General features: G+C 32.6%; 8 protein-coding genes across 11 annotated transcripts; 1 reads left to right on the forward strand and 7 right to left on the reverse strand.

The window, feature by feature from the left end:
- Positions 1-16,986: 16,986 nt before the first annotated feature.
- Positions 16,987-21,287, reverse strand: LOC130950720 (succinate dehydrogenase subunit 4, mitochondrial-like). 2 transcript variants are annotated; one of them, XM_057879279.1, is made up of 6 exons: positions 20,970-21,287; positions 20,781-20,811; positions 20,638-20,651; positions 20,475-20,525; positions 19,585-19,646; positions 16,987-17,902 (listed from the first exon to the last, which is right to left on the reverse strand). In XM_057879279.1, the coding sequence occupies exons 1-6, from the start codon at positions 21,207-21,209 to the stop codon at positions 17,623-17,625; spliced, it is 678 nt and encodes a 225-aa protein (XP_057735262.1). In that variant the 5' UTR covers positions 21,210-21,287; the 3' UTR covers positions 16,987-17,622. The 2 variants fall into 2 exon arrangements, with proteins under 2 accessions (XP_057735262.1, XP_057735263.1); XM_057879280.1 differs by lacking the exon at positions 20,475-20,525.
- Positions 21,288-30,238: 8,951 nt separating this feature from the next.
- On the forward strand, positions 30,239-33,861 carry LOC130947910 (serine/threonine-protein kinase ATM-like). Its single transcript, XM_057876622.1, has 3 exons — positions 30,239-30,477; positions 31,058-31,187; positions 31,468-33,861. Exons 2-3 carry the CDS (start codon positions 31,079-31,081, stop codon positions 33,657-33,659), a joined length of 2,301 nt encoding a protein of 766 aa, XP_057732605.1. The 5' UTR covers positions 30,239-30,477; positions 31,058-31,078; the 3' UTR covers positions 33,660-33,861.
- A 4,493-nt stretch (positions 33,862-38,354) lies between these two features.
- LOC130951683 (uncharacterized) lies at positions 38,355-44,730 on the reverse strand. Its single transcript, XM_057880386.1, has 6 exons — positions 44,313-44,730; positions 43,762-44,073; positions 43,621-43,669; positions 40,115-40,394; positions 39,430-39,508; positions 38,355-38,614 (listed from the first exon to the last, which is right to left on the reverse strand). The coding sequence occupies exons 1-6, from the start codon at positions 44,652-44,654 to the stop codon at positions 38,447-38,449; spliced, it is 1,230 nt and encodes a 409-aa protein (XP_057736369.1). The 5' UTR covers positions 44,655-44,730; the 3' UTR covers positions 38,355-38,446.
- Positions 44,731-46,762: 2,032 nt separating this feature from the next.
- On the reverse strand, positions 46,763-63,187 carry LOC130950445 (transcriptional adapter ADA2a-like). The gene is made up of 13 exons (XM_057878934.1): positions 63,028-63,187; positions 54,833-54,888; positions 54,569-54,756; positions 52,585-52,650; positions 52,344-52,469; positions 52,202-52,274; positions 51,381-51,441; positions 51,246-51,301; positions 51,080-51,157; positions 49,619-49,841; positions 48,693-48,903; positions 47,746-48,045; positions 46,763-47,059 (listed from the first exon to the last, which is right to left on the reverse strand). The coding sequence occupies exons 1-13, from the start codon at positions 63,078-63,080 to the stop codon at positions 46,865-46,867; spliced, it is 1,686 nt and encodes a 561-aa protein (XP_057734917.1). The 5' UTR covers positions 63,081-63,187; the 3' UTR covers positions 46,763-46,864.
- Positions 63,188-64,972: 1,785 nt separating this feature from the next.
- Positions 64,973-70,472, reverse strand: LOC130948009 (nudix hydrolase 2-like). Its single transcript, XM_057876722.1, has 9 exons — positions 70,226-70,472; positions 69,437-69,660; positions 67,667-67,732; positions 67,421-67,558; positions 66,319-66,396; positions 66,185-66,235; positions 66,049-66,083; positions 65,827-65,935; positions 64,973-65,485 (listed from the first exon to the last, which is right to left on the reverse strand). The coding sequence occupies exons 1-9, from the start codon at positions 70,371-70,373 to the stop codon at positions 65,267-65,269; spliced, it is 1,068 nt and encodes a 355-aa protein (XP_057732705.1). The 5' UTR covers positions 70,374-70,472; the 3' UTR covers positions 64,973-65,266.
- Positions 70,473-74,341: 3,869 nt separating this feature from the next.
- Positions 74,342-76,190, reverse strand: LOC130950714 (uncharacterized). Its single transcript, XM_057879275.1, has 2 exons — positions 75,695-76,190; positions 74,342-75,284 (listed from the first exon to the last, which is right to left on the reverse strand). Exons 1-2 carry the CDS (start codon positions 75,860-75,862, stop codon positions 75,084-75,086), a joined length of 369 nt encoding a protein of 122 aa, XP_057735258.1. The 5' UTR covers positions 75,863-76,190; the 3' UTR covers positions 74,342-75,083.
- On the reverse strand, positions 75,970-77,026 carry LOC130950713 (uncharacterized). 2 transcript variants are annotated; one of them, XM_057879274.1, is made up of 3 exons: positions 76,796-77,022; positions 76,541-76,595; positions 75,970-76,254 (listed from the first exon to the last, which is right to left on the reverse strand). In XM_057879274.1, exons 1-3 carry the CDS (start codon positions 76,876-76,878, stop codon positions 75,970-75,972), a joined length of 423 nt encoding a protein of 140 aa, XP_057735257.1. In that variant the 5' UTR covers positions 76,879-77,022. The 2 variants fall into 2 exon arrangements, 1 of the variants encoding a protein (XP_057735257.1); XR_009073697.1 differs by lacking the exon at positions 75,970-76,254 and having other exon boundaries at positions 76,565-76,633; positions 76,796-77,026.
- A 3,669-nt stretch (positions 77,027-80,695) lies between these two features.
- Positions 80,696-83,984, reverse strand: LOC130951086 (probable inorganic phosphate transporter 1-5). Of its 2 annotated transcripts, none has more exons than XM_057879696.1 (2): positions 83,767-83,984; positions 80,696-82,820 (listed from the first exon to the last, which is right to left on the reverse strand). In XM_057879696.1, exon 2 carries the CDS (start codon positions 82,776-82,778, stop codon positions 81,141-81,143), a length of 1,638 nt encoding a protein of 545 aa, XP_057735679.1. In that variant the 5' UTR covers positions 82,779-82,820; positions 83,767-83,984; the 3' UTR covers positions 80,696-81,140. The 2 variants fall into 2 exon arrangements, with proteins under 2 accessions (XP_057735679.1, XP_057735680.1); XM_057879697.1 differs by lacking the exon at positions 83,767-83,984 and adding an exon at positions 83,066-83,238.
- Between the last annotated feature and the right edge of the window lie 30,899 nt (positions 83,985-114,883).

The following is a 114,883-nucleotide window of genomic DNA, read 5'->3' on the forward strand; positions in this document are numbered from 1 at the left end:
AAAAAACTAAAAAACCCTCGAAAACCCTAGGAAAACCCTAGAAAACCCTAGAAAAACCCTCAAAAACCCTAGAGAATCGTAGAAAACCCTAGAAAAACCCTACAAAACCTAAAAAACACTAGAAAACCCAAGAAAAACCCTAGAAAATCCTAGAAAAGCGTAGAAAGCCCCAGAAAACCCTAAAAAACCCTAGAAAATCCTAGAAAAACAATAGAAAATCGTAGAAAATCCTAGAAAAATCCTCAAAAACCATAGAAAACCCTAAAAAGCACTCAAAAATCCTAGAAAATACTAGAAAAACTCTCGAAAACCCTAGAAATACCCTAGAAAAATCTAGGAAACCCTAGAAAAACCCTCGAAAACCCTAGAAAATCCTAGAAAACACTAAAAAACACTAGAAAATCCTAGAAAACCCTCAAAAACCATAGAAAACCCTTGAAAACCCTAGAAAATACTAGAAAAATCCTAAAAAACACTCGAAAACCCTAGAAAAACCCTAGAAAATCCTAGAAAAACCCTCGAAAACTCTAGAAAATCCTAGAAAACTCTATAAAAATCCTAGAAAACCCTCAAAAACCATAGAAAACCCTAAAAAACCCTTGAAAATCCTAGAAAATACTAGAAAAACCCTAAAAAACCCTCGAAAACCCTAGAAAAACCCTAGAAAATCCTAGAAAAACCCTCAAAAACCCAAGAAAATCCTAGAAAAACCTAGAAAATCCTAGAAAACCATAGAAAACCCTAGAAAAACCCTAGAAAATCCTAGAAAAGCGTAGAAAATCCTAGAAAACCCTAAAAAACCCTAGAAAACGCTAGAAAAACCCTAGAAAAACTTAGAAAATCCTAGAAAAACCCTCGAAAACCATAGAAAACCATAAAAAATTCTCAAAAATCCTAGAAAATAATAGAAAAACCCTCGAAAACCCTAAAGATTCTAGAAAACCCTAGAAAAACCCTCGAAAACCCTAGAAAGTCCTAGAAAACCCTAGAAAACCCTATAAAAATCATAGAAAACCCTCGAAAACCATAGAAAACCCTAAAAATCCCATGAAAACCCTAGAAAATACTAGACAAACCCTAAAAAACCCTCAAAAACCCTAGAAAAACCTTAGAAAATCCTAGAAAACCCTAGAAAAACCCTCAAAAACCCTAGAAAATCCTAGAAAACCCTAGAAAAACTTAGAAAACCCTAGAAAAAGCCTAGAAAATCCTAGAAAAGCGTAGAAAACCCTAGAAAACACTAAAAAACCTTAGAAAACCCTAGAAAAATCCTAGAAAACCTTAAAAAATCATAGAAAAACCCTCAAAAACTATAGAAAACTATAAAAAACTCTTGAAAGTCCTAGAAAATACAAGAAAAACCCTAAAAAATCCTCAAAAACCCTAGAAAAACCTAGAAAACCCTAGAAATTCCTAGTAAACCCTAGAAAATCCTAGAAAACCCTAGAAAATCCTAAAAAACCCTCGAAATCCTAGAAAACCCAAAAAAACCCTTGAAAACCCTAGAAAATGCTAGAAAAACCCTAAAAAACCCTCGAAAACCTTAAAAAAACCCTAGAAAATCCTAGAAAACCCTAGAAAAACACTCAAAAACCCTAAAAAATACTAGAAAACCCTAGAAAATTCTAGAAAAACCCTCGAAAACCATAGAAAACCCTTGAAAACCCTAGAAAATACTAGAAAAACCCTAAAAAACCCTCGAAAACCCTAGAAAAACCCTAGAAAATCCTAGAAAACCCTAGAAAAACCCTCAAAACCCCTAGAAAATCCTAGACAACCCTAGAAAATCCTAGAAAAACCCTCGAAAACCATAGAAAATCCTAAAAAACTCTCGAAAACCCTAGAAAATCCTAAGAAAACCATAGAAAACCCTATAAATCCAAAGAAAACCCTAGAAAACCCTAGAAAAACCCTCGAAAATCCTAGAAAATCGTAGAAAACCATAGAAAACACAAGAAAACTCCTAGAAAAACCTAAAAAACCCTCAGAAATTCCTAGAAAACCCTAAAAACCCCTCAGAAATCCCTAGAAATCCCTAAAAAATCTAAGAAAATCATAGAAAATCTTTGAAAATCCTAGAAAACCCAAGAAAAACCTAGAAAAACCCTAGAAAATATTAGAAAATCCTAGAAAAACCCTCAAAAACCATAGAAAAACCCTAAAAAACTCTCAAAAATCCTAGAAAAATCCTAAAAAACCCTTGAAAACCCTAAAAAAATCCTAGAAAAACCTAGGAAACCCTAGAAAACCCTAGGAAAACCCTCGAAAACCCTAGAAAATCCTAGAAAAGTGTAGAAAACCCTAGAAAACCCTAAAAAACCCTAGAAAACCCTAGAAAACCTTAGAGAATCCTAAAAAACCCTCGAAAACCATAAAAAACCCTAAAAAACTCTCGAAAATCCTAGAAAATTCTAGAAAAACCCTCAAAAATGCTAGAAAAATCATAGAAAACTTTAAAAACCCTAGAAAATCCTAGAAAAACCCTCAAAAATCCTAGATAATCCTAGAAAACCCTAGAAAAACCCTAAAAAACGTAGAAAACCCTAGAAAACCCTAAAAAATCCTAGAAAAGCCTAGAAAACCCTAGAAAACCTTAGAAAATCCTAGAAAAACCCTCAAAAACCATAGAAAACCATAAAAAACTCTCGAAAATCCTAGAAAATACTAGAAAAACCCTAGAAAACCCTCGAAAACCCTAAAAACCCTAGAAAACCCTAGAAAAACCCTCGAAAACCCTAGAAAACCCTAGAAAATCCTAGGAAATCCTAGAAAACCCTCGAAAACCACAGAAAACGCTAAAAACCCTTGAAAACCCTAGAAAGTACTAGAAAAACCCTAAAAAACCCTCGAAAACCCTAGAAAAACCCTAGAAAATCCTAGAAAACCCTAGCAAAACCCTCAAAAACCCTAAAAAATCCTAGAAAACCCTAGAAAAACCTAGAAAGCCCTAGAAAACCCTAGAAAAACCCTAGAAAATCCTAGAAAAGTGTAGAAAACCCTAGAAAACACTAAAAAACCTTTGAAAACCCTAGAAAAACCCTAGAAAACCTTAGAAAATCCTAGAATAACCCTCGAAAACTATAGAAAACCATAAAAAACTCTCGAAAATCCTAGAAAATACTAGAAAAACCCTAAAAAACCCTAGAAAAACCCAAGAAAAACCTAGAAAACCCTAGAAAAACGCTCGAAAATCCTAGAAAACCCTAGAAAACCATAGAAAATCCTAAAAAAAACCCTTGAAAACCCTAGAAAACCGTAGAAAAACCCTCAAAAACTCTCGAAAATCCTAGAAAAACCCTAGAAAATCCTAGAAAAACCCTCGAAAACCATAGAAAATTCTAAAAAACTCTCGAAAACCCTAGAAAACCCTAAGAAAACCATGGAAAACCCTATAAATCGAAAGAAAACCCTAGAAAACCCTAGAAAAACTCTCGAAAATCCTAGAAAGTCGTAGAAAATCATAGAAAACACAAGAAAACTCCTAGAAAAACCTAAAGAACCCTCAGAAAACCCTAGAAAACCCTTAAAACCCTCAGAAATCCCTAGAAATCCCTAAAAAATCCAAGAAAATCATAGAAAATTCTTGAAAATCCTAGAAAACCCAAGAAAAACCTAGAAAAACCCTAGAAAATCTTAGGAAATCCTAGAAAAACCCTCAAAAACCATAGAAAACCCTAAAAAACTCTCGAAAATCCTAGAAAATATTAGAAAAATCCTAAAAAGCCCTCGAAAACCCTAGAAAAACCTAGAAAACCCTAGAAAAACCCTAGAAAACCCTAGAAAATCCTAGAAAACCCTCGAAAATCCTAAAAAAACCCTAGAAAATCCTAGAAAAGCATAGAAAATCATAGAAAACCCTAGAAAAACCTAGAAAATCCTAGAATTACCTCAGAAATCCCTAGAAAACCCTAGAAAACCCAAGAAAATCCTAGAAAACCTAAGAAAATCCGAGAAAAACCCTCGAAAACCATAGAAAAGCATAGAAAATCCTAGAAAACCCTAGAAAACACCTAGAAAAACCTAGAAAACCCTAGAAAAAACCTCGAAAACCCTAGAAAATCGTAGAAAACCTTAAAAACCCCTCAGAAATCCCTAGAAATCCCTAAAAAATTCAAGAAAATCATAGAAAATCTTTGAAAATCCTAGAAAACCCAAGAAAAACCTAGAAAAACCCTAGAAAATATTAGAAAATCCTAGAAAAACCCTCAAAAACCATAGAAAAACCCTAAAAAACTCTCAAAAATCCTAAAAAACCCTTGAAAACCCTAAAAAAATCCTAGAAAAACCTAGGAAACCCTAGAAAACCCTAGGAAAACCCTCGAAAACCCTAGAGAATCCTAGAAAAGTGTAGAAAACCCTAGAAAACCCTAAAAACCCTAGAAAACCCTAGAAAACCCTAAAAAAATCCTAGAAAAACATAGGAAACCCTAGAAAACCCTAGGAAAACCCTCGAAAACCCTAGAGAATCCTAGAAAAGTGTAGAAAACCCTAGAAAACCCTAAAAAACCCTAGAAAACCCTAGAAAACCTTAGAGAATCCTAAAAAACCCTCGAAAACCATAGAAAACCCTAAAAAACTCTCGAAAATCCTAGAAAATTCTAGAAAAACCCTAAAAACCCTCAAAAACGCTAGAAAAATCATAGAAAACTTTAAAAACCCTAGAAAACCCAAGAAAAACCCTCAAAAATCCTAGATAATCCTAGAAAACCCTAGAAAAACCCTAAAAAACCTAGAAAACCCTAGAAAACCCTAAAAATCTTAGAAAAGCCTAGAAAAACCCTAGAAAACCTTAGAAAATCCTAGAAAAACCCTCAAAAACCATAGAAAACCATAAAAAACTCTCGAAAATCCTAGAAAATACTAGAAAAGCCCTAGAAAACCCTCGAAAACCCTAAAAACCCTAGAAAACCCTAGAAAAACCCTCGAAAACCCTAGAAAACCCTAGAAAATCCTAGGAAATCCTAGAAAACCCTCGAAAACCACAGAAAACGCTAAAAACCCTTGAAAACCCTAGAAAGTACTAGAAAAACCCTAAAAACCCTCGAAAACCCTAGAAAAACCCTAGAAAATCCTAGAAAACCCTAGCAAAACCCTCAAAAACCCTAAAAATCCTAGAAAACCCTAGAAAAACCTAGAAAACCCTAGAAAAACCCTAGAAAATCCTAGAAAAGTGTAGAAAACCCTAGAAAACACTAAAAAACTTTTAAAAACCCTAGAAAAACCCTAGAAAACCTTAGAAAATCCTAGAATAACCCTCAAAAACTATAGAAACCCATAAAAAACTCTCGAAAATCCTAGAAAATACTAGAAAAACCCTAAAAAACCCTAAAAACCCTAGAAAAACCCAAGAAAAACCTAGAAAACTCTAGAAAAACGCTCGAAAATCCTAGAAAACCCTAGAAAACTATAGAAAACCCTAAAAAAATCCTTGAAAACCGTAGAAAAACCCTCAAAAACTCTCGAAAACCCTAGAAAAACCTAGAAAAACCCTCGAAAACCATAGAAAATCCTAAAAAACTCTCGAAAACCCTAGAAAACCCTAAGAAAACCTTGGAAAACCCTATAAATCGAAAGAAAACCCTAGAAAACCCTAGAAAAACTCTCGAAAATCCTAGAAAGTCGTAGAAAATCATAGAAAACACAAGAAAACTCCTAGAAAAACCTAAAGAACCCTCAGAAATCCCTAGAAAACCCTTAAAAACCCTCAGAAATTCCTAGAAATCCCTAAAAAATCCAAGAAAATCATAGAAAATCCTTGAAAATCCTAGAAAACCCAAGAAAAACCTAGAAAAACCCTAGAAAATCTTAGGAAATCCTAGAAAAACCCTCGAAAACCATAGAAAACCCTAAAAAACTTTCGAAAATCCTAGAAAATATTAGAAAAATCCTAAAAAGCCCTCGAAAACCCTAGAAAAACCTAGAAAACCCTAGAAAAACCCTAGAAAACCCTAGAAAATCCTAGAAAACCCTCAAAAATCCTAAAAAAACCCTAGAAAATCCTAGAAAAGCATAGAAAATCATAGAAAACCCTAGAAAAACCTAGAAAATCCTAGAATTACCTCAGAAATCCCTAGAAAATCCTAGAAAACCCAAGAAAATCCTAGAAAACCTTAGAAAATCCGAGAAAAACCCTCGAAAACCATAGAAAATCCTAGAAAACCCTAGAAAACACCTAGAAAAACCTAGAAAACCCTAGAAAAAACCTCGAAAACCCTAGAAAATCCTAGAAGATCCTAGAAAACCCTAGAAAACCCTAGAAAATCCTAGAAAAACCCTAGAAAACCATAGAAAACCCTATAAATCCGTAAAAAACCCTAGAAAAATCCTAGAAAATCCTAGAAAAGCGTAGAAAACCCTAAAAACTCCTAGAAAACCCTCAGAAATCCCTAAAAAACCCAAGAAAATCTTCGAAAACCCTTGATAATCCTAGAAAACCCAAGAAAATCGTAGAAAATCGTAGAAAACCCTAGAAAGCTCCTAGAAAATTCTAGAATACCCTCGGAAATCCTAAGAAAACCCTAGAAAACCCAAAAAAAATCTAGAAAACACTAGAAAATTCTAGAAAAAACCTCAAAAATCTTAGAAAACAAAGAAAATCCTAGAAAAACACTTGAAAACCGTAGAAAACCCTAAAAAATCTACGAAAACACTAGAAAACTATAAGAAAACCTTAGAAAACCCTAGAAATCCCTAGAAAATCATAGAAACCCTAAAAAATTCTTAGAAATATCCTGAAAACCCCTGGAAATCCAAAGAAAACCCTAGAAAATTGAAAAAGAACTTAAAACCCCTAGAAAAATCATAGAAAACATAGAAAATCCTAGAAAAACCCAAAAAAAACCCTAGAAATCTCTTAAAAACCCAAGAAAACCCTAAAAAACCATCGAAAACACTAGAAAATCCCAGAAAACCTCTGAAAATCCCGAGAAAAATCTAGAAAACCCTTAGAAATTCCTAGAAAACCTTAGAAAACCCAAGAAACCCTTGAAAACCCTAGAAAAACCCCAAAAAATCTTAGAAAATCCTAGAAAATCCTTGAAAAACCCTTGAAAACTGTAGAAAACTCTAAAAAATCCTCGAAAACCCTAGAAAACCCTAAGAAAACCTTAGAAAACCCTATAAATCCATAGAAAACCCTAGATAAACCTAGAAAAATCCTAGAAAATTTTAGAAAATCGTAGAAAACCATAAAAAATCCTAGAAGACCCTAGAAAACCCTAGAAAAGTTCTAGAAAAACCTAAAAAACCCTCAGAAATTACCAGAAAACACTAGAAAACCCAAGAAAATCCTAGAAAACCCTTAAAAATCCTTGAAAACTCTAAAAAACCTAGAAAAACCCTAGAAATCCCTAGAAAACCCTTAGAAATCACTGGAAAACCGTAGAAAACCCAAGAAAACCCTAGAAAAACGCCAAAAAATCCTAGAAAACCCTATAAAATCCTAGAAAAACCTTCAAAAATCCTAGAAAAATCCCAAAAAACCCTAGAAAATCCTACAAAATCCTTGAAAACTGTAAAAAACCCTCGAAAATCCTAAGGAAAACTTTAGAAAACCCTAGAAAATCCTAAAAAAATCCTAGAAAACCCTATAAATCCATATAAAACCCTAGAAAATCCTAGAAAAACTCTAGAAAATCCTAGAAAATCATAGAAAACCATAAAAAACCATAGAAAGCTCCTAAAAAAACCTAGAAAATTCTAGAATACCCTCAGAAATCCCTAGAAAACCCAAGAAAATCATAAAAAACCCTAGAAAATCCTAGAAAAATCCTGAAAACCTTAGAAAACCAAAGAAAATCCTAGAAAAACACTTGAAAATCGTAGAAAACCCTAAAAAATCCATGAAAACCCTAGAAAACCCTAAGAAAACCTAAAAAAACCCTAGAAATCTCTAGGAAATCCTAGAAAACTCTAAAAAATCCTTAGAAATACCCTAAAAACCCTTGAAAATCCCTAGAAAACTCTAGAAAATTGAAAAAGAACTTAAAACCCCTAGAAAAACATAGAAAAACCATAGAAAACATAAAAAACCCCTAGAAAAACCCTAAAAACCCTAGAAATCTCTTAAAAACCCTAAAACACCCAAGAAAACCCTAAAAAACCATCGAAAATACTAGAAAACCGCTGAAAACCCTTAGAAAAATCTAGAAAACCCTTAGAAATTCCTAGAAAACCCTAGAAAACCCAAGAAAACTCTTGAAAACCCTAGAAAATCCTAGAAAAATCCCAAAAAATCCTAGAAAATCCCAGAAAATCCTTGAAAAATCCTTGAAAACTGTAGAAAACCCTAAAAAACCCTCGAAAACCCTAGAAAACCCTAAGAAAACCTTAGAAAACCCTATAAATCCATAGAAAACCCTAGATAAACCTAGAAAAACTCTAGAAAATCCTAGAAAATCGTAGAAAACCATAAAAAAACCTAAGAATACCCTAGAAAACCCTAGAAAACTCCTAGAAAAACCTAGAAAACCCTCAGAAATTCCTTTAAAACACTAGAAAACCCAAGAGAATCCTAAAAAACCTTTGAAAATCCTAGAAAATCCTAAAAAACCCTAGAAAAATCCTAGAAATCCCTAGAAAACCCTTAGAAATACCTAGAAAACCGTAGAAAACCCAAGAAAACCCTAGAAAACCCTAAAAAATCCTAGAAAAACCCTAGAAAATCCTAGAAAACCCTAGAAATCCTAGAAAAACCCTCGAAAACCATAGAAAACCCTAAAAAACTCTCGAAAATCTTAGAAAACCCTAAGGAAATCTTAGAAAATCCTAGAAATCCCTATAAAACCTTAAAAAATCCATAGAAAATCCTAGAAAACGCTAGAAAACCTCAGAAAATCCCCTGGAAATCCCTAGAAAAACCTAGAAAATCCTTTAAAATTCCTAAAAAACCATAGAAAACCCAAGAAAGCCCTAGAAAATCATAAAAAAATCCTAGAGAAAGCCTAAAAAACCCAAGAAAAACCTAGAAAAATCCTTGAAAACCGTTGTAAACGCTAAAAAAACCCTAAAAAAAATCTTAGAAAACTCTCTAAATCCCTAGAAAATCCTAGAAAACCATAGAAATCCCCCAAAAACTCCTAGAAACCCTATAAATTCATAGAAAACCCTAGAAAAACTCTAAAAATTCTAGAAAATTATAGAAAACTATAAAAAGCCCTAGAAAAACTTAGAAAACCCTAGTAAATCCTAGAAGATTGTAGAAAACCATAGAAAACCCTAGTAAATCTTAGAAAAACCCTAGAAAAACTTAGAAAACCCTAGAATACACAAGAAAACCCCCAAAAAATGCTAGAAAACCCTAGAAAATCTTAGAAAAAGCCTTGAAAACCACAAAAAACCCTAAAAAATTCTCAAAAATCCTAGAAAACCTAAGAAATCTCTATAAAATCATAAAAAATCCTAGAAAATCCCTAGAAAATCATAGAAAACACTAGAAAACCCTAGAAAATCCCCTGGAAATCCTTATAAAAACCTAAAAAACCCTAGAAAACCCTTTGAAATCCCTTAAAAACCATAGAAAATCCAAGAAAATCCTAGAAAACTCTAAAAAATTCTAGAAAAATACCAGAAAACCCAAGAAAATCCTAGAAAAACCCTTGGAAACTGTAGAAAACCCTAAAAAACCTTTGAAAACCCTAGAAAACCCTAAAAAAACCTTAGAAAACCCTAGAAATCCTTAGAAAATCCTAAAAAATCCTAGAAACTTTCTAGAAATCCCCGAAAACCCCTGAAAATCCCTAGAAAACCCTAGAAAATTGAAAAAGAACTTAAAAACCTAGAAAAACCAAGAAAAACCTTAGAAAACATAGAAAATCCTATAAAAACCCTAAAAAATCCGAGAAATATCTTAAAAACCCTAAAAAAACCCAAGAAAACCCTTGAAAACCATAGAAAACCCTAGAAAACCCCAGAAAACCCTTGGAAATCCCTAGAAAAATCTAGAAAAACATTAGAAATTGCTAGGAAATCCTAGAAAACCCAAGAAAATAATAGAAAATCCTAGAAAATCCTAGAAAAACTCTAGAAAACCCTAGAAAATCCTAAAAAATCCTTGAAAAAACCCTTGAAAACTGTAAAAAAGCTAAAAACCCTCGAAAACCCTAGAAAACCCTAAGAAAACTTTAGAAAACCCTATAAATCCATAGAAAATGATAGAAAAACCTAAAAAAAATCCTAGAAAATCTTAGGAAATCATAGAAAACCATAAAAAAAACCCTAGAAGACCCTACAAAACAATAGAAAACTCCTAGAAAAACTTAGAAAACCCTAAGAAATCCCTAAAAAATCCTAGAAAACCCAAAAAAATCATAGAAAACCCTAGAAAACCCTAGAAAAACCCTAGAAATCCCTAGAAAACCCATAGAAATCCCTAGAAAATCCAAGAAAACCCTAGAAAATCCTAGAAAAACCCAAGAAAACCCTAGAAAATCCTAGAAAATCCTAGAAAAATTTTAGAAAATCCTAGAAAATCATAGAAAACCAAAGAAAACCGTAGAAAAACCTAGAAACCTCCTAGAAAAACATAGAAATCCCTAGAAAATCTAAGAAAAACACTCAAAAACCATAGAAAACCCTAAAAAACTCTCGAAATCCCTAGAAAAAACCTAAAAAATGCTAGAAAATACTAGAAAACCCCTAAAAAAAGCCCACAAAAGCCCTAGAAAAACCTTAGAAAATCCTAAAAAATCCTAGAAAAATCCTAGAAAAACTTAGAAAATCCTTAGAAATTCCTAGAAAACCGTAGAAAAGCCAAAAAACTCTAGAAAACCCAAGAAAACCCTTGAAAACCCTAGAAAATCCTAGAAAAATCACAGAAAATCCTAGAAAACCCTTAAGAAAATCTTAGAAAACCCTAGAAATCCCTAGAAAACCATAAGAAAATCTTAGAAAACACTAGAAATTCCTGAAAAACTCTAGAAAAAACGCAAGAAAATCCCTAGAAAATCCTACAAAATTTTAGAAAACCGTTGGAAATCCCTAAAAAAATCTAGAAAACCCTTAAAAATTTCTAGAAAATCCTAGAAAACCCAAAAAAACCTTAGAAAACTTTAGAAAATCCTAGAAAAATTCCAAAAAACCATAGAAAATCCTAGAAAAACCCATGAAAACCATGAAAAACCCTAAAAAAACCTTAGAAAAATCTAGAAATTCTTAGAAATACCTAGAAAATCCTAGAAAATCTGTAAAGAAAATCCCAGAAAACCCTTGAAAATCCCTAGAAAACACTAGAAAACAAAAAAATACCTTAAAAACCCTAGAAAAACCTAGAAAAACCTTAGAAAACATTAGAAAATCCTAGAAAAACCCTAAAAAATCCTAGAAAAACCTAGAAAAACCTTAGAAAACATTAGAAAACCCTAGAAAAACTTTCGAAAACCATAGAAAACCCTAAAAAACTCTCAAAAACCCTAAGAAAATATTAGAAAACCTTAGAAATCCCTAGAAAACCGTAGAAAATCCAAGAAAATCCCTAGAAAATCCTTGAAAACGCTACAAAACCCCAGAAAATCCCTTGAAAATCCCTAGAAAAACCTAGAAAACCCTAGAAAACCATTTGAAATCCCTAGAAAACCCAAGAAAACCCTAGAAAATTCTAGAAAATCCTAGAAAAAGTCCAGAAAACCCAAGAAAATTCTAGAAAATTCTAGAAAATCCTAGAAAAAGTCCAGAAAACCCAAGAAAATTCTAGAAAAACCATTGAAAACCGTTGAAAACCCTCGAAAACCATAGACAACCCTAAGAAAACCTTAGAAAATCCTAGAAATCTCTAGAAAATCCTAAAAAACCCTAGAAATTCCCCGAAAACACCTAAAAACCCCTAGAAAATCCTATAAATCCATAGAAAACCCTAGAAAATCATAGAAAGTTGTAAAAAACCATAGAAAACTCTAGAAAGTCCTAGAAAAATTTAGAAAACCCTAGAAAACCCTTAGAAATCCCTAAAAAAATCCTAGAAAATCCAAGAAAATCCTAGAAAACCCTAGAATACACATGAAAACCCTCAGAAAATGCTAGAAAATCCTAGAAAATCTTAGAAAAACCCTTGAAAACAATAGAAAATCCTATAAAATTCTCGAAAACCCTAGAAAATCCTAAGAAAATCTCAGAAAATCGTAGAAATCCCTAGAAAACCCTAAAAAATCCTAGAAAATTTCTAGAAAATCCTAAAAATGCTAGAAAACCCCAGAAAATCCCCTTGAAATCCCTAAAAAAACCTAGAAAACCCTAGAAATCATTTGAAATCCCTAAAGAACCATAGAAAACCCAAGAAAACCCTAGAAAACTCTAGAAAATCCTAGAAAAAGACCAGAAAACCCAAGAAAATCCTAAAAAACCCTTGAAGATTGTAGAAACCCCTAAAAACCCTCGAAAACCCTAAAAAACATTAAGAAAATCTTAGAAAACCCTAAAAATCCCTAGAAAATCCTAGAAAACCCTAGAAAATTCCTAGAAATCCCGCGAAAACCCCTAGAAATCCCTAGGAAACCATAGAAAATTGAAAAAGAACTTAAAAACCCTAGAAAAACCTATAAAAACCTTAGAAAACATAGAAAATCCTAGAAAAATCCTAAAAAACTCTAGAAATCTCTAAAAAACTTTAAAAAACCCAAGAAAACCTTGGAAAACCATAGAAAACACTAGAAAACCCTAGAAAAACAATCGAAAACACTAGAAAATCATAGAAGAACATAGAAAACCCACGAAAACCCTATAGAATCAAAGAAAACCCTAAAACAATCGAAAACACTAGAAAACCCTAAAAAATCCAAAAAAATCCCTAGAAAATTCTAAATAATCCTAGAAAACGCTAGAAAACCCCAGAAAATCCCTTGGAAATCCATAGAAAAACCTAAAAAATCCTAGAAAATCCTAAAAAATCCTAGAAAAAGCCCAGAAAACCCAAGAAAATTCTAGAAAAATCCTTGAAAACCGTTGAAAACCCTAAAAAATCCTAGAAAATCCTAAGAAAATCTTAAAAAACCCTACAAATCCCTAGAAAATCCTAGAAAACCCTAGAAATTCTCCGAAAAACCCTAGAAACCCCTAGAAAATCCTGTAAATCCATAGAAAACCCTAGAAAAACCTTAAAAAATCCTAGAAAAACCCTAAAAAAACTTAGAAAACCTAAGAAAATCCTTAGAAATCCCTAAAAAACCCTAGAATACACATGAAAACCCCCAGAAAACGCTAGAAAACCCTAGAAAATCTTAGAAAAACCCCTAAAAACCATAAAAAAACCCTAAAAAATTCTCGAAAACCCTAGAAAACCCTAAGAAAATCTTAGAAAACCTTAGAAATCCCTAGAAAACCATAAAAAAATCCTAAAAAATCCTAAAAAACGCTAGAAAACCCCAGAAAATCCCTAGAAAACCCTTTGAAATCCCTAGAAAACTCAAGAAAATCCTATAAAAAGCCCAGAAAACTCAAGAAAATCCTAGAAAAACCCTTAAAAACCGTAGAAAACCCTAAAAGCCCTCGAAAACCTTAGAAAACTCTAGAAATCCCTAGAAAATCCTAGAAAACCCTAGAAAATCCCTAGAAATTCCCCGAAAATCCCTGGAAATCCCTAAAAAATCCTAGAAAATTGAAAAAGAACTTAAAAACCCTAGAAAATCCAAGAAAAACCTTAAAAAATATAGAAAATCCTAGAAAAATCCTAAAAAACCCAAGAAAACCCTAGAAAACCATAGAAAACACTAGTAAACCCCTCGAAAATCCCAGAAAACTCATAGAAATCTCTAGAAAAACCTAGAAAACCTTAAAGAATCCAAAAAAACCATAGAAAACCCTAGAAAAACAATCAAAAACACTAGAAAATCATAGAAAAACCTTCGAAAACCACAGAAAATCCTACAAAAACCTAGAAAACCATAAGAAACCCCTAGAAATCCTTAGAAAACCCTAGAAAAATCTAGAAAAACCTAGAAAATCCTTATAAAATCTTAAAAAATCACAGAAAAACCCTAAAAAAACCTAGAAAATCCAAGAAAACCCTAGAAAAACCATAAAAAACCCTAGAAAATTATAGAAAAACCCTCGAAAACTATAGAAAATCCTAAAAAACTCTCGAAAACCCTAAGAAAACTATAAAAAAACCCTATAAATCAATAGAAAACCCTAGTAAATCATAAAAAACCCAAGAAAATCCTAGAAAATTCTAGAAAATCCTATAAAAACCATCGAAAACCATAGAGAATCCTAAAAAACTCTCGAAAATCCTAAGAAAATCATAGTAAACCCTATAAATCCATAAAAAACCCTAGAAAACCCTAGAAAACCCTAAAAAATCCTAGAAAATTGTAGAAAACCATAGAAAACCCCTAGAAAACTCCTAGAAAAACTTAGAAAATCTTAGAATACCCTTAGAATTCCTTAGAATACCCTAGAAAATCCTAGAAAAACCCTCAAAAACCATAGAAAATTCTAAAAAAACCCTCGAAAATCCTAGAAAAACCCTAACAAACCATAGAAAATCCTAGAAATCCCTAGAAAGTCCTAGAAAAACCCTCGAAAACCATAGAAAATCTTAAAAAACTCTCGAAAATCCTAGAAAACCTTTAGAAAACTATAGAAAACCCTATAAATCCACAGAAAATCCTAGAAAATCCTAGGACATTGTAGAAAAACCATAAAAAAACCCTAGAAAACCCTAACAAAACCCTAGAAATCCCTAGAAAACCTTAAAAAACCCTAGGAAACCCTAGAAAACACTAAAAAACCCTAAGAAAACCCTAGAAAACTCTAGAAAATTCTAGAAAATCCCAAAAGAATTCTAGAAAACCCTAGAAAACCCTAGAAAACTATAGAAAATACTAGAAAACTCCTAGAAAACAGCAGAAAACTCCTAGAAATCCCTAAAAAACCTTAGAAAATCTAAAAAAACCATAGAAAACCCCTAGAAAATCCAAAAAAACCTTAAAAAAATCCTAGAAAACCTTAGACAATCTTAGAAAAATTCTCGAAAATCATAGAAAACCCTAAAAAACTCTCAAAAACTTTAGAAAATCCTAAAAAAACCATAGAAAACCCTATAAATCCAAAGAAAATCCTAGAAAAAACCCTTGAAAACCCGAGAATACCCTCAGAAATCTCTAGAAAATATGAGAAAACACAAAAAATCCTAGAAAACCCAAAAAATTTCTAAAAAAACTCTCGAAATCCATAAAAAATCCTAAAAAACCCTCGAACACCCTAGAAAAATCCTAGAAAACGCAAGAAAATACTAGAAAAATCCTAAAAAACCCTCGAAAACCATAGAAAAAACCCTAGAAAATCCTAGATAAACCCTAGAAAAACTTAGAAAACCCTAGAAAATCCTAGAAATCCCTAGAAAACTGTAGAAAACCAAAAAAAAAACCCCTAGAAAACCCAAGAAAACCCCAGAAAACCCTAGAAAATCCTAGAAAAATCATAGAAAATCCTAGAAAACACTAGAAAATTATAGAAAAACCCTCGAAAACCATAGAAAACCGTAAAAAACTCTCGAAAACCCTAGAAAATCCTAAGAAAATTATTTAAAACCCTAGAAATTCTTAGAAAACTCTAAAAAACCCTAAAAAAACCCTATAAAATCCTAAAAAATTTTGAAAAACCCTAGAAAACCCCAGAAAACCCCTAGAAATCTCTAGAAAAATCTAGAAAACCTTTAGAAATTCCAAGAAAACCCTAAAAAAACCCCAAAAAATCCTAGAAAATCTAAGAAAATCCCTTGAAAACCATAGAAAACCCTAAAAAACCCTCAAAAACCCTAGAAAATCCTAAGAAAACCTTAGAAAACCTTAGAAAACCCTAGAAATCCCTAGAAATACCCTGAAAACCCTAGAAAATCTCTAGAAAATCCCAGAAAACCCTTGAAAATCCCTAGAAAACCCTAGAAAACCAGAAAATACCTTAAAAAGCCTAGAAAACCCTTAGAAAACATTAGAAAATTTTAGAAAAACCCTAAAAAACACTAGAAAATCCTAAAAACACCTAGAAAGCCCTCGAAAAGCCTAACAAAACCGTAGAAATCCCTAGAAAACCTTAGAAAACCCTAGAAAATCCTAGAAAACACTAAAAACCCTAAGAAAACCCTAAAAAACCCTAGAAAACCCTAGAAAATCCCTAGAGAATCTTAGAAAACACTAGAAAAAATCTATAGAAAACACTAGAAAACCCCTAGAAAATCCCTAGAGATCCCTAGAAAAACCTAGAAAACCTAAGAAAATCCAGAAAAACCATAGAAAATTCTATAAAAGCAATCGAAAACACTAGAAAATTATAGAAAATTCTACAAAACCCCCTAGAAATCCTTAGAAAACCCTAGAAAATCCTAGAAAATCTGAGAAAAAAAATCTAAAAATCCTAGAAAACCCTAGAAAAATCATAGAAAAACTCTAGAAAATCCATAGAAAACCCTAGAAAACCTTAGAAAATCCCTAAAAAATCCTAGAAAACTCCTAGAAAACCCTAGAAAAACCCTCAAAAACCATAAAAACCCTAAAAAACCTTAGAAAACTCTAGAAAAACCTTAGAAAACTCTAGAAAATTCTAGAAAACCACTAGAGAATCCTAGAAAACACTAGAAAACCCTAAAAAATCCTAGAAAACTCTCGAATATCCTAAAAAAACTTAAGAAAACTATAGAAAACCCTATAAATCCATAGAAAACCCTAGAAAACCTTATAAAAACCCTAGAAAATCCTAGAAAATTGTAAAAAACCATTGAAATATAAGAACATATATAAACCAAATGTAATCTTTGTTAACTTACACAGTTTAATAACATTTTATACGAGATAAATTTTACCAATCTAATTGTTAAATTCCAGCATCTCAATGTGTAGCTAAATTTCATAAAATTTAAAATTGAGATTGTAAATCAACAAAACTCATACTTGATGTAAACAAATTCCTCCTCTATATATAAATATACACATGTTAAAATTAAAAATACAATTTTTTATTTTAGTAATATTTTTTTATTTTTTAAATTAAAAAATAACATTAAATCTTAAAAAAATATTACTTTAATTTTAACCACCATAACATAAGCATCATAGTCTATAGATGCCAAAATTTGAGCAATACACACTAAAACTACGTTTGTTTATAGAGATAGGACACTGAGACATGGACATAGAGACACAAAATCATGTTTGACAGAGGAGACATGGACAGAGACAGTGTGTCCAGAAACACTGAATTAGTGTATTTTGTGTCCATCCTGACAGGAAAGACACAGAGACACAACTTATTTTTTATTCTTTTTTCATTTTGTTAATTTTTCATAATTATATTTTTTATTATTATATATTTCATCTCAAATTTTTTGAATGAAAAAAAAAAAATAGATTTTCATAATTTGTTCTAGTTTATCACCAAACAGAATACAAGAACACAATTTTGTGTCTCTGTCCATCAGTGTCTTGTCCTGTCCTGTTCTCAGTGTCTTGTCCTGTTCTATTCTCAGAAACAAACGCAGCCTAAAAGACATTCATTAACTTTATAAATCAGAAAATCATCATGTTGCCTCACCTCTAATAACCAACTGAAAACTGGAAATAAGGGTTTTCTCATGTCTACACCTCATCGGGCTCATATTATGCAGAAATGCAAGCACAATTTTAATGAGCTATCTGATTATACAAATACAAATTTCAGGAACACATCCTTCATTGCAATTATCAAGAACAATTTGAAAGCAATCACGACGTAATTTCGGGTCATCTCATGGTGGACATAATCGGCCAAAATCTCTTCAATACCAGCACTTATGTGCCAGAATACAAAGAGATTCGCTGCGAGCATGGAATAGGCGTTCGGGAATATCAAAAGAAGTGGGACAAGTGCAGTGGCTTTTAGCAGCTGCTCTCTCTTCGTCTTCGGACCTACATTCCTCAATCCACTGTCTCGCTCCTTCCTATATACATGCCGAACAATGGTTAGGGAGAAATGGAAATTAATCAAACCAGACCTGTAAAGTGCCAGTTTCTATTTAAGAGGATTTCACAAATGTTTCAACGACATTTCTATTGTCAAATTTTCAAGACCTAAGACCAGTATGCTGACCCCTTTAAGCTTGAATAGACTGAACCCAATTAGGACAAGCACCAAGATTGAGGTTTTACAAATGCATACCCCAGACAAGCTTATTATTATCAAGAAATAAATGGAAAAGGGGGTTTTGAGAAAAGAAGGGGGGGAGGCAAGTTAGAACGAGCATCTCATCCAACACACTATTTACCCTACAATTGGATTTTTATCTCACAAAGATATCCACTCAAATCCAGGCTAAAGCCCCCAAATAATTTGGCCCTTAGAATAAAAAATAATATGTGCTGGAAACATTGATCAACGTGATATTGAAGCCAATATTACACAAATTTAAACAAATGAACACAACTGCTTCAGCAGTGGCCAAGTTAATTAAAACTGAAGGACAAGACACTTGACGACACGGAATACAGTGTTAATTTTTATTTGGTAACCTCATATTGACCTAACCTCCAGTTAAATGTTTCATGATCAAAGACACCCAAACATTTTATCATTACTCAATAAATCACAAGCACCAAAGTTTATGAGTGCAGTAATTAATTATTGCAGCTTCGAGCCTTTGTAAACATGAAAGGAATTAACCATGTTAGGTGAAGCTTCACAGATTCAGTTGCAGGGTATATACTTAAGGATTGGCATATGGAGAAGTGTTTTATGGTAGCAGTTCAAAAATAAAAACAATGTCACGTCACATGGATGACGATGAAAATCATTAATACTCCTAAATTAGGACGACAAGGTTTAAAAATCTTGATTGGAAAGAGATAGATGCAACAGCAAGTTTCTAGGGTTGAGCAAGATTCTTCTCTTGCCAACATTGAGGTGGGTGGGTTTTGATCTGTGATGATTAAATTGATTTCTTTTATGAATACACTAAAGGTCATCTTCTAGATTAACAGCAAGTTATCCAAACAAAAATGAAGAATGTTCAGGCACGGTGTTCTGATAATGAAATTAATGGTAACCTATAGGGTAGGGACTCGAACATGGACACCTAACACGACAGGGACACATAAGATAAGGTATCCATTCTAAGTCCCTCACCAAAAAATGGAGCATGTTGTATACATCTTTGGTATCTAAGATTTTTTTTTTTCTTTTTTTTAAATAAAATTGGTATCCTCTATTTCTATGCCCTTTTAATAAAATAAGTCTTTATTTCTATGCCCCTATAATAAAAAGTTTTTTATTTTGGGCTTTCATGACAAGATGTGGTCTGAAATTGCTCCTAAAGATAAAAAGAAAAATCAATAGGCTGCGTTCATGCTTCATAGATGCTAACTCAACATGTCTTATCCTCTTGCATATTTTCCCCTTCAACTATCCAAGAATGTTATTTTTTTTATTCTATTAAAAATAGCAGTTATTACTATATTTACATATAAACTTTGAAAATTCCAACAAACAAGGTCCCAGAAAAGCCACTAGTCTCAGCAATCAGGCCAAGAAATAAGCATATTAATACAACAGAAGATGGTGATGCTTGAAAAAACTGAAACTAAAATCAATTTTATCATTGAATGCTTTGAATTTACACCAACTAACCTCTGGATGCTATCACCAGTAGTAGTAGCAGTGGCATAACCAGCTGCACCGTGAGGCTGAACCTGGGAGACATTGTCACACGGTTTAACAAGACTGAAGCATTTACAATCTAAGATGCAGCATTAACATATATGGTAGTAGTTTTAAGGAAAGTTACTACTTAGCACACTATTGCCAGGCCATTACATCTAGTGATAGAAAAAGAAAGGAGAAACTTTGTTGTTGTCTATGATAGAGCAAACCGGACTCTGCATGGAGCAAACAGCTTTACAGATATATCTCTCAAACATTGTTGAGAACTTGAGATAATAGGCATACACAAAATAAAAGCTTTTCGTTTTCTATCCACTTCCTTCATCATCTTGCTCAGAAGAGGGGGAAAAAGTTCTTGATAATTTATGAAAATGTTCCACTACGCAAGCAGTCCCACTACCCTAGCATATTATAAGATAGACACCGGAGTGTGGAAACAAAGTTGGCTCTAAAAGCCAAGCTATTTCTCCGAGTGAAGAAATTCCCAGAAGATTATCCCCAAACAAAATGTCCAAAAGACCCACCCCTTAACACTTAGGATATTAAATATTACATGAAAGCCTCTAGCAATAATAGTTCCTTCAACTGACAAAAATCACACTTTCAATATCCTTACTAATTTTATTTTCCTTATTTTATCAAGTTGAACAGATATGTACAAATGTGTGCACAACACAACACTCCAATTCAAACATTAGCAAAAGAATGAAATCCTTCATTAAGATGAATCAATCCTTTGATTAGTTGAAGTAGTTTCAATCAAGATAAAACAGCTGAAGGAAGCAGAACATGCAACAGTAATCATATCAAATAAGAAATCTGCTAAGAGCAAAAAATATGAAATCTCATAATGAAACCTTGAAAGTTGCTATTCCGGTTCCGTAACAGGGGCGATAAAGTTTCAGAACCTAGTGAAATTTACACAAATTCAAATGACACATTAGACAAAAATCTTTAACTAAAACCTACAACCCAACCAACTTCTTTATCAATCAAATAGTAATAAGTAATAAGTAGTACCTCATAAGCGCGCACTAAAAGCACACACACCACACGTCCACATCAACCACCATAGCACGCAAATTGAAGTCATCAGTGACAATAAATATCTCAAAAACTAAATCAGAAACAGCAAATAACAACAAAGAAATAAAAATAGCAACCTTGGCCTCCAGCGAGATTCGCATCTCTAACCTACACCATAAGCAGGGAAAAAGCATAAATCATGAGAACAAGAAAACAACGAAAACTAAAATATTCCAACAGTATTTGCTAACTATCAGTGTTGCCACAAGAAATCGTGCAAGAAAATGACAGCGATACAAGAGAATCGAGGAAACGGTTATGCTTACGTCAGATCCGGAGACACCAGTTCGGAGGCTTTGGGTAGCGGACCTAGGAGCGCGGGGTAAGCTGAGGAGAGCCAAGGGATGGCAGGAGGAGCCGCCATCTGCGGCGGAGATCGGTGACGAAGGTGGCGGAGAGGTGGTGGAAGAGGAGGAGGTGGTTGATGATTGAGCGAAGAGGTTAGGAGAGATTCTGAAGAGAGGCTTGGATGTAGAGAGCCTCTTGCTCAGGGTCAGAGCCTGCATTCTTTTTTCTTTGTTTTTTTTTGTGATTTTGTGCTTTCCTGGCTGGAGGGAGCTGCGCAAGGTTGATCTAATTTACAAAGGGTACGTTTCTTTTTTAACAAAATTTTCTTTTTAATTTAAATAGTTTTTGACTTTTTGCTAACAAATTCCATGCATGTATGGATTAAGGTTATTTTTCATGAACTTTTTTTTTTATTTTTACATATTTTACATAACAAATATTTTGAAAACTCGAAATTTTTTAAGGTGCAGTTAGTCTTTATTTTTTATATCATGTTTTTGTTTTTCGTGTTTTATGTTTTATAAAAGAATAAAAATAGTAAAAATAACAATCTTGTTTTCATTATTTTTAATTTTTTTACAAATTTAAAAATATTAAAACTGAAAACAGAAACCAAACAGAGCCCAATTTTCTAATATAAACATTTTACATTTAACTAAGGACACCTGGTAGCTAATTTCTAATTTAAAGATCACTTTTCACTTATTGATATAAATTTTATAAATAATAAATTTTAAAAGAAATTAATTTTAAATACTAAATAGAATAATTTATGATATATACTTAGTGATAATTTTTTATTTTCAGTTATATAAAAAAATTAAGTGGTAAAATATTTAAAATAAGGGTAATACTGCAAATAATTTTCTTAAAAAATTTTGATCATCAACTCTTTGTTTCCTTTGGCAAATTATTCTAATGTGAAATTTTAATTAAAAAAATTGAGGCATTGTTCAAAAAATTAAACTTCACCAATTACAGGGTGGCTTATTACCAAAGCTAGATTTTCTTAAAAAAATTATCGGCTCCTTATAATGCACAAATTATTTTTATAATGGGCAATGGTGCTTGTAATGCATGTTTGGGGGACATATGGGTCAATAAGCTATATGTGGTGGCTAACTTTTGTCAGGTAAAATGTTAATTTTGCAAGAGGCAAAATATCTCTGCTTTTCGTAGGGGGCAAAAAGAGGGAAGGCCAGCCACGTCGCACATGTAGGTGGCACATATGTGGATGATGTGAGCAATAAGTGAATTGGTATTGGAATGAATTTAGTTTATTCAAAAGTTTTACTGAAAGTAAGTTATAGAACAATATTGAAAGGAAGAGGAGTGGAGATGGAGGCTCAAAATAAAGAGAAGATTTTTTTTCTTAAAACTCAAAACTGGTTTGTGATATTATACTAAAAAAAATCATATTATATATTTGAATAATTCTCAATATATAAGTAATATTTTATTGTTAAGATTATTTAATGATAATTTTTCTTAAAGATTTGAGAAAATAGTAATAATTTGCAGTTTATATGTTTGTGATTAGTAAAATAAGAAGTAATTATATTTGGAAAAATTAGCAAAAAAATCATTCACTAATTAATGTAAGAGACCAATTATATCATCATTATTATTATTATTAAAAAAGACTTATTTAAATAAATTTATAAAAAATGATTACTACATTGTTTAAAACGACAACAATGTCGTTAGTCAATTTCTTAGTCTATTTAAAAAAATGATGTTTTTAATATCAAACAAAAAAAGTGATTCTTTTTAATCTTTTTCGTTCCTTCTTTTTCTTTATCTTTGGTGTGACTTTAATTTTTTATTTTTCTTTACGAAAAAGCTACACATCACATGCCAGAACCAATTATTAGAATAATACAAGGAATAACTAGAAGAAAGCAATAAAGTTTCAAAAGTTTAACAATTTAGACTTAAAGCTTACAACCTGAGAAGTGCCAAATACTCCTAGTTTAAACCCCTGCAAACAAAACCAAGCCATCAAAGATTATGCAACAGAATAAACATGGGCAGAACATTTCCAAAATCTATCCACTATCCAAAACAATATAAATAAAACAGCAGCTCAATTCACAGAACTTATTCACTATTCAACAATATAAATTCACATAACAATATAAAAACAGCACCAACAATATAAAAACAGCATCTCAACTCACCATAATGATATAAAAATCAAGGTTCTGAAAATCGAACCGATCATCAAACTGTTCTAGTCACTGGTTTACTAGTTTATTGGTCTAATCGGCTCAATTGATGGTTCAACTGAAAAAACTATTTTAAAATAAAACAATAAATAAATTATAAATAAACATCTTAAAATATCTTACAAATTTAAAACACTACACAAAAAATCATCAACCAAATTCATATGATCTTATCAAAATACAAACTCAAAAGTTAAATAGTAAAAAAAAATATCTAAATATTAAATTTTGACTTTGAGGGTTAATAGGATTACTTAACACCTCAGACTCTAATTTAGAAATGTCAGGAGACAAAGGATTATCAATTTCAAAAGAATGTTGAGCTAGTTTTGTGAGAAAATGTTGATCATTCTGTGGTATTATGCTAACTGAACATGAACCTGAATCTTGCAAGATGACCTTTTCGGTTTAATCTTAGACAGCGTTGCGTTCATCTGTTGTAAGAGATCGAGCTCTCTTAGCAACAGATTCTTCTTGCTGAGCAAGTCATAAACAAGATCTAGTGTTGTTTCCAAGTTAAGGGGGCTGAAAGGTTCATGGTGACCTGCATACAACAACAAAAAACAACAACAACAAAGTCTTGTCCCACTAAGTGGGGTCGGCTACATGAATCAAACGACGCCATTGTACTCTGTCATGTATCATGTCTACAGAGAGACCGTTTACATGTAGATCTTGTTTGACCACCTCACGGATGGTCTTCTTAGGTCTTCCTCTGCCTTTCGCTCTTTGTCCATCTTCCATCTCATCCACCCTCCTGACTGGATGTTCTATCGGTCTTCTTCCCACATGTCTAAACCACCTGAGACGCGATTCAACCATCTTTTCCACAATGGGTGCTACTCCAACTCTCTCCCTTATATCTTCATTCCTTATTTTATCCAATCGCGTATGACCACTCATCCATCTCAACATCTTCATCTCTGCCACACTCAACTTATGTTCGTGCTCCCCTTTAGCCGCCCAACACTCCGTACCATACAGCATAGCCGGTCTTATAGCGGTGCGATAGAATTTACCTTTATGTTTTAAAGGCACTTTTTTGTCGCATATAAAATCAGATGCACTCCGCCATTTTGACCAACCTGCTTGGATCCTATGATTTACAACCTGTTCAATCTCTCCATTATCCTGTATGATGCACCCAAGATACTTAAAACTTTTAACTTTTCGTAGGATGTTTTCCCTTCTCAGACTGAACTTACATTCCATATATTCCGTCTTGTTACGGCTTATGCGCAGACCATACACTTCTAGAGCTTCTCTCCATAACTCCAATTTCTTATTTAGGTCTTCCCTTGACTCTCCCATAAGGACGATATCATCGGCAAAAAGCATGCACCATGGCACAGCCTCTTGGATGTGCTCTGTGAGTACTTCCAAGACTAATGTGAAAAGGTATGGACTTAAGGATGATCCCTGCTGTAATCCTATACCAATAGGAAATTCCTCTGTCACACCACCTTGAGTCTTCACACTAGTTGTGGCCCCATCATACATGTCTTTAATTGCACGAATATATGCGATCCTTACTCTCCTCTTTTCTAAAACCTTCCATAAGACCTCCCTTGGTACCCTATCATACGCTTTTTCCAAATCAATAAACACCATGTGCAGATCCCTTTTATTACTACGATACCTCTCCATCATCCTTCTTAATAGGTATATCACTTCAGTGGTAGATCTGCCTGGCATAAATCCGAATTGGTTCTCTGTTACTTGTGTCTCTTTTCTCAACCTCCGTTCTATCACCATTTCCCATAACTTCATAGTATGACTCATAAGCTTAATCCCTCTATAGTTTCCGCAACTTTGTATATCCCCCTTATTCTTGTAGATAGGTACCAAGGTGCTCTTTCTCCACTCATCAGACATCTTCTTTGACCTTAAAATCTCATTAAAAAGCTTGGTTAACCAGTTGATGCCTTTTCCTCCAAGACCCTTCCAAACCTCAATCGGGATATTATCAGGTCCTACTGCCCTACCATTTTTCATCTGCTTTAGAGCCTCTTTTACCTCGAAGTCTCGAATCCTTCGATAGTAGTCAAAGTTTTGATCTTCTTCCCTTGTGCATAATCGACCAAGGCTCGGAAGAGTCTTCTGTCCCTCATTAAATAACTTGTAGAAGTAGCTCTTCCACCTTTCATTAATCTTCTCCTCTTGAGCCAACACCTCTCCATCCTTATCCTTTATGCACTTAACCTGATCCAAATCTCTCGTTCTTCTTTCCCGACTCTTTGCGATTCTATATATACATTTTTCTCCTTCTTTCGTGCCCAAAGACTGGTAGAAACCCTCATATGCTCTTGTCCTTGCTTCACTTACAGCCACTTTTGTCTCTTTCTTAGCCGCTATATTTTTCCCAGTTATCTGCATTGCGGCATAAAGACCACTCTTTAAAGCATTCCATTTTTATCTTTATCTTTTCTTGTATACTCGCATTCCACCACCAGGACTCCTTGTCTCTTGGTCCTATTCCTTTAGATTCACCAAAACTTTCTTTTGCTGTTCTTCTAATAACTTCTGCCATCTCCCTCCACATCTCTTCCGCGCTTCCATTTCCATCCCACTTTGCCTCTTCTCCTACCCGTCTTAGGAAGCTTCTTTGTTCCTCACCTTTCATCCGCCACCACCTCGTCCTTGGGTTCTTCGTATGATGTCTTTTCCTCAACTTTTGCTCAACGCGAAAATCCATGACGAGCACCCTATGTTGTGTTGTCAAACTCTCTCCCGGGATAATTTTACAATTAATGCAAAATTTTCGGTCGACTCTCCTCAACAAGAAGAAGTCGATTTGAGAGCTTGTCATGCCACTCTTATAGGTTATAAGATGTTCGTTTCTCTTTTTAAAACATGTATTTGCGATGAGAAGATCAAAAGTTGAGGAAAAGTCCAAAATAGTTTTACCCTCGGCATTGATCACCCCGAAACCATGGCCTCCATGAATACTCCCATATCCAGTCACTTCTCTCCCAACATGGCCATTTAAATCTCCTCCTAAGAAAATCTTATCTCCCAAAGGTATGCCTTGAACCAAACTCTCTAGATCCTCCCAAAACCTTATCTTGTGTTGTTCGTCCGAACCCACTTGCGGTGCATAGGCGCTAATCACATGGAAAGCACCTCCCTCCACCACAAGTTTGATAGAGATGATCCGATCTCCCACCTTCTTGACATCCACTACGTCCTTCTTCCACTGCTTATCCACAATTATTCCAACCCCATTCCTATTCTTCACCTTTCCTGTATACCAAAGTTTGAAACCAGAAGTATCCAACTCCCTAGCCTTTGCACCAACCCATTTCGTTTCTTGTAGGCATATAATGTTAATCTTCCTCCTTGTCATGGTGTCCACCACCTCCATGGACTTTCCTGTTAGAGTGCCTATGTTCCATGTCCCAAATCTCAACCTTTTGTCGCTTCGACCTTTACCTTTTCCTTTGTGAACTAGCTTATTTACCCTCGTCCGTTCACGAAAACGCGAGAACCCTTGCTCATTTAACACTACATCCGGGCACCGATACAGCGGCTCTTGCTTCGACACCGTACTCGAGCCATACGGCGCGTTGCTTCCGGGCAACGACCTAGCTTTAGCGCAATAATGTCTTTGATTCATGTCATGGGGGTTCGGCTATAATTTTATGTTGGTTGCCGAAGACCTAACACAACCCTCCTCCTTTATCCGGACTTGGGACCGGCTATGTACCGCAAGTGTAACATAGGCGGAGTTATACAACAACAAAAAAATGGAAGTAAAAAGAATGGTCAATGATAAATTCTCCTAACTAGTGCGCAAAAGAATCCTCCCAATATAAAATCTCACTCATCTATTTGGTGGTCCTTAGATATGGTGTTAATTACAATTCATGCTATGGCAAGTGAAATTTTTGAATTAGAAGTTTTAAGCACAACATTCAGATGCTTATATCATTAATCAAAAGGAAATACCACATTCTATCCGTATCATACCTTGTTATTTGCAGTAGCATGTTCAGCAACTAATTGAATGAAATCTGGAGATACAGTTAGGAAAAAGCCAACAATGTAGTAATACTTGGCTTTTTCAACTGTTTATACACAAAACATGAACAATAACAAATGTTAGTCATCAGGACTATTTAGATATAGAGATATAAAGGGGTCCAAACAAATAAACTGGGTACCTAATACCCAATTTTCTGGTCTTTTCAAATGCTCAGACTTGTAGCAATTAGCAGCTGCTAAGTTGGCAACAAGTGACCTATATTTAGAAGCAATCAATAGAAAGCTTCAGATAATTGTCTTGCAATCAAGCACATATAAAGCCAACTACCTATACACTTTGACTCTCTTTCCACTACCATCATCATCATTCATCAGTTTATTTATATATGGCATTGGCAGGTAGCTACCCTACTCATTCAGCGACAACCATTACAAAACAGCATTTGATTTGATTTTCATTTTAGTATTCAGCAACAACAATTACAAAACAGCAGCATAACAACAATAGCAGCACAACAAGGGGAAAAGAACAATGAAAGTCACAAAAGAAATTAGCAATTCTATTCCTGTTTCGTGCATTTAATTACTCATAAACAAAACTCAACTCCCCCTGAATTGTTAATTTAACCTTGGTCTTGTGGAATCATAAAAAGGAATACATTACATTGCTCTTTCTTCTAAAATTCAAGCAAAAACAAAAAGGAATGGTTTTAGTGGTTTAGTACCTGTTTCAGCATTCGAACAGTGTACATTGATTCAAAACTCATGTTATTCTGTTACATTGTTCTCTAAGGAATCCAGTGAACTTTAGGGCTCCCAACCCCACAACCTCCACACCCACTTTTTCGCATCACTTTGCCATTTAAAACCATAAAATAAACATTTCAGATGAACATGTTACTGTGATGAAGGTCACTGTTGGGAAGGACTTGGAGAACTCCCCTGACTGCGACGCATGAAGACTCGAGGAGAAAAACCCCTGACTGCGACAGATGGCGACAAACAACGGCGATAACACGACGGCCGCCGAGCTGGAGGAAGAAGCGGTGCGCCTGCGACTGGTGACTACGAACAGATCGAAGACTTGGAGAACTCCCCTGACAGTGACGCACGAAGACTCGAGGAGACAAGCCCCTGACTGCGACGGACGGCAGCAAACACGACTCCTCCCTGCGGCAGTGGTGGCGGCTAGGGTTTTTCCCGGGTTGAGGCAGGGCGTGTTCCGCTCGAAGGAATAAGGAAGGAGATGGAGAAGCGTGTTTTGTTTCTCCCCCTTAAGCGCGAAATTGCGTCGTTTTATCCAAACCGACCGGTTCTAATTTCGGTCGACCGGCTGGTTTCTGTCCAGTTTAACAGTTCACATCCGGTTTTATAATTTTCAATTTTAGATATCAAACCAAATCATTTATGATTTTGGTTCGCGGTTAAATCGGTCGAACTGGTCGATCCAATTCGGTTTTCATAACATTGATAAAAGCAGCAACAAATCAACCTTAAACACCAATCATCAGACAAAAAAAAAAAGCATCAATCAACCACTAAACCTACATATATTACACTACATATATTACAATGTATCAATAAAACTTGAATAATCTGCCAAAAATCAACAAATTATAATCAACAACAATCAAGAATCATTTGATCATCAAAATCGAACCGATAATTAATCCAATCATATGACCGAGTCACTGATTCAACCGATGGGTCATTAATTTATTCGGTTGATTCAATCATAATTAAAAAATATATAAAATTATACAACTAAAATTAAAATCAAAAGTTACAACGCATATCTTCACAATAATAATAATAATAATAATAATAATAATAATAATAATAATAATAATAATAATAATAATAGTAATAAAATATCAATTCTTAAATATAACTAATGATGTAAAAAGTGATAATAAATTACTGTACAAAATACTTTTTCAATTTAAATAAACAAGAACAAGCGAACGATAACACAATCAGTAAATTAAATCTAAGAGGTGATCTCAAAGTTGGCATCTAGATCTTCATAGGACAAAAGCATAAGGCAACAATTCAGCAAATTAAAAACAAAAGAACAGGGCAACAATTCAGCAAAATAATTCAGCAAATTAAAAACAAAATAACAACAAACAATGCATAATATATTACTTTTTTATTAATCAAATTATTATAATTCAAAATAATTTTTAAAAAATAATTAAAAATTATAATTTCAATCTTATCACGTGTATGACATGGATAATTACACTTGTAGTAAAATAAAAAAGTATAAACAATGAATAAAAATTTAAAATTTAAAATAAAAATATTTAAGATCAAGAAAGAAAATGAATAGGAAGTTTTAATAAACAACGACTCAAATATTAACGTAACACTAAATTGAATCAAATATTTGAATTAACTAAATTAAATAATTGATATAATAAATTAATTATAATTATTTGACAATAAAAAAATATTTTTTAAATATACCATATAAAATTTGTGACACTTTAAAAAATTATTAATCAAAATATATAAGAAGAAAAAATGAATGCAAATTAAAACAAAATTAATTCATTTATTTCAGTCAAATTAAGTAATTAATATAATTAATTAGTTATAATTAATGTGATAAAATAAAATATTAAATAATTTAATATTTATTTTAATTAAATCAAATAAATAATTAATTATAATATTTTTAAAATTATTAATCAAAATATATAAGACAAAAAATTAATATAAATTAAAATAAAATTAATTTATTTATTTTAGTCAAATTAAATAATTATTTAATGTAGTCAAATAAAATATTAAATAATTTAATATTTATTTTAATTAAATTAAATGAATAAATAATAATTTAAATAAATAAATAAAATAAAATAAAAATACTTTAAAAAATATAACACGTCAATTATGCTGTTAACGTAAAAAAATTCGAGATATAATAGATTTTTAAAAATTTCAGAATACGCACGATCATTGTCAAGTCTGTTTTAAAAAAATATAATTCATTCGATTAAAGATTTGTGAGGAGGTTTGCACTTTATAATAATTTAGTAATTTACCAAAAAATCCAGACAAAACAAAACAAAAAGAAAACTGCGCTCACACAGAAGCAGAACTCACCCTAACTCCAGAGAAAGAGAAGACCACTCACTCCCAGGTCGCAGCGATTTCCCTCTCCTTTCGATCGGACCCAGCATTTCGCCTCCCCGCACTCTCTTCCTCCTGAAACCATTCCCTCCCTCTCCGATACTCTCCCGACGCAGTTCCACTATGTTTTCTGGTACGCTGAACCAAACCTTCTCACCACACTTGTTATGTAATTTGATTCGCGATTTAACATCCATCTTAGAGAATTTAGGTAGTGCATGAAGAACCTACCAATTACAAGTTTTTACAACTTTACGTTGCTAAGGTTATGTAGTTTACAAGGATTCATATTAGGGCATAAAAATGTTCTTGACTTTTTAACAGATTTTACTATAGATTTTTCTTTTTTTGGGGGGATTCTGGGGGTACATTGTCTTTTCCTCCGCATTCTTCTCGTTTGTAGTTTAGGGCTGAAGATGCAAAGGTCCAGTTATAATAAATCATTGACTTCATTCCAACATGCAAGGAATTGAGTCATATTTTCAATCTTAGCAAAGTAAATTTCATATTTTATCAACTTTATATTGAATGTGGTTTTTTAATTGATAAGCTGTTTTTAGCTGTTATCGTCTTATAATATAAGAGTTTCATGTGTAATTTTCTTCCTTCTATAGTGTCGGCGTGTATGGCTTAACTGTTTTTTGTTTTCTTGTTTTCTTCATTTAAGAAGTTTACCAATCTTGGCTGTGACTTTCATTGTGTACATTCCGTAGAATGACGTACTAAAGGCAGGAATGGAAGTGGATCAGGCAGCAGAAAGAGTGAACACTAATTCTGGTGATGAGAAAAAACTCACTGAAAACACTAGCATGAATGGAAAAGCTTCGGAGAAGATCGAAAGCTGTAAGATATTTTCTATATAAATTACAAAATCACATTTATTTCCTCTGATTAAATTACAGTGGTTGTGAATATTTCCAGTTCTAGTTGTATGCTTAAAATACAATAAAGTTATTTTGTAAATGATGTTTCAAAATTGAACATTTTATATGTTATGATTCCTATTTGGCATACATGCACCAAAGAATTTTGATGTTGAATTGTTAATCTACGTTTTAAAATCCACATACATGGATTATTGAATGGGTTAGGAAGTTTTTACATTTTTCTCTTATTATTGTAGGCTCTGATTCCCGAGATCGGAAGAAGAGTAAGTATTTATCTTATCCATACACAGACATGGCACTGAAAAAAGGATGTTTGCCGGAAGAACCAGAAGATTTGAGGACTCCGCGTCCTACTCGCAAAGCTAAGAATAAAAACATAGCTACTAAGCTCGCTAAGGGATCTTCTTCGTATGCTAACTTGGTTAGCAAGAGGTTCCGAAAGATCTGGTACAGAAAATTTGTCAGCCCTAGTGCTATACTCAGTAGTTCAGAATTCATAAATGCATCTTCAAAGGAGTTACTTTCGGGACTTTATTCTAAGGCTGTTGATTGTATGTTTCCCATGAAGGATAAACGCTTTGATTTATTTGAGTCATTCTTCTACAGATATAGAATATCAGAATTTCATGACGAGGCTGAACTTGCTAGTTCTTTGGTTAATGTAAATGGAGGAAATACTGAGAAAACTGTGGGCAGTGATGTACACAATAAAAAAAATGAGAAGAGAAAAAGAAAGTATGATAAATTGGAGAATAAATTAAGGCCTAAGATGAAATCTCTTTCTGGGCTGTCGGATGTGAATATAAGCTGTTCTTCTACAGTCGACACTAAGAAGCCTGTGAGAAAACTGAAACAAAGAAAGGTGGAAGAAGTATCATTAATTCAGCTGGAAAATTTGGAGAAGTCTTCAAATGAGAGCATTGGCGGATACATCTCAGTTCCTGAAGCTCCCCAAAGTCTAACTTGCCTTGCATCTGAAAATGCTGGGACAGAAATGAAAAATAAGGACGAAGCTGCACAAGGGCATCAAAGTGCTCAAGCTGCTTCAGTTAATACGCAAAGCACCAAATGCAGTTCACTAATAATAGATCTGCAACTAGAATCTCCATCCATACCCAGTGGTATTTGTCAGAATAATGGTGAAAATAAAGAAGCCCTGGTTTTAATGCGTCTAAATCCAGATTTAAATGTAGCTCGAGAAGGATTTGATGGAAATAATACTTATAATGGCATGTGCAAAAGTCCTGCTAAACTGGTTGTCGGTAATGTCATGGTTAATGAAACGGGGTCTAAATGCAGAATGGATAAAGTATCAGAAAGAAATCCAATGAACGAACATGTTACACCAGAGGTGGGTACTGTCATGGTTAATGAAACAGGAATCAAAGATAGAACAGAGAAAGTAGCAGAAGGGTGCCCTAGTACTAAACTTGCTGCAGAGATACCTGATTTGAATGGTACTGTCTCTGAATCCAATTCAATCTTAACAGAATTTGACAATGTCAGCATACCTTCATCTGAATGGAAATCAGAGCGGTCAAGAATTTTATCTACATGTACGAGAACTAAAACTAGTTCTGGTAGAACAGAGGACAATGGCGAAGCAGGTGGAAACTGTCTTCTTCTACGATTTGCACCAGGGGATTATGTTCCATCAAAAGAAGATTTAATGGCAGCGTTTTTCCGGTTTGGGCCCCTGAAGGCATCTGACACGAAGTTGTTTAAGGACACTGCTAGTGCCCAAATTGTTTTTGTCAAAAATGCAGATGCCGGAGAAGCTTTCCATAGTTTACAGCAGAACAACCCATTTGGTGCAGCTCTTGTAGACTGCAAGCTCCACCACCTTGCTGCAGCCTCTCCACCACCGACTCAATTGATAACCTCCGCTTGGCCACTTGGGTCTGTGGTGCAACCAATGACCTCTCCTCTGCCGACTAGCTCCAAGGCACAAAAGATGACCCCTACTCGGCCTAATGGGTGCACAGGGCAATTGATGACCCCGACAAAATTGATGACCTCTACACAGCCATTTGGGTCCCCAGTGCAATTTATGAACTCTCCTCGACCAAATGGATGCATAGCGCAATTGATGACCACTACTCAGCCGACTGGGTCAACGATGCAAATGATGAACCCTATCCGGCCAACTGGGGCAACGATGCAATTGATGACCCCTACTCGGCCAACTGGGTCGACAATGCAAATGAGGACCCCTAAGTGGCCTATCGGGTCCACACCAACGCCTGGTGAGGCACATCCTCCACTTAACATTATTAGGCAGAACTTGCAGATGATGACATCAATGCTGGAGAATTCAGGGAATAATCTTCCTCCCCAGATGAGAGCCAAACTGGATAGTGAATTAAAGAATCTTCTGAGAAAGGTGAATTCCAAGGCTGGTTCGTCTCCGCCGAAATCTGAACATTAGTATTTAACATTTCTGGTTAAAAGAGTTTAATAGAATAGGTTTAACTAGGTTTCTGTTTTGGTCCTGTTTCAGCTGTTGCACTGTTGCCATTCATTGACTTGTGCAATTCTTTTTGGGAGAGTGCCTGAAAATATTTAAAGATTATCGCGGTTTATCTAACAATTTAAATTATTGCTGTACCCTACATAACATCTAATTTTTTGGTATTAAGCTTGTACTCGTTTGAGTTTGAGCCATTTAATCGTGATTCGCTTAAGCGTTAAGCATATAGCCCCCATTAAACCAACCTATTTAGATTCCAAAATAAACATGTATGTTTGGATACTTATCGTTGTCTTTTTGTTTGTTTCATTTTTTATTGTTGGAAAAATTGGGAATTTCAATTTAGCCGTCAAATGGGAATTTAGAGAGCATTACTCGCGTGTTCTTTGTTTAGTCTTTATTTTTATGGATTAATGAACAAATTAGTTACTGTCAATCGTCATTTTGTCTCCAAATAATTTTTTCAATCAAATTAGTTCCTTAAATATTAAATATTAGTTTTGTTTGTTCTTCCATTTTTAGACTAAGTTTTTGTCAACAGTTGTACATAGAGCGTTAATTGACACATGTGTTGACAGTTGTGTATCAAGATGGAAACTGATAACATATATTCACTATATTACGTCGAAAAAGTCCCTGGCTCCATTTGTATAAAGCATAATCCCCAAAATCCACAAAGATATTAAACCATTTTGTTGAGTGGTGATACAATGGTGCAAAGCCATTATCCAGGTTTAGAAGGCATGATGTGGAGTATTAGTGGAGAAGATGAAGTGGTGGGTTATCGCCGCAATCGCTAACTAGCTTCGATTCTAGTTCCTCCAAGCGAAGAAGGAGGATGTATATGGACAAAACCTGTTTTTGTGGGTTAAAAACTATGATTAAAAAATCTGGGACACCAATAAACTTAAGAAAATTGTTTCACCCTTATCCAAGATATCGTGTGAGTTTAAATTGCTATGAACTATAGTTTTTTAAATCCCTTTACCATTAATATGAGATTCACCTTTTGTGTTTGACATGTGCAGAAACGCAGTCACTGTAACTACTTTAGTTGGGCAGATGATAATGAATATGAAGTTTTTAAAGTTGTAAATGATGAGGCAGAAGCATAATTTGAAGTTGAGAATGATTATGAAGATTAAAAAGTGAAATTAGGTTGGAGAATAGGTAGTTCAGAAACTAAAGTTAGAGTACTTAAAGATGATTATTTTCATGTTTGCTGGAGTAATAGTGCTTATGATAGTAGTGGGGCACTTTGTATGTCATCTTCTATGAAAAAATAGAAAATTTTAAAAGTATTGGTGATTTTGTTATTTTGTTAGATCCTTTTAAAAGTATTGGTGAAATTTAGTAATTGAGTTCGGAAATTTTTTCTTTTCCATTATCAATCATGCAACCTACATTTTGACATTCCTTTAATCAATTTTTACACAACCTACAGATATTCAAATGGACTATAACTGCAAACAAGTAAGAAAATAAACACTTAATTACTCATAAGATAAATTAAGTTTTATCATATATATTGAAACCGAAACATTTGTATGTCGATAAAAGCATGCTAACATAATCTTCATAATACCAAGTCTATAAAAGCTAAGCAAGTCTTCAAAATATCAAGCATAAGTCATCTAAATTTGGACTATACTAAAACATAAACAGGCTTGTATAAAATACTTAGCAATATATCTATAATGCCAAAAGGTTCTTAGCGCTTTACAACACACACAATTTAGTCCCTGACACCTAATACATCTCAAACATCTTTATCTTTTTTTCTTGGACGTTTGAACTTCGAAATTGGCACAAAAGTCATGAAGCTAGCTAGTTCCTTTGCAGTTGTAGAATTGGTTCCCTTGTGTTTCAGCCAAAATTGGAATTATTGCAGCTGTAGCCGGTTGTGATGAGGCTGGAGTTTTCGCTTTTTCTTTAACAACATGAAGTTTTGGAGGCCTTAATATTGCTTTTTCCTGCATTTTACAATCATGATGGACAAAGTCAATTTGCTAATCAGATTCACATTGTAAAACATTATAATTTCTAACAAAATATATTACAAATAAAGTATGAACTTCGGTGAGAACTGGTGAAGCTTGAGGCTCCTGTGTAACTGGAACCCTTTCGATTGGCTAAGGATCATCTATTCATCTTAGTTGGTGCATTTGAGTGTTCTGCTAGTGGATTGGTAGGAATTTATATAACATCCTGAGTCTTCACATAATTAATTTTTGAAAATTATGTGATGAGAATTCGATAAATATCCGAGAATCACCACATCACAATATAATAAGGCAGATATAGATTAGATAAGTAAAAAGAAAATGATATACAGAGAGAAGTAAAAGCGTATTACAAGCTGAAAATCGTATCAATAACGATAAATTTCAACCTCGAGTTAAAATTCATCTATGAAAATTTTACTACTACCTTTTTTTGAATGATTTAGCTTTATAAAAGTATTCTAATCATGATTTGGAGCTGAGATACTCTCTGCTACCAATTTTTCAGATGCCGATTATTTAAAAAGATACTGTTTGAAATGATAATTTTAAGATTTAGTTATTAAACCGTTTTCTTCTTTTCTTTTCTTGAACGTGATTTTTTTAACCAAAAAAACTACAAATAATACATTCATAATATTATTATTTTGAGACAATGCGAAGCATTTGTTTAAAAGTCTGTCAAATTTTAACAGACCAATTATCATCGTTACTACCACCACGGCAACACCCCTTTCATCTTCATCATTATAACATTTACCTCTCTAACTTATTGTGCTATCATACCTTACTACTATCCTTTTAGTATTTTTTTATGTTAATATCTCAAGTTTAATAAAATATGATGTAAAGAAAACATGTTATAATAAAGAAAAATAGTATAAACTATGAGTAAATAATAATTTTGACATCCGAAACATTCAGATTTTGACAAAACGGATCTCAACATTTGTTTTTGACAAAATGACCCCCGAAAAATATATTTCGTTTGACAAAGTAACTCAAACGTTTGCTCAATAGTTTATTCATCCAGTCAACAGTTAAATTTCAATGAAATTACTAATCTATCTTTGTCATCATTATCAATACCATCACACCCATCCTACCCCATTCTTTTTTTCCATCTCATTATTCTGTCACCACCCGTATCCACCACCCAATCTCACCCGCTGCATCATCATTGTTGCTGTCACTCCCACTCTACCTCTTCTTTTTGCCCTATTCCATCTCTCTTTCTACCACTCCATTCCACTACCCTCACTAGGATCACCAGCATCATAAAATACAAGAAAAAAAAAGAGAACATAGAAGTAGAAAATGGTACCACCAAGAAGAGGGTTAGAGAAGAGGATAAAAACACCATAAAATTCGGAGGAGCGGATGGTGGGTCAGCTATGACACTGGCCAAATGAAGGCAGTGACGCTCGGGGAGGTGAGAGATGGCGGAGCTTGAGGCGCGATAAATCATGGATGGTGGAGCTCCAGACTTCGTGAATCGCGGACGGCAGAGCTTCGGGCATAGGAAATCGTGGACGACAAAGCCTACCCGTATCATATCGTGTTTCGTGTTCGTGTCAGTATCGGTGCATCATAAATTTTCATGCATGAAAAAAAACAAAAGCCGACAATACAACTACTGATCTTATTATTTCGAGAAAAGGTGACCCCCTCTGATAAAAAGACCGTCAAATAAACTATTAAAATCAATATATTTTTCAAAAAATTCTTTTATTGGTGGTGGTCTAAGTGGAGAAAGATCATTGTCGAAAATAAATATACAAAAAAAAAAGTAAATGCAATATGAAGTTTATTCAAAAAGAAAAAAGAAATAACATCAGATGAAAAATGATCTCGTGATATTAATGTTGATGATGTTAGTGTTGGTGTTGGTGTAGAGGAGATAACGATGGTAATGAGGTATGGTGACATAATAAAAGTAGAAGTAGAAGTTATGATGATGATGATGAAGAGAAAGGTGGTGATAACAATGATGGTTGGTCATTTTGCTGCATAGAATTTGTTGGGTTTTAAAAGCCCCCACAGATTACAAGTAAAGCTAAATTAATTTCTTGGGTTACAGTTTGCATTTAGTGGAGTTTTTAACGGAGGATTTGCATTGTGTCAAAACAATAACGTTAAGGGTTGTATTTTTCCTTTTCCTTGTTAAAAGTCACATTATGCTTTGTGGAAATGGACAGGACCATATTAGCTATTTACTCTTTTTTTTTTTTTCTAGTCATTACAAATAATAACTACAATATTGTTATTTGTTGAACTTTCCAAGTCTCCCCCTGTTTAGCAGAAAGACGAATATTCCTTGCTCATTATCAGACAATCACTTATTCACAAACCCCCTTACTAAGTTTTATTGGCAATGGTGTTTCAAATGTAATTTGATTTGTTTAGTAGTCATCATGTGCAACAAGTGCACCCAAATTCGAAATTGACTAGGCCAAGTCAATGGAACCCTTAAGTATTGTGTGTATGAATTTAGTGTACATAAGTTTGTAATGGCTAGAATTAGAGATTGTCCAATCTATTTTTTAATTGCAATAATAGTATTATAAAAGATTTTTATGTAACTACTCGAAAATTTTGCAACTACTCAAGAATTTCATGCAAGCTTAACTATACTAAAAAAATCCGAAGTGTCAAATGTCAACAATCTAATAGACATAGTTATTTCTACAACTGTCAACAAAAAATTATATACAAAACTGGTGATAAAAATATGAACAATTATCACAAACTACCATAGATCAATCTCTCCTCTGATGCTAGCTTCTTATATAGTTGCTTTAGGTGATTAGTAAATTCCAAAAACAAATCTCTGTGGTCACTGGCAGTCTTAAATTCTCGAGTCCCTGATGGAACAACCTTCAGATGGTTGCCCATTCTGCCATTTTGATTCTGTGAAACCAACTAACGTAAGTATTGTTATATTAACAAAAATAACTACCTTTCTCAAATATTACTTCAAATAAAAAATTGTATACATATCCACTTATATATCATCATATCAACAGATGTAACTATCATTCACATTTACAAATTTAAAAGTTATCTCAAAACAATGAATTTCACCGGATAATATTGTAAAAAGAAATTGTATCTACTTATATTATATTGGTCCCCAACGTTTGGGTCAGATCCTATTTTATTCCCTAACGTTTTAATCGTCCTATTTTAATTCCAAAAAATTTAAAATGGCATCAATATAGTCCTATCATTAACCCTTGCTTCAATAGTTAACGGAGAGTCCCAGTATAAGTGGTCGTTTACACTTTTGTATTTAGAGTGCATCTAACCATTCCTGTGTTGAGACACAAAACACAATATAAGGGAAAGAGATCACACTGCTGCTCGTTTGTAGGTGGATTCCACTCAGGCAGGCAGTGCGAAAGCCTTTGGTTTTTGAAGAACGACGTTTGAAGGTATGTACATTACCTATTGAAGCAAGGGTTAACTGCAGGACTATATGGAGGCCATGTTAAAATTTTTTTAGACTAAAATAGAATGATTAAAACGTTAAAAACCAAAACAGGATCTGGCCTAAGCGTTGGAGACCAATATAGTACTTTACCCAATAAATTATAACAATTTCTTCGTGCATTAATTTTACATGAAACAATTATTTAGTCTTGAACAATTGTCATGTCACTACAAGCCTTAAAATTATTCTCACTGTTGGCTACTGCCAGAAAACGGATAAGAAATTCGCCTACCTTGGATTCAGGCAACAATGTTCCTAGTGACGCTTTAATTTTTTTCAGCCCCACTAACTTTTCCATAATCACCCATGGCCTGGAAAATGACAGTCAAGACATGGCAAATAGTGAAATTCAAGACATAAGCAATAAAAGGTACCCTTAAGACTAACATAAGCTTAACGTGACTAAGATGAAAATATTTAGATGGATGAGACACTATTGGACAAAATAAGAAACGGGGACAAGAGAGAGTTGCAATAGCATCTATTGTGGAAAAAATGCTAGAATCCCATCTTAAGAGATTTGAATATATGGAGAAAGACCAGTGGAGTACTCAAAAAGATTGATTAGATGGATGATAGACTAATGGTCAGGGGAAAAAGAAAACCCAAAATGATTCTGAACAAGGTGATCAAGAGAAACTTGAGCATAAATGAACTTACTACAAATATGATACATAATAAGATGCAATTGCGTTGTTTGATCTATGCGGGCAACCTCACCTATACATATTTGAACACAAGTTCCTCTCTTTTGTAGTGTCACCAAGCTAATAATTCAATTGGCTAATAATACACAAATAATATTTGATATTATCAAATGTAAAAAGACTAAATATTGTGTTTGAATTAAAGTAAATTTCCTTTTCTGAACATAATAATAATAATAATAATAATAATAATAATAATAATAAAGTTACCTGCCAGTTGAAGATGTTATGATGTGGTTGTGATTATCTAAAAATTCACATAGCTTCTGAAAATCTTTTTCAGTATCTAGAACAATGGCAGCCTTGGTATATATTTCTGATGAACAACTCGGAAAAATGAAAACCCGAGGCGACATTTCAATGTGTGTATGTAGGAAGTTGGCAACAGCTAATGGACCCAACTCCTTCTCAACATTGCCAATCAATATTGCACACTGGTTTTTCAACCCTTCTAGATCGCTCTCTCCCATTCGTTGGCGTCTGCGTCTGACTGTAAGCCAATATGAAAAAGGGAAAGCGAAAACCAAGGAAATGCTGGAAGATTAGTAACATAGAACACAATAATAAAAAAAAAGGAAAAAATATATAGAATGAAAGAAAGATCAAAATTTAAACATAAATAAAAAATTTCATACTTATGCCAATTTCATGCATCTCCCAAACAAAAATACTATGGGCACATGAAAAATCAACCTATTATGAATTTGTATATAAATACATGTGTTGTTTGACTTATTTTAAATGTGTATTTTGTATTCTAACATGTACGATAAACGAATGACTGATTTGACAACTAATTTTTTGTGTACACATAACATAGTTGTTTTCCAAAACATGATTTTGAAAGCTTAGTGCACATTTATCTTCTAGAGCATCTCAAACATTATGATACATTTGTGATAATCAAGGAATTCCTTAAAAGAAATAAAGCACATCTTATGATTTAGTTTCCTAAATGTGCAAGTGAACCCATCAGGTAACAATGTCATTTAGTCTTTCAATTCTTCCAAGTGCCAGATATACACATAATAACCCTCGAATCCAACGTATAATATAGAAAAGTGAATCAGAAGTAAACATCTTAAGGGTCTGTTTGGGCGAGCTTCTAAGAAAATATCTTTTTTTGAGTTATTTTTTTTTAAAAGATCTTATAGAAAAGTAAAAGTAATTTTATGTTCGGATATCTCATGCAAAAAGATCTTTTTATTTATCAATTATGTTTGGATATAACAATATAAAAGTACCTTTTTTTAACTACATGAAAAACATCTTTTTAAAAAAAGATGTAAATTAGTGCTTGTTTGGATGCCATTATTTTGATAAAAAAAAAGATCTTTTTTCAATGAAAAAAGATCTTTTTTTATTTTTTAGTGTGTTTGACAAATTTCTAGTAGTAAAAGTAAAATCACTAGAAAAATAAAAAAAAAACATCTTTTTTGCAAAACTGTAATTTACATCTTTTTTTTAAAAGATTTTTTTCCCTAAAAAAAAAAAAGATGTTTTTCATGTAATAAATAAACAAAAAAATACTTTTATATTATTATACCCAAACATAATTGATAGATAAAAAGATCTTTTTGCATGAGATACCAAAACATAAAATTACTTCTACTTTTCTATAAGATCTTTTAAAAATAGATAACTCAAAAAAAGATCTTTTTCTAGAAGCTCACCCAAACAAGCCCTAAACAGCTTCTCAAAAAAGATGGTTTCCTGATTTTTCTAGTGCTTTTACTTTTACTACTAGAAATTTGTCAAACACACTAAAAAATAAAAAAAGATCTTTTTTCATTGAAAAAATATCTTTTTTTTTATCAAAATAATGGTGCCCAAACAAGCACTAAATCCTTTTGTATAAATCGTGAATCCATTGAATTTTTCCTTCTATAATATAGAAAAGTGAATCAGCTCATTCGTCAAGAAGCATAGTCAATTTGGAGTATCCTTGTTCATAAGAATATGTGTAATATAAGGAACACCAATGAGCTCAACTCTTCATGTAATTGTTACTATAGTAAAACAAGAATTTATAAACATTTAAGAAGCATTCCAAATATGTATCAATCAACACCAACAACTCAAAATCCGATTTAGCTTTTAGAATTAGAAGTAAAAATTCAGAGTAAAGTAACATTGATGTAGGGAGTGTAAGGCCAATATAATGCAATATGTGGTAGAAGAATATCAAGATCTGATGTTTGACACACAGACTGCGCTTGTTTATAGGCACGGGACACTAAGACAGGGACACAGAGACACAAAATCATGTTTGGCAAATGAGACATAGATAGAGACATTCTGTCAAGAGACACTGAATTAGTGTATTTTGTATCCATCCTGAGAGGAAGGACACGGAGACAATAACAAGAGACACAACTTCTTTCATTATTCTTGTTAGTTTTTTATTATTATATTTTTCTTTCCAAGTTTTTTGAATGAAAATAAATTAGACTTCATAATTTGTTCTAGTTTATCACAAAGCAAAATACAGGAACACTAACTTTTGTGTTTCTGTTCTTTATATCTTATTCTCAATGTCTTGTCTTGTCCTATTCTTAGAACCAAACGTGACCAAAGAAACTTTAAAAAATGCTTATAAAAAATGCAAGTACATACTTGAAAAACTCCGATTCAACCTTTACTAAATTCTTAAACTCCTTATAATCGAAATAACCGCCTACGCTAGCTAGAATTTTACTTGGTTATTATCAAAATGATCTAGTGGTACTTTCAAAAAAGTTATCATAGCCATCCTTTTGTACAAGATTACACCTCATTCTTTACATCCACATAATAACATAAGATCCAAATTTTCCTGCCACATAATAATCTTCAATATCTTTTTATAGATAATATGTAATTTTCAAGTTAGCCCCCTAAATTTTTTACTTTAATCTCTTTTTTATTGCGAAATAATTTTTGGCCCCTTCCTAAAATTCAACCTAGCTCTGCCCCTACATGCATTATTATCCCTTTTCCACTGGATCTAAAGAAGCCGTACCAAATCCTATTTCCTTATTGAGTCAATGCTAACTATAGCCCAACATGGTGGACAAATATCCTCACGCATATAGAAACAAAACATTTCATGAATCCATGTTCACACACATCAAATCCTAACTTAGAATCTGTACCACAGGAAATTGCTCTGTCAAAATATATCAAATTTTAAAGATTAAAATGAGTATGAACATTATCAATCTCAAGCCATCTTTCACCAAACTAGCAAACCAGGAAATATATATCTATTTGGAATAACTATATCGCTTATGCTTCATTTCACCTTGGCTATATCTGGGCTAGCAGAACAAAACTATCACATTTTGGACATCAAAACAGTTTAGTTATCTATTTGCTAGTCTCAAGTGATTAATATACAACTATACAACTTTATAATAACATTAAAAAAATGTATCGAAACCAAATATCACAAAATAGAGTTTCATCTTACTATCTGCCAACATAACAGCATCTTTAAGAAAAATTTTAATTATCCATCTCGAGTGTCAATCTAACCAATTCCTATTCAATTCATTTTTTTATTGACTATTTCAGACTTAATCAAATAAAGTGATCCAGAACACCCCAGGTGTTTAATTTTATCAATTAACATTATCATAAAGGTTGAAGTTAAGACAACCACATACATTAAACAAAAATTAGCGAATGACATGAGTGGCACATTGTTTATCTACTCTATTGCACATAAACGTTACCTTCAGAGGTGTCAGATTTCACAACAGACCGCTTGGCGCGTCGTTTTTCCTGAGGGGAATGCACAATGTCACACGCTCTGAAAAGGCATCTAAGAACTGGAATTTGAACTGCTATTATAATTTACTTTAGCATGGTCATACCTTCTTATTTCGTTCAAAATAACCCAGCCTAGGAACAGTAGTTGGGCGTTCGTTGCAGGATACAACAATTTCACGTCCAAAAACTTCCTTTGCCATGGAGATCGGACGAGCCAGAAGACATTCTGCTGTCTCCCTAGCCACTAGAAATGAAGTAAGTACAGGATCCAGCTCTACCACAGGCTGAACCAAACAAATACTATCAATGGTTGTATGGGTTAATTTTCCATCATTTGGCCCATGCAACCACGATAGTACAAATCTGCAAGAGCACAATTCCTCTCCGGCTTCAAAAGAATGCTCATTTTGTTGCACCTATGAAAGCATGATAAATAGAAGAAGTAATTCAATCAAGAATGTAAAATTATGGCTTTAAGCAATACATATGATTCACAAGAACAACGCACATTTCCCCCAACTTTTACTTCCCTGAGTTCCTCTACATTTCTTCTTGGTGCACATGTTTGAATGCATTAACAAAGAAACTCACTCTGTTTTTACTTCATTTGAATTTCGAACACAATGTGATGCAGAGAAGAACCCAGGAAACTAACCGAATCAACCTCAGCGTCGTAGAAGCGAACGTCGTCGTTGCTGAAGCGGTGGCAGGCACAAACCCTGACGCCTTGACGGAGCTGATGACATTCGTAATCCTGGAGCTGCCTTGAGAGGGGCCTGAACCGCTCTATGAATAGATCCAGCTTCTGTTGCGTCTCGAACTGAGAGGCTTCAAATACATCGTCGTGATCATCGGAAAAATTGGAGTATTTTATTCTGAGCTGCATTTGGGATTCCAAAGAGATGGCCACTGAGTACCACGCATCGTCGTTGAACGATCTGAACTCGGTGGTGTAGCTCGGCTGAGGCACCAACGCTAGTTTGTTCTCCGGCGGCATTGCGGGTGGAGAAGGAGAATGAGAAGGAGAGGGAGAGGAAAAGGCGAGATACGAGTGAGTGTGGAGTGTGGAGTGATGGTGTTGTAGTGTAGGCTTGTAAAGGCGTCGTGTCCCAACTGTTTGAGCTTTGAACTTTGAAGCAGCAGCGTGTTGCCTAAGTTTTGCGACGTGGCAGTGTACTAATTTTTGTGCGTTATTCACTAACTTTTTAAGCCATTTTAACATCAAAATACAACTCTTTTAAAATTATTTAGGTGTGTTAATTATTAATTTAGAATCCAAAAATTTAGGTTTTTTTATTTTTTAAAATATATTATCGATAAAATAATTTTTAAATAATTTAAAAATACGATAAAAATAATTAATAAATATTATATTTTTGTAAATAACAAAAAATTCATATTTAAAAAATAATTTATCTATTTGATCTAAATTTTTGTTTAAATATTTGAATAAATATTTAAAAGATTTATAAAAATAATTTAAAATAAAATTTAATTATTAGATTTTTTATTTTTCAAAAAATATAGTGATTCACATTAATTTTTAAAAAAAATCACTTTACATAAATTACTAAATTTAAAGAATAAAAAAATTAATTTCTAATAATGATTATAAAATTTGTATCAAATTTTGATTTTTAAAATCTATTTTTAGAATATATATTTAATATTATATTTTTTATTATATTTTTGAATTTTTTTTATTTATTTATCGTTAATATTTTTTAAGATTTTTTTAGTTAATAATAAAAATTTTTGAATATCATTTTAATAATTTACTTTTTTTTATATAAATATTATTATTTTATCATCATGACACCTTTTTTTAGCATATTAATTAAGAGACACTAATAAAAAATACTTTTAACAAAAAAGTACTAATTTAAAAAGCACTCACATTAAAAGAGACATGAAAACAAAATGTACCGTATGAAGAGAGGACTAATACAAACTCTACCATCAATGAGCAAAATTATTTTGGGCACCTTTGATACGTACAAATGATATAATTTTAAATATGAACGTGATGGTGATGGTAACAATGAAGAGTAAAAACTAAAAAGTGAAGATGATGATGATAAGAATTACTCATGGAATTAGAAACAAAAAAGTTTGATTGGTTGTTGACTATCAACAAATTAACAATAGAGATAAAATTAAATTAAATTAAATATTAAAAATATTTTAAAAAATTTCGAAAAAGTGAATTTTACTCGATAAAAATTTGATAAAATGAAAATAATGGTGTAACCGCCTTTTAAATTTGTAAATATAAATCTTTTTTTTTAAGATTTATATTTATATTATCATGTAAATATAAATCTTATTACTTTTTTTTCGGTGTTTTAACGGGGCTTAGAAGCCCAACAGAAAAACAAAGCTTACAGATCAGGCACAAGACGGGGAAATGAAACCCCTCTACAGTCTTCTACAATAATCATCCTAAGATTGCATGGTGGGCTGTCCACAAAGTGGAAACCTGTTGCATTTTTAAACTTTCTTCGGCCATTCAATCTGCTCCACGATTTCCTTCTGTGTATGTAAAAATCAAAATTTTACATAAAATCTAAAAAATAAATTAAATACATAAAACGTAAAATCTTAATAAGATTTAAATTTTAAAATCGTTAAAACTAGTAAAAATTTCGTAAAATCAATTAACTTATTTAAAATCGTAATATCGAAAGATTTTAAGAATTAAAACGATATTCTAGCTATTATGCTAACCTCCAATCTCTCCTCATAAGCTCTACAATTCCTTTGACCAAGGCTTCCGCATGATTCTCATAAATCTTAATACTTTTATTCATAGATGATTAGATCCTAACGTTCTCACTTTAGAGAACTTGATCTGGCAAAAACCATTTCCACCTACAATTCTGCTATGTTTGCACATGCGCTGGCATTTTACGGGGATTCTAGCAAGGCACCTCATCTTCACGGGAAGAATCTACCAATCTTCACCGGAGCAATCACCATGGTTATATACAACACATTGTACATGACATAACCTCTACCACAGTCGGTTCAACACACAGGAACCCTCTAGTGGAAACAAATAGAGGAGGACTAGAATGATAAGAGCTTATACAAATAGAAAATGTGGAAATAAGTTAACCCGTGCTTTGTTTACACTGAACATGTAGTGCTTGAACATATTTATATTCCAAACTATTACATATATGTGCAAATATGACTATTTAAGTTTCAATTTGAAGAAGCAATCCCCTTTTTTATAAGCATATCATAAACTCTATCAACCTTGCTTGGCTCGACCTTGAACAACCTATGCGCATCACATTTCTTCGATATGTTGCCTTTTGAAATTTCTGATGATAAGACATTCTGCATTTTGAAATAGTGTGATGGTAGTATTCTGATCTCATTACAAAGATTTATCTCCTGAAAATCAGCATTGTTGAACAAACAAACAAATCATATCAAACACTCTCGAATTCAAATAGACGTCTCCCACCGTTTTAATATATCTATCAAGTTTTGAAGAAATTGAAGTTCTAAAATAACTGTCCATTTCTATTACCAAGATAACATTAGTTAACTTCTCTAATAACATCTTAATATGATGTGAGGATTCAATAATCATTAAATACAATTGTTTACTTATTTATAGCTAATTCTGTTTGTTTTTATTTATTTTAAAAAAGTATGCTAGATCTTTCTGGATGAGTGAGCTTCAATTTTATCCGTAAGATTGTAAGCATGATTCAATTTAGTCTCCAAGATTACAGAAGGACTAACTTGAATCACAAAAATGTAGTCTTGAGACTATATTGAACATTTTGGAAAGTTAGACTAAAATCTTATTTACAATCTTAGAAAAAATTGTATCTTTACTAGATTTTTCTTTTTTTTAAGTATTTTGAATCGGAGCAAACATATCATAAAGGCAGCCCATGGAACAAAACTCCCAGCCCCAACCATCCACCCCCAAACTTAAATGCCCCCATGAAAAACAGGTCATGCATTCTACAGGATCAGATTGACATTAAAAGGAAAAGGTAAGGTTAAAATGGCAAACATAAACGAAAAAATAAATAAATAAAGTGATCTAAAACAAGGGAACTCACAGATTCAGACAGCAGTTCAGACCCGGCGAATCCACTAATATCCCATTCTTCTAGAGATCTTGATATATCCTGTATGGCCGCAGCTGGATACTTCACCCCAGAAAGTGGAGCTGTAATATCCTTATGAAGACCCAGTGAGTTGCTATCAAGTTCTCCTTTGAGATAATTCGGTCTTGGTAATATCTTAGCACCAACACCAATATGATTATTTTCTTTAACAACACATTCCGCTTCTTTTTTCTTCTGTTCGATAAATTTGTAAGCCTCTGTAGATGTTTGATAGCCAGCAGTATGTGCTTCCTAAATTATAATTCAATGGAAATGGCATTATATCAGTGTCCATTTCGAAAGAGAATCGTTCACCACAGGATAACATTTACTCATGAAGCACAATTGTGAAGTGTAGCCAATAGCCACCCACCTTTCCTTCATCTTATTATTACTTTATACTCTTCCTTATCTAAGTTATCCTCAGATAGACTGAAGCATGAAGTCTATCAAAAACCTAACTACAACTAACAAAAATTCAAGGATGCAGTAAAAATCGCTAACCCCACTGCATATTTGAATAATCTCCCCCTAGCCGAGAAAACCATGTTCACGACTGTTTTAACTTCCTACATATATTCACAAAAAATACAAGCATTTGAGAAAACAGGACTATAAATTTGAATCCATCAAAAGGTATTCCCTAGAACCTTTGACTATGTCCAAAGTCAGGTCAGCATGTAGTTGGTAGTTATTAGTTAAGTATTTAGATAGTAGGTGATAGATATTTGTATATATACCCCCTTCTAGATAAAATGAAATAACATGAGTCCTTTCTCTTATTTCCTCCATTCAGTTTTCTTCGATTTCACAAGAAATGTCCAATCTCATCATTTTCAATATCATAGAAAATGACAAGTATGTTGGCTCCACCAAGAATAAATAGTAGAATTTTATACCTGCAAATCCTGTATTCTTTTGATAAGCCTGTGTTCTTCAATAATATTTTTGAGCAACTCCATATGCTCTTCTTTCGAGTGAAACCGTGTGAAGACCTTATAGCGCTGACATATTTCAACCTCCTCAGGAGAGAGACTTTTCTCAAATGGATCAGGATAAAGTAAATTTCTTTCAAGTATAAAATTCTTTCTGCGCTTCCGCTCATCTAATCTGTGCAGCATTTTCCCATAGTTGAGAATAGGAAATGGAGGAATATGAAAAACAAAATTGAGATCCAAAAACTATAGAAAATTGATACCAAATAAACGAGGTGGTATGGTAAGCTAAAATCCTGCACTGCACCACCTCAGTAGAAGGGATTTCTAATGCGGGAAACAATACCCCATTTCCATCTTTGATAGTTAATCGATCCCCCCAAAATATGTAATTCAAGAAAGCAAAACTCCAAGGAGCATATAAATTTTGTTTTATCAGTGTTAGTAAGACTTGAAAGGAGTCCTTGTGTCAGGTGAAAAGAAATTAAGTACATGACTACATGGAAATCCAAATATTGTGTTTTCGAATGGAATTAATGAGAAATCTCATGCATATTAAACAATTTACTCTCAATAATGACAGTTGTTCTAGCTTAAGAATAAGCAAGCAAATATTTCAAAGCAATCATGCTAAAAACAAACATAAACAAAAAGGATGTGACTACAACTCAATAATCATATAATCCCTAAGGAATAATGAAGAACAAAATTTGCAATCTGGATGTCTCATCTTAAAAATCCTATAATTCTAAAAATATGAATATTCTATTCATTCCAAGAGTTCTTCAACCATAATTTCATCCGGAAAGACGATTCTAAATGGTCGATTTAGTTTTCTTTCAAAAGGAAGAATTAGTTTTCTAATTAACCACAAAGAATGGCACAGGTACCTTCTTGAATAAATACGGAGCACATGCAGTTTCATTTCACGTTCAGACTCAGTATCGATGTCCTTAAATTCCATATCTGCTAATACTTGCTCTGCATCATTGTCATATTCAATTTCGAATTCCTCTCTCTTAAAACTGTATCCACTCAACTCGGTCATAGAAGGCTCAACTTTGCCAGATAACTTCGGTTTCTTCTCTCCAATGCTCCGATCTGATTGATATTCTACGAGAGAGAGAGAGAGAGAGAGAGTCAGAGATTGAACTCATGGAAGTATAAAAAGACATAACCACCTGTATCAAAAGTGAATCAGAATACAAGAATGACAGCAAAGATAAACCATAGAACCAAGCATGTCAATCCCTTTCCTAACAATTTTACAAAACAAAATTAACATCAGTGTCGCATCCACCTTAGCTAATAATTCATATTAATCCTTTGGCAACAGAAGAAAGAACTTGAGAATCCATATTAATCAAAGCTAAACTGCTTTAATACTAAAATTTTAGTTTTAATAGTTTTTATATTATATATCGTTTTATCTTATTACACCCTTTGGGTGCAACCCGTCCCCCGCGAGGGATACTTGTGCACAGGGTGTGCTTTTTATAGCTTTTATCTATCACACATGCCAAGTACACTTATGTTAGTAATAATTGCTATTATCAAAATAGATATGTGTACCAGCATTACTTCACCAAATACTCTAACAGATCCTTTACCCATAAGATTATCTGACATTATTAAGGCAACAGCTTGTCTATCAAATGAGAAACCTAAATCTTAGGTTTTGGGCAATGAAGCTATGGATAGCATTCACAGCTGTAGAAACTATGCCAGGAAAGAAATGGGGAAGGAAAGAAAGATTGGACTATTCGAAGCATCTAGTCATAGCAGGATAGAAGAAATGAGGTGCAAGAGTGTCAAAAGTATAAAAACCATGAATGTGGGCCTAAAAGCTTAAGCATTCAAGAGAGTTGCTGCTTAGCATGGCATGATTCGCAACAGCTTCCAGAACAAAGGGGCCAATAGTTGAATCCTCATCTCCAACAGCTTAGCTCGTGCATGTTCCACCATCCGCTCTTTAAACCCAATGGTCATTATATGAAGCGACATATTAACATAATTACCCATGAGCATGTTCACCTAATAGCTTAAGGTTGTATGAGAGTGAATCTTGAGGAATCTGATCTGCACGTGTTTTAAAAATAAATTACCCCTTAGTTTGAATACCTTCGGCAGTCATACAACAACAACAATGCCTTATCCCACTAGGTGGGGTCAACTACATAAAACAAATGACGCCATTGTGCCTTATCATGTATTATGTATCATGTATCAAACCTTCAGCAGTCATAGTAACCCAAAAAGTTGATGGACAAAAATTTAACACACAACAATCAGATCATTGAAAGATAACGTAACATCATATTGGTCCTAGAATTACACATCAGAATACATACCTTCCACCTTAACTCCATCTGCATTCTGGCTCACATTGGAAGCCTTCTTAATCGTACTTGAGTAAGTTTTGCCACATACTGAACCAATGTAATCCATATAAATTAAAACTAATAAGAAAATCCTAGCAAACAATTATATAGACTTTCCTTAAGGCATATATTGTACCTGAGGTTAACATAGATGTTGGATTAGTGACTTCTGCCCTATTAGATTCTTCAGAGCTGAGATGTTACACCAAAGAATTAGTATTTTATCACACATGATCAATTTTAATAATCAGTGTAAATAGCTGAAGTGTACTTTATTCCCTCAGACAAGGGAGGTTCTTCTTTCAGAGTAAGCTTTGCAGTTGCCGGGCATTCTGTGCAGGAGAAAAGGAGGGGGGGGGGGGGGGGGGACAAAAATATAACACGCTTATTACATTAACAGCCAAGAAACTTTATATTGGAACATAAAACCGACAACTTAGGAGCATAAAAGCATGCATCTTGTAATATTCTAACTTTCGTTAATGCACGGAAGCATGTTGAAATTGATTGTCATGTCACAAAAGGATGGTCCCTAAAGAAGTCACCACATTATTGTTACCTCTTATGACCAATTGGCATATTCACTATCTCCTATTATCATTCCAGGATGCAGCAATAACATATATAACAAGCTTGATGCATATTCAATATGTGAGCCAGCTTGAGGGAACACTGATACGTGTTTATTGTATTATGAGAATAGATGACTCAAAATAAGATATTTGAATCTGTGGTACAATGTACTACACGTACTAGTGCCAAGAGTGTATCTCTTTAAAGCAATTCAAGCATAGTTTCCCAAGTAAGCTAACCAGATGAAGTTATATCAATCACAACAGACAGGTTTTTCTATTTATCAACACAATTTGTCATCAATGATCAGTAGAAGTATAAGTTTACTATTTACTGTTGGAACAAGTTGAATGGGACTAAACTACATAAAGAGGTTACGAAGGAACAATAAACAGATTATTACTACGGAATGTAAATTCCAACCACTTGGTCTCCAAAGCTTAAGGAATCGAACAAACTAATCACAAGTTGCATACATAATCTCCAAAAACTGTGATTTTAAATTATATAGAAACAAACCTTTCTTGACTTCATGTCCCTTTGCCATCTCAAGAAGTTCCTCTTTGTTTTTTCCCATAACATGTGACAAATCCTGGGTGTGCATGTGACAGTTAGACCACTCAAATATGAAAGCAATGAGAGCATTCTCAAATACACTTACAGGGAGAGGAAAGCACGGTGAATTCATATATATAGCATTATAATGGTCAATACATTGAGATTTGCTTTTTGTCCCAACATACTCAGCAACTTCATTCCAATTCCCAAATCCATACATCTCAATGCCCTAAAATGAAATAAGTTTGTTTCATACTTTCATTAGGCAAATCCATAACAAACAAAGTAGTATATCTTCATCTCTTAACATATTATGCAAAGGTGGAAAGAAAATAGAGGAGTACCTCTAAAAGTAACATCTCTTCATCTGCATTCCAATCTGGAGTTATAAGGGGAAAAGATAGATTATCCTGCAAGAAAAATATTTCTTTTGAAACTCAAAACTATTGTACTAACATCTCTTAACCGTGAACATTGAAGCACTGATGCTGGCAACCTCACAAAAAAGGAAAATTGCAAAATTTATTACTTTCAATAAAATGTTATTGATTTGATCAAGGTATCAAACATCATCAACAACAATAACAACAAAGCTTTGCACTACTAAGTTGGTTTGGTTACATGGACCAAACAATGACATTACACCCTATCAGGAATCATTTTTGAACTAAGTCCATTTATGCCTAAATCTCTTTAGATTAGCTCACTTAGGGTCTTAGTTCTCCCTCTAGTCGTAACCAACCAGGCTATATCCCATATGATCTTTCCTCTTGACTAGATGTCTTCTGGTCTTCTCCCAACATGTACAAACCACCTAAGACGAGATTCCACCATCTCTGAATGAGTGGGAGAAAGAATTGAGAAAAGTTTCATCCAGATTTTTCTTATTGTGAATATATAGTGGCAAGAAACAAACGAGAGATTATTGAACATTCTGGAGAAAGTTAGGAAATGCACCTGTTATTGCATAAAAGATATATAAAGACAGGTACAAGAAAAAAGTAACAGGACAAGAGTGAGTGAGTGACAATGTTCACTTAGTTAACTAAGAATTATGGACAATAACAAGGTCACAGCAATCTCTTTTCTGGAGAATGAAAATAATGACATAAATTGATAGCCAATTTAATTTGATATAGAGTTTGCTATCTCCAAAAACTCCTCACCCAGTACTTGCATACCCCGACAAACCTCGCTCCCATTGAAATATTGCCCTTTTCACTGGTATCTCTCATAATTTCTTCAAGTCCAATTACTAAAGCACAGCTCAGCAGTTAGTTAGACAGCAGCAGACTTTTATCAAAGCCCATTTCATTCCCCTGATCCACCTTATTCTCTTTCTCTCTTGCTTTTCACAATATCTTCCTTGTAAAGTTTAGTAATTCTACTTAGGTTTCTATCATTAAAGCATATCTGAATGGTGCATATTATGGCACAACGCACAATGATAACATAAAATTATAGTGAACGTAACCCATCTTTGAGTTTTCTTTTCCGGATAATATGATCTAGAGTCTAGACAGAGGAGAATGATAGATGGGTCGATAAGAAATTCTCCTCACAATAGACTATTCTTCAAATTATTAACAATCAGTGTTGTCAAGCAACAATGTATCGCCACTAAAGCAATTTAGAGCAGCCTCTAGCATTTAGCTCATTTTGTGATTTTCTTGAGGACAAATTATATTCAAAAGATGGAAATGAAGGAAACAACCTTTCGTAACATCCATAGTACCAACTGCCAACATCCTGATATTAGCAGAAATAAACTACAATCAAGTATATCGACAGTATTTTCAAGAGAAAGCGGGGGGGAGGGATGAAGATGTAACTCCTTATGGTTAAAATTTAAATAATCAACTGTGAAAGCAAAGCAAGAGATATGGTAATAAGAAAATGACTCAGTAAAGTAACTTTAAATTTACACCATAAAAGATAATGAGATGCCAACAACTAGCAAGACACATGTCAATGTCCAGTGTGTGTCAAATGCTAGAATCTAGCATTTAGTAAGACAAGGTAAGACAATCTAGAAAACTGTAATAAGAGAATTTGAGATTCAGAAGATGAACAATCTGTATCATTGCATAACTGAAATCTGTTTTAGCAGAGTTACAATAGATTATTCTTAGTCTAACTCTGATGTGTTGAGAACTCTCAAAAAAAAGATGTAACCAGTAAGTAATCAACCTATAGATTATTCTGTATAAAAAATGAAAGCAACGGACATTTAGTTGGCTGTGATAACTGAGACCAAAACTGTATTGATCACTCTAACTCTTTAAAAGTAATACATCAAATCAAATAAAAGAAAGGAACAATACATACCATAATCATATATGGATGATTGCTTTTGTGAGGTGTCACTTCAGCCCCAACAGAGAAACACTCTATGCAGAGATCAAAATCTTGACATACAGCACACTTAATGCGAATCATCCCTGAAATATCTTTGTTGCAATAATTGCAGTGGTATAAAGCTCCTTTCCCATCAGTTACTCCTTGAGCTGCCACATCTATAAAATGGTCTTATTATAGGTTATGATAATGGACCTTTTGCAAGGAAGGGAGAACACAGAAATGAAAAATCACCTGGGGATGAAGTGTCTAAATTCTCTACATTCAAAGCAGCCTTTTTTTTCTTGGATCTAAAAATGACAAACAATGAAATAGCATTACAAGAGAAATAATAGGCAAAAGGGCACTTTAGACCCCCTAAATATTGGCAATATACACTTTAACCTTACATTTAAAAAGCTGCAAATCAATCCCCATATACACTTTACACCACCAAAACTTAGGCTCGTGCAAATTGACTCCTTGCAAGTTCCTAATTGTGCAGCTCAATAAGCCATTTTTTCTTGAATGTGTGTCATTTTTTTTAATACACGAGGCCAACTTGCACTATATAAGAATGCAGGGGCTAAAGTTCACAAGTTATAATATAAGGGGGCAACTACTATTTTCCTTAATAATAATGCAACAACTACCCCTTTTCCTATTATGTAAGCTCAGTGAATAAAATTACAACAACAAAGCCTTATTCCACATTCCCACTAGGTGCAGTCGGCTACATAGATCAAATGATGCTATTGAGTCCTATTATGCATCATGTCTACGGTGAGACTATTTACATATAGATTTCCCTTGATCACCTTGTGAATAAAATTAATAGTTATAAAATCATATTTTACCCCACAAAGGAAATAGGAACTATAAAATTATTTCTCCAAATATCTTTTATTTTATATTTTAAAAAGATCAGAGGATTAGAGATCCTCCTTACAAGAACAATAAACCGAAAAAGCTCTCAATGAAGTGTAGCTTACTAATCTTAATATATCAGAGGGGGAAGACCTCTAATCAGATCATCAGCTTTACACCAAATAAAAGACAGAAGTCCTCCAAATATTACCATTATCATATAAGAACTTTCAAGAACCCAAACAATTTGACTAGGAGGCCTTTATGCACTAGTCCTCTAAACGGAAATATATGGAACCATTTTAGATCTTTGAGATGTTTGTGCAGTGATAATGATCTTTAGAGGATAAATGTAGCCAATTCTATGTCATTTGAAGATTCAAATATTGTCTTACTGGAAAATATATGCAGACCAGGAACAAGCATACACTCTCTATTCATAAAAGCTTCCCCTCGCAAGGGAGGGGAGTTCACAAGCACAAACTTTTCAGATTGTCATTTGTCCCCGTTGTTCCCTCTTCAAGCCTCGAGATGCAACCACCTAATTGAACAAGCATTTTATTTATCCCTCACATCTTCAGTGTGAACAATACTTTCCCACATATGTTTCACAACTTAACCAAAGGAAGCATTAAACATACCGCAACCCATATTTCCTAGCTTTTAAAAGACCCTAAATTTTCCCCTTATGACCTTATCCCGTATTATAATCAACATATATTTGCCAATACCTTTCCACCATGAAATTCAATAATCTATTCCACCCACCTAGATGTAGGCTCAAGTTTTATGTCGCAACCTAGTACAGTAACAAAATTATCAAGAAATGTAATTTTATTTTTTGACAAAAGAAAAAGTTTATTAAGATGGATAGATGAAGAATACAAAGATATAGGACGACAAGTGATCCCCTTCAAAAGAAAAAGTGCTATTAAAGGGAAAAAATTGATGACCAAAAGCTTTACGTCAATTTGATGCCAAACAGTAACATAAAAAACAGAAAATAACATTTTAATGTTAGACGCAGTTTTCACCTGTAGTGAATGATAGGCATAGGTTCAGGTGCAAATCAAAAGAAGGTTCACCTTGATTGGTGAAGACTATATGAATAAACACTCAATAGTTTACCCAAATTCTAATCCTAGTACATAAACCCTCACTTATGGTTGATTTAGAACACTCTAAATCCTATCAACCCAATCACTTATCTTCCACCACAAATCTCATGGATGTTCATTGTCCAGTGATTTGGGTCCAATGATAGACCGAGCCCTTTATAGTAAGATATATTTATTATCACATTTGGGAAAATAATGCTATTTTTCAAAAAGAATAAAATGAAGTTTGTATACATGTGCTTCTTTAGGAGCAAAAATACAATGCTGTTTTGCTTTTACACGTCAATAACATGTAGGACTATGTATAATCATCCTTTCAACACAAACGCTTCCAACTCAAGCTTTCCATACATAAATAAATGGATGAAGATGTGTAGCTGAACATAGGTCAAACAAAAAGTCCCCAGATAATACACAACTCAAAAGTATCAAAAGGTAACTAATAACTAGATCACATTGATGTTTTTTAATTTTCACGTTTATTTCATTTAATCAAATTTCTAAAAGAGAAGCCTTTAATTACTTCTTATTAGCATAGAACAAATAGGGGAAATGGAGAAAAGAATCCTTTCATAAACTTTTCTCATATTAGTAGTCACTTCAGCCAAGTCCACCACAAGAAACCGATGTATTGTGGAAAGCAGGTAGCCATAGACAGCATCAGATCCTCTAAATAAATAGATAAAGGAACTTTTTTGAGTTATGAAATTCAAAAGTCAAGATATCTAGAAGTTCCACTATGGATAGAGGAGTTTGGAAAGCCAAAGTGGAAGAGTAACCCCTTCATTTATTTTATAAATTTCTCATTAAGGAAATGAAAGACCATCTCATCCCATCCTATCCCTTCTTCAAACATTTCCGTTTGGGTTAATGCTCACTTTTGTACATTTAAGTAGACGCATGAATCATTTTCGTCTTTGTAGGTTTTGAATAAGTCCCTGTAAGTAACAAAAATGACTCAAACTAGTCCCCTGAAAGTCTCTTGAGCCACTCATTTGACTCACATTTGCCACTTACGGCCTTACGGGAACTATTTTGACCTATTGAAACCTACATAATAAAAAAAGGAATCACACGAGTGTGCCATTAGGAACTAAAGTAAGCATTAACGTGTTTCCTTTCCTTTCCCCTCCAAATTCTGGCTCACAAACACCCCTTAAGAATCTCAATTTACTCTTCAAGCACTGGACCGAAGTGAGCATTAACTCGTTTCCCTTCCTTTGCTTCCCTTCTCCAAACTCCAGCTGACAAACACACCTTAAGTATCTCAATTTACTCTTCAAGCCCTTCCCTTCATTCCCCAAGTCTTTGGTCCAGAAGAAACAACAATAGATCATCTTGTTGTTGTTTCACTCAATCCTCACACACTCTCACTCACTGTTCTGCAATGTATTGCAGATCTCACACTCGAACTGTTGTATGTTCAGAGAAAAAGAGAGAGAGAGTTGAACACTAGAGAACTGAAGAAGCAAAAAAAACTACACTCTACCACTATTCAATAAACTGTTAAATACAATAACAGAAAGAAAAGGAAACTAACCACTCACTCCACTATCTTAAGAATAGGACTCCACTTCCTTAAAACTAGAAACTAGCTGAATAAAAAAAACTAACTTGCCTCTGAGGCCACTAATAACTTTGACCCTATTAACTGAATCATACACATAAGCATAAAACAGAAATAAATAAATATCAGGTCCTAATACATTATCTAACATTTCTCCTCCTTGGATTAGAGACCTGGACACATTCCAACTTCATGAATCAATTGACTAAATCGACTAACAGCAAGAGGCTTGGTGAAGACATCAGCTATCTGATTATCTGTCTTGCAATACTTCAGCTCCACCTCTTCCTCCTGTTGTGCTTCACGCAGATAATAGAATCTCAGCTTGAAGTGTTTAGTCTTGCCATGAAAGACTGGATTCTGAGCAATTGCAATTGCAGCTTGATTGTCCACATACAACACAGTTGATCTTTTCTCTTGCAGCCCCAAATCACAGAGTAACTTCCTGAGCCATACTGCATGCTTTGCAGCTGCAGTTGCAGCCACAAATTCAGCTTCAGCTGTAGACTGTGCTACAACTTCCTGCTTCTTTGAGCTCCAGGAAAAACAACCTGATCCAAGTGAAAAACAGAAACCCGTTGTGCTTTTCATGTCTTCCACCGAACCACCCCAGTCACTATCTACAAAACCAACCAGCTTCATCTCAGGAACTGCTTTGAATTTCACACCATAACTTTGAGTCCCCTTTAGATATCTCAACACCCTTTTTGCTGCAGTAAGATGTTCCTTAGCTGCACAATGAAGGAACCTCGATAGAATACTCACTGCATACTGAATGTCAGGCCTAGTAGCTGTTAAATACATTAGACAGCCTACTAGACTTCTGTACTCATTCTCATGCTCAGAATTCTGCACATTACTCTTGCTTAACTTCTCTTTCTGATTAACAGGAGTAGTGACTGTCTTGCATTCTCCCATTTCAAACCTCTTTAGGACCTCTCTGATGTACTTTTTCTGACAGATGAATATCTCACCTTCTTTTTGCTGAATCTCCATGCCAAGAAAGTAAGACATTCTCCCCAAATCTGTCATCTCAAACTGCTTCATCAGTCCTACCTTCAGCTTCACTATCTCACTCTCCTCCTCTCCTGTAACAAGCAGATCATCGACATAGATAGACACCACCACAAGGCCTCTCTCACTCTGTTTGTAGTACAGAGTGACTTCACTTAGACTCTTTTGGAACCCAAGCTGATGTAGATAACAATCAATTTTGCTATACCAAGCCCTGGGAGCTTGTTTCAGCCCATACAAGGCTTTCCTCAGCTTATACACTTTGTCTTCATGGCCTTTAACAACAAATCCTTCTGGTTGGTCTACATAGATGTCCTCAGATAGGTCACCATTTAGGAAAGCTGATTTCACATCCAGCTGATAGATGGTCCACCTTTTCTGTGCAGCAACAGCTAGTAGCAATCTGATGGTATCCATGCGAGCAACCGGAGCAAAAGTTTCAGAGTAGTCCACCCCACTCACTTGAGCATATCCCTTCACAACCAACCTGGCTTTATACTTGTTCACAGTGCCATTTGGGTTCAATTTTGTCTTAAAAACCCATTTGACACCTATAGTCTTCTTGTGATCAGGCTTAGATACAAGTTGCCATGTGTTGTTCTTGTTGATCATGCTCAGTTCTTCTTTCATAGCTGAGGCCCACTCCACACTTCCTTTTGCTTCCTCAACTGTTCCTGGTTCTAGGAGAGCCACATTACATCTGGCATAGACCTCTGCCAGTGGTCTTGTACCTCGCATAGGCAAATGATCAATCAATTCATCTTCAATCAGCTCACACTCATTCTGTAGATCTGCTTCCTCATTTAACTCATCCTCATTCTGCACATTAGCTTCAACTACAATATTGTCAGCCATTTTCTTTTCAAATACTGCCCTCTCCCAATTTTTATCTTCACAAAAAATCACATCTCTACTCACAGTAATCTTTTGTGCATCAGGACAATACACTCTATAGGCTTTAGACTGAGAACTATACCCTACAAAGATACCAGCCTCACCTCTATGATCAAGCTTGTCTCTACTGATTGAAGGAGTTAAGTAATAGCATAGACAACCAAATGTTCTTAGTCCACTAACCTTTGGTTTGTACCCGTGCCATGCCTCGAATGATGTCTGCTTGTTGAGAGCTTTGGTTGGTAACCTATTCAACAAGAAGACAGCAGTATTTACTGCTTCTGCCCAGAAGCTCTTGGGTAGTTGTTTGCCTTGTAGCATACATCTTCCCATCTCCACAATGCTTCTATTTTTCCTTTCACTCACCCCATTTTGTTGGGGAGTATAAGGAACTGTAAACTGCTGCTTTATGCCAGAATCCTCACAGATGGCTTTGAACCTTTTTGAGGTATACTCACCACCATTATCACTCCTCACTGTCTTTATTTTACAATTTGCTTCATTCTCCACCTCTTGTTTGAACCTCAGAAATACTTCATCAACTTCTGACTTTTGTTTGAGAAAGTAGACCCAGCAAAATCTTGTGCAGTCATCAATGAAGGTCACAAAGTACTTGCTTTTGTTCAGTGACTCCTCAGGCATAGGCCCACAAACATCTGAGTGAACCAGTTGAAGCTTCTTCTTGGCCCTCCATCTTGTTTTCTGGAATGGCTTCCTTACTAGCTTCCCTTGCAGACATACTTCACAATCAGACACTTCACTTCCCAACTGAGGCAAGTCTTCAACTAAACCATGCCTCTGCATAAACTGCAATCCCTTATAGTGAAAGTGACCCAACCTTCTATGCCACAACTCCTCCTGACCCTGCACACATGCCATAGCTTTGCTCTCTTTGCTTGCAGGATCGAATGCAAATGTTTTGTTCTGCATAGGGATCCTAAACAAGAGTTTGCCCTCCTCATCTGCAATAGCACATTCATTCTTATCAAACACAATCTTCATGCCCTTCTCAACTAACTGTCCCACACTCAGAAGATTCTGATCTATCTTGGGAACATAGTAGACATCAGACATCAGCTTGATTCCTCCAGGGCCTTCAAGTAACACATTGCCTCTTCCTTCAACCTCTAGATGATCACCATTCCCAATTCTCACTCTAGTATTGACTGATCTGTCAATATTAGTGAAAATTGCCTCATTTCCTGACATGTGATTGGAACAGCCACTGTCCACCAGCCATCCATCACGTGAGACTTGAGACACAAAGCCTGAAGCAGCAAACAATTGCTCCACTTCACCTGCAGCTGCTTGAGCCTCTCCTTGTTGAGAGCTCTTTTCTTTGCAGATTCTCTCTATGTGCCCCATCTTCCCACACTTCCTGCAGACTACATTTGGTCTTCTCCAACACCTAAAGAAAGGATGACCTTTCTTTCCACAGTGTTTGCAGGCTTCATCACTCCTTTTCCTCACTTGTGCATCACTTGAACTAAAACTGGTCTGTTGAGCACCAAACTGCTTGCCTTGCTTCTTCTTCTCACCACTTCCATGCTTCACCCTAGCCTGCATTGCACCTTCAACTGGCTCATCTCCTCTCCTCAGTACCCTCCTTTGTTCTTGTGCTTGAAGAGCACTAACTGCTTCAGCAAATGGCATCTCTGAGATTTCTCTTGTGTTCTCAAGAGATGCTATAGTAGCTTCAAATCTTTCAGGTACAGAACACAGGAGTTTCTCGACAAGTCTTTCCTCTCCAAGATCAGTACCCAACAGTGCCAATTTATTGGTTAAGTCTAGGAGTTTATTAGCAAATTCTTGAACTGATTCATTTTCCCTCATCTGCACTCTTTCTAGCTCCCTTTTAAGGTTCATTGCTTTCATTCCTTTAATCTTCTTATTGCCCTCATATTCTTTCTTCAAAAAATCCCAAATATCTTTTGCAGATTCTAGACTCATAATCCTATTAAAAATAATAGGAGTAACAGCAGCATAGAGACTAGATCTTGCTTTGGCTTTTCTAGTCACACGTTCTTTGTAGAGCTTTTGTTGATTTGCAGTTGGATTGACAACCAATGGAGGCACCACGTAGTCATCCTCCACTGCCTCCCACAGATCAGCTCCTTCAAGGAATGCTTTCATCCTCACTTGCCAGACATGATAATTGCTCCCATCAAGGATTGGAGGAGCAATGCCTGCTAGCCCAATAGTTGTTGATGAAGCTTCCATCACCACAGCCCTTAAGATACTTAAGGCTCTGATACCAATTTGTTGTTGTTTCACTCAATCCTCACACACTCTCACTCACTGTTCTGCAATGTATTGCAGATCTCACACTCGAACTGTTGTATGTTCAGAGAAAAAGAGAGAGAGAGTTGAACACTAGAGAACTGAAGAAGCAAAAAAAAACTACACTCTACCACTATTCAATAAACTGTTAAATACAATAACAGAAAGAAAAGGAAACTAACCACTCACTCCACTATCTTAAGAATAGGACTCCACTTCCTTAAAACTAGAAACTAGCTGAATAAAAAAAACTAACTTGCCTCTGAGGCCACTAATAACTTTGACCCTATTAACTGAATCATACACATAAGCATAAAACAGAAATAAATAAATATCAGGTCCTAATACATTATCTAACACATCTAAATTCTAAACTAATTAGAAAGAAAATTAGGCATAAGCATCACATGAGCAAGAGCAAAAGAGCACCTGCATCATATATCATGCTTAAGTCCCACGAAGAAAGGAACCCCTTGGTAATTAACGAACACCATAAACACTCTAATTACCCAGTTTTCTTTTTCCTTGTTCAACCACAAGAAAAAAAATGGAGCGGTGCAGGAGATAGATCATACAGAATGCTAAATTAAGTAGTTGTTTGAAAAGACCATGAAAGAATGAAATTTCCACTTCGTAGTATGAATATGATTAAAGACAGGCAAATAAATTGAAAGGCAAAGGCAATGGTGCAGCGGAAGAAGCAAACGAACCTTAGGTTGGGATCATCGTCCGCAGGGCGCGAAGCAGCTCGGCACCGACCCATTGTACCCAGTCAAAGTCAGTGTGACCTTACGGGGATAGCACAGAGTCCAAGAGGGTGCTTCTCAATCCCTCGGCCACTAGTTACTACTTACTACTTACTTGGTACTTGGTAGAAGGGTTTTCAAAATTTAGTATTTGGTTGGGTGTTCAATCGATAAAAAAAAGTTTTTTTTTAATAAAAACAAATTATTTTTTACATATTTAATAAATTTTTAATAATAAAAATAAAAATATTAAAAAATTTAAAAAATATTTTTTCTGAAAAATTATAATATATATTTTTTAATTTTTTTTAAATATTTTTTATATAATAAATAAATAAAAAAAATATTTTTATCTTATTTTATTCACTTCTATTTTTATAAAAACTTTTTAAAAAAATTTCATTAAAAAAACATTTTTTCCGAGAATGTCCAAACCAACTCTTCACATCACCCTGGTAATACCTATGTTTTAGGTCTTCCCAAAGATACACTGTTATAGTGTTCCACTCACACTTTTGGAAATGTCAGGTACGATTGACCCATGCAACTACATATGTGTTGCATCATTCCCACGCCTTTAAGCTACTATCAATAAATTTCAGCTTGTTCTTTGATTTCAAAGAAAGATTCATAGCTCTACTCCAATCTCCATAATTCCTTCCATTTAGAATTTCATGAGTTATGGATATACCTGAATTTTTTGAGGGATGTAAGTAAAATGGGCTTGTATGATCTTGGCTTGGTCCTCCGTTACTTTTGTTTATGTGCATTTGAATTGCAAAAGGTTGATTAAAAAATACTAAAATTTCTTGAGGATCAAAGTTCTCCAATGGCGATCGTGCCTCTGGTTGTGCGATTCTGCGAACTGGTTCCATCACTACACGCTAACTAGCGGTTCAGAACTTGCGTTTAAGATTATCAAGTTTGAATGATTAAGCTCCTTCTTCAATCTCAATTTCTTGGTGCACTCTTCGAAATCCACACTCACCGCATCATGTGAAAAAGGTTTCTCTTTGTATTGGTACAAACTCAATCTACAGTAAAAGAACTTAACTAACTAGTGATATGACAATAAGCTTATATAGTTCCTAATTACTTACTAATTCAATCTAACTAACTACTTCCAGATAGCAATAATGGTAACAAACTCAGTAACTAATCTACTCAAGTTATATTCGACTATGTGTTGCTGCATAATATGTATATGAGTCTGCATAAGGTTCTCTATCAAGTAACAGAAAGGATGGAACACTTCGAAAATTATGACCTTGTTTGCACAAGCTCTTGAGGAGTAGATTCTTCAAAATCCAATAAGTTTTATGAAGGAGGGATGGGTACACTATCAAGCCAGGCTACCAGGTGGCTAAGAAGGAAATAGCTAGCAGTGCACGGAGGGCATGTCTTTAAGCATGGAAACAAGAGAGTTATGGAATGAAATTTGAGAATTGTAGTTGTAGGTTTTGCAAAAAATTAAAATATTTTTGTGGAAGGCTTCTCATGATATAGTTTCAGAAGAAAATTTTCAGAAGCTCAGTGTGCCAAAGATGTTCTAAAAGAAGTGGAAATAACATAACATGCAATTTTTCTATGTCTCTGAAAAAGAACGATCTAGTTTGGAGCACAGAGCCAATGCAACCCTACTACAAAATCATTCTCAACATTTAGAGCCTGGTTTCTAGAGAATGTCAGGAAAATTAGGTTGAATAAAGGAGCTTATCAAGAGGTAATGATTAGCAAATTGAGTTCTTAAGTTGAATCTAAATATTCAGAAATGAGGCCGTTTTTCACATGGGGATCAATCCTAAATCCACTATTACCAGAACAATACTTTTTGAAGCAGCATGCAGGGAAGCATCGTAACAGACGCAAAGGAATAATATTAATAGAAAAAGAAGCAGCACGTATTTAATTAAACTATTATTTCAAGAAATTATTTTGCAACCATTGTTTTAATCAGAAGCTGCTGAGCTTGTACGTACAATTATATGTATCAAAGAATTAAGCTAACAAATCTCCAAACTTCAATTCAACTATGTAAGATTTTAAAAAATGAACAAACCAAAAATTGAAAATATTCTTCTTTTTTTCATGTCTTCAGATATCCTGGAAAGTAAGAAGCTGCTTTCAACCACTTTTGTAGAGGAAGACTAATGAATAATGAGTCAGGCTTTCAAATCTTATGTCACATAACTACAAGAATTTGTCAAGATTGATCTTTTATGGAATTGGGAGATAGCAAGCAACTGGCATCCTTCTTGTTGAAATAGAGATAGGATTTCTTGCTCTTAGATGTCTTAGCAAGTATGGTAGAAAATCCAGTGTATTTTTCATCCACCTTGGACAACCATATTTTTGTGAGAAGGTCAAAGAGTTCATTTTCTCGAACAAAAGGTTGGGCTACATAATCCTCTATTGGCATCCACTGAAAAAACAATGCAAATGAAATTAACAAAGAGTAATGCTAGGTAATCATTTTGTCTACATCTTTTAAATTTTTTAAAATTATTTTATTTTTCTTAAATTCTAGACTCTAAATCATAAATCATCAATCTTAAATTACTAAATCCTAAATTATAAATCTAAACATAAAATCGGCTAACATTGACTGACTAAAAATTGATTTATATACTTTCTCTTTAATAAATTCCATTATGTATTGTTTTGTTAATTATTGAAGCTAAATTATTTGGAATTGCACTCGACTCAAGTAAATCATGCCCGTGAAAATTTTTGCTAATTGGTCCTTTGATGATATGTATGTACCTGAGCTGCAGCAATTTCCGACGCTTGCCTCTGAATCTTAAAGGAGTAAGGTTGCAACAAGCAAGCAAAGAACAAATCTGATTTCTGAAAGAAAGTTTGATGGCTTTGCCTAAAACCATCAGGGAGGAAAAAAAAAAATCAAAGACAGAATTTGATAAGCTAATCATTATTTCCACAAAAATAAAATAAGAGTAATGACTGATTCTAATCATATATGCTTACCTGAATGCCAAAACTTCAACAAACTCTGTATCTATCTGAAATTGGAACAAAAACAATGGGGTTAAGATTTTGAAAAATGTTTGGCAAATGTTGAAAGCTTAACCTTTATGCTTCTTTTTTTTTTTTTTTCACTTACCCCTGTCTCTTCTTTGACTTCTCTAATTGCAGCGGTACAAATATCCTCACCCTGCAAATGGAATAATTTATCAAATAAAACAAAATAATTTAAAATATAGTTTAATAATTAGTTAATTTTAACATTCTTATTACTTCATTCACCGCTCCAGTTGGCAACTTCCATATTCCTTTGCCACTGAATCTGCCATTACTCTCTTGAACCACAAGCAACTGGAAATAAAAACAAACAATTTCAATCACCTTAATGTATACAACTTCGCACATAAATTAAACATTCTCAGTTTAATTATCCTCATACTATTTTTTTTTTCCTATATCTTAGATCAAATCTATTTAAATACATCATAAAAAATAATAAAATATCAACGGAAAGGGTTTTTCCTTTATTACTAGTTATTATGACTTTCTTGACAAATTGACTTGTTCTCATATGGAAAAATTTTATAAAATAAAATTTCAAACAGGATGGTGACTCTATCTTTCCTTTTATGGTTGCTATGCTTACGGTGATTACGAAGCTTTGGTAACATTAAGAACATATAGCTAAAATTAAACTCACATTTTTTATTATTTGACAATATTTTTTTAGTTTGAAAAAATTAAAAATAAAAAGTGTAAAGTATTTCAAATAATAATAATAAAAATACTACATGACTAATTAACTATTATTTTGAGTAGTCAATATTTTACTAATTCTAAATACTAAAGATTAAATTTTAAATCTTAAACTTTAAACACTAATTTTTAGTATTGTAAAAATAAAACATTAACTAAAAATATTAGCTAATCTTAATAAAAAGTGTTGACATCTAATATTTTGGGGAGAAAAAAAAGTTTAAAAGGATCACTTAAAAACGATAATACTAGAAAAACAAAAAAAAAAAACAATCAAAATTTACCTTATTTAGTATTCATTAATTGTCACAATAATTAATAAATGCTAAATAAATAAGTTATGGCTATGTTTGACTAATTTTCTTTGGTTAAGAAACATTTTTCCTTATTTAATTTGCATGGAAAGAGTTCATATGCGGAAGTCATACACCACACGTATAAGATTTTTGCAAGTTTTCACGGTTACATAAACAGTCAAACATATATATGCTTTCTTCCATTCAATTTCCTGGAAGAAGCTAAGATACAATGCATGTCGTGTCTATTTGACTTTAGCAATGGCCAATAATGGGAAATTAAAGTAGAAACTACAGATTAAAGGAAGGAATGAATGAATTACCTCTCCATTGCTATTCATGACAAAGGCACCAATACCAACACGATGGGAAGCATTTGGAGGGATCGTATTTGGAGCATTAGAAATCCAATTCACAAGCATCATGTAATCGGGCTCAGCATGGTGATATCTAAATCCTGCCTGAGCGAGTAAAACCACAAAATTAGTTTTTATCACAAATAACATGCTTCTTAAGATTCTTGTTAATAGTAAACTAGAAAAGAAAATATATAAAAAATATATATATACCTTAACCGCAGCGGCTACAAGATTTGAATTTTCTATAGGTAACTTGATCCACACTCCTTTTTTTCTCTGAAACGATAACCACATTTTCTTATTACCAATACTCGAGTGCTAATGAGCCCAAATGGGTCTTGCTATTAATTAGAAATTAGATATGAATAATAAAATATAGGATAATATATAGAAAATAATGTGTATATTATTTTTTTACACACCTTTTTTCTACTTTTTTTTTTAACAAAAATACTACGTCAACACAAAAATTAGCTATGAAATAAACGATTATGTATTTGTGTATAAAAACACATATATGGTATAACTTATTTTCGATATTTATTTTATATTTTAATATATATTTTATATTAATAACTAATGGATAATTTTTTGTGTATACTTAATATGGTTATTCTTTTATAGTATAAAAATAATTTTTTTATCTTATTTATTACTTTTTATTAATTAATCTCAATAATAAAATGAAAAATGCATAAAAGGATAGATAGAAAATAATACATACAATATATGAGTTTAATTTTGATACAAAATGTTTTATACTGTCATGCAACTATATCCATCTTTTTGGATATCCATTCATGCGAATGATAAAAATAGTAGTTATTTTTTATAATATAGCGTTGCGTGATTAGATATACGTGTAAAGCTACTTTATACTAAACCGAAAAAACTGTCGCAAATTGCAAGAGTAAAAAAACTGTCATAATATGTTTTCAGGAACATTCTTAAAAACCGCCACAATTAAATAGCAAGACATCTAATTCCATCGATTTTTTGAACTAACATAACGCATTTTGCGAGGATCGAACCAGACCAGAAAACCAAAAAATGAAACCCAATTTAGCCATATATATATATATATATATATATATATATGGTTGTTATTGTGACGACAATTCCACGAAAGAGTTGTCCCATGACCCAGATGGTTAACAGAATGAAATATATATGGAGCTATAATTATTAAATAAGTTGCTACGTATACTATATAAATGAGAAGTATGGTTATGGGTACGTGGACTAAATGAATGTATATGAGTGAGAAATTCTGTTAGGCATCGACAAAGATTTCACGTTACGTCTTTAATTACTCTAGCTTTTGCAACATAATTGTCACTTTGTCAGCTAACCAAATAAAGTTGTGAATTTTTTTTCTTTTGAATTCAATTTTAGATATTTTTTATATTTTCATGAAAAATAACCTACCGAAAATAGTCAAGAAATTAGTAATTTGTGAATTGAGAGAAATTTTATATACAATTTTCTTTAAAAAATATTCTCTTATATATATATTCTCTTATATATATATATATATATATATAATTCATAAAGATACTTTTTTTTAATTTGTTATCTTTAATATTTGAATTAAACCCTCTAAATTATAGTATAAAATACTTAATTATTAAAAAATATAAAAAATTTATCATCTTAATTAATATCATATTAATTATTATTGCACTTATTTAATAAATAAAACAGTGAATTAACGAGCATGCGCATTATACTAAATCAGTTACCAACTAAAACCTTCTTTTTCTTATGAAAAAAGTAACAAGTAATAACTAATAACTGCCTTTAGAGATCAGACTTTTTAAAACCTTTTATATTTCCTGCCTATATATATGTACACCTGCTGAATTATAAATGAAAAAGTATATATATTCGAACCAAAATGTGTATTATTAATGGTCTAATTGTCTAAACATATATAAAACTAAAAAAAAAAAAATTCAATACTTTTAAAATGATACCTACCTGTTCCTTCCAACGCGCTAAGGAAACATCCAACATAGATGCAAAAACCAAAGTATCCATAGTTTCATCAATGTTTACAACAACTCCCCCATGTTGATCCTCAACTGCTCTGAGCAATTGAAATTCGATGCCTTTTTGATGCCCTTCTTGCTCCTTTGCCGCCAAAGAACCCAAGGAAACGGATGACATGTATACTCTTCGAGAAAGAAAACTGTTCTTACAGTCTAAAATCAAATAAAGGGCATGAGATAAATTAGCAATATAATGCAGCTGTAGTAACGCTCAAAATCAAGTTAACCATATTGATATGAAATTATGAACTAGACAGTAATGATTTTGGTATCCAAAGTTTTTAAATATGTAAACATCTCAACCATCAATATTCATGCTAAATTTTTAGTAGATTTAAGCTGATTGAAAAAGATAATGCATCCCCTTACATAAGAGTTATTTTGGATTTGAGTGAATATGTTTAGTAGATTTTATTTCTCTTTTTATTTAATTCATGCAAAATTCTTTTTTTTTTTCCAGTCATTAAAAATCGAACTATGGACATTTAAGTTATAGAAACTCTGATAAAAAGAGACATATAAACGATTATATTTTGAATCATTGTAAGGTAAATGTGTAGAGATGTTGATGTTTAAAATTTATGGCGGAGATGTTGGTGTTTAATACTTTAGTTAAAATTGATGGATTTAACTTAATCCGAAAAATTAGCCATTTGGCTTGTAATTGTAAACACTAGTAACATCGTGAACTGAATGAGACAGCATGCTTATTACTTACTCGAAACATTATGACCCTGGAATTCAGGGTTGACAGAGCTTAGCAAAGTTGTAACTGTATGTGGAGAGACTTGAGAAGATGTGTGGGACAATTTAGTTGCCAAAAGACAAGTACGATAAAGCTTATTGGAAGCTCCGTACCTCATCATGATGTCTCAAGTTGTATGTGAGAAAAACACAAAAGACAATGGGGATGAAATGCAATGTTTTGTTGTACTTTGAAACTGGGTTGTGGCAGAGCATGAAAACCTTGAGAATCTAATTTATAGTGTCAAGTCATCATACGGTCCCAAAGGAATAGCTTCCGTGCAATATACTTAGATTTGAACGAGTCTCCTTGCACATGTTTCCGTTGCCTTATAAGACAGTTAAATGAAATCTACATACAATACACATATCATTTTCTGTAACTATAATTGCGTGTTAACTAAACGTTTAACATGGTCCACTAACAAAGAAGGGAAAAAAAACTGAGTCTAAGTATTATACAAATTTGTTAGGGAGAAAGTGAAAATTATTTGTAAGAAGAAAATCACATATCCAAAACTCGTAAAGTTATATGTTTAATATTCAAAAACTATATATTCATTATTTATATTGACTAATTATTAACTGTTTTCTCTTTTGGAAAATAAAAAAACATAAATATGAGATAAAAGAGGTATAACTAGTTTTAATAAGTGGATCAATTTTAAGTTTAACTACTTTTTTAATAAAAGCATAGACAACGCATATATAAATTTAATGGCGATGAAATTAGTACTGAAATGTTTAAAATGGTAGTTATTGAAATGACATGTCACAACCATGAAACCAACAAGAAAAAGCTTGGGTATAAAAACAAAACATGAAACCAATAATATAAAAATGTATATATATATTTTTTTTCTTCCAGACCTTCAAACTCAAAAGGTGGAACTTTAGGCCACTTTTCTCTGAAGGTTCAGATGAAACGCGGTACAAAATTCATCAACCACAGTATACCACACGGTCCAACAATATCCGTCTGCTGTGGCTTCTTTTAAAAAGCAGGTATTTACTTATTTATTTATTTATTTGGTCTTGGGTTAAGCCCAAAGAACCCTACTTGATCCTTATACCCAACCCACCCGACCCAAACCCATATGTCTTCCAGGAATGGTTGAACCTCGCCAATGTCTTCTTTTGACTTGATTGCTTGGGTGAGATTCAGACTATTTGTTTCAATTATTACATTCTCTATATCTAAATTTTTTGCCACAATAAGTGCTTCCCTAATAGCTATTACTTCTGCTGTCAGGGCTGAACATGCTATAATTTTTGAAGATGAACCAGTTACAATACATCCATTATGGTCCCTAAACACTACAACAACTGCTCCTTTTACAGAATTTTTATTAAATGATGCATCTACATTTCCTTTGCTTATTCCTATTGATGTTGTTGTTTAAATCTGCAGTGTTCACTGGGTCTGAAATCCACTTCCAATATTCTTGCTCTGAGTATGATTAAACTTGAGTTTAATTCTGTGTTATGGTGCACTGCCTGGTTCCTGCCTTAATGCCTTTTCATATCTCCCAAATCAAAGATCTAGCTTTGTTTGTATACATTCTGTATTCTGATCCAAAGAGCTTGTCTTCATGTTTTCTATGAGGTCCAGCATCCATTTCCCAGATGTTGTAACTATCTATGGCCTTGGGCTGCACTGAATTTGTGCACCAAACCATACTGCTCTAATCCAGGGACATAAAGAGCAACGCACGTTCGGTTGTCTCCTGCTCCTACACACATAATGGGCAAACAAGGTTATTAATAATCCTTCTTTTATATAGGTTAGTGAATACCAGAATAATATTATGTGAAGCCTTCCAAAGGAACATCCTAATCTTATGCGGGATCATTAAATCCCATATTTCTTTTCATAACTCACTTTATGTTCTCACTAGTCCATGAGACATTCTGAGTATTACTTGTATTTTCTTTCCTAATTAAGTGGTACCCAATTCTAATTGTATATTTTTCATCTGATCTGTATGGCCATATGAATCTATCCTGGTCATTAATTATGCTGACTGGAGTTCTTCTAATCTTTTCCACAATGTCATCTTGAAACCTCTCTCTTAATTTAGCCAAGTTCCATCCAACACCTTCATCAATCAGATCTTTCACCATATTCATGTTTTCATTCCTCTGTCCTTGTATTGTCCCCATCCCTAGCACTCATTTGTCTTCCATATCCTCACTTTATCCTCCTTGCCTATAGCCCATCTTCCATTCCACAGCCAAAGGTTCCTCTCTAGAATACTTTTCCAAACCCAAGATGAAGATCTCCCACCCTCACCTCTTTGAACTGACAAGGAAAATAAATAGCCTTGAGAACTTGGACCCATATAGCATTAGGGTTCTCAAAAAATCCTCCAAGCTTGTTTGGCAAGAAAGGCTAGGTTTTGATCGTGCAAATTCTTAAAGCCTAAGCCTCCTTCCCTTTTGCTAATGCACAATTTAAACCAACTCTTTCAATGAATCCCTCTCTTTTTTCCAATCGAGGCCCACCAACTCTTCCCTATTGCTCAATCTCTGACAGAACCCTTTAAGAATGCATCCAGCATTCCTGACATAAGATGGAATGGCCTGTAATACAACTTTGATTAAAACTTCTTTCCATGCCATATTTAGGAGTTTCTCCTTCCAACCCCCTATCTTATTACAGAACCTGCTCCAAAGAAATTAGAAGATCCTATTGAAGTATCTAGGTATATATGCTAAATTGTCATATGCTTTAAGGGCTTAAACTATCACAAATATTAATAATTTCACTTACACTCACCTCTAACTTTCTCCGTTAGCAATCACATCATCACCAAACTCTACAAGATTTAATATAGACCACAGCTACAACAACTATCTATTAGTCTAATTCTTACCTAATCAATTTGATAATATCCATGCAAGCTTAAATTCATGCTAGCACTGTGCATTCACACACTTGGAACAAGCATCACAGCATTTTATCATCAAAATTGTAAGGTATAGCAGGTCAAATTTAAAGGGGAAGTGAATTATCACTAATGTCTTACACTGCTAATTCTTTGCTGATTAAGTCAGACCAAGGGATGCCTGATCTCGAAGGCAACGATAACCCAACCGCACACTCCTTCAAATCTTCATCTACCAACTTACCAGAACACCAAACCAACTTTGTGAAACCTTAAGATGTGTATGAGAGCTTTAATTTTGGAGGATATTTTGTCTTCAAAGATCGAAACTCACCAATATACCCTTATAAAGCACTCCAAACAAAGCCCCTAACGAACCAATCCAAAGCACTCGCCACTGCCTCGCTCCACCTACAATCACCCTGGTTCACATTCTTACTCTAGTCACTGCCTAAGATATGCTGCAGAAAAGGTCTTAAATTAACCATGGTAAAGGTTTCAATGGTGAGATAAATGAAATAAAATATGCAATACACCATGGAAAGAAGGAAGACCCAATATTTAGCCTATTTAGTTAGACAATTATATTCCTTCTTTTTTTATGTGCGTTAAAATTCCTAAATTACCCCATCCTATTGACCTGCCCAAGTGCCTGTTGTCACTATCACATCTCCTTCAAGACCAACCACCATGAAAGGTTCCACACAGGAGAGGGAGTGAGGGACGGGGACCCCATCAGAAATTTGTGTCCACATCCTCTTCCTCCAATCTTCCACCATGCTTCCCTCCTCTTTTAGTTCCAGCTGTACACGTCAATGATGGATCCTTTGTTGGTGTTTGGAAATGCCACACCCTATTCTGGTCTCAGCATAAATATTGTTAGAGAGTACCAATAGAAATAGAAAAGCACTATCCTGGTTCATGAATGGTTTTATTAGTTCACGGTCTTATTTCATTTAATCCCAGACACGTGTTGGAGAGAATGAACAAGCAAATGTTAGCTTTATGCTTGTGGTACTAAAGATAACAAATGCAAATGCCTAATAGTCCCTAGTTGGCCACAACTGAAAGTTTTTATTAAAAGAAATAGTGAAAGATGCAACAAATTCATAGAAAGGCACAATGAAAATAAGACGGCACAACATATCCACAAATTGGGTTTTACAAAAATAATAATAATAACAATAATAATAAATTAAAAATTAAAAAATCACTAATCTCACTTTTTCCTTTACAATACCATAAACCGAAAATACTGAAACAAATCAAGAAATGATAACAAAAACTTATTAGGCGGGTAGATTATTTAGTTTAGGAATCAATTTAAAGTACAATGCAATGCTGTTCCCACTTTATGGGTAGCTACTAGCTAGTCTATCCGCTACGCGGCTACAGACTAAATCTCCAAAGTAGTCCATTAAATTCATTACTTTCACAACTTTAGCCCTTCAAATCCAAAATTCATTATAATAGTTCTCGAGATTCAGCTCTGGGCACCATATTAGTCATTGGACCTTTTCTAGCACTGAGTCAACGAACAAAGTGCTGAACTAATCTTGACTTACCACCCTAGATATAGGCTTAAACGACGTCGTTTTGTTTTGGTGCTTAAACAAGGCAAAACGAGAAGACGAAGGAGAGTTTATATGATGTGCAAACCGTTTTATCTCTCCCTATCCTCCAAAACAACATTGCTTTTGCCTTGTTTAAGCGCCAAAACGAAACAACATCATCTATCCTTGTGTTTAGAGTGGAAAGTCAGAGCTAGCAGGTATTCCATTCGTCGACTCAACGCCAAAAAGGGTCAGGGACCAATGTGGTGCCTGGAATTAGATCTTGGGGACTAGTATAGTAAATTTTGAATTTGAGGAACTAAAATAGTGAAAGCCGTGAATCTCAGGGACTACTATAAGGCATCCGCTATGCTTTAGAAGTCATAAACTTTCAATAAGGTTTCTTTTGTTTTACTGGAATGCTTCCTGCAGGTGAATTCAAAGTACTGGGTTTGGTAAACCAAGTAGTATAGAGAAACTGTTTATGTTGTCCTACATGATTGCAAATGAGGCGAAGCTTTTGTCTCTCTCTCATCCATCTCAACACTATCTTCATATGTTGCTTGCCTTTCAAATCTTTCAATCCAACCTCCTGAAACAGTTTAGACAGTTACTCAATGGGCTCAATCTACTGATTAAACAGGTAAAGTTTAATTGTGAATTTCAGTATATACTTGAGCAACTTTGATCATTGCGGGAATAATCATCCCCTAGTAGAAGTAGCTGTAGTATGTTTGTAATTTGCTGAATAATAAGATTTATTGGAGTAAACAAAATCAAAATTTAATCCTTACTCAATAATGTTCAGTTCAATGTTATTCACAGAATGAGTTATGTTTGATTTTATTGAATAAAGTGTAAACCAGAAAAATCTATTCCTTCCTTTATTCACTTAGCAAGCAACAGCACATTATTCGAAAGTAATACTCGCAAAGATGACGGAAGAAAGAGTATCAAAAATATTCATAGCACTAAGAGTGAATAAAAGCACTATATGTATACCTTGACATGTTCCCAGGTGTCTTGAACGGTGAGGGGACCATGCTCCTTCACAATATCAAATAGCACTCTAGTGATGGTGAGTCTCTGCTCCGGTGGAGTCTTCAGTTCTATTGGTCCCATCTTCGGCTTCGGTTTCTTGGCAAACAACCTTATTGCTGTCCCCAACATGCTGGTGAGTTGCGCAATTGCAGCGCAAGCAGTCAATTTAGAGAACAGTGGAATGATAGAAATGTTTGCTGCGATACAGATACAGTGACCATTCAACGGCTTTGGAGTTAGCCTTGTGTCGGCGATAAATATTTACATGGTATAATTTCGCTCACGAGAGGCCGCCTCCAGCGTCCGTCGACCACCGTCGGGAAGCACGAGCACCGCTGCCTGGGTCGCACCACCACCGCACGTCTACAAGGTAAATGGTGAGTGTTGACGCCTCTTGAAGCAATGGAGATTACAGACGCGTTGGAGTTGTGATTAGGGACGATGCGGGTCTCTTGGTTCGAGCAAGCCACTTGGAGTGCTCCAAACCCAACTACATCAGTGGAGGAGGCTGAAGCAACGGCCTGCTATTTGGGCCTCTAGTTAGCCTAGGAATAAATATTTTTGGAAATAGAGGTGTTATAGGGCAGGTTTTGAAACCGGTCAATAAATTGTTCTAATTATTAGTAAAATTATTGATTCAACTGGTAAAATTAGTTTGTATTAAAATAATAAAACGGCAGAGCCTAAATGAAACTCTAATCTGCGACGGATTAGTCTTTGATCTGTCGGGTTAAGGGATACCGTGGGCAACCAAAAAAATAATAATAAATAAAAAACCAACTTGGATTGGTTGAGTGGTAAACTTACTCGTCTGCTTAAACAAGTGTCGGGGGTTTGAATCTCGCCTTGTGCATGCAGCAACCTATTGGTCAGCAACAAATCCTTAAATAAAACTCAGATCTGCGACGAATTGGTCACAATTTTAACTAGATTTAGAATCTTAAACCGAAGAACAAAGAAATAAGAACGAAAAATAAAAAAAATGAAGAATTCTAATTTTTTTTTTCACTTTTAAACAGAACATAAAAAAATGAAGAACAAACACTAACAATGAGTACTGACCTTCGATCTAAGCAGTTTGGGCAGAATATGATGGAGAGCAGTTGAGCGCGATACAAGCAGCATAGCAACCAGACGACAACCATAATTATTCCTTCTTCTTCACTTCACTACTAATGAGTTACGAGTCACAATTCACGAGACATCTTCCAAGGATAAAGTTCAAACAGGCATATCGTTCATGTGTGTGTGAGAGAGAGATTTAAAGGATATGAATGTCTTTTTGATAAAAGATTAAAGATATAATAATAATTTTTGACAAAGGAATAAAGGTCATTTATTAAAAGATTAAGGACAAAATAACAACCTAAAAAAAGAAGGACACAAAGAAAAATATCCTAAAAAAATAAGTGCAAAAAAATGCTCTAAAAAAAGAGACAGAATAAAATAAAATGAAATAGATTGAAATAAAATAATAAACTGAAACAAAGTATGAGATGGATGGAAATAGAATAAGACCAAATAAGATAGATTGGAAACAAAATGAGAAAGGCTGCTAAAACTAAATAAGACAGAATGTGATAGAATTTGGGGCAGAATGCTTATTAATGAACATTCTTAAAAGCTTTATAGCAGAATGATAATGAAGAAATGTCTCCAACCTAATGAATAGTTAAATGTTTGCTTGGCAAAGTCGAGAATTCCGTGTCATTTGTCCAATGCATAGACTATATGAATGCGGATTTCTGGTTTTATCCTACCCACGGAGTGTTTGACTATGTGTGTATATTATAGCGTCAAATTTTGCTATAATTATCGATTATCATGGATTAATAGTATTCTTAATCATTCGATTCATGTACACATACTGACGCAATTGAAAAGTTGTATCTGAGATTTGTTCCCAAATAATATCGGGTTGCTGGTAGTGAATCGACACATAAATTTATGGTATGCGTAGGACAGACATACATCATGATTGTTTGTGAAATATTTTCTGTAATCTTGTGTTATGCTTGATTCTCTATTATTGTGTTTTGTGATTTGTAATTTGTGACTTGTCTATGATTGTTTATTGTTACTGACTTACTGTTATGAAATTGACAAAAATACTAAATGTCAATGGCAAAAAAACTATAAGGAATTATAAGAAAATGTAAGGAATAATGTGAAAGGAAATTAAGACTAAAACAGTCACGAGATGAAAGAAAGCTAAGATTGTATAACATATGGTTGAAATAATAACGTGTACGATTATCCCCGTGCTAGAGTCTTATCCAAGGACCGATAAGCGAATCATTTATCTCGTTAGTACTCTGCTGGAAACTGTAGAATTTCATCCTTTTCCTTCACTATTCCTACAGGCGTTGAAGAGGTGGTGCTACCCCCTTCCTTTGCTACAACCCAAATTTAAACTGTGTTTACCTTTTAAAGACGCCCAACGGCCAACGCTATATAAAACTACAAAATCTATAGTGTTATTTTCCTCTTCTTATTAGTATTTTTTTAACGAATAAGACTTTACTAACTTAGGTGCCAGACTATAAGTTTTTTGAATTGGCTAGAACTCAGGTGTCATATGTAAAGTCTGTACTATATATGTAGTGTAACATACTAAAGGAGTCAAAGGAGTCTAAATTTGGGATAATACGTCTGATGTTGTATGACTGATGTTCTTTTACTCTCTTAATATATGTATGAAGATGCGACATTATGGGACATATTTAATTTTTGGAAAAGTATAAGTGAACAATAAAAATATTAAATAATGTAAACAATAGATATCTCAGATGTTTATTTTATCAGTAAAAGTTTAGAGTTTATAAGTTGACAGATTACTAATATTTAATAATTAATATTAGTCACCACATGCTAAAAGTTGAGTTATTACAAAAATAAAAACCATAATAAAAAAAGTGACTAAATACTGAAAATTCATCTATTGAAAAAAATATGCTTAGATTCTTTTTCAGGATTAGAGTGAAATTAAATGTCTAATTACCATTAAAAATTGAATTTTAGTGCAAAAAGAACAATGAAAGTCACTCATGAACTAAATTTAAGTATGAAAAATTGTATAATTATTATTATAAATGTGAAAAAATTAATCATGATAAAAGAATTTGTACTGAAGAGATAGCTATGTCCCTAGTAAATCCAAGCGTCATCAGATATGATCCACAGAAGAAAAAAAAAGAGCAAAAAAATGGGATGGAAGAGTCAAGTCAATGAGGGATAAGAAATTTCTAAGCTAGTATCTCAGCAAAATTTTGGGAAGACTAACAATCCACATGATCAAATGAAAGGGAGACAAGTGGCAATGCAAAAAATTAAAGACAATGATGAAGGGGATGATCTTGAAGAAATAAACGGAGACCAGGCGATCGTACCGCAAATAAAAAAAAAAAACGGTTACTTCAAAAAATCAAGAAGTCAGTGGATCAGAATCATCTAATGGTAATTTTTTATTTACCTAATGGACACTTAATATGTAGGTTACTGTTAATATGATTAAAACTTTGATAAGGTGATCAAAACTTTGTTATACAAGTTAATAATTATAAAATCATGAAAGAGAGCTTCAATTAGATGGAATAATGGAATAGAAAACCTATTATATATATTTTTTATATTACATTATTGAGGTATATTCTTTTGCTGTTGTTTATAAAATGAATTGTTTGTATCAAATTAATTTTTTTATTAAAAGTTTTATTTCTGACTTCCAGTTTTATAGGTTATTGTTTAAGGTTTATTAATTTATTTTTTTTTGCAATTATTAGAGTGTATATGTTATTTAGTAATGTTTTCTATATCTAAATTATTTAATTTTGGTATTAATCATGTTGATTCAATTAAATAGCTGTTAAAAGTTGCAACGTTGGATTTTTTATTGCTTTTTTTTAGCAGAATTTGATATAAGTCCTACCAAATTTCTTTTTTTTTTTTAAGAATAAAATATTATTTTAGTCTTTAACATTAAGATCAAATTCTAATTTATTCTTTAACATTTTAAATGTATTATTTTTATTTCAAAAAATTTTAAACTAATTTAATATGATTTTATTGTTAAATTTAACATTTGTAGTTAACGGAATGAGTTGTGTGAAGTTAATATCTTTACTATAGTTAAGTCATATATATTCTTTCATGTATTAGAAAAATAAAACCAAAACCTTTTTATAACACTTTTTTTCTTAATTTTTATTTGAGGAGTGCTGGGAGACTAATAAGTTTTGTGATTTGTAGCCATAAATTAGCTAGCATTGATATTTTTTATGATGTGAGATTTTATTTAATGATGTAAAAATATTCACTTTTTTTTGCATGTTAAGTGCTGACTAGATTTAAATAAAAGCCCCTGGACTTTTTCTTTTTATTTTGTATAAAATTATAAATCCTAATAATTAATCATCAACGCTTCAAAATCAAAGAAAAAATTTTTATATTAGTGATTGTCGGTAGATTAATTTTACTTGCATATTGAAATTAAATACTATTGACTTTTTAATATGTAAATTGTTTGTGTCAAATTTAATGGTAGAACACTGCTTAAAATATTTTTGGAATTGAAATAAAACGTTTAAAAATTTTTTGAATTGAAATAGGATATTTAAAATATTAAAAATCAAAATAAGATTCGTCCAAAATGTTGGAAGACCAAAATAATATTTTATTTTATTTATTAAAAGTGTTATATTGTGTATTTTTTGTTGCATCCATATTTATATACAATTTAAAAGGTTAGCTGTGGGTAGAGTTTGTTATGTTAAAGCTATTAAAATATTTTTTAATTAGAATTTTCATATATAATGTATCCTTTTTATCATTGTGATTTTTAGTTAGTTTTTTTGTGCATCCACCGGCATTCAATATATACATAATTCTCAATGAACGTATCTCATTTATAGTGAGGATAAAATATTTATGAACATATTTTGGTTTTTTTTTAAATAAAATACGTTTAGAAAATATTTTTTATTTTATCTTAATTATATTTGTGATAGGTTTTCAACGCATTTTTACTTATCTCCTTCTTTTTGAGAACGAGATATGTGCATAACAAGCTTGTCTTCTATACTAAAACACAAGATTCTTACAGTAATTACACTACTAACTAGGAATACTAAAACACAAGATATAGGCAACACAAGATTCTTACAGTAATTACACTACTAACTAGGAATACTAAAACACAATGTAAATAAAACCATCGCAGAGAGATTTAACATGAAGTAAGCGGTAGTATAGGTGCTTACCAGACAGAGCAGCAAAAAAGTTGGAACAAAACCTTTTTTTTTTCTATTTATAAAATTTTATAATTTTATTTTATATATGTGATTTGTTTCAGCATAATTAACAGCCTGTGCGATGAGATTCCAGGAATATCCAATCAGTAATATCTGTGTCATACTGGAACAGTCCTAGAAGATGCGGTTTGCTGCTGCTCAGAAGTAGTGATCGCACCAGCTTCTTCGTCGTCTTCATTCTCGCCGCTCAACTCCTCCAACGATTTCCCTTTGGATTCCGGCACCAGCAACGTGAAGAACATCCCAACACAGTTGCACACAGCAAGCAGAATAAGAGTATCCTTCATCCCAATACCAGCAGGGTACCCTGCATCTCTTTCACTAGGATCTTTGCTCTGTGAAGCGTACAAGAACCCGAACGCACCCACAATGGCCCCGGCCTTTCCCGCGGCGGAGGATATCCCATGGCAAGTGGACCTCAACCTGGCCGGAAAGATCTCGGCCGGGACAACAAAAGTGGTGGCGTTGGGACCGAAATTGGCGAAGAAGAAAGTAAGAGAGTACATGACCAAGAAACCAATCCTGTGTTCCTTCTGTGTCCAGTGATGGTATGGAATGGCGAGCGCGAACATGAACACAGTCATGAAGAAGAAGCCCATTAGTTGGATGAAGAATCGACCCAAGTAGTCTATGAATGCCACAGTGAACCAGTACCCTGGGACAGTGCCACAGAGCGCAATGAGTGTCTGAGCTCTAGCAACCCTGTAAACCTCGTGGATGGCGTTCATTTTAGCCGCCGGAGGAAGCCACCCGATTCTAGTATAGATGTCCTTCTGGAAAAGGTTTGAACTGTAATACGCAATGTCCAGTAGAAACCAAGTGGTAGTTGTTCCAAGTAAGTGCAGCCCGTGGCGGCGGGCGAATTCCCTTGTAAACAATCCAAAGCTGTTGTTATCTTTCACCGCCATCGCGTCCACCTTCTCCTGCTCCGCTTCAATCTCAACTTGCAGCACTTTTGACATGTCTTGCGCCGCCTGCTTCGCGTTCCGGGCCACCAGCGCCGTGTACCTCGCCGTCTCCGGCATCTTCATCCGCCAATAGTATGTTAGGGCGGCAGGCACAGCGCCGAACATCAAGATGATCCGCCACACGTAATCAGCTTCAGGGACAAGGGACGCCTTTGGATCCACGTTGTACGGCGGTGCCTTATAGGCGTGGTCAAACGCCGTGGACACAATGAGTGACACAATTCCACCAACCAAAATACCGAATCCCTGCATAGCGAAAACCGCCGCTATGAAGGCGCCGCGGGTCTTCTTGTTGGCGTACTCCGACATAATTGTGGCGGAGAGAGGGTAATCGCCACCAATCCCAAAACCAAGCCAGAACCTGAAGAAACAGAGCGTGGATATGACGCCTTTGGCGCTCTTGCCAAAGGACAAACCAGAAGCAAGAGAGGACACAACCATGAGAGCAAGCGTGAGTCCATAAACCTTCTTCCTACCAAGTTTGTCACCCAACCAACCGAAGAAGAGCTGGCCTGCTAGAGTGCCGCAGAGCGCAACGCCGTTAACTGCGCATGAGACATTCGGAGGCAGAGTCCCGGGCTTTGGCGCGCCTTCATGTGTGTAGTATATGCGTCCCAGCAACTTTGTGACGTTGGCTATGCTGAAAAGATCGTAAGCATCGGTAAAGAATCCCATGCCGGCGATCACGATGGCCGTGAAGTGATACCATTGCGTCTTTGCTGCGTCTAGTGCAGTAAGCACTCCCAATTGATCTCCACCTCGAGCCATCTGCGTCCAAATTCAACTGCTCAACTGCTTCTCTTAAGACCTCTGCAAAAGTTACACAACATATATAACTTTTTGAAGTTTTTAAGAAGCTTAAAAGGTGCTCCTTCTCTTCTAAATCGTTTGTCAAACATATTATATATAAGTTAAAATATCTTAGATATATCGACAGTAGTTTTGCATATATATCTCTTTTATTTTTATATTAAAATTAACAAAAAAAATAAAAATAAATTATCTTCTATACTGGAAAAAATTATGTAGGAGCATCATTTCTCTAAACTCAACACCTCTAGCTAGTAGCTACCGCCTGCTGCAGTCTTTTGGCCTTAATTGAACCACTTGCACTGGTATTACTAAAAAATCCAATTAACCGGCTACGATACTTCAACTCTTATTTAATTATTTGGTCTTTTAGATCTTTATGCTCAAAATAGTTTATTCGTTGCTGACCCTACTGCAATTATTTTTTTTTTCCTGTATTTCTACGTCGCTTTTGAATACTGATTTCAACTTAATTATTTATTCAACTATGTCCGCTTGTGTTCAAATTTTCTAAGCAAGTTGTTTTCAGTATTGTGACATCTATACTAATGTTCAAAGCCTACTAGGAACTTGTGTTATTCATTTATTTGAACTACTTTTTAATATATTTTCTAATTTTAGATATAAAATTAAATTTGATGGAGGAACAAATTAAAAACAAAAAATGTAAATTATTTTTGAAAAGAAAGATGTATATTTTTTAAATTTGCTTGTATTCTTTGCCTTATCTTTATAGAAGGAAAAGGGAAAAAATGGAGGAAAATGTTATATGGGAAATAGTCACTTGTTGATTCTACATGGAATACAAATAACAATTCAATTAAATAATTTTTGTAATAGTTTTAGAGGAATAAACTATCATCTCATCTCCTTTGGTCCCAAGTCAGTTTATCAATAAATGACTAAAGTCACTAAACTGTTTTGTGAGTTCATAAGAGGGACTAACCTGTTTCACTTCTTGAATATGAATACATAAAGAAGTTACGTTTGGAGCAAAGGATTGAATTGTCTCTGTTATGCATGAAAAGGAATCGGTTGAAGTGGTTATATATATATATATATATATATATATATATATATATATATATATCACATATATCAGTTACCACACATTCATAAACCGATAAACAGCAATCAATCTCATCTTCGTCATAGGTGATAGAGTCTCGTATGGCATCTTTGGTATATACCATGATTCTTTCGTGGAATAAAATAATCAAAGTCAAAGACTACAAAAAATGTTGAACATGGTGTATTTTAAACGCTAATTAATTTTCTATCTGCGTTCCATTACATAATGGTAATGTGAAACTAGGAAATTAAGATGTCAAAATTTGAAGGTTAGACACAAAGACTTGTATCTTGTTGCTTTTCATTATTTTTCTTTCAAGTTTCCACCGATGTTAACTTTTATTGGCTTCTAAAATAAGAAAAAATATAACTCAAGCCTTTGGAATAGAAACATGTGTAATTTTTTTTTTCTTTTCATCTTTTACTCTTTTCCTTCATCCTTTTTCTTCTCTTCTATGTTTTTATTTCGTTTTATTGATTTATTAGCATTTCTCTTCTTTTTCTCTATCTTCTTTTCTATTCTTCATTTTTTTTTCTTTTCTATTCATGATCATTATACACATACTTTTATCTTAAAAGCAACATACGCTCCGTTAAGATTTTATTTTGAGATAGAAATACATCAAAAATATTATTCGTATACTAAAAACTGTGATTATAGAATAAATTATGATCATAATTTTAATATTTTATAGTCACTATTTTTCGTACTCTATAGTCAGAGTTGTTAGATAATTCAAAATTGTGACATTTATTTTTTTTAAATTTAATCATGTACAAAAATTATGATAATTAATCACAAAATAATTCTAAAACAGATATAAATTCAATCATCTAAGTTTATATACTAAATAATGTTTTAGTCCAAACAACATGAATCAAAACATATTATATTATCCATTACATGTAATATACGATCAAGACCCATAAATATTTGGTAAAAAAAATCAAATGAACTTTCAGTATAAGACATCAGAAATTATTGATGTTATTTAATCTTTATTTAAAAATTACAGAAAATAGAGTTATACTGATTCCTTTAGTTATTGATAATAATGTTAAAAATGACAAAAAAAAATATAAATTATAAATAATTTTTTATTTTTATTATTTTTTTATTTCATTTTATTGTGCTGAGTTTTGTGTTTAAAAAAAGAAATTCAAACAATTAGATTGTGATGTTGGTCAAAACCATATATAATTGATTAATTGTCCTCCTATTCATAATTCATTAGTGTAAATCAAGACGCAATCTTATCCGTTTGGGACACCTGTTTAAATTGTTTAATCGGCATCATTACATCAACACGGCTAATAGCCTAATACATGGGATTTAAAAAAATTATGGCTCGCGCACAATCGAAGACTCCAAATATATATCACATTGCTTCTAAATAATTGCTCAGATACAATTATACAGTATACACACAAATTAAAGAAATAAAATAATTAGAAATTTATAAATTTTCAATAAATTAAAGTGAAAGAACTATGCGCATCAATTAAAAAAGTAATTATTTTATCTTTTCACTTACTTTTTAATTGTAAACAGAATTAGTAGTAAAAATAATTAATTAATGTTCTATACTATATTATAAAGAGAAAAGTATTTGAAAATAAAAAGTATTTTGTGATCTTGATTCTTCATGCCCAACAAGTCTACCTGTTCTTTTGTGACAACATAAGCCTGTCTATTTAGATTAACTTCTCCGAATTGAACAAGAAATTATTAAATTTCAATAAAATATTTTCCCATAGTCATCGTTTCTGGAAACCCTTTTTGTTTGTTGAAAGAATAATACAATAGAGTCAATGGACCGTGATGGATGGTTACTGAATAACGATCTGATCTAACCTAATATAATGTAATATATGAATAGCAAAAAAGTATGTTTATTCCCCTAAAAAAAATACTCATATAATTACTTTTAAAAAGTATAACTAAAAAGGATAAAAAATAATGTTTTTGTCAAAAGCTACACTTATTTAATTTTAGAGACGTTTTAATAGAAATTGTCTATTTAAACATTGTCTATTCTTAAAGACATTATTTTTCTATATTAAAAATTATACTTTTAAAAATTAGAATAATCTATGCTTTAAAAGTGATACGCTAAAGAACCAAAAACTATACTTTTTATCACTTATACTTCTATAATTCAAAAAAGTTTACTAATGCATCACGGGACGGATCCAAAAAGTTTAGTATAGAGGGGTCGAATTTTAGATAAAATTTTTTTATTCCATAAAAATAATTAACATATAATTATTAGAGTTAATTTTTTAAAAAATTTATCAATATATATGTATATATAATTGTAAATTCTTTTCACAATTTTATTTTTAATATAATAGTTACATAAAAAAATATATAACAATATCAATAGTACATTATAAAATTATAAAGTACCAATAATTTATAGTGTATTTAGTTAAAAATGATCACATATCTTATTAATTAAAATCAATTCTTTCAAAATTTTTTAAAATTTTGAAAATAAATAATAAATTATTAATTATTTGAAAGACACAATATTTTTATAGAATACAAGATATAAGATATTTTTATAAATTTTTTTTCCAACAACGTAATTTAGAAGAAAAATAAGTATTTTTTATAAAAAAATATCTAAAGTACATAATGTGATTACCAAAATATAACTACGTCAGTTATTATTAATATAATAATATAAATTTTAAATATGTTAATATAAAATAAACAAATGATTTTTTAAAAAGAAATATAGAGATTATTATATAAAAATTAATTTGAAAGTTACAAAGACTTGAGGGTATGATATTAAATTAGTTAAGTGAAAATATTAGTGAATTAAACAATTAAGACATAAATCTATCACATAATAAAAAATAATACATATAAAAATACTAAATTATATAATATTTTTTATTTTTTTAAATACATATCTCATATATAAATATAGTTTCTAAAAATTTTGGAGGGGTCAAGACCACTACTCACTCCTCTCTAGGTCCGTCCCTGGCATTACCTTTAAAACATAACAATATTTTATACCTATAACTATTTTATATAAATATATATAGTCTTATGTTTTTTACTTTTTTTATTTTAATTATATATAAATATAATCTTCTTTTTTAAAATCTAATATTTAATAATATTTAAACATATATATATCTTAGTAATATGATTATATATATAATTCTATATTTTTAATTAAATTAGTCAAATATTATAAAATAAAACTAAATACATAATAATACTATATATTATTTAAATAATAAAGTTATCCTTAAAAAAATATATTTATAATGAACTAAAAATATTAGAATTATAATATAATTTTAAATACTCATAAATCTCACACTAAAATAAATATACACATTAAAATATGCATAAGATTACTTTTAATTTAATTTACTACTAATAAATTACAAAAAATTAAAATATTTTATCCTACATCATAAGTATCTTCTAATTAAAGTCATTATCAATAACCATCTTTAATATTTCCAAGCCAAATATATAAAAACATTAATTAACCATCTTTTAATTCTTAACACTTAATCTTTGTCAATATATCATTATGATAAATATCTTAATCTTCATTAAGGTCTTTAAAATTATCCTGTATAATTACATAAAAAAATAATTAAAAAATAATTATAATGATATGTAAGCATGATTATAATTAATCTATATATAATTAAATTATCTTTTTACTATTTTAACAATCATAATTAATTAATTAATAATTAACAAACTGAAATTGTAACTAAGTGATGAATTGTAACAAATCAACAACAAATGAAATTAGATTTGCCATGCTTAAATGTATAAAAAGTCATAATCATGCTTAGTGTTGCTGCCAAACTTTATATATTGTATGTGCAGTTCCAATCATGTGCCATTCATACTTTTTAAATAGACAATATATAGGAGCAAAATCAATGTGATTATTCTTATATTAACGGCTACCATATTTATATTTGGAACATGAGTTGATCCATGAGCATTATTTATATCAATTAGAGAACGTTGAGCAGTTTATAACAAAATTTCGATTTTTTTGGTCTCATTTTAGGTTCAGATTATTAAAGTAGTAATTTAACTATATTTCGTAATTAATGAATCTCTTTTTTTTGGTACTGTTGTCACTACTAAAAAAAATTATTTTTAGCGGTCATTTATTTTATTTTTAGTGACATATTGTTATTAATATATTTACTGGTAATTAAATATTAGCCGTCTTATGTTTTATCGCAAAAGAAGTTTTAGCGACAATTATATAATTGCCGATAAAGATATTTTTAATGGTCACTAAAAGTTATAATTTTTTGTGACTATTTTCTCAAAAATTTGTATGCCCACTAAAAATAATTATAAGATTATAATGTTATTTATTTTTAGCTACTATTGTTATTGTCGCTAAAATCTTAAGTCATTTTTTAATTATATTATACTAATTTAGTTATAGCTAATAACCTATCTTTTTTTTTTCTAAATCTCAAATTATTTTTATGACATTTATTATTATTTGCACGGAATATAAAATATATTAAAATTAATTACTATAAAATAAAATATTTTATTAAACAAAATATCAATAACAAGTCTATATATCTAATTTAAGAAGTAAGTTTTAAAATGTAGAAAAATTGAAATAGTAACATCCAAAAAAATATATCTTATAATTGCAAAGTTACAATTAGATGTGATTGCATATAATATTTGAGTTCTAAATCTTAGTATTTACAATGATAATAAAACCTATCACAAAATTTTTGAGAAAAACCATGATAGAAAGCATGTTGTCTTCATTTTCTTAAACTTCCTCGTAGAGAAGTCTTTTGATCATAGTGCCACATATCTGCAACAAATTTTTTATTATCAATATGTTAATAATGACTAAAGACTTTACTAGATAGAAAAGTATAAGATTCAAACTTATTTTAAAGACTAGTTGGTATTGATTTATAGGAATTTAATTATAAATACAATGATATCAAATAAAAAAATCTTGTGTCATTTTCAAAAAAATTATATGTAAATTTAAAACATGTACGATGAAATTCTATGAAAGCTTACTAAGGATAATTAACTGAATGGCATGTTCACTAATGATATTATTCCAAACATGCTCGACTGTAGAAAGCATACAGCACCATATATACTGGAGGTATATCTAATTTAGATTACGGTTGAAAATTATAGCATGCCTATATCTACACTAAATAATAATTAATACAGCATATAGGTTCCTGCCTGTTACATGTGCACTTAGTCAAACCCACATTTAATTTGTTGAATATAATGAAAGTGAATCTATATTTTCACATATGAAATGTGTTGGTTCCATTAAAAATTTACTTGTATAAAAAGAATATTCATCGACAACTTGAGGTATACATGTTAAAATAAATTTACACAAAATTTATCTTAAAAGATAATTCAGCTAATATTTTATTTTAATTTTCTTTCATTAACTTTATTTTGTTTTCATATTTCTCTTTTAGTACCTTAATTTCTTGTTTTAATTTTTGAATAATTTTATTAGCTAAACTATCTGAAGTGAATTTATCAAGATAATTTATTATCCACAATAACAAAAATATTAGACCAAATCTTAAACTACGTATATAACTACTTCTATCACTTCTTAACACTTGAGAATAAACATCTCTTTTTCAAGCAATACACAAAGTGATTATAAGCCATTGCTAATCCACTAAATAGTGGAACACAAATTTCTTACAAAAATAAGTAATTGGTTCTCCATTACTATGATAGAAGGCATGATCTAAAAACTTTTTTTAATCCTTTTAGATATTTTTTATTAATTCTATCACATTGCATCTATCATTTATTTTTAAAATTGTCCATCACTTTTTAATAGATATTTTACATCCTAATTAAAACAAATAAATTAAAAATATATACACATCAAACATTAAATACTAGAAAATAAAGTAAGCATATATATTTAACGTAGATAAAAATAAAAGAAAAATATTATTTGTATATTAAAATTAACCACTAAAATCAGTCACCAATATATGTGTATAAATATATGTGTAATTTAATTTATTTTTAATATATATTTATATTTCAACATATATTTTATACTAATAGCTGACTTTAATAGTTGATTTTAATATACACTTAACATATATTTTATACTAATGTCTATTATTTAATTTTATCATTTATTATTTTCTCTTTTATTAATTTTTGATTCCACTTATAGAATTAAAGGTAAGACATCACACTTTATTCTTTTCCATAAAAAAAATGAAAAAGATCCATTTCCTTAAAACCAGCAATTAAAAAATAAAAACCCAACAATTTAAAATTAAAAACAGAATAAAATTCATTAAGATTAACAAAATTTGATAACATTAGCAGAACATTACACAAATAAATTACATAAGAAAGTGATGATAATATGTATTATGTTAGACTAAAATTTTCATTTACAGTACAAAATTCTTTATCATAAAAGCTATATTTATTTATTTATAATATTGATATTAATTATTAAAATCAATTACTAATAGAAAAATAAGTCTTCTTAATAAAAAAGTCATAAAATAATACCCATATTTAACGGATATTTTCAGTCTTTTATATAAGAGTCTTTTTTTATTTTTTATTTTATAAAAATATTTGCATATTATTAAAGCTACCTAGCAAGTGATACTCAAAAATAATATATTTTATTTTCAACTTACCATTATATTAAGAAAAAGTATAGGGTATTAACATATTATCTGCCAACTTATTGCCAAGTTATTATATTTTAAACACATATATAAAGAGACACATCTAAAAATATATTTATAAAGACACTTCTATTAAAACACAGCTATAAAAAAGACATTTTTATTAGACACATCCACAAAGACATTTTCATTAAACACAATTATAAATAAGAATTGGCAGATATTGACAGAAATGGTGTTGGTAACGTAACGAGATTGTTATATTAATACTGACAAATAAAGACAATGCCAAATAGATGAATTAGTGAACACGTAATAAACTTCAACTGTGGTTGGAACACTAACCCAGCAGGACTTGTTTTCCTATTAGGCCACCAAACATTTAAATGAGATGTAAAGACTGGTAATGTTATTCACTATTACACAAAGTTTGTTAATTGTCTTCAATTTTAATAATGACAAAATCAGAAAGTAAATATACATAAGTCAGCATTATATGAAGGTGCCTTCTATGGTACCTATTGTTTTATTGTACCTATGGTGATTATAAAGAAGTTTTTCAATTAATTGTGGATATCTGGTCACTTTTATTTTATTTTATTTTATTTTTTTAAAAACGTATCACTAAAAATGTTGCTTAAAGAGAAAGTGTTACCCTTAATCGTTAACTTGGCTCTGATACCAAATTTTGAACTTTGAATAAAAATAATTTGTAAATTTTATAGTATTGACCATTTCTACTACTTTGATGTATATATATAACTTTTTAATCTTGTTTTAGTTTATAATATTCTTTTTTGCATGGATTACTGTATATAAAATCTTTTATCTGTTTGTCTTTTTCTTTAATATAATTTCTCAAATCCTCAATTACTTCTTTTATTTCTACACTTTCTCTTGTTTCTAAATATCTGTTTAATTTTTCAATTTCATTCTCCATTTTTTCTTTCAGCAGTTTTAATTCTTTTAAGTCGTAATATGGTTTTCCAGGCATTTATAAATTTTTTAAGTTTAATTCCAACTTGTTTATAGTTATTCTTATTTCTATCCTTTTTATTATAAGATCTTCAATTTCAATCTGAAGATTATTTAATTCCCTTTTATACTCCTTTATTTTACTTTTTAATTTTCTCGTCCTATTTCTTCTTATTTTATTTTCTGGTTTTTCAATCTTTTTATGCTTCATTATTTAAAATTTCCGCAAACTCTATCATCGATTCATCACTATTTTCTAGAGATTCTATTAATTTTTCTAGCTCTTCAACTTCTCTTTTTAACTTGTCATAAATTATTTTTAGGGCTTCAAATGCTCTTTGATTTATTTCAGAAAATTGTAAATAATTCAAACGATTTTCTCTTTCAAAGAGCTCTTGTTTTTTGTCTTGATGAGTTACATATATTTCTTCTTTATTTATTGTCATAGTTTAGTGTTTAGGGTCTCATTTAATTTTTCGACCTTTTTTGTTAGTTCTTTTATTTCAGAACTTTTTTCTTTAATTTTTAACTTAGATAAACTTAAAGGGCTATTAATTTTAGATTCTCTTATTTGAAAATTCGATGAAACTAATTTTCCTGATGGTTCTTTTAGTAATAGAACTGGGTTTTCAATAGCTTTATATTTTGGTATTTCTGTTTTTACAATTTTCTGAAATAATTCATCAACATAAATCCTTTCTCTGTTTTTAAATATTATACTATGATGGCTGTTTGTTAAAGCATAATTTATTGCATATGTAATTGAAAAAGGTTCATCGTCTTGTTCCATTAGATTCTTTCTATGAAATTTATAAGCCAAACTTATAGATCTTCCAAGGTTTTCAGTTGATAAAGGTATAGCATATCCAAGATGGGCATTGAATTTAACATTTACGTTTGCCAAGTTTCCATGAATAATTCCAATGATTTGATCTATTGGGTCATCAGTAATTCTTTTATCACAGATTGCTAAGCTTATTGGTGAATTAATTCCTTTCATATATGTAGATTTGATTAAGACTTGTATAGTACTAATATGAATCCATCCAATTTTAGATCTTTTTTGTTGATCCTTAATTTTCTCAATCTGTTTACTCAATTCTTCATCATTTATCAGAGCTATTTCAAGTTCTCCATTGGCAGATTTTATCTTTATAGGAGCTTCAAGTTGAATTTTTCCATAGTATATTATATTTTTTCTATTAAAAACTTCTTTTAAAAGATTTTGTTTATTGAAATTTTCATTTGATTTGAGATTTAATTTTGTTTTTAGAACAGCCTGTTTTTTATTATCTAATAAAGCAGTTAATCTATAATAATCAGATTCTTCTGTTAATTCTAGGCTTTCTAAATAATTCATAACTAAGGAATTAGGATAAAGGCGTACCTTTCTGGAGAAAAAACTTCCTTTATTTAGTATATTTTACATAAGATGTTTTTATCTCCAGAGGGGAGATTGTAGATACTAACTCCAGAGGGGATTTTAGAATTGGTTTTTCCTAAAGGAATTCTTCTTCAAACTATAGAATCGCCTCGGCAGCTTCCTCCTTGCTCTCCTAGCATATGAGTACTAGTAGCCTCCTGCTTTCTATGGTTTGATGCCTTCTACAATTGCCTAAGCAACCTATTTATAATGGTTGGGTCTGATGGACAATTCCCATCCTTACCCTTCTTATGACGTCATTGCTTACGTCATTGTTTATTATCTTGCACCAGCTTACATTGTTGGTGCTCTATGACCTAAGCGCTTACGTCACTATGCAATAATGTTGAGAGATGCTTCAGATGTGCTGTCCTCCTCTTTCATTATGTGACCTTCAGATGCGTTGTCTTCTTCCTTTATCATGTGGGTTGATTCCGTTTTATTATTGCTTTCTTCAGATGACTCTGAGACACATAGCTGGCACTTGTGGTCTTCTCTGTCTTTTATCAAATAGCAGAGATTCCTCTTTATCCCTTCGGGGAGCTTTTCTAAGAGTCCAGATAAGTTGTAGAATGCTGATTCAAATTCCACTAAGAGTCTCATCTCTCTTTCTTCAATTTCATTCTTTTTACTGGACACAAGCAAAGTATTTCTGCTTTTATAATTGATTCTTGTGTGAGATTTCCTTGTTATCTTTTGAGTTCTTTCGAAGACCCTTGCTAGTGTGCTGCTTAAATCTTGAACTTGATCAATTGGTTGAAAATTTCCTGGGAAGACGGACATGAAGATTACTTGATGTGCTGGAACCAAGCATTCTTCTTCTTCATTAAAAATAGGTTGACTATTCGTAAATTTTAGGGATATATCCCTTGGATTTACGTTGTCAATCATATTTTTAAATCTCTTTACTGCATCAATGAATCCTGCAGGAAACTCACTAATAATTTTCAAATCATTAAAAATTAAAATTGTATCAATTAATCCATACTGGAAAAACTGATAGGTGTCAGATGGGGAAGCATCTGGAAATATAACCAGCTTTGTTAGCTGTTCTTTGGCAATAGGATAATATCCCAAGATTGCCCTTTTTTCTTCAGTCCAATTCAGGACTATGTTAAGGGTTTCTCTGAGATTTGATCTACAGACCCTTTTCTTTTCCTTGATTTCAGCCCTTGTAGGAATGTTTCTTATTATTCCTGTTTTCTGGATTTGAATTGGAGCTTTATCTGCTCTTTTTAGGGTTTGCTCTGGATGAAGAGCTTCATATTCCCTGAAAGATTCCTTTGCTTCTTCCAGTGTTAAAAATCCTCCTTTATGAATTATCCTTGATTGATGTGTAAATGGTGCTGCTTTTTTCCAGGCATCATATATTCCTTTCATGGGGCCATTATAAATTACATAATATTTTTTATCTTGGGTGGATTTTTTGATAATTTCAGCAATTGTTTTACTTTCTGGAATTTTTTCTTCACCTGATTTGTCCACCACGCTTAGCTGGCTGAACTCTGATGGTTTTGGTTGTTGTGTTGATTTCATTGCTTCGATGGCCTTCTTGAGGGATTGGATCTGTGTCCTTATTTGCTGACAATGCTTGCATTTTTCGAGTTCTTGTTCGTATTTCTGGATTTCTTGATCTAATGCGTTGTAGACGAACTCCATTCTCTTGTTAATGTATCTGCAATAACATTTTTGTCACCCTTAATATATTCAATTTTTATTGGATATTGTAACAAATAATTGCCATCTTACCAATCGTCCATGATTATAATTAACTTTTAAATTATATCGTATGAAACCTGTTAGGTAACTTGAATCTGTCCTTAATGTAAAATCTCTGGGTAGTAAATCAATTTTCCATTTCTTAAGAGATTTAATTGCTGCTAGAGTTTCCTTTTCATGAGTGGTATATCTCTGTTCTGTTGGAGTAAAAGTCCCTGAAATATACCTGTAAAGTAATTTCTTTGGGGAATATTTAGAATCTAATGATTCTTTTTCTTGTTCCAAACTTTTTATAGCTTTCTTAGCTTTTAGACATCGTGACCAGGTTATGTCTGAAGCATCTGTTTCTACTATTAAATAGTCATTTTCTTCTGGAATATAAAGTTCTGAAAGTTTTTCACAAAGTTCTTTAATTCTTTGAATTTGCATACTATCTTTTTTATCCCATTTCCATTCTTTTTTAGTACTTATTTTTGGAAATAAGCTTTTAGTGTATTCTGTTATATTCTTTAAAAATCCTTGATCGGAAATATAATTTATACACCCTAAAAATCTTTGTAATTGTTTTCTATCTTCTATTTTATTAGGAAATAAATTTACCTTTTCTAGAACATTTGGTTGAAGTTTTAGCTTACCTTGAGTAGATAGAATTAATCCAAGAAACTCTATTTCTTGTTTTGCTATTCTTGCTTTCTTTTTGCTAAGAACTAATCCTTTCTGTTTACATCTTTCTAAAACTATTAATAATTTTTGAAGATGATCTTCTTTATCCTGTTTTGTAAAAATTAATATATCATCAATGTATACTAAAACAAATTCATTTAATTCTTTTAGATTTTCTTCCATAAATCTTTGATAAATACCTGGGGCTTGCTTTAATCCGAATGGTAATACATTCCATTCATAAAGCAACACACTTGTTGATTCTTTTGTTGGGCAAGTAAAAGCAGTTAATTTCTTTGTTTCTTCGTCTAAACGAAGTTGCCAATATCCTGATTTTGCATCAAGAGATGAAAACCAAGTTGCTCCCTTGATTTTTTCTAAAATAGAATCTTTTCTTGGAAGTTTATGGGCATCACCAATAGTTGCTTCATTCATTTTCTTATAGTTTATTACCATTATTCGTTTTCCCCTTTTAATTTCATTATTGTTTTCAACGTAAAAAGCTGGAGCCGCATGAGGACTTTTACTTAATCTTATAATTCCTTTTTCCAAAAGATCTTTACATTCTAATGAGAACTCTTCTCTATCTCTTGCGGAATAAGGAATTTTATTTGGAACATTTATCTCTTTTGTGGGATCTTTTAATTTAATGCTTACTAATTCGTTATTTATATTTTTAATATCTAAAGGATTTTCAGCACAAATTTCATCCAAAAGTTCTTCTATCTTTATTTCAAGATTATTTTTTGGAATATTTATCTGAAAGTATAAATTTAAATAACATGTTTCTAATATAGAAAATATTTTAAATTTTAAGATCTTATCTATAGTAGTAGTTGGTATTTTTATACGTTTTGATTTTTGATTTATTGAATAATCGTGTGAGGCTTTTAGAACTATATATGTTAATTCTTGAATGAATGGATGATATAGCTTTAAAAAGTTATTTCCTATAATAAAATCCATTCCAAAATCTAACATGTATATAGATGGAACAATGAACCTATAATTTTGAATAAAAATTTCAACCATCTCTGCTTTTTGGTCAATTTTATGTATTGATTTGTCAGCTAATTCTAACTCTTAATGGTTTCTTTAATTTTTTCCAATCAAGTTTTATATTTGAACTAGCAAAGCATTGTGTTGCCCCAGAATCTATGAAAGCATTTATAAACTTTTCTGTTATTTTTATAGTAATAAATGTAGCATTATTACTCGGTCTCTGAGTCTGTTTCCGAGACATATTCAAAAATATAGTCTAAGTTATCATCAGATTCTTCTAATGGTTCCATGAAACAAGACTTAGCAATTTCTATTTGTTTAGTAAGATCCTTTTTATCCTTCTTTTTCGGGCATTCATTTGCGTAGTGTCCTTCTTCTTGGCAATACCAACATTTACAATTTTCTTTTTTATTCGGGCAATAGTTATTTCTTTGTCTTTTGTTTTTATTGTTATTTTCTTTCCTAAAATATCTCTTTTTTCTCCAGTTTGGATAGTATTTTCTTTTTCTAAATTGATATTTTCTTTTTCTTTGAAAATTTTTATTAAGACCATATTTTTGAGGTATCTCTTCATTATCCTGACAGCAAATTCTGATTATATTTGCAAATCTTTTTTGAGTTGCTTCTTGCATACAACGTTCTTTTATTTCCTCTCTTATTGCAGAGGTTGTTCCACCAAAATTATTTTCAATTGTTCCTCTATTTATTTCTCTTATAAATCTTCCCATTATAAATTCATTAGCAGGATATGGAAGTTTTGTTATGTACATACTAAGATAATGATTTTTATCTTCTTCTTTTAATTTGTAATAATGTATTCTATATTCACATATATAAGATTCCACATTACATAAATCATATATCTGGATATTAACCTAATGGTTTTTTGCTTCTTGATATTCTTTATTATAGACTTCTTGTCTATGATCTATAATATTTTTTCCAAAAAATTCTTTATATAGAATCATCATTATATATAATATCTTATCATAAGCTGTTGTTTTTGTTTCTAATTCTTCTATTATTTGGTTTTCTATTGATATCATATAATCTCTTATAGTTCCTTTAGTATGAAACCCTATGTAATTCCAAATGTCTCTTCCAGATAATTCACTAGGTTTTGGATTAGTAAAGGCTTCTAATAAGAAGGAATTTAACCAGTTTTCGAAAATTTCTTTTTCGTTCTTTTTACAGTCTAAATCGAGCATTCTTTCTCCTTCCATTTTCTGGATTTTAGGAACGTATTTTGATGGTATTTTTGTATATTTTGAATCTTTATTTATAAACCCTTTTTTAAAAGCATAATTATCAAAACCTGTTTCCCATTTAAATTGAGATTGATTATCCTTAGATGTTCCAGCTTCATTTTTTACTTGTATTGGAATTGCTGGTTCTTCGTCACTTGAATAATCTAGAATGTGTTCTTCATTTTCTATATTTTCAGAATTTACTAATTCCTCTTCTATTTGAAATTCCTGTTCCATAATATTATTTTCTTGAGCCATTTTTAATTGTTTAAAAAGCATTGTAACTTCTTCTAATTTTTCTTCAATATTCATAACTTTAGTGGTGGTTTTACTTTTAAATCTGTTATGTTAATTATGTTTGAAATTTTTCTTCCTTGGGATTCTCTTTTTCCTTATTTCTTTGAAATTTTATGGATGTTAATATTTCTTTAAGCATATCTACTATAGAATTTAATTGTGGGTTAAAAGTATGATATAGATGTGGGGAATCATTTCCATGATAACATTTTTTAGAAATTCCGTGTGAAAATTAAGTTTTTTCAGGTTTTTGAAGTCCTTCAATAAAACTTATAGTAAAATAAAGATTTTGAGAAAAATCATTTTGTATTGATTTTAAGAATTCGGTGTCATCACAGTTAACATTAGCTAAAATCATTAATTTTTGATCTATTAATTTTGATAACTTAATTATTTCTTCTCTTAAATCTTCTAATTTACTTTTTTCCATTAGGTGACACTTTTCTTTGTGAAGAGCTACACTTTTAAGTTAAAAGTGTAACTCTAGCCACCACTAGTTACCATAGACATAGCCACCAGAGACTTGGCTTTATATGAAAGCCTAAATGTTCTGTAATGTTGTTTAGTGAGATTATGGAACACTTTTAACTTTTTAAGTGTATTTGAATGGGTGTTTTTCTTGTAGTGTATGGAGATAAACATCGTTATTATTATGATATGGTTAAATGAACAACCAACTATATTATCACTATAAATATTAAGAAAAACTATCATTTGTATCTATAAACTTTATAAACGTTGATAAAATTATCCATACAAGATGGAAAGTAACTTTGTATTCAAGAAAGGCTAAATCCATTTGTCAAAAGTACCTGGACGTCATTAACTCGTTTGCTCCGTTAACTTAAAGGCCAATATGGCACGTTAAGTGCTTACTTGGCTATGAAATAGCAATATGACGTGTCCAAACATGTTGTTATTGTTATAATATCACTCATTTTCTTAATTTATCTTTAATTATTTTCTAAATTTGAAATTGAAAATCCTAGAATGTCTAGGAGAAGCAGAAACAACCATTGTTCTTCGAATGGAAGCTTCAACGGAGAAGGGGCTTCATCTTCCAAGAGGGGTGAAGAGAAAATCTTGTCTGGGAGATGCTTCTGCGGACAGGATGTAGTGTTGCTACAATCTGGAACCTTAACAAATTCTGGGAGATGGTTCGTTAGGTATCCTCTATAGAAGGAAAGTCTTTTTGTTTTTGTACTTCTGTTTAGGTTAACCTATTGTGAACGATTCCTTATTCCTATGTTTTACGCTACAGATGATGGATTGCAAATATTTTGTATGGGTGGATGAAATTAACGGAGGTTGCGGGAAGGATTGACAAGAGTCCTTGTTAGAAAAAATCAAGATAGCTGTTGTGCTACCCATGAGGTCAATTTTTCATTGGGCAAAGAAGAGAGATTTGATTGAGAGAATAGTTTGAAGATCTTGTCAAAGATGGGGAAGTTCCAAGATGAAATTAGAGCTATTAGGTCATGGATTATAACAAATTTCTTTGGTTTATTAATTTGTGTAGGCTTGAATCTGTTCCAATTAATGAATATGTAATAGTGCGTATGGTGTATGTTGTTCTAGGGTCTTTTTGTGGCTATTTGCTTTCAATGACGATGAACTTCAAAACTCTGTTAACATCTTCACTTGCTGTGAAAAAGTCAAGTTGTGTTATAATACTAATGCCCATGATTGTTGATATATTTGATATCTGTGACATTGGATGTAATACGTTTTTGACAAAACAAGACATATAAATGTCGTGAATTGATGAATCTACCCGGGAATCTGGTAGTGTACACTAAATAACGAAAATGTGACCTGAAAATAGAACTAAATAAAAGATGTTCATTCCATACGCTATAATAAACTTGGAAATAATTTTAACATAAGCATTTATCAACAAAAGCCTCAAAACAATTTTATGAGTTTGATGTCAAAGTAGCAAATTCAAATTATCTAAAAGTACTAATACAAACAATGAACATGAAAGCATGAGGTAGTGCAATATAAGCACTAAGCATAAGTTACAAAAAAAAAACATAATATCAGTTTTAAAGCTCTCATTACAGTAAGTCCTTGATCAAAAAATAAAGTCACACTAGAAAATTCTATTTATTGGATGTGGAGTTTCTGCTGCCACTAGAACTCCTATTATTGTTCCCACTTGAAGATGCTCCTGTTGGTGGATTGAGCCCGGGTATTGGCCATCTGCCTGTTGTTTGAATTATGGATGATGGAGTTGCCATGAGTTGTATAAACCTTGAACTGGTCCCTCGACTTGCACCATGCATTGTTTGCCTGGTAACTCTTGGAGGAGGTTGGTTAATTGTTGGTGTAGGCCTAACATGAGATGGTTTGGTGGGGCAGGTCTGAGGGGAGAAGGTTGTGAATTGTGATGGTGGTGGCCTCTTAACATTTCTCTTCCTAATTGGTCGCTTGGATATGGTTGGCTTCATGATAGGTCTAGGTGGCACATGTGCAGTAGAGGACCTGGAAGGTGGAGGTCTTACTACCATAGGTTCTTTAGTAGGGTTCACAGAGTTTACCACATCAACATTCACATATGTAGGATAATTAAGTCAAATATTTAATGCGAGATAAATTGATTTTCATACTATTAATTGGAAGAAGAGAGTGAATACAAATAACTCACATTAGGTGAATCTGAAGCTGATGCTTCAGCATCTGCAGCCTCCAAAGTCTCTTCTCAGTATATCTCATGCTCTATGGCAGCATCCTCATCAAGATCATCAACAACCATACCTTCATTTGTTGCTGTTGCACCTTGATACTAACTACCACTACCTGCTATAGTTTTTCCGCTAGCCATAGCTTCTTTCTTCTTGTTACATCCTCTGCTGTTATGACCAGTTTGAGAACAAATGAGCAATTTCTACAATTTTAATTTTTTAAAAAGACAATCAATATGCACAAAGTAAACAAAATGAAACATGGAATGTTAGGTTATACATTCATATAATATTTACATTTAATGGGACTATATCTCCTCTTTGCCCTATGGGGATCAGGATTCTCTTTAGGACCATCTCTATGAGTATCTATCTTTTTGGTAGGTCTCCCAATACGTTTCCTATACACAGGAGGCAACAGTGGATAGTGATTTTCATTCTCCCAGTATTTTTGACTTGGGACAGGTTGACCAGTCCACTGATATGCTAAGTTGTATGCTCCCATAGTAAGCCAGTTGTGTGCAAACTCCTCGGTCCTGCAATTTTGGTATACAATGGTAGCACAAATATGCCTACATGGAAGCCCAGTAAGCTACCATAACCTACATGAGCATGTTCTTCTGCCCAAGTCCACACTTACCTTCAAAGGTAACATTTGAACTTCATACACATTTCCATCTTCATCACCAGATGAAAGGGGCCTCCAATAGTTGCTCTATTTTTTCTCCCTTTCCAATCAGCTTTGTTGCACATGGGTTATCCTACCATGATATTCGACAAGTGCCTTTTTGTTTCTTGCCAAAATTCTCATTACATAACCTCTCATTTTCTCTAACATGGTAATAATTGGCTTTCTCCGCATCTTTTTAATTTTGCCATTGAATATTTCACAGTTGTTATTTTTATAGAAGTCCACCTTAGGGTACTCATTGAAGTGAGACCTTGACCACTGTTGTGTTGAAATTTTGTTGAGATACTCCCAATCGTGCTGGTTTAGTCTCTTGACCCTCCCCATTGCACCTTCAAATTTCTGTAGTGTAGTAGCCTTTGCGCATGCCCACGTTGCAGCCTTCATTTTCATGTCTGGCCATTATTTTCTATAGTTCTAATAGATATGCATGGCGCAGAATCTGTGATTTGCATCCGACATGATATCTTTTACTGTTATAATTAGTCCCTGCCCATGACAAAGATGAATGAATTAACTAAATGAAAATCAGACTAATCTTACTGAATGAAATCAATTAAAATAACTAAATGAACTATAGTACTTGCCAAATCAGACTAATACTACTAAATCAAATCAATTAAAATAACTAAATAATTAAGAGTACTGAATAAAAACAAATAATTAACCTTACAAAATGAAAATCATACTAAAATTACTAAATAAAATCAATTAAAGTTACTAAATAAAAATCAGATCAATTAAAATAGCTAAATGACTAAGAGTGTTAAATGACTAAAAATACTGAATAAAAACAAACAATTAACTTTACTAAATGAAAATCAGACTAAAATTACTAAATGAAATCAATTAAAGTTACTAAATAAAAATCAGATCAATTAAAATAGTTAAATAACTAAGAGTACTGAATAAAAATAAACAATTAACCTTATTAAATAAAATTAATTAAAGTTACTAAATGAAAATAAGATCAATTAAAATAGTTAAATAACTAAGAGTATTGAATAAAAATAAATATTTAACCTTATTAAATGAAAATCAGACTGAAATTACTAAATAAAATCAATTAAAGTTACTAAATAAAAATCAGATCCATTAAAATAGCTAAATGACTAAGAGTGCTAAATGACTAAAAGTACTAAATAAAAACAAATAATTAACCTTACTAAATGAAAATCAGACTAAAATTACTAAATGAAATCAACTAAAGTTACTAAATAAAAACAAGATCAATTAAAATAGCTAAATTACTAAGAGCAATGAATAAAAACAAATAATTAACCTTATTAAATGAAAATCAGACTAAAATTACTAAATGAAATCAATTAAAGTTACTAAATAAAAATCAGATCAATTAAAATAGCTAAATGACTAAATCAAAACAATTTGAAATGAAAACAACATAATCAATCATGGTTACCTTTTGCATGTCCGACATCAGGTTAAATCCATTTGCTGCATGGTCACTGACATCATCTTGTAGGAGCTCCAAGAACCACTTCCAACTATCCTTGTTCTCGGACTCAACAATTGCATATGCTATTGGGAATATATGGTTATTTTCATCGGCTCCAATAGCAGTAAGTAGCTGGCCTCCGTAGTATTTTCTTAGAAATGTGCCATCTAATCCTATAAAAGGTCGACAACCTTCAACGAAACCTCTCTTCCATGCATTTAGACAAGCATAAACTCTCCAACCCAGGCATAGAAGAAGTATGTGTCTTTACTATACTCGATTTGTCTTCAATATCTCAGTGGAATAGTCACGAATCCTAAGATATTGTGCAACCTTTGAACCCTCAATCCTTTCTCTTGTCCTTGCCATTGACCTATAAATTTTTCTCTCATTTACAAGCACATCAGACTCAGTTCTAAAGTAGTTTTCAGCTTTCTTTACTGTCATATCAAGCTGATTCCATATTCTATCTTCCAACTCATCAACTATCCATTTTTCATTGGCAGATTTGCAGTGCAAGTTTTGAGGGCAAGTATGCTCATTAACAAAGGTTTTGACTTGATAACTCACCGGATATGATCTCTTGGCACAGTAAATTTGCTACAGGCATTTTTCATCATAGTAAATGGCTTTGCATCTAGTTGAATCAACCCTTGAAAAAAAATACTTCTCCCAAGGTCAATATTGAACTTTCTTATGACTTTCTTGAACTGTTGTAGAGTCTTAAACTCCATTTCAAGCTCCAGCCTCACCTCCTTAATAGGTGCATCGGTATTGCTCTGTGGAAATAATCTCCTTTGATCATCTTCATCACTTGCAATGCTGTGGAGATCTTCTGACTCATAGCAGTAAACACCAGGTTCATCATCTGAGTATTTTCCTTTATTTACTGGAATAAATACTGATGGAGGTTGATTTGGATCCTCATTAGGGATAAATGTTTGTCCAGTTGGAGGGGATCTCTTAGTAGATCTCCTTATCTGTTTTCTCCTACTGCTTTCAATAGCCTCCTTTGTGTTGTTATTTTGTGTTTCTGGATCATTGACTGTGGCAGATGGATTGGTAGAAGGAGTATTGGTTGGGGGGGGGAGGGGTTGGCTGTGGTTTAAGCATGGTTTGAGAGAGGGGCTGATTATGTGGTAGAGGGACATATTGGGTGAGCAATTCATCTTGTGGATTGTCAGAATTAGAGGATGGTTCTGTGTATGTTGATGACTTTGGTTAGGAATTGTTGTCAATGTCAAACTGTACAGATATGTCCCCTAAGTTGCCATGGTCAGAGGGAATAGATGTTGTTGGAAGTATGTTTAGTGTAGCAGATTCTTCAGACACAAGTTGTGTAGGGGGCTGCACATTTGGTTCAGGGGGTTGACAAACCCCAATTTGACGGTTTATCTTGTATTGAATTTGGGGGATTTTATCACCTTTTACCCACATTTATTCAATGAAATAGCATGGTTTTGTATATTCTCCTTTAATTGTGCTTAAGAGTGAAAACATGCTTTTTAGGACTTAAAATAGCTAAATTTAATTCTCCTTGATTCCATTAGATGCCTTGATATGTTTGCTAAGTGATTTCAGATTTAGAAGGCAAAGATTGGATCAAGGGAATGAAGAAAAAAGCATGAAAAGTTGGAGAACTCATGAAGAAATGAAAGAACCGGAAAGCTGTCAAGCCGACCTCTTCGCACTTAAACGACCATAACTTGAGCTACAGAGGTCCAAATGATGCGGTTCTAGTTGGGTTAGAAAGCTAACATCCGGGGCTTCGAAACGATATAAGATTTGCCATAGTTGCTACACGTATGGTGGCGCGCACGCGCAAAGTACGTGCACGCGCCGTTGCTGCCACCTAGTTCACTTAAAGCAACATATGGCCAGTGGTGCATGAAATTGCAATAACACTTTTGCAATCCCGCACAACTAACCAGCAAGTGCACTGGGTCGTCCAAGTAATACCTTGCGTGAGCAAGGGTCGATCCCACGGAGATTGTCGGCTTGAAGCAAGCTATGGTTATTTTGTAAATCTTAGTCAGGATATCAGAAATTATCAGGATTGATTGTAAAAAGCAAAAGAACATGTAATGGTTACTTGTACTGCAGTAATGGAGAATGGGTTGAGGTTTGGAGATGCTCCATCTTCTGAATCTCTGCTTTCCTACTGTCTTCTTCATCAAACACGCATGTCTCCTTCCATGGCAAGCTCGTGTAGGGTCTCACTGTTGTCAGCAGCTACCTCCCATCCGCGCAGTGAAAGCTAATGCAAAGCACTCTGTCACAGTGCCGCCAATCACCGGTTTGGTTCCCTCCCCTACCGGAATAGAATCACTCTTTTGCGTCTGTCACTAACGCCCAGTAGGTTACAGGTTTGAAGCACATCACAGTCATTCAATCATTGAATCCTACTCAGAATACCACAGACAAGGTTTAGACCTTCCGGATTCTCTTGAATGCTGCCATCAGGTCCTGCCTATACCACGAAGATTCCGATTAAAGAACCCAAGAGATAACTACTCAATCTAAGATAGAACAGAGGTGCTTGTCAGGCACGTGTTCATGGTTGAGAATGATGATGATTGTCACGGATCATCACATTCATCCGGATTAGGAGCAAGTATTATCTTAGAACGGAAGCAAGCATGATTGAATAAGAAATAGTAGTAATTGCATTAATCCATCAAGACACAGCAGAGCTCCTCACCCCCAACCATGGGGTTTAGAGGCTCATACTGTGGAAGAAACGTGTACAAAATGTTATGAGGTCATAAGGTTCTGATTACAATGTCAAAAGGTCCTATAAGTAGTAAACTAGTATCCTAAGGTTTACAGAAATGAGTAAATGACAGAAAAATCCACTTCCGGGCCCACTTGGTGTGTGCTTGGGCTGAGCATTGAAGCTTTTATGTGTAGAGACGTTTTCTGGAGTTAAACGCCAGTTCTCATGCCAGTTTGGGCGTTTAACTCCAACTTTTAATCCAGTTCCGGCGTTTAACGCTGGAATTTCTGAGGCCGGATTGCTACGCGGGTTTGGGCCATCAAATCTTGGACAAAGTATGGACTATTATATATTGCTGGAAAGCCCAGGATGTCTACTTTCCAACGCCGTTGAGAGCGCGCAAATTGGGCTTCTGTAGCTCCAGAAAATCCACTTCGAGTGCAGGGAGGTCAGAATCCAACAGCATCTGCAGTCCTTTTCAGTCTCTGGATCAGATTTTTGCTCAGGACCCTCAATTTCAGTCAGAAAATACCTGAAATTACAGAAAAACACACAAACTCATAGTAAAGTCCAGAAAAGTGAATTTTAATTAAAAACTAATAAAAATATACTAAAAACTAACTAAAAGATACTAAAAACATACTAAAAACAATGCCAAAAAGCATACAAATTATCCGCTCATCAGCCAGCGATTTTAGAAGCCTTGTGGGCCCAATCCAACTCATTTCTGATGCTATTTAAGCCAAGAGTTGAAGGGGAATCAACATACTCTCATACTTTTACCATATGTTAGTTACCAATTAGTTTTAGTTTAGTTTTAGAAGTTAGTTTCTAGAGAGAGAAGCTCTCACTTCTCTCTAGAATTAGGATTAGGATTAGGATTAGTTCTTAGATCTAGGTTTTAATCTTTGCTTTCTTCTACTTCTACATTTCAATTCTTTGTTGTTAGATTCATCTTCTTCTACTCTTTTGTTGTAATTTCCTTTATGTTGTTCTTACATTTTGTTGTAGATCTAGTATTGTTCCCTCTACATCCTTTCAATTCAATAAGAGGTAATTCATAATAATTGTTCTTCTTTGCTTCTCCATTGTTAATCTCTTGCCTTTGTAGTTAGATCTCTCTTTAATTCTTGCAATTTATGTTGTTTACTTTTATTGCACTTTATGTGTTTGTTAAAATGTCTCTTTTAGTTTTAGTGTAGATTTTGTTCCTCTTGGCTTAGGTAGAGTAATTAGTGACACTTGAGTTATCTAATTCCTTTGTTGATTGACAATTAGAGAGATTGCTAATTGGTTTGGAGTGCACTAAAGCTAGTCTTTCCTTGGGAGTTGGCTAGAACTTGTGGCTCAAGTCAATTCATCCACTTGACTTTCCTTTATCTAGTAAGGGTTAACTAAGTGGTAGCAATGAACAATTCTCATCACAATTGAGAAGGATAACTAGGATAGGACTTCTAATTTTCATACCTTGCCAAGAGCCTTTTATAGTTGTTAGTTTATTTTTATCGCCATTTACTTCATGCCTCTTATCAAAACCCCAAAACAACTCAAACCAATAACAAGACACTTTATTGTAATTCCTAGGGAGAACGACCCGAGGTTTGAATACTTCGGTTTATAAATTTAGGGATTTGTTTTAGTGACAAACAACTTTTTGTATGAAAGGATTAGTGATTGGTTTAGAAACTATACTTGCAACGAGAATTCATTTGTGAATTCTAAACCGTCAAAAATCCAATCGTCAGGGGTTGGGAAGGTGTTTCTAGAGGATGGGAGGTGACGTTTGGTGGTGGTTGTCTATTCATAGGGTCCTCAAAATTTTGCTTGTTAGGTTCAGGTATAGTAGCCAAGGCTGATAAATTTGGACTGGCATCTGATTGGGACTTATCTGTAACATGGGTCTCCTCTGCACTTTAGGCCTTAGTTTGTACTCCTCCCAATTAAAGAGTTCTTCCAGGACCTTTTGCTTTCTTTGGAGTTGGAGTTCTCCTAGCACAAGTTTTTACCATCTTCTTTGATGCAGTAACGTTAACCTCATCAGCTGCTCCTACACCACCTTTGTCATTCCTATCTATAATATTTGCTTGGCTGATGGGGTGTTTCGTGTATAATTCAATCATATGCTCATTCTTCACAACATCTTCATACATCTTAACAATATCCATGTCAAATCGTAGAAGTTCCAAACCACCATCAATTTCCATTCCAGGCTGTCACCAGTAGAAATAAGAGATAATTAGATATCCAATGTCTTTCAGTAGGTCACTAATGAAGAAGTCATTTAGGGAATCCATGTTAACTCTCTCCACCTCAGTAGTTTCACCTTGTACATAACACAACTTGCCATCTGATCCCTTTTCAAGTCTACCTCTATGGTGTATCACTAACATGATATGCATAGAGGTGGCCAATTATGTGAATAACAAAAAGTTAATAAACCATCAATAAACATTATCAGTTTATAACATTAGCCAACACCTAATTTCTTTCAAAATTAAAAAGACATGAAAAAACCATCAAAAAATGAACAAACCATAAAAATACACCTATTATTTCCCTAAATTTTTTTAAACTGAAACACAACATCCACAATGACAAAATCTATGCGATCAGTGAAACGAAAAAACCCTAACTTCAGTTAACAATTTCATGGTGTACGAGTTCAGTGAAAGAAAAAATTGGTAACTAAAATGAGAAATTGGGTACCAGAACTATAAGAAGATGGTTTACCTCTCACCGTGAGAGTGATGACTGTCTTCCAATCGTCTTGACACACTCACATAACGAAAGGATCACCACCGGACCACGATTGTGGATTTTGGAGTGGCCGCCTTCAACCTTCTGATCAGTTTTGTTGGAGCCCAGTAGGTGGTTCACGTCTCTCTCTGCTAGGGCGTGTAGATATGTGGTGAGGAAGAAGATGGAATGGCACGAAGTAAACTCTAACTTCTCTCTCTCCATTTCTTATATCCACCTGGAATGTTTTTAAAAAAATAAAAAGTAAAAATAAAAATCCAGGTAAGCACTTAACGTGCCATATTGGCCTTTAAGTTAATGGAGCAAACGAGTTAATAATGGCCAAGCACTTTCGACAGACGGACCCAACCTTTCATTGGTACAAAGTCACTTTCCGTCTTATATGGACACTTTTGTCAGCATTCGTAAAGTTCATGGGTACAAATGGTAGTTTTTCCTAAATATTACTACTTACTCAGTCAAAACAATTAAAAAAAGCACCTTTAAAGTTGAAGCTCACCAAATATTTATTCATATAAATATGTTCAATTTGAGATGCGAGCTTTTGAAGATTTATGATAAATACCTTCCTCCTCAGGACCTTTGACAATAATGGAATGGAGTTTAATTACTTGTGTGAATGGAATATACAGTAGAAGTTGCTCATCCGCATCACTCTCCAAATACAATCATCTTTTCTATACCCCTGTTTGCCAATACACACATCAATAACATAACACATCCATAACCAATCAAAAGTTTTCTTTAAGAAAAATGGCAGCAATTCTAACAATAAATAAGGGCCTTAAAAAAAACAGAATGACTTGCTACAGAAAAAGATAAAACTGAAAATGAAAATTCAGACTTTTGAATATTCAAACCAAACAATTAATTGTGTAAAAGACAAATTCAACAATTGCAAATAAAATTACAGGAATCGACAATGTACAAATTACAAACAAAATGCAGTTAATTGCAATACAAGTACCAGTACAAATAAAAAGAAAAAGATGTCGAGAGAGAGAAGTAGCGATTGTTACCTACTTCAAACGACAGCCATGGAGAGAAAGTTGAGCGACGAGTTTGGCCACCAGAGAGAAACAGAGGAGTAGCAACAACTATTGGCGACGACGACAACAACACAAAATCCTACTGAATTTCATAATTAGTAAAAATATAAAATGAAAAACAAAAAATAAAAAAAATAAATAAATAAAGGAAGAAGATCGACTGGCAACTCCTCACTGTTGACAGAGCTTATGGAATGAGCATAGGTATCCCTAAATCCATCCATCTTCAGCCATTAATGCACATAACCATTTGGTCTATCTCCTTGCTTTGCTATTGTAGCCATTGCGTGCACACACGAGATGCCTAGCATAGCAAGCAGATTTGCATTATAATACATTTATCAAAGATATTAAGATGATTTCATTATCAGCTACACATATGAGTAAATATTGCCCAACACCAATGAACATGAATGTAAAGTTTGTACTTGTAATTTGCCACATATTACAAGTACACGTGTTGTTCCCTATATGCACTTTAACTTACTTCATATGATATTGTACCTCAAAGATATGTCTAGCATCATCACCAATCCACTGAGTAGTCTAATACTTGTACTCCTTCATGATGTCTTTCATCCTCATCTGTTGCACTGGTGCCACCACGCCTGTGTACGTGCTCTGGACCCTTTTAAGTTAGGTCATCCTCTTCATGATGTAGCATCTTAACTCTAGCATTATTAAAACTAGCGGCTCAACAGGCACTACCGTGCCTGTTCAGCCGCTTTTTTTATGGGATTTAAAGTTAATTATTTCAATAAATTTTAAAATTTTAAATTCGAATAACATAAAAATAATAATATAGAATAATCTATAACAATATAAAAATGTTCAAATTAAAATAATCATATATTACCTATCTATAAACAATAACAATATGAAAATGATTTAATTATAATAAACACATACATCACCTATCTACAAATCTACAAATAACATAATTCATATAAAATAATTATTACAATATTATTTTATCTTCTTCTATCTAACTCAAAGTCATAAAAATAAATAGAAAAATACGATTGTTTACAAAAAATGAGCCATATTTAAAAGTCACTTTTTTTCTTTGTTTAGGGACCTTTTTTTTTAAGTGGTAAACCAAAGTACGGATCTGTATTTGAAGAATCTTTCTTGTGCCTACAAAAAGTGTAAAGAAGAAAAATAATTATGCCTTTTTTTTGTGATTATATATCAAACTATAAGTAAAAGCGTTAAGATAAATCTAAAGTAATTTCTGAATTTGTACCGAGAAAAAATCTTTAGCAATTCCTCATACATCTCCTTATCAATAGATTCTTGAGCCTTGAAGAACTACAAAATTTAGAAATCAATAAAATATACCATATGCCAATACAAATTTCATTATATTTGAACAAAAAGTTAACAATAAAAAATATAAAACTTGCAAAATTGAAATTTCTTGTTTGAGGTTGGATTTCCTACACATGCACAACAAAAGAAGCCATTAAACCCTCTGTAGAGCATTCAAATCTATAAGTATCCGATATTACCTCTATTTTGGGTGGTTTCTTAATCTAATGATAGGTACCTGCAATGTTGTTCTTTACTAACATCAGTTGATTCCGCTCCTATGAGTTTGTTGCTGGAAAAAGAAAAATGTTTAATTTATTATCCGTAGTTTAATTTTATTTTTTGTAACTTTATTCAACATGAGAAACATAATCTCCGTTACAATCTCAGAGTAACCTTTTAATATTTTAGGCATATACTTTTTTCCTTCATATTTTATTAGTAAAAGAAGAACATAGAAGGGGATAGATAATAGGCATATCAATAACATTCTGATTACGATGATTGTGTTACCTTGTATGTTGTTGGAGCAGTATTTCCTTTTTTATCATCTTCCAGAATTGGGTCTAGTCTGTTTTAACCGTTCCTCCCCAGCCAATAGAATAAATTTGAAGGGAATGAACCTATTAGATAACATATGATTATGATTACTAACATAGAAATGAAGTATGTATATTGAATGCAATTTTGACAGTAATTAATTTAAAAAATTACTTTATTGTCTATTGGTTGGATTGATGCAATTGCTTGCTCATCTTTCCATGCATTCCAGAGATTTTGGAATCCTTCTTCCTGTAATTGATATTTGTTAATATATTTCTAGTATATATATAGTATGTCTTAGTTAATGATAATTAGTACGTACCTGTTGCATAAAACAAATGTTCAAGGTGGTTGTCTTTATCTCCTGGCATATATTGATGAGCTCCTTTGAAATCAGATTGTCTATTAAAAAATTATTAGTCGTTAATCCTCAATAAATTAAAAAATAAATTAATAAAAATAAGACAAAAAAATTATGAATCTAAATAATATGAACAAAAAAATAAGACAATATTAAAAAATATAAATAACAAAAAATTAGATTATATATAAAATCAATTAATAAAGTTGTACTAATTGTATATAACATATGTTAATTGATTTTGTTAATAAAATCAATTAACAAAATTAGATTATATATAAAATCAATTAATAAGTTGATTTTTGTTATTTTTCTAAATTATTATGTATGTTTTTCTTATAATAATACAGTTATAATGATGTAAATTACATTTAAGATAATATAATAATATTATTTAGGCCAATAATAAAAGAGTTATTGAATCAAAATTTAAGGAAAAATAAATTATTATTAATTAAATAAATATAAATATAAAATTCCTACCCATATTTGGATCGTTTGGTATATTACTTGAACCAGCTCCGGTGTTATTGTGAGTATCTGTATATGTAAAAAATTCATTATTAAGATGAAAATAATGTAATTTGATAATTTAAGGGTATACTCAAGAAATAGATTATACATAATTGGTACGTACTAAGAGTCCAGTAACATAGATATATCGTAAAAAATAATTCATATTAAATAATAAACTAACAATATAAATTTGTTACTGAGAAGTATAATTTAGAGTACCTGATATAGAGTATTGTTGAGGAGGTATATTTGTGATATCTTGTAAAGGTGTTGCCATGTTAGTTGGTCCACTTGATGTATCGATTTGTTTTCCTCGTCTAATACTCTCTCGGTAACTGGCACGCCTTCTGGCAAGGTGTTGCTGCCTCTGTTCTTCACTCATATTTTGTCTTCGTTGTCTGGCATAGTCTTGCCAAGTTCGTCGACCACTTCCACGTGAATCTTCCATTGGTATGTTGTCAACTATAATTAATCAAAGAAACATATAAAAACAATTATGCACTTTTATTTAATGACAAAAAATAAATTACAGAAGATTTTATATTATATTTAGGCGAAGTGAGAAGAATGCAGGAGAAGACAGAGGAAAAATGAAAAAAAATTTTTCTATTACGGAGAGATATGGAGTAACCAGTGAAGTGAGAGAGATTAAGAGAAAAATTGGGAATAATACAATTGACAGAGTAATTGATGTGAGAGGAATTAACTGATGCAGTAGTGGAGAATTAAGTAGTAGAATTTTGTAACTGATGCAGTAACGTGATGTGAGAGAAATTAACGTGGAGAAGTTATAATGAGGTGAACGTGGATGGAAATGGAATAGCAGAATGCTGTAACTGGAGGTAGGTTACTAAAAAGGATAAAAATGGAAAGAAAAATTTGACACCAAAAATGGGTTTTCCCATTATATATTGTTATAGATATGTCAATCTAATAATTAATAAAAATAATGTTATCTAATGTAAAATAGATTAAAAATAAAAAAGAAATTAATAAAATCAATTAACAAAATTCTTATTTTAGGTCGCCAAATTATTTGAAAAATCAATTAACAAAGTTTTTATATTGCTACATTTATTGTGTTATCTGTCAAACTAATAATTAATAAAAAATAATATTGTGGTAGACAAAATTAATAATTTAATTTAGTTTTAAAGTAAATATTTATGTATTAAAATTTCGAACATAATACTCTACATAATCAATATTTTAGAAAATTAAAAAAAATTATTACAAAGCATTTAAAAATAATTAACAAAATATTTATGAAACTTTTCATTCAATCATTAATAGTCAAAGACATATAAAAAAATAAAAACAGATATCAAATAAAAAGAAACTGTTTTCTTTATGCATCAAATTGATAAGACAAAAAAATTATTTTTTTTACATTAAATTGATAAAAATAAAAGGAGATACAGTACTATTTTCATACGTCAAAAGTTGGGAATAAATTAAAAAAGCAGAGAAATGACTGAAAATATAGATTAGATAAGTAAACTAAAGAGAAGAGATATAAGTGAATGTTATGCGTAAAAGTAGTAACTCAATGAAATTTGCAACTGCAATGGATGAATGCAATGGAAGATGATGGAGCCATGGAGGCGAGAATGTTGAAGAAAGGAGAAGAACAGAACAGCAAGAAAAATATAGAAAAAGTAAAATCCAAACTGCAGTGGATGGAGGCAATGGAAGATGCGTTGTTATATTTATAGAAGTAACAAAACTGTTTTCATTTTAGTGGGAAGTTAATAGAAGTAACAAAACTGTTTTTATTTTAGTGGGAAGTTATTAGATTTTTTAAAACAAATTTTAACACTATTTTGTCCTTATAATTTGCTTTATTAAATAGTTTATTGTAGGGTTAATATAGGCCAAAAAAATTGGACACCAAAGTTATGGTCAACTCTCTGTATTGGCTTTATATATTGTTATAGATAGGCTTTTCCTCTGTAGTGGATTATCTTGGAATTCCATGCTTCTGTCATGTTGTTTGTGATGTTATCAAGTTTAGGTCAATGGCTAAAATGTGACTTGGTCTAGCATCTTGAGTTGAATTTGGCTAGGTAAGCCCATGCGTTCTCATCGACCCTCTTCATCCTATCCATATTCTCCTTGAACTCTGCACACGTACTACTCTTGGCACAAGCACAGACCACATTCTTCAACTGCTTACTCTTATGCTTGTTAGTGAAATTCTTTCATATATGCCTTACACAGTTTCTATGATGTGCATTCGGCATAACCTCTTTCTGAGCCGACAGCATACCCTACACAAGATTGCTTGATGTTGTAACTAAATTAAAGGAATTAAAAAGTATAAGAATTAACAAGATTAAAAAAATTACATTGTTGATACCTTTTGTTGATCACTAATGAAGTTCCACCCTTCTACAACAGCATTTCCCAAGTCATTTTGTAACAATTCCATAAACCATTTTCAGCTAGCTTTAGTCTCACTATCAACTGCTTCATATGCAATCACATAAAAGTGAATGTTAGCATCTTGTGCTATAGTTAACAGCAGTTGTTTCCCGTAATAACCCTTTAGAAAGCAGCCATTTAATCCTATCAATAGTTGGTAGCCAGCCTTAAACCCTTGTTTACATGTATATAAGCTGACATACAACTTGTCAAATAGTGGAGGTGATTCCATTGATAAAAGGGAAGTTGAACCATGATTGCTTTTATGTAGCTCCAGCTGGTAGTCTCACAACTTTTCGTATTGAACCTTCTCATTACCAACATATTTCTCTCTTGCCATCTTTAACCTCTATACAATATCTTGTCACTGATTATGACATTGTAGTCAATTTTGATATGATCCCATACCTCTACACGAGTTAATCTTAGCTAACTCAGAAGTCTTTTTGACAATTT

The sequence above is a fragment of the Arachis stenosperma genome, chromosome 9 (assembly GCF_014773155.1).
Source record: "Arachis stenosperma cultivar V10309 chromosome 9, arast.V10309.gnm1.PFL2, whole genome shotgun sequence".
In the NCBI taxonomy this organism is placed as follows: Eukaryota; Viridiplantae; Streptophyta; class Magnoliopsida; order Fabales; family Fabaceae; genus Arachis; species Arachis stenosperma.

Bases quoted from the DNA above. Each gene is read 5' to 3' on its own strand.
- LOC130950720 (XM_057879279.1), bottom strand. From the start codon at position 21,209: ATGCAGGCTCTGACCCTGAGCAAGAGGCTCTCTACATCCAAGCCTCTC. The intron at 19,647-20,474 runs GTTTCATTATGA...AATGTCTCCCAG, and splicing joins CCGGAATAGCAACTTTCAAG to GTTCAGCCTCACGGTGCAGC. The intron at 17,903-19,584 runs GTTAGTTGGTGT...GCATGTATATAG, and splicing joins ACTGGTGATAGCATCCAGAG to GAAGGAGCGAGACAGTGGAT.
- LOC130947910 (XM_057876622.1), top strand. From the start codon at position 31,079: ATGGAAGTGGATCAGGCAGCAGAAAGAGTGAACACTAATTCTGGTGAT. The intron at 31,188-31,467 runs GTAAGATATTTT...TTATTATTGTAG, and splicing joins TTCGGAGAAGATCGAAAGCT to GCTCTGATTCCCGAGATCGG.
- LOC130951683 (XM_057880386.1), bottom strand. From the start codon at position 44,654: ATGCCGCCGGAGAACAAACTAGCGTTGGTGCCTCAGCCGAGCTACACC. The intron at 44,074-44,312 runs GTTAGTTTCCTG...ATGCTTTCATAG, and splicing joins ACGACGCTGAGGTTGATTCG to GTGCAACAAAATGAGCATTC. The intron at 40,395-43,620 runs GTAACGTTTATG...ATTGGCTTACAG, and splicing joins GAAATCTGACACCTCTGAAG to TCAGACGCAGACGCCAACGA.
- LOC130950445 (XM_057878934.1), bottom strand. From the start codon at position 63,080: ATGGGTCGGTGCCGAGCTGCTTCGCGCCCTGCGGACGATGATCCCAAC. The intron at 51,302-51,380 runs GTACACTTCAGC...GTAACATCTCAG, and splicing joins CCCTTGTCTGAGGGAATAAA to CTCTGAAGAATCTAATAGGG. The intron at 47,060-47,745 runs GTGAGTTCCCTT...GCTGATTTTCAG, and splicing joins CTGAACTGCTGTCTGAATCT to GAGATAAATCTTTGTAATGA.
- LOC130948009 (XM_057876722.1), bottom strand. From the start codon at position 70,373: ATGATGAGGTACGGAGCTTCCAATAAGCTTTATCGTACTTGTCTTTTG. The intron at 69,661-70,225 runs GTAAGTAATAAG...ATTTGATTTTAG, and splicing joins CCAGGGTCATAATGTTTCGA to ACTGTAAGAACAGTTTTCTT. The intron at 67,559-67,666 runs GTATATATATAT...TTACTCGCTCAG, and splicing joins TTGTAGCCGCTGCGGTTAAG to GCAGGATTTAGATATCACCA.
- LOC130950714 (XM_057879275.1), bottom strand. From the start codon at position 75,862: ATGTTGGGGACAGCAATAAGGTTGTTTGCCAAGAAACCGAAGCCGAAG. The intron at 75,285-75,694 runs GTATACATATAG...AAACTGTTTCAG, and splicing joins ACACCTGGGAACATGTCAAG to GAGGTTGGATTGAAAGATTT.
- LOC130950713 (XM_057879274.1), bottom strand. From the start codon at position 76,878: ATGGTTGTCGTCTGGTTGCTATGCTGCTTGTATCGCGCTCAACTGCTC. The intron at 76,596-76,795 runs GTCAGTACTCAT...GCTGACCAATAG, and splicing joins CCAAACTGCTTAGATCGAAG to GTTGCTGCATGCACAAGGCG. The intron at 76,255-76,540 runs GTAAGTTTACCA...CCCAAATAGCAG, and splicing joins ACACTTGTTTAAGCAGACGA to GCCGTTGCTTCAGCCTCCTC.
- LOC130951086 (XM_057879696.1), bottom strand. From the start codon at position 82,778: ATGGCTCGAGGTGGAGATCAATTGGGAGTGCTTACTGCACTAGACGCA.